This window comes from Ylistrum balloti, unplaced genomic scaffold, assembly GCF_031769215.1.
Source record: "Ylistrum balloti isolate Yb309-2 unplaced genomic scaffold, AGI_CSIRO_Ybal_v1 Utg369760, whole genome shotgun sequence".
Lineage (NCBI taxonomy): Eukaryota > Metazoa > Mollusca > Bivalvia > Pectinida > Pectinidae > Ylistrum > Ylistrum balloti.
This window is the reverse complement of record NW_026781959.1, coordinates 422,770-526,113: the sequence shown is the minus strand read 5'-3', so window position 1 is coordinate 526,113 and position 103,344 is coordinate 422,770. Positions and strand designations below refer to the sequence as shown.

Genomic DNA, 103,344 nt, shown 5'->3' with positions numbered 1-103,344 from the left:
CAAAATGTTATAAGAACACATTTCAGGGAAACGGGAATGGATGTGTGTATCACACTCAAATCAAGTCAATACTCTCACACTAACCAGGGTTATCTCCCTTCCTCTATTAAACAGGTTTGTCTCCCTACCTCTACCACACGCTGTCACACAATTCTTTCTGCACAAATACTCTCGATTCTCTTTATATTGATGATTAGATATATACATTGATATATTTCAATATTTACACCATGAAATAATTATATCATGTGTTTACCAGTCATAAATATAAGGTTCATGATAGAATAATAATAATAACCATCTGTCAGGTTTTCGTGGGGAAAACAATGAGACAAAATGACTGTGATATTGAAAAAGACTACTTATGAAAATAGTAATCAGTGAAAATGAAATTATTATGAAAAATGATAAAAAAAATTCTGATGAGATAATAAATACATTATATGCATAGGCAGCTATTACCAGACATCCTCATGTTTGATATGTAGGTGTGAACCGGTGATGAACTTTCGGAACCATTTGTTTACAATGTTCAGATATGATGTCTATAGTGAAATACATTTCATTGGTACAAGTTCAGTGTTAGCGAATTCATTATTATCCGTACATGTTCTGTGTTTATGACTTATAGTTATTTGTACATGTCCTGTGTTTGTGACTTTATTATAATTTGTACCTGTCCTGTGATAGTGACTTTTAGTTATTTGTACATGCCCTGTGATTGTGAGTTTTAATTATCTGTACTTGTCCTGTGATAGTGACTTTTAGTTATTTGTACCTGTCCTGTGATAGTGAGTTTTAATTATCTGTAGAAGTTCTGTTACGATTTGTGAGAGTTCCACATGTCAATAAAATATTCATCATTTATACAGGTCAGTGAAATTTTGATCCTCAGTATATGTTTAGAGTTTCGATACATTGATGGTGATGTGGCTTTATAAAGAAGCAAGGTGATCCCTCATTCCGTTTATTGGGTGTGAACCACATGATCTATGAGTAAATGGTGATGACTTCATGGCCGCTCCCTCGCACCATCAACACTCTTTCTAGACCCTCTGTCAATACTTCCAGGAACTCCATATCTAGAACATCGGTGAAGGAAAAATCACAGAGAAAATTGAAACATTGTTCCATTTAAACACTGCTGGTCAATAAAAGAATGATGTATATGTTAGCTCTATGCTGTCTGTCTAAGGTGAAAATGTCTTTTACATTGTATCCCAAACAAGTGGCCCAAGAGTCACCTGACTTTTATACTCATAGAAATCAACTTGATAACAAAGAAAGATAACCTTGCACTACATTGTACAAGTGATGCAGATGTAAATTACATGTGCGTTATATTAACTACTATCCATTAATAATAATTCAAACTTGGTAAGAATTATTTTCAATGGAAATTATGCGAAAAATGAAACTTTCCTATTGAAACTATATTCAACTTTCCCATCTCCCCTGGGAAATGTGAAACCCTAGGTTTATGAAACTGACAATTTTCCTAAAAAACTGATGAACTTTCCACCTATGATGAGTTTTAACTCACCCTTTATGAATATTGTGAAGGGTTTTGAAATTTGAGTCAATTTGACACCTCACGCCCCTTGGGATTGGGGGTCATATGATTCATAATATTGGTTCACATTTTGGGTGTAGAAGGTTTCTGCTTTTCATGAAAATTGGTTCTGGGGATTTTGAGAGTAAGTATATTTTCTACTGATACATGACAGATGACAGACAAAAGGTGATTGGAGGTCACCTAAAACATATCATTATTGACCTTAAATTCTGTTGAGTAAAGAGATTTCAGTTAATATATTAAACTCAACCTAGATGAGATAAAGAAGGTAAGAGTTTTAGGCCTAGCATCTTTTATACTGAAATCAGAGAATCGGAGATCTATCCCGAAGTATAATCACTGATATTGTGTACATCAAACTTCTATACTAATTAGTACCTGTAAAAAGGACAGGTAATATGGTAAGGAAGCTATTGCATTATGTGTTCCTTCCCTTACTCTGATTTATAAACGTTTACACAGTATGACATCTGTTATTCCAAAGGTATCACCCTGTAAACTGGTAGAAAAAATGAGCAAACTGGTTCTTTCTCAGGACAGGTGTGACTTTGAGATCAGGTAAGAACTGAATAATATATTGGTATAAAGAATGAATCCAAACATTCTATACAGTAAAATTAGATATGACTTTGTGTCTCAGAAACTTGTGGTAGTTATATTAGAAAGGATACAGTTGAGTTCGCCTGCTTCTGACTTTGGTGGGGCTGGCAGATTCAGGATGACAAGTTGCGACTCGTGAGACTTTTCAATGATGACTTCATTGAGACGTACGGCTGTGTGCATTCTCCTCACATTTCTTTTATCTCTGTAGTAAGAATGAAGATATAATCAGCACATACATTAACATATACAGTACTTACCTCACAGCCATCTTACACCAGTGTATTCTCCTCATCACGTACATTAAAGCTACAAAAATTATCCAAATTTAAAAATATTAATCATGCTTATTTTTAAAAGCATGCCTGCCTGAATAAAAGAACATGAAAAAAAATAAACTAAAACTGCAAAATCTACAAGGTTGGTTTTATCAAATACTGATGCAGAATTATACAAAAAGGAAAAACAGCAGCATACTTTAAGTATCCAGAACAATCTATCCTGTAAAGTTTACCATACTTTGTTGATAATATCCTCTAAGGGTCTAGGTTTTAAGGCCTAAGGTTCCTCCCATGTATCAAAATTAATCTTTACAGTATTGAGATTGACGAAGCTACATCTAAATTACAAATGTTTTTAATTAACATTTCAAATTGTATTTTCAAATAATGTGATTTGAAAGTATTAAAAACAGTTCTTTCAAAGTTGTGATTGCAGCCATCTAATCATTTTCATTTTTGACATAAAAATCCTCAGAATTGAGTGTGACACATGTGTGAATTGTGAGTGACTTGATTTCATTGGTGCAATGCAACTAGCTTAGAAAGCTCAATAACATTAATGATTTTTATCAATGAATCTTCCTTCTGTCCTATCTGATGAACCATTTCACACAGTTGGAATGAGTTTATTAAAGCATATTGAAGAAATAGATAATTTGTATTTATATTTTTGCTAAGTTACATTTCTATAAGCTGACACAATCCAATTTCTATGTGATTTTGGTTTGCCATGATGTACATAATTGTTTTACTCTTTTGCTATTTAGATGAAATTTTTGATTAAGTAAAAGAATACAACATTTAATCCCACTATTTCCATAAATTTACATATATGCTTTTTGTTAAGTATTTTTCCCCACAAGTCTCAAAGCAGAGCTGTACAATTTATTACAGGACAATGAAATAGCATTTATTGGAATTTCACTTGAACTACAAAGATTTGGCTAGGATTATCACTAAGCATGCATTACATCAAATCTACATAAAGAATTAATTTTGAAGTATCAAATGGTCAATGATTTACAGACATAATTAAGAATTAATTTTGAAGTATCAAATGGTCAATGATTTACAGACATAATTATACAAATGAATGATAATTTCTAAAGATGAGCACAACCTAAGTGATTTCCAGCAGTCATAGTATGTGATATTTGTGAAACAATAGTGAATGTCTGCTGCGGAAGGACAACTTTTGTGCCAAGTAGGAATTCCTAGCATCTCACAATCAGATGTATAACTCTCTTTCCTCAGCTGAATTCAGTTATGTCACTTTTAAATTATCTTTAAAAACTTCCTATAAACAAACATTAAAAACTGGTTCTTAAATTCACCTTAATTTGGCTTACTTCAATTACTTAGAACAAAATTTCTTAGGGTATATGCCACCTAAAACATCAAACCTGTAATTTGTTTCAAGAGTTATTTCCCTTAATGAGATACACAAATTACTGCTGTAACTTTACTTTATACAATTGTTTGCCTTCAAAATGTGTTTGTCATTAATTTACCAAGTTATTAACATCTTTTAACATTTTGTGTAGAACTCTTCAATAAAGGAAGTCAAATTTACTGTAAAGTAGCATATATCCTTAGTATAACTCTGTTCAGAATTAAGTTCTGTCATGAGTATCCCCAAGACAGTGTGCAATTCTCTGCCCAAAGTAATCCAGAATCAAAAGTATTTCTGTTGCAGAGACTAAACATGTTGACAATTTTGAATGACGATGCATGTAAAGAAATTACTTCAAGAACTTTACCAAATCATTACAAAAGTTATGAAACAATACAATACTTCAAAAATCAAAATCTGTAAAAAATGTTAGCAAAAAGACAAAAAGCACTTGCATAACATTATGTCTGAAGGAAAGGAATGGTCAAAACACTAGTTGATGGTGAAAGTGAAGGTAAATGTGTATAGGAAAAGAGAGAACCAGACAGCTTACGGTTTGATAGCCTTAAGTTCCATTATTGGGTTTTGTTCCACTAATGGGCTGGTCTTGGATGACCGCCCAAACAGAGATGCTGGCCTACTGAGAGAGGAACAAAGCAAGAAGCTTATCAAACACAGGATCTGCACATACTGACAAATTTTAGGAATTCCCAAAGGGGAAATTCTGCATGTACATAATTTTAATTTTCTGAGAAAGTTGAAAAAAAAATCATAATAAAATTTTTTTTTAAAAAATTAATGCACCTCTTTAAATGACAAGAAAATTGTTTAAATAAGATTCCTGTATTTCACAAATTTTGAAATCTTCAGTAATATAATAAATCTAAAATCATTGTTGAAAGTTGAGGGGTTTCCTCCAACATAGGGAGGACAGGCTTGTTGTCACTGATACTGTGGCAGTATCGAACACTATAACCCTCAGTGAGGATCAAAACTAGTACATATTAAAGCCGCATCAAATGTGTTGTCTGTTGTAGGACCTAATCTGGATCCTTTCACTACTTTGGTCACTTAAATAAAAAATATTGCACATTGAACAAAATACTGACAAAATTCCCTCTCTCTTTTCAATAGAAATACAAAAAATAGAAGTAAAAACAGCATTGAATGGTATTTACGACAATGCCACCAAATGACTTGCTACTCACATACTCAATAAATGGTACTCATACTCAATAATTGGTACTCACATACTCAATAAATGGTACTCACATACTCAATAATTGGTACTCACATACTCAATAATTGGTACTCACATACTCAATAATTGGTACTCACATACTCATTAATTGGTACTAATGTACTCAATAATTGGTACTCACGTACTCAATAATTGGTACTCACATACTCAAAGACTATTACTTGCACACTTAAAAATAGGTACTCATACACTCAAAAGTTGGAACATTGTATTAAAATACTCAAAGACTTCTACTCACACACTCAAAATTTGGTACTCACATACTCCAAGGTTGCTACTCACACTCTCAAATGCTCCTACACTATAACTCAAAAAGCTTCTACACACACCTAAAATCTGCTGCTCACAAACAAAAAGGATGCGTCTCAAACACTGAATGCATCCAACTCACACATTCATATTACTCACACACTCACAGTTGCTCTTCACACACTTAAAAATTTACACCAATGACACCTTGTTCTACCTCGAAGAATGAGTTCAAAATTAATTTTCCATAAATTAAAATTATGTAGACAGATCCAAACCAGGATGGCAATACCTGTATATTTTTCTCTCTTACTTGTCAACAATTATCATCCATAGACTGCTGAAAAATATATACATCTTTAACTTTTTTCAAAACACATGAAAATAAAAATATTTCATGAGTAACAATATGAAAGACAGGAGTAACTTACGGTCTCATGCTGAGAAGATCGTTTACAGGACTGGAGGGTGAGGAAGCTTTCTTATCACTTGACAGGTTGGAAGGTGTGAATGTATACTGATGTTTTTCTAACTTTTCCTCGTCTGTAGAGGATTCGGTTGGAAGTCCCTCCTCAGTTACAGTCTCTAGCTGAATCTTTACCTGGGCAGGGGTTCGATGAACATTGTCCAGTATGTCTTGGGGCTGTACACATAAGGAAGCTCGTTTTTAAAGCAATTCGGATGATATTTTAAAAAGTTATCAAAACACAGGAGTGCATCAGTAATATCACAAATGAGAATAATTATAGACTGACCTAAATAATGCATTTCTTTAATATAATTATCCTCTAATACTTACACTGAGCTTGGATCCTCTAATACTTACACTGAGCTTGGATCCTCTAATACTTACACTGAGCTTGGATCCTCTAATACTTACACTGAGCTTGGATCCTCTAATACTTACACTGAGCTTGAATCCTCTAATACTTACACTGAGCTTGGATCCTCTAATACTTACACCTAGCTTGGATCCTCTAATACTTACACATTGCTTGGATCCTCTAATACTTACACTGAGCTTGGATCCTCTAATACTTACACTGAGCTTAGATCCTCTAATACTTACACTGAGCTTAGATCCTCTAATATTTACATTGAGTTTGGATCCTCTAATACTTACACTGAGCTTGGATCCTCTAATATGTACACTGAGCTTGTACCCTCTAATACTTACACTGAGCTTGTACCCTCTAATACTTACACTGAGCTTGGATCCTGTAATACTTACACTGAGCTTGGATCCTCTAATACTTACACTGAGCTTGGATCCTCCTCCTCCTCTCATTGCCTTTAACATCTCCGTCCTCTGCTCCATCATTAATGTCCTTTCATATGTGTATGCCGATATGTCATTATTTGTCTGAAATTATAAACTTTTTTTACAGTTTTCATACTACAACAATATTCATGTTCAAAAAGAATATCAAATTTTAAAAACATCTTTTATGATATTTTAACATTTTCTGCCATTTTTGGAGGCTGTAAATAATGAGATTCTGGATTCATATTTCAGTCTCACATGATGTAATTTGAAGAGATGAAAAAATTACATTTTGATCGGGCCAAACATTTCAGTGTTACCTAATGTACTGAACATAAAATTAGCAGAAAGTCAGGAAGATGAACAGAATATTTGATTTGTAGATGCTTTGCTAACTGTGTATGAAATTTGATTGGTATAAATATCCCTGTTAATGAAAGAAATCATTTGATTGGAGGATAACTTACCATTTCCACAACCTCAACCTCAGCCTCTATTCTCAGGTGATACATAAACATTTCTAGGTCTTTCTTCATTTGTATTGTGTTATCCTCCAGTTCTTCACACAGCTAAGGAATTCTCTTTTTATTTGTCAGATTTTTGAAAATAGGGTCAAATTTTTCACTTGTCAATGAAGTGATAATGATAGCGCTGGTACTGATTTACAAATCATTAATTACCAAAATAATACAACAGATTTTATAAGATTCCTTTACTCAGCACTCAGACATCCATTTATTTTGTGTTCACAATTACAGAAATATTAACCTTGGTGTTAGAGTAAAGCTGTGAACATCAAATTTATATTTCGGAAAAAATGTTGTTCAATACAAAACTATCTGATTATTGTAGTTAAGAGAAACAAAAACTTTACCAAGGTCATGATTTCTACATAATGGTAACAGCATACTGTATCTGTATACATTAAGGATACGAGCCACGGTGAAGATCCGAAGACGGCAATTCTTCCACACTTTATGCTGCTTTAGTAAGAATGGCAACAACATCAGCATTCCTCCATCATGTGGATAGGTTAAGGAAACTTCCAGACACATTTATTTATAAGCAAATTGATACCATAACAAAGTTAAACAGCTCTGAAGTGCCATATTAACAAAATCACTATGTCATATAATCATGTCTTTGAATTAATTGGTAAATCATTCTTGGTCTGTAAACTGTTGAAAAATCACGGTTGGTCTGTATACTGATTGGTTGATTACCCTTGGTCTGTTATTTGATTAGTAATAAGCTTTGTTCTTTAAATCGATTGGTTCATCACACTTATTATGTAAATGATTGGCTGGTCACAATTGTTATGTTTTGGTACAGTACAAATATGACATAATAAACTTGACATGAATATCACACCTATTTTAGTTCCTGTGTGACATCCACAGATATGGACCAATTCCTGTCCCTTTCTACCAATACATCCCCCTTTCAGATATTTTACTTACCTGAACAGTTTTTTTAAAACCTAGATTTGTTGGCAATTTGAATCTTACTTTGAAAAATCTAATCCTCCAAATAAGCTGGACTAATAATAAAAGTTACAGGCCCGAAGTCTTTTTTCTCCTGAAGTGATTCCAATTACTTAACTGTAAACCGTTACCTGCACTAGATTTATCAATCCTTGGACAGAATCACTTCAGCAGATTTCTTCTGCTAAAGAAAGAATTGGTAAGTGGTTTTTTATAGTCCTATTTCAAATACAGAACTGACTACCTTATTTGTTCACTGGGAAAAAGGACTGGCTATCACATTGTTTCCTTAAGGAAACTTAAAGATGGGGAAGTTAGTATCTAACATCTTCTCCTAGTCCATAACATAATGTAACTTAAGAACATGCTACAATCTTGACATCAAATTATAAACCATTAATTATCTTACTTGACCAGGTAAGAATTTTTCATTTATTCTTTGCTGACACAATATAACTGTTTTATAGGATATGTACTATCCACCATACATCTATGGTGCCCTTAAGTTTCTCATTGCTCTGTGGGAAGTTGTTGATGCCTTTTACTGCTAACAGCGCCATCTGCCCAGCATTGATATTCTTAACAGATTCTGCAAGTATCAATAATGAATAAGAAAGAATAAAAAATAGTTTCATCTTTTGTCTCTCAATTCTTTCATACTGTATACAACTTACACAATCTCACTTCATGGTTTCTACAAGAAGAGAAAAACAGATTTTTTTTTCTTTTTACAGTTTCTGAATCGCAAGTACCTTATAGATATGTTTTATATCTAAAATGATGCCAAACTTTTCAGTTATAATGCATTTTCACAGACGTGTTATATACATATCAGGGCTTTTTGAACTGGTTCGGAAATGGGCATTTTCACCCACAATTTTTAAAAAGAATATTTTAGTGCATTGGAAAGGATATCTTTTTATAAGAATTGCAAATTTTAAGAATTTGGTTTAAATATGAAATAATTTTAATTGGGAATGGGGTCCCATCATAAGCCCCAAATAGCCCTAGAAAAGCCCTGCATAGAGTTACCAAACAGGGTATATTTACACTAAATGCTTTATAAATAAGAACCATGTTTTTATGTCAGGGAGATGCTTGCAACAATTAAACAAAATGTCTGATTATATCATCCTTGCTACATATGATGTCATACTTTATAAAGTCCTTTTCATCCTCACACTGAGTCTAACTTGGATTCAATCAGTTATATTCTAATAGGATTATTTTCACACATTAATTAGGACTCTGAATGAAACCACTCTACGATTTCATTTACACAGGGAAGATAGTTCTTACTTCTGGACTCTTCTCCACACAAAAAAATATTCTTCATTAACCACTATATCTCACCGAGAAACACGCGGTAACTTTTGGCATTGTGGTCATGTCTCCATCCATATGGCCAGCCAATCATGACAGTGTTGTGTCTCAGTCCACCCAAACCAGCGTTCTGGATCCTGAAGAAAAGATACAGAGTTGATTTAATCATTCAGATATGTAACCATTGGCCATTCATCAGTAAATAAGCCCAAAGACTTTACCAAAATTACACATAAACTATCAAAATAGCACATACTGATGCCAAACATACATCATGTATCCAGGTCAGAAATGTCAATTTATTTTATTTATTAAATTTTTATTTTAGAACTGAAAAACAAGAAAGTAATCAAAATCAGATAAGAGTATACAACGACTCACATGTGACACAGTCCCTCTGTGACATTGTTTGATATCACGAGATCAGCAAAGCCTTTTGCTCCTGATGTTTCAACTAGCTTACTCAGAGTCTGAAACACACCATCAAACCAACCTTTACTCTCTCAGTACTAAACAATAAAACTATTTTGACAAGACCGTATTATTCATAGTAAAACCATCAAATCTTCCATTGAAGTTTTGGTTGAAAACATGAAAGTGCAAATAATTATAGCAGTATTCTTATATCCAAGTTCTGTATTGTATGAAATAAGAAGAGAGAACTTCAAGACTGCTTACCTGTTTAGCTGCCTGGGCATCAGCATACCTTTCCTTATAGTCACCTTCCACAACACTGTTGACCAGGGTCAAACCTTTACCTGTAGTAAAAAGTAAAATTTCATAACAAACCTTACACTGCATTACACTACAATACTGTAAACCTTTATCTGTACTAATACTACACCTCATTACACTATAATTGTGCATTTATTCTAAACTAGGCCAAGAGAGTCAATATGTAGCGTCCCACTCAAAATCAAGGGGTGGGCTTATTACAGGACAGTAGTATCAGTGGAGAGCCTCACATATAAATGCTTCATCTGACTTAAAAAAAAAATTTCTACACATGGTCCAAGAAGGATCTTGGCACCCATCCCTTGTTAAATGCTGGATCTTTTCCCTTTTTTAATCTTCTTTTCTCTGTTGTTTTCAGCTGACCTACAAAGTCAACTTACCTGCTTTGAGCTGACTGGCAAAGTTGATCATGTTTGGGTACTTCGGCTGTAGATTATCATCAAGTTTCATCAGGACCAAGATTTGAGGTCTGGAAAAAAACATCACAAGAACCAGTGCGATCAGCATTGTTGATCATACAGGAACGGTAACACACAATTAAAGAATATGACAAGTCAAAGTTAAACTACTTGAGCTTTCAATTTTTCCCTCCTTAAATCCTTCACGAAAAATCTCTAACCTCTTATTCAACAAGTTCAAATTTTAAAAAGATTTACTCATTTTGGATACAAAAAATAGTCTGTTTATACTTTCTTATTCAATCAGTTTTTAATTTTTTATATTGCAAACTATTCTCTTTTCTGTAATTTGATGAAGACTTATGAAAACCTACCTCCAGTTTTTAGTGTGGGGTGGACCCTGTTGTAGTCTAAGTAGGGAATATCTGGCGGCAGACATAGCCAAACCCCGAATACCATCTCCCCATTCCTTCTCAGCCCTGTCCATATAAAAACACAATAAATACATAGAGAGCACAGGTTAATATAAATATACAACCATTTTTGAATAAATGGTTGGGGAGAAAGCATGTCATTATCCCCTGTATCCAGCTGTTGGTGTAAAACTCAAGTATGATATATATATAAACCGATAAAACTTGTAATGTCACTCAATTATGTACCGCTACTATAACCTGAAGATTTAATACAGTGAAAGAAATAGTGCAAAATGTAACGTCATTTTTTTGTCAATTATATAGATATATCTACATTGATATCCAATATGTCAACATTGTAATTTATATCTTGATGTAGATCCTGTGTGTTTGATTGTTGATATTTGAATAGAGCTTGGCATTGTCCATGAACAAATTCATGCAGCACTTTGGGGTAATACAAGAAGTCACAAGAAATAAAAAAAAAACATGATGGTAACAGAAAAAAGACAAATAATAAAATGTCCTCAATAAAAAAGGCACAATTAAGGCAACCTAATATATACAGAGAGCTATGTTAAGTGGAATGGTTTTGAAGTTGTAGTTGAGAAAGAAAAGTTAACACTAATTTTGTGTTTTTATACTATGTTTCCATTGAAACAGAAATTTTTTTTTTTAATAAAATGTTGACAATAGCAAAAGGCACAACTAGGGTACTATCCTAATATATAGAGAAAGTTTTGTTGAGATGAGTGGAACGGTTTTGATGTTATAACCTGGAAAATCCCTCGGATGGATTCATGGACAGGCAGATGGATGGATGGAGCCCAAATTAATATCCCCAATTTTTTAATTCTCCATTATTTCCTTACCTATCAATTTACTTCTGATTCACACCAACAAAATTTATCCATAATACATCATATTTAAGCCAACGCTGAGTGTAGCACTTACCCTTTGTATTCTATATATTTGTAGATAAAGGCAGCAAGAGCAATGGCTGCCAGGGCGTAGTACCAGCTTGATATAAACATCAGAGTGATACACAAGGCCATACCCACTAGTGACAGAACCCTGAAACATAAAGATGGTGAAATTTATTCTGAGCAATGTCTAACATATTTAGGTTCAGTGTTTGAAATACATTTCCCTCCTGTATTCCATGTATAATACAGAGTTATCAGCAAATAGTGAAATTGAATGGAAGCCATTAATGGTAAATCTGAAGAGTGGTCACCAGAGGTAATACTGACCAGTGATAAAACCGGAAGCGTGGCCGCCAGCTAGGTGTCCTCAGTAAAGTCTGAAGGGCACATGCCATATTCACAAAGCCATAACACATCAGGAAAAACCTATAATAAAACAGAGGTATATTACTATCATGAGTTTAACAATCACCTGTGTAAAATAATCACTGATATTTAGTCCTTTATGAGGTTCAGTTCTAACCACAAGGAGTTATATATCACTCTGTATGTAGCTTACTTATACATGACTTGAACAAAATGATGACTTAAAACAAGTTGTCTTGAACTTAATCCAATTAATTCAAAATATGCAAGATATTGCTAATTTCAAAAGCTTACTTCGTAATAAATTCCATAAAACTATACAAATTTGCAGAAGTTTTATATATATAAATGTTCAGTTTGATATTTATAACCTTCTCTTTGTACATTCTTTTGTTGGTTAGAACACACAAGCTAGGACAGATTTTCATCATTCATATTAAGAAGACGTTATTTCAATCATGATTTTAAATTTCAAACTTAAAAACATAATGAAAGCTGAATGTTATACCATTAACTTATATTTGATCAGAAAAGAACCACATCCTTATTGTGCTACATAAGATACTGTATTTACATTGTGATGATGGGAGCGACGTCATCCAGACTTGCGATAAGGATTCCTATTTCTGATATGAGCACAGTCATGATGAGGGCTCGGAAAGGCTCGCCTCGTTTTGTTGTCACACTGAACACCTTTAGGAATGGGATCACTCCGTCACTGCTGATGGCTTGTAGAAGTCGTGGTGCACCTGTTCCATAAGAAGTGGGTTAAATTACATGACAACAAATTACATTGGATCCTAAGTGATGAATGTTTGTAGGATGTGATGTATGTTTTGTACAATAATGTTCAACAGAATGATACTGCCAAAATATATAGCTATCTGGATGTACATTGTGGACAGTCACAGGTATATTGATAAGACCACAACAAGATCTGCTTTAGATTCAGCCTAAGTGTGGAGAGTGTATATATCCAATGAGCCTCTCAAGGCCCTGACCCCCTGTGTGCACCACCTTCTTACTTCCCAAAGTCAGAAAGTTTGCCCTTAGTGTGAGTTGTCTCTATACCTGTAAGACACAGAAAACCTACCTTCAACATGGACATCTACATACCTGTGAGACTCTGGAGGCCTGCCCCCAGTGTAGACAGGAAAGAGCCAATCAGGATGACCCATTCATTAGGCCAGGCTAACTTGGCCACTACCAATCCTCCGTTGATACTTTCACCAAATCTGAAAGATGGACATTATCATTAGTGTCTAAACATTCAAAATAAATGTATTTCCATAAGTTAAATTTTCGTTTCTTTTTAAACCATTAAACCAATACCATGTATCACTATTCCATGTTTCCATGTTTTTGTGTAGCAATGATAACATATTTTCAAAGTTGTTCAATGATCCTAAGACATGTCTTGCTTTTCTACGGAATAGCTGTAAATATCTACCAATCTCTAGCAGCAAAACTAACCATTTTCCTTAAAAGATGAAACTATTTGTTATCTCATTAGTTGTTGGAATATCTAGTTTAGTCTGTTTGATAGCTGTGTTTACCACCTAATAAACAGCCAGGGTCATTTTTTGGTTAGTGTTCCTTGAAGTAGCTACCTCATTAAACAATATACACGATGCCTATTGCATTCTATCCTGGTTGGACATGTTTGACAGGGGTCACTGGTTCTACCCCAGTCTAGACAGGTTATACAGGGAGAATTCCCTTCAGCCTATTGTTGTTAGTGACTTAGAGGTCACTGGTTCTACCCCCAGCCTAGACAGGTTATACAGGGAGAATTCCCTTCAGCCTATTGTTGTTAGTGACTTAGCGGTCACTGGTTCTACCCCCAGCCTAGACAGATTTCACATGGAGAATTCCCTTCAGCCTATTGTTGTTAGTGACTTAGCGGTCACTGGTTCTATCCCCAGCCTAGACAGATTTCACATGGAGAATTCCCTTCAGCCTAATGATGTTAGTGACTTAGCGGTCACTGGTTCTACCCCAGTCTAGACATAATACTTACTTGTCTCTGAGAAGGTCCCCTTCTACTGTACCAGCAAAGAAGATCACACTAGTGATGTCTGCAGATGCTAAGGACTCCAAGCAGTAGAGTTTTATATTTTGAAAGTTTTTGTGCCATGATAACAGATGATGTTTTAACATACAACCACTATATTCTTGTTATCCAGGTTCTCATGTTTTATCTATCTTGATTCTAATATTTCTTTCAACCAGTCTAACACCCAGGTATCCATCCAATCCTGGTTCTCATGGTTTCCTATAAAAACCAAGGGCTATCAGAGATGGGTTATGTTCCCTGAATGGGCCAAAATTTAAATATGACAAAAAACAAAGTGCAATTACTCCTAAATATGCAAAAAAGTTATGGTTCTTGTACACTGCACTTCTATAGCTAGCGTTTTATTTTCATACCTCTTATAATATTTGTGGTATGCTTAGGACAAAATTTAAGTAAGAACAATAACAAAGGGCAATAACTCCTGAATCATGCAAAAAAAAGAGATGGTTCTTGTGCACTGTACTTCTCCTTGTTGAGATCTATCTCCCTATGTCAAGGTCAAGGATACAGACAAACGAGGTTGTTGCTATGGCAGCAATGGTACCAGTTGGTATGGATCTGGAAGCATCAGCCAGGTCTCCAGACCTGTTGGACCCCGCCATGATACCTGTAAGGTGAATCATGAAAATATACCAATACCATGTTTCAAGTTATCTGATAAACCTTCCATCAATATAATGAAAATAAATCTGTATTTTGTGGATGTTTTCTTTCGTGTTTATTTATTGTTTATTTATGTTTTTACCATTAATATTCTTTTTTTGAAATGAGATTTTTTTCCAGTAAGCCCTGGGCAGGTGTTGCCAGTCTGATATGAACATTTGTTTTGATTTTGTATTTTAATCTTATATATGTATATATTTATAACATGCAGAGAGATATTATGTGATGTAATATCATACAATTATCTAGTGTTTACCTGTTCAGGTAAATTCCATGTTTATCACAAATTTACCTGTACAGATAAACTTATGTTTAACAAGTATTTGATTGTACAGGTAAACCATGTTTATCCAATATCTACACACACAGGTAACTTATGTTTATTCAATACTTTCATTACAGATATCAAAGTTTACCCAGCACCTACCTGTACAGGAAGGGAAGTAGATAGCCAGGAGGACCATGAATGATGATGTTATGTCAGCGATGATTTCCGCCTCAGAAGTACCGCTCTCATCTGTACCGATGATTTTATCTTTGCGTGTGTACCTATTGTTCAGGTTTTCTGCAAAATATTGTATGTTATGATGAAATAATTGGTTTTCTATATGTCAGGTTTCTGCAAAAGATCATATGTTATGATGAAATAATTGGTTTTCTATATGTCAGGTTTTCTGCAAAAGATCGTATGTTATGATGAAATAATTGGTTTTCTATATGTCAGGTTTGTTATGATGAAATATTTTGTTTTCTATATGTCAGGTTTTCTGCAAAAGATCGTATGTTATGATGAAATAATTGGTTTTCTATATGTCAGGTTTTCTGCAAAAGATCGTATGTTATGATGAAATAATTGGTTTTCTATATGTCAGGTTTGTTATGATGAAATATTTTGTTTTCTATATGTCAGGTTTTCTGCAAAAGATCGTATGTTATGATGAAATAATTGGTTTTCTATATGTCAGGTTTTCTGCAAAAGATCGTATGTTATGATGAAATAATTGGTTTTCTATATGTCAGGTTTGTTATGATGAAATATTTTGTTTTCTATATGTCAGGTTTTCTGCAAAAGATCGTATGTTATGATGAAATAATTGGTTTTCTATATGTCAGGTTTTCTGCAAAAGATCGTATGTTATGATGAAATAATTGGTTTTCTATATGTCAGGTTTGTTATGATGAAATATTTTGTTTTCTATATGTCAGGTTTTCTGCAAAAGATCGTATGTTATGATGAAATAATTGGTTTTCTATATGTCAGGTTTTCTGCAAAAGATCGTATGTTATGATGAAATAATTGGTTTTCTATATGTCAGGTTTGTTATGATGAAATATTTTGTTTTCTATATGTCAGGTTTTCTGCAAAAGATCGTATGTTATGATGAAATAATTGGTTTTCTATATGTCAGGTTTTCTGCAAAAGATCGTATGTTATGATGAAATAATTGGTTTTCTATATGTCAGGTTTGTTATGATGAAATATTTTGTTTTCTTATATGTCAGGTTTTCTGCAAAAGATCGTATGTTATGATGAAATAATTGGTTTTCTATATGTCAGGTTTTCTGCAAAAGATCGTATGTTATGATGAAATAATTGGTTTTCTATATGTCAGGTTTGTTATGATGAAATATTTTGTTTTCTATATGTCAGGTTTTCTGCAAAAGATCGTATGTTATGATGAAATAATTGGTTTTCTATATGTCAGGTTTGTTATGATGAAATATTTTGTTTTCTATATGTCAGGTTTTCTGCAAAAGATCGTATGTTATGATGAAATATTTTGTTTTCTATATGTCAGGTTTGTTATGATGAAATAATTGGTTTTCTATCAAAAATCTTTAACATCTGGCAAGAAAATCACATTAACAGCAAAAATCCCAACTCAAATTGATTAAGTGAACAGTGTTTCTTGAGTTTTCATGATAGAGCTGAAAATATCAAAAACTACTTCATTTCGGTAGGTAAAACTGGGATAGTAACTACAAGTGTTTTTTTTAAAAAGAAAACTTACCAACAAAGACACCACTGCCCAGACCAGGGATACCAGGGATGGTCTTCGCTGAATGCTCTTCGAAGAAGTCTCCTCGGCAGTCAGTCGTACCATTGAATACACTGCAGTAGCTGGAGAAGATACCTCCGCTAATGTTTGGGCTCTTAGAACACATGAATGTCCCATTAACTTCCACAACTTTAGACGACATCAGCCGGTTACCTAACACACATATACTGCAATACAAGAATACCACATAATTATATTTCTCCCCATACACACACACTGACTTACTACTATGGAACTCAAATATCAGTTATAAAAAACACACAACAAAAACAAAATTTCACTGAATATCCAAAAACATGTTTAATAGATTAAATCATATTATCAAAGGTCTGTACAAAATATAAAGTCAGTTAAAAATAACATTTTGACATTCTTACCAATTGATTTTCAAAATCACTAGAAATTTTATGATTAAATCACTGTTTTTTGATTAATTCCTCTTCCTCTGGATTATATTGTCAAAGTCAGAATCACTCACTGTTGAATTGTTTCTACTTATTGAAGGGAGATAACTCTGAAGGAATTAATCAATAATTTATTAAAAATGAAAATCCCGGATTCTGGTTTAAGATTGAATTGCCTCCAAAATCACTTCAAATTTATTTTATTTGAGTTGTTGGTGTTTCATAAGCTTTCAGGGAAACTGAAATTGCTATAAGTTAATAATTTGTATGTGATAATAGCAAAAAAACCCACCACTGCTCTTGATTTCTATAGTTTCTATATAAAGATAATCTTGTATAAAGCATCACATTTGAAAATAATGTTGATTGAACAAGCCAAAGATTGGTAGATTGACAATCACTGTAATTCTCAACTCTGTAATCAGCTTTGCTTGATTTTGTATCACTTGCCTAACAAAGAATAAATGGAATCACAGAAAGCAATGCATATAATGGCATAGAATTTTCATCAACTTCCAGATCAATAGTTCCATTTTTACTTTTTACTGTAGAAATTCTTCAAGAAGATCATTCTAACAGGACAACTTGTGAATTGTACTACTAATGTCATGATAACATGACAAACTATGGGTAGTATTTGGTAAGGTCATGATAACATGACAAACTCTGGGTAGTATTTGGTAAGGTCATGATAACATGACAAACTATGGGTAGTATTTGGTAAGGTCATGATAACATGACAAACTATGGGTAGTATTTGGTAAGGTCATGATAACATGACAAACTATGGGTAGTATTTGGTAAGGTCATGACAACATGACAAACTGTGGGTAGTATTTGGTAAGGTCATGATAACATGACAAACCATGGGGAGTATTTGGTAAGGTCATGATAACATGACAAACTCTGGGTAGTATTTGGTAAGGTCATGACAACATGACAAACTGTGGGTAGTATTTGGTAAGGTCATGATAAAATGACAAACCATGGGTAGTATTTGGACAGGTCATGATAACATGACAAACTGTGGGTAGTATTTGGTAAGGTCATGATAACATGACAAACTGTGGGTAGTATTTGGACAGGTCATGATAACATGACAAACTCTGGGTAGTATTTGGTAAGGTCATGATAACATGACAAACTCTGGGTAGTATTTGGTAAGGTCATTTTAACATGACAAACTGTGGGTAGTATTTGGTAAGGTCATGATAACCTGACAAACCATGGGTAGTATTTGGACAGGTCATGATAACATGACAAACCATGGGCAGTATTTGGACAGGTCATGATAACATGACAAACTGTGGGTAGTATTTGGACAGGTCATGATAACATGACAAACCATGGGTAGTATTTGCACAGGTCATGATAACATGACAAACTATGGGTAGTATTTGGTAAGATCATGATAACATGACAAACCATGGTGAGTATTTGGACATGACAAACCATGGGCAGTATTTGGACAGGTCATGATAACATGACAAACTGTGGGTAGTATTTGGACAGGTCATGATAACATGACAAACCATGGGCAGTATTTGGACAGGTCATGATAACATGACAAACTGTGGGTAGTATTTGGACAGGTCATGATAACATGACAAACTGTGGGTAGTATTTGGTAAGGTCATTTTAACATGACAAACTGTGGGTAGTATTTGGTAAGGTCATGATAAAATGACAAACCATGGGTAGTATTTGGACAGGTCATGATAACATGACAAACTATGGGTAGTATTTGGTAAGGTCATGATAACATGACAAACCATGGGCAGTATTTGGTAAGGTCATGATAACATGACAAACTCTGGGTAGTATTTGGTAAGGTCATGATAACATGACAAACTGTGGGTAGTATTTGGTAAGGTCATGATAACATGACAAACCATGGGGAGTATTTGGTAAGGTCATTTTAACATGACAAACTGCTGGCAGTACTTGTTAAGGTCAAATAATATCAGACCATGAGTCCCACACCATGAGTCCCACACCACGAGTCCCACACCATGAGTCCCAGACAAGGACTCCATTACTATGAGTTCCAGTCACCATCTGTATAAATCCATCACCTACCTGTTACTCTCTATATTTAGTCCAAGGAGGTATATATGATGTTGTTTGTAGCAAAACTAAAATTATTTTATACTTAACACTGATGGGAATCAGAAAGAAAAGGTAATTAGTAGATAAATTAGCATGTCATTCCTCCAAAATCCGTGATATTAAATCATAGAATTAAAACACGAGTCTTGATAGGAAAATCTCAAAGCACGCCTTGTCGCAAACCTGATTAGGGATACATTTTAAAAACATAATTCGTGGGATTGTCACAAACCTGATATGGGATAAATTTGAAAAACATAATTCGGGGATTGTCACAAACCTGATTTGGGATAAATTTGAAATACACAACTTTGGGATTGTCACAAACCTGAATCAGGGTAACACTGAAAAACAAACCTTTTGTCACCATCTAAAACAGGATTTGGGATAACATTAACTTAAGGATTGTTTCAAGAATTATTAGAAATATTGTCTTAAAAAACTCTTTTAAAAATTATTTTAAGCAAAGTTTCAAACACCATTTCACTAATTACTGACAAATTTTATGTTATATGTGGGTTAAGCTGAACCAAAAACTTTTTGAAATATCTTCAATTATCTGCCCTTGGTTTAGAGGATTGTCCTATACTTACAGGAATGACTTGATGGTAATGTTTAAAGCACATGAGACAATAAACCAGCAGTGATCATTACAAAGAAGGAATGAAAACAATACAAAGGTCAAGAGGTCTTTCAAATTAAAAGTTTTAAATAAAATCATTTATCATCCTTGAGCATTCCCTTGTGACTGTTACTACCATGATAATATCATTCAATAGTTGAGATCAACACCGTTCTCAAACAATCCTCAAAATTGCATGCTCATGAAAGGCCATTCATTTCCAGTAATGAATTTTCACCATTCTGAAGTAGAGACCATCACATAAATGGATTCCCAAAGGAACAAGTGTTTTATGGAACCAACACTGTTTGACAGAGAGGCAGAATAGAGAAACTGACAACAAATTATTCATTTGCATGCTTAAAACTCACACAGAATCCGTGATAAAAAACTATCAACAATCAACGGTGAATATTTATGTTCCAGGCATAACATGTTGCTATGAACGGTTGTCCCCGACTGTTAGATTGAAGAGAAAAGACTAAAAAAAATTAAGAACTTTTAAGAATTGGAAAATATTACATCATAATTAAGCCACAGAAATACCATTTAAAGAGTTTCAGTGAAACTGATGAATACTCCCCAAAAACGACTTTACTGGACAAAATTTTTTAACAAAGAACACTAATTCCGTAATCAAGTTGTTGCAGACCCTGATTTGGTATACTGCACACTTTCATTCATTGCATACATTGTGACCAATGCATGCACAAAGTTGCATGATCCTAGTTTTAATGCAAACAAAGCTATGCCCAGGACACAAAATTTTAACAAAGGGCAATAACTCTGTATCTGAGGGATGATGGGCCCTGACTTTGCTACACTGAACCTTGCTTTTGTATGGCTGATATATATATCTGGTTTCAATATCCTAGTTTAAATGCAGGCAAAGTAATGCCCTGGACACAAAATTTTAACAAAGGGCAATAACTCTGTCATTAAGGCGTTGCAGGCCCTAACATTGGTACAATGCACATTGTCTTTGTATAATCAATGTATTCAGAATGTTTCTTCATCCTTACTTAAATGCAAACAAAGTTTGTCTAGACAAGATATTGTTAACAAAGGACACTAACTCATTAACTGAAGGGTCAAGGGCCCTGAATTTGGTATACAGCACATTATCTTAGTATGATTAATGTATCCACCAAGTTTTAGTATCCTTGTGTAAATGCAAACAATTTGGTGCTGTGGTCTAGACACAAAATTTTTAAAAAAGGGCAATAACTCTCTTATTAAGGGTTGTTGGCCCTTCATTTGATACACTGCACATCGCCGTAGCATGATCAAAAGTGTATACCAAGTTTCATTATTCTAGTTTAACTGTGGGCGAAGTTATGCTCCAGACATGAAAGGAGGGATGGAAAGACAAACAAACAAGGCAGCCACTTAATAAGTAATTCAAGCTGCAGTGAAGTACTGAAACTTGCTCTATAATTAATGTGAAATATGAAAAAATACCCTTTAAGGAAAAAAATCTGTGGTTAATGGAGGATAATAATGAGAATTCTGAGCACTGCATGGTGTTAGTTAGGTCAGAGGTCAGAGGTATACACAGAGAAAGGTCAGAGGGCATCACACTGTACCAATGTTTACCTCGTCAATGTTAAATCTACAGTGTTGCATCAGTAACATGCTGAAATAAAACAAACCTCGTCATACATGCTTCAACAATACCTACTAAAGTATATAACATTTAGTACTAAAACATATAACATTTAGTACTTAAATATATAACATTTAGTACTTAAACATATAACATTTAGTACTTAAACATATAACATTTAGTACTTAAATATATAACATTTAGTACTTAAACATATAACATTTAGTACTTAAACATATAACATTTAGTACTTAAACATATAACATTTAGTACTAAATATATAACATTTAGTACTTAAACATATAACATTTAGTACTTAAACATATAACATTTAGTACTAAATATATAACATTTAGTACATTTCATACAGACAACATTTAATACATTATCTTCTAACATAACTAACACCTTATATGTTGTCCTTACAGACAAAACATTTCCTACATTACAGACAACATTTAATACACCATTCCATACAACACCTAATATGTTGTCCTTACAGACAAAACATCTAATACGATATGTGTATTCCGATATGTATACTCTCACCAGATACCTATATATAACAGAGATGTGTAACTTTCGCAGTTCCTGCTAAATCATGCATGTTACTAATAAATATTGTGAAGTTTACATGCTTTATTGAGTAATATGTTAAAACACAGCGTTAGAAGTGTCGATACATCCTACAATTGTGTGTCACATAGGCCACAGAATACATCACACTTTCATTGTCAAATACTGTAATAAATCAACAAAAAAGTCTCGCATTCTTTGAAATAATGGTCATAATTCTGTTTTAACTGTTACAGGAAGATCAGATTGCAGCGGAACCTGCATCCAATGATTGCAGGTCTCGTTTATTCAGAACAGGCTAAATATTCTCTGTTACATCTGTGAACACACAATTCTTTACAAATGAGATCTGGTTACTCTATACAAAGGAACTGGTTACTTATCTCTCTGTTATATAGGTCTCTGTTCTCACAACATCTACACAGACAATACAGTTTCACAAGAAACACCAAAATTCCAACATTATTTGTGAGTGTGAATCAGCTGATTAAAAAAAAAGAAGTATTCTCAGATATTCAAGTGAAATATATTTAGTACTCCACCAGAAACCATTCAATTTTCTAATTCTAACATTTTCAAAGTGCGACGATAGCATATTCTGACAGGTATGATAATTCGGCTCTGCTTCTCGACGTATTTAATTCAGCTTGGGTCTGCTGTATTGTCTTGGGAGGATTATTTCGACACAAATGTTTTGTGTAATGTAATACCTTGGTGTTACCAATATGTGACATAGGAGAATGTATCCCCTCATCTGAACTGAAAACAGTTTTAAAAAAAAAAGCGAGTAGAAAGTTCTGTGATAAAATGACAATAACAGAAGTATTGATACCTTGGTATTCTGACTTTTATGTTTATCATTTGTGATTGTTGTCGAAGTAATTTTCATTTCAATGTTTATTTCAATGATAACAAATCTCCAAACACAATACTGACATTCTCACGTACACAACATTTGATACAGGATCACTGATCCTCATCTCATTGACGTTAACGTGTGAGAAGAATTTTACTGACTGGATTTGAAAAGTACTACTTACGATAAACTACTGTCCGGATTGGCTACGAAGATGCCGATATATATACAGAAGATCGAGAGAATGACACAGGCGAGAGACAGGGCAGCAAATTTACTGACGAAGGTGACGCCTATAAAAACAATGATGGCCAGGAGAATGAGAACACACGTCCCGTATACACGATAGTTGTTAAAGGCATTGGCTTGTACATCCATATCACCAAATATGGACATCTGGGGCGCCATGTATTTCTGCAAAAAAAAAGTATTGCCTTTGTTACACAAAATCTGCTGATGCATGTTAGCAGTGAAAAGCATTCTACCTCTATGAATGTAATATGCACAAGAAAAACTGTCTAAATATTCTTTTGTCACCATTTGTTTTCATCGAAATGAAACTAACACAAGTATAAATATCGGTGAAATAAAACTTATCATTTGATATTTTGTTATACTCATTAACCAGGATTTGAGGTGTTGGGGTTGGGATTTGAGGGGAACTCTGATATCAGAATTTGCGATATATCAACAAAAATATGGTGATATTTACAATTTGTGAGATTTGGGAATGTAGGGTTAGGACTTGTAAGATTTGTGAGGATATGTGGCTAGCATTTGTGAATTGTGGGAAAACCAAGTTAGCTTTTGTGACTAGTGGAGTTATATTGTTTGAATCTAGATTTTAGACTTGGGGAGATATTGAGCAAATATTGTAATCTGTGGAAAAAGGTGTTTGAATTTATAGTATTTGGAAAAAGGTGTTTGAATTTATGGTATGTGGAAAAAGGTGTTTGAATTGGTGATATGTATTGAAATTAGGTAAGGATTTATTTGTAAGATATGAGGAGTTGGAGCTACAATTTGTGATATGTTGGATATAGGGTCAGCATTTGTGATTTATGAGATATGGGGTTGGGATTTGAGACATATGAGGAGATGGGGTTAGAATTGGGTATGGGAACAGGGTCTGTTGAGGTATGTAGTCAGTTAGGGGTTCAATGTCACGATAGGAAATTAACATTTTCAGAAAGTAGTACATGCACTGAAGTGATAATTTAAAATATGGATGACAGGTTTTGATTGAGAATGTGAAAGTATGACTAAACGATGGGATGAATTTTTTTGTGTTTTGTTTTTGGGTGTAAAGGGAAGAAGTATAGGGTTATCTACTAAGTATATGTACTTGATAATTAAGAACAGCAGTAGGACTTATCACTTCTCTGTGTAAAAGCATACATTTATAAACATGATATATCTATCCCAACATTCTCCTTAATTGTACTTGACATTTATGTAACATGACAATGCCTACAAACACGTCTGGACTAAATAGTTACCACCAATATCTCGATAGATCCTATGATATACATTGACGAAGCCACTGTTGTCCCCAGATAGAAGAGAATCCCGACAGCTCCACCAAACTCTGGTCCAAGAGCTCGAGATATCATAAAGTATGACCCACCTCCAGGAACCACACCATTGGTAGCAATGGCACTCATCGATATCGCTGTCAACATTGTCTGCAAATGACATGTTTGTTATTAGGAAGCAGCCAGCAAAAATTACATAGTTACAGTTTGGTAGTTTCTGATAATGTACACCATAAATTGTGTGTCAAATTGCTGTCTGCAGAAGTTTGAATCACAATCCTAAAGGCCTGTTTTAGACATCAGGAGTGGTGTTAGACTAATCCCCTACTGAGAATCGATGAGAAAAATATTGCAATTTCATGTTTTTAAAAGATGAAACATTTTACAAAGAGTCTCCTGATCAATAGATATTTTCAAAGAAATAAAAAGATCCATTAAAATCACAAGATATACAACATCCAAGGTAATGTTACACTTTCATCTGTACCTAACTGTAGAACTGATTCATCTAGACACTTAATTGTGTGTTCATTAAATCTGGTTCACTCAGACACTTGTTTGTGTGTTCAGTAGAACTGGTTCACTCAGACACTTGTTTGAGTGTACAGAAGAACTGGTTCATCCAAACATGTGCTTGTGTGTTCAGTAGAACTAATTCACCTTGACACATGTTTGTGTGCTCTGTAAAACTGTTTCATCCAGACACACGTTTGCATGTTCATTAGAACTGGTTCATCCAGACACTTGTTTGTGTAATCAGGAGAATCGATTCATCCACCAGCATCCTGTTTAATACTACATATTTTTTATATCCTGAATATGTTACTTACTGTGCAACAACAGATGATGACAATTCCCAGCCCCTCCAGCGCTCCAGCCATACCAACAATCCATGTCATACGGATAAAGAGCAGCACACCAAAGATGTTTTGTATGGTAGGTAGGTACACACCAAGGAGGGTTCCTAGTTTGACCTGAAATCAATGTTAAAATGTCAAACAAAGTTCAAACGATGAACAGAATACTTAACCGTGAGCATATGATTCAAAGAAATTACAGGCATGCAATCTGAGTTTTGGTAAAAAAAAAAAGTTCCATCAAATAAACCATGACAATGTCAGTCCTGGAATAGTTTTCATAACTGATCACTGGTGATCACATGTCATCTCTAGAGCTTCCTAACAGATCACTGGTGATCACATGTCATCTCTAGAACTTCCTAACAGATCACTGGTGATCACATGTCATCTCTAGAACTTCCTAACAGATCACTGGTGATCACATGTCATCTCTAGCACTTCCTAACAGATCACTGGTGATCACATGTCATCTCTAGCACTTCCTAACAGATCACTGGTGATCACATGTCATCTCTAGAGCTTCCTAACAGATCACTGGTGATCACATGTCATCTCTAGCACTTCCTAACAGATCACTGGTGATCACATGTCATCTCTAGCACTTCCTAACAGATCACTGGTGATCACATGTCATCTCTAGAGCTTCCTAACAGATCACTGGTGATCACATGTCATCTCTCGAACTTCCTAACAGATCACTGGTGATCACATGTCATCTCTCGAACTTCCTAACAGATCACTTAGGTCAAGTCAGAGAACATGTCCAACAACTGTTGTCAATCACTCATCACCAACATCAAAATTTCCAGAAGAGGACAAAAAGAAACAAAAATAGCAGAGAAATCATTTTAAGTCAAAATAATATCAGAAAATATCTCCATTGATTTATAGTGATCAACTTAACATGCAATTGTGCAAAAAAAGAAAGAAAGAAAGGAGAAATGGAAATCATTCACATGATAATGATCATGTAATTTAAATATATTTTCAAGAAAAACTCATTCAGTTAGTATGCACCATGCTACCTAAAATCATTGATCAAAAGCTAAATGAGAGAAAAAAATAGAAGCATGAAAATACAAAGCACCACAGGAGCTTGTGTTAAAATACTTAACAGTACTATTTTTAAAAATGCCATTGACTTTGGCTTTAATTGGATCTTGTAACAAGAGTGCATCAGCTCAGAAAATGTCTGAGATCTTCAGTCTACTAGACTCTAAGATTGAAGTGAAAGTTTTGATGGACAGACACAGGACAAATTATAATCCAGTATCCACTTGGTTTGGTAATGGTGGTAAGCTTAAAGATGAAATGTATTGTTAAGTCCTAAAGACACGTGACCTTGAAGATATCCTGACAAGGTGAACGAGAATCACACCTATTGAGAACATTTGATGGACAACTACATCAGTTAATGGGAATTGTGATAGGTTGGTTTATGTTGCCGAGGACCAATCAAGTAGCTGTCACTGTAAGCCCTTGATTCTGCCACTATACCATCTAATGGTGTAGAGAAGTTATGTCACATTGACAGTAGAACTGATATCAACTGAGAATCCATTTAATGATGCAATCAAAACAAGAACCACATAGGATAACTTTACTCATTGTTATACAATATTTTCATTTAATATATATAATGCCTTAACATATATACTATACTCCTGGCACCTCACAATATAACAAATCCAATCCAATGATTGGTTGGTGAAGCACTTCCTCCTCATTCACATCAATTTGGAAGTTGATAGCGAAGCCTGATCCAACAAATGTCCACTCCATATATCTCCATTATCATACACTCCTAGTAGGATCTATATTTCACATTCAATTCTAATTCCACCGTTATTTTTTCAGGGGAAAGTCTATTGTATATGTCCCCACCACATAGATGGCTTCTACAACACACAGTCTATCTCTATATTTCAGAACAAAATATCATCAAGGTTTGAAACCAGCTTTCTATTGAAGCATTCTAGCACCAGCTATATGAAACATGGAGAAAGAGCCGAGTCCCTCTGAGAATGAGTTAAAAGACATATCATGTACTCAAAGATTAATCCAGAACTTGGGAAAATACTACCTTTTGTTGGAAAAGAAGAATGTTTGGCCTATTTCGAGAAATAGAGGAATCTTTAACAATCTTTTTTGTCAGAATTCAAAAAATGGATAGATATGATGTACAAGAAGATTACATGAATAAAATACGACAATACTGAGGTTAGATTCATAGTTCTTTTTAATGATGGTATGCTCAGAAAACAACTTCAGTAAAAATATACTAATTAGCTCTGTTTTGGGGTAAATTTTCCCTAAATTTCCTCACATTTTCAATATATTTTCTTGATTGGGAATTTGTTTATATTTAGAGGGAAAACATACCACAAGGAGAATAACACACCTTTTCCAGTACTTAAGTATTCTATTATTGAAATTGACATTATAATAAAACTCGTTTGTGTCAAACACACCTGAATAGAATACATCGGATGAGTTGAGAGTTTTGTTTGATTCTAATTTTTTCTGTCTTCTTTATCTTAGTAAATTAAACACAGATGATAGGAACACTGTTGAATCAAAAGCTGCACCTATATGAAATATATTCTTTGGTCCATCAATTCTAAATTCTACCAAAATTTCCCGTCATTGTACTGATTATTCAGGCATCACTTTGTCTCAGGTTTCAATTTTCTGGCTTCGGTCCCAATGACTAAGTGCGATTGCTCAGCTGTAGCTGTGTTATCAGGTATTATATAAGTTTCTAGTATTGATCGTACATTAATCCCTGCATTTGTTCAGGTGCACAGGTGAAGGTTTGAAAATATATGTACAGGTGCACAGGTAAAGGTTTGAATACATATGTACAGGTGCACAGGTAAAGGTTTGAATATGTATGTACAGGTGCACAGGTGACTCTTTGAATATGTATGTACAGGTGCACAGGTGACTGTTTGAATATGTATGTACAGGTGCACAGGTGAATGTTTGAATACAAATGTACAGGTGCACAGGTAAAGGTTTGAAAATGTATGAACAGATGCACAGGTGACTGTTTGAATATGAATGTACAGGTGCACAGGTAAAGGTTTGAATATGTATGTACAGGTGCACAGGTGAAGGTTTGAATATGTATGTACAGGTGCACAGGTAAAGGTTTGAATACATATGTACAGGTGCACAGGTAAAGGTTTGAAAATGTATGAACAGATGCACAGGTGACAGGTGCACAGGTGACTGTTTGAATATGTATGTACAGGTGCACAGATTAAGGTTTGAATACATATGTACAGGTGCACAGGTAAAGGTTTGAATACATATGTACAGGTGGACAGGTAAAGGTTTGAATACATATGTACAGGTGGACAGGTAAAGGTTTGAATACAAATGTACAGGTGCACAGGTAAAGGTTTGAATACATATGTACAGGTGCACAGGTGAATGTTTGAATATGTATGTACAGGTGCACAGGTAAAGGTTTGAATACATATGTACAGGTGCACAGGTGAATGTTTGAATATGTATGTACAGGTGCACAGGTGAATGTTTGAATATGTATGTACAGGTGCACAGGTAAAGGTTTGAATATGTATGTACAGGTGCACAGGTAAAGGTTTGAATATGTATGTACAGGTGCACAGGTAAAGGTTTGAATATGTATGTACAGGTGCACAGGTGACTGTTTGAATATGTATGTACAGGTGCACAGGTAAAGGTTTGAATATGTATGTACAGGTGCACAGGTAAAGGTTTGAATATGTATGTACAGGTGCACAGGTAAAGGTTTGAATATGTATGTACAGGTGCACAGATTAAGGTTTGAATACATATGTACAGGTGCACAGGTGAATGTTTGAATACAAATGTACAGGTGGACAGGTAAAGGTTTGAATACAAATGTACAGGTGGACAGGTAAAGGTTTGATTATGTACAGATGTACAGTTGATGGTTTGAAAATACACGACAGGTGTACAGGTGAAGGTTTGTATTTATATGTATAGATGCATAGCTGAAAATTTTAATATATATGTAAAGGTGCACAGCTGATTTTCCACACTTTAGTCAGTCAGTTTATGCACATGGCAAATGTGACGTCTGTAGAAGGAAAGTCTGGTGAGGCAGAAAATCAAATTCATCACAAACATGGCTTAATGTTAGCCAATGTAGGGGCTAACTAACTTAAGGAGACAGATTTATGTTATAATTACTATGTACTTGTTTCTGAATCCTATCATTATTGTATAATGTATGTACATTTGTAATATAGGATGATAAAATAAACTAAAGGGGATTGCTCTGAAATGCTGGCAGGCTACATACTAGCCTACTGAAGACCTGGGGCAGCTAGAATGATTCAGTCTCAATGTAACACAAATGATATAAAGTCATGTCTAAACATCCCATTCACACAAATCACACGCCAATCTGGTTAAAGCAAACACACAAATCCACAATTAAAGTGCTCCAATCTGATGAAGGTTGCAAGCACTTAATTTTCATCTGTCACATCAATTTCACTTTTTTTTTCTGCATTGATATTGGCTTGATCAACAAAATCTGTAATTAAGAATTAGGTATAAAAACATTTGTTATTTGGTCATGAAATTGCATGCAAACCACTAAATCATGGAGCTAAAAAATGTTAGCAAAATGTCACACAAATGTTGCGGATGTACTCTAGTGCAGCATTTCTGGAGGTTTAAACTTTAAATAAAACAATAAAACAGGGGAAACATTCATAAAATATTTGTAATGTGCTAAATCATATAAATGAATCCTTCTATAATAGAAAAATGTAAAAATTTCAATTTTAATTTCAGTTTTTACCTGCAAGAACCGAGATGGACAAATATTTATGGTAACAAAATATATCCAAACTTTAAGTAGATACATGGACTTAGAATTCGAAGCTATTGTAGGCATAACAAGCACAAGTTGTAATTTTCAAAAAGAGTTCCTTTCATTTTTGTAACATTATCATGTTCATATATATATTTATATATTTTTTCCCTTAAAGAGTTATTTCCCTTGTGCAGGTACTAATATCATTAGGTTTAAGCTATATATATCTAATTCTTGTTTCACCACAATAGAAAGATTGGTACTTAATCCCAAGTCTGACCGCAGATTTTTCTACTTTATATCATTCAAATATAAACTTTTCTTTAAGATGTTTATAAATAAATAAATAATCATATTTAAACAATAAAACTTTTAAAGGAATGAGGTACATGTTCAATATATACGTCCATGTTCAAGATACTGATGCTAAAAGTGGACTAAAGGAATTCAAATAATAGACAAAAATACTGCATGACATATTTGACAATAAAAATTTCATAGCGATTGAAAAATCTACAAAGCATCAAGCAACTGTTCATACCTTGTCAGGAGTATTCTACAAACAAATTAAGTATACACAATGTCATGTTGTAATGTATTACCTATGTGTAAGGGACATAAAACCAGATTTCTGATAACAATATCTCAGCACCCAACACTGTACAATCTTCACTGGTTTTATGTGAGCGAGTTATTTTCCCTTATTTTCTTATTTATTGCTCTTAATTTTTTGTTGTATTGACAGGTGAGTTAATTATCGGCCATTTTGAATTTCTGATCTGTCAAAAAAAAAATTAGGCAAGGCACATCCTGGGGCCAAGTGGTACATACATACAAAAGTTTGAGAATAATTGATCACCTCGCACTTCTCAGGAAAGCGTGATAACAAACTATCAAAAACAAAGATGGCTACAGCGGATATTTTGACTTTCTGATCTGTTCTAAAAGAATGCACAACTAGGGATCAAGGGGACACCTATGCATGAAATCTAACAATGATCCATTTAGTACCTCTCAAGAAATAGTGCTTGTAAGAACTGTATATGAATGGATGGATGGACAATAGATGCACAGAACATCTAAACAGCCTGCCATCTAATGATGGTGGGCTGAAAGTTCCCCTCCTCTTCAGCAAGAAATAAAATTGGTACACTAATGTACCATATTTTCCAGGTTATAAACTGCACCAGTATATATACTATGTATTTTGAAATCATTATTTCTAATTTTTCTCTTTCTGTATCATCATCCCATTTGATTCCAGTAAATATTTGGTATCCTTGAATATACTTCAGGGGTTGAGTGGCCAAATACTCACCTATTAGGATATCAATATGAAAATGTGTGGTACACACAATCACCTGTCACTTGATTCATTCTATCACACTTTGCACAGAATGACAGGTACATTCTATAGAATTACTGTTTACATAATATTACTGTCAGAAATGATATGTCTGACCCCAAACATTCCAAATAAACGCTACATACATGTATAACATGACCCCACACAGTCCCAGTTATTTTTTACACCATGTACCTTTTTTTATTTGAGATTTAATCAATGTGAAAACATGTTCAATAATTTTTTTTTTGAAAATCCACTTCTGTAGATAATCAATATGCTGTTTTACTTCCTTCATACTATAAACATATACCAGATATATCATCAATAATAAATCCAGCAAGCCAATATCCATTAGGTCAGACTCAGGGGTCCCAGTTATTGTAAAACAATGAAATTAAATTCTTATTGCTTCTGCTAGGATTCAAACCCAGGATATCTGACTTAGTAGTCTACTGCTCAACCAGTGTAGCCAAAGAGAAGCTCTCTTTAGCCTTTGTAATTCTACAACAATGGATATGGGTTAGTTTATCACTAAGCATGGGCCTAACGCCACGCGAATGTAGTATGTGTAATACATGGTAATGTTCATATTGAAATTTATCACCAACAATTATATCAATATCGTTAATCATTGATGTATATCATCAAAATCCTCTTAATAAAGCCTCTTGGGGATAATATAAATAAAATATTTTACGGATTCTTAAAAAAATGTAAATCCAGCAAGGTTCTGTACAGGAGTTTGTAATTTCCTGTAGGACATTAACGCTAGAACCAAGTTCTAGACAACTGTATTCAATGCTTCTTTTGAATGTACATTGTACTTCTGTAGAATATAAATAGTGGTTTTCCGACAGTTAAGATTTCTCTAAGGTTCTATAACCATTTTCATGGATACAGTCAGAGAAGACTGTATTATCTTATTGCTGCAGGGTCTAAATTGGAAAACAAACTGGAGAGATCATTGCAAGATTACATTAACTTGAAATAACATGCAAATGTTGGCAAGATTCAAAGTTTTCTTGCCATTTTTTAGGATTAGTGTTCAGCCCTAGCTAACAGGTGGGCACTTCAAGTATTCCTATAAACATTGTATCTTCCAATTCTGATAATTTTAATTCAGTAAAATACATCCACAAGAATTTATTTCCATGGAAAAAGTTGCCAAACAAAGAAAATTGTTTTTACCAGACCTCTCAGTCTGAAGTTACCATATTAAACTCCGGGAATATGTGGAAACGATACACCAAAGAAAATAGACAAAATACACTGATTAATGGTGGGTAAAGTCTCAGTTGATGCCAGAATCTCGCAGTGGAAGTGATTTTATATGGCTACCTAGGAATCATTAATAAGAATTACTACACATTAATCCTGTCAGGGAATTTCAGTCTGAATACTGTACGGAAAAATGATGGTACATATTGTATACAGAAAATTTCTCTAACCAGCTCGTCTGCACACCATACGTCACACATCAATGCTTCATTTACAAAAGAAATTGATCAAACATGAGTTCCCATTTCATTAGGTATCTTAATAGATGTGTTACAGGGTATAATCTGTATATGCTGTTATTTACTAATAGTTTATTACATATATATACATAAGGGGGCTTATTAATGGTTAAATGTAGCTGGTTATTAATGAAATAAACTACTAGTTTGTATTGTTCTAGTCTGGTAAAGTTTAGTCGTTCAGAGCTGTAACGTATAATAACATTTATTCAACATTTCTAAATATGTAATTTGCGCTATTTTGTAGGTTAACGTAAGTCTGTCATAAGAGTTATTTCCCTGGTTTAAACACGGTCAGGTCTATAGTATATACATGTATGTGTCGGAGAGCGAGAATTTATTGTCTTTTTGTGTTTTACATTACAGGGTTTTGTTTCTATTATACATCATGGGAAATAAAAATGCTGTGAGAATCCACCCAATGCTCCTTGTGTTCTTTTGCTAGAAACCAAGAATTTTAACAGATATATCAATTTTTTGCATACCATTTAATCTATACATTCCAGATCAGGATTGTTCCTTTGGATGGTCCAGACAATCTTCTGTAAATATTATCTACTAGAACTTTCTATAAATATGAAGTTAAATGATACTGCTACACAATCACTCACACTACACTAACATAATAATGCTGTGATTAACAGGTCTAGGGAAAATCTAAGGTGATAAATCATCACCAGAAAATTCCTAACCAAATGGTGCATGACAAATCGATTCCAGATTGAAATAAACTTTAATCGAGATTTCTTGTCTAGAGATTTCAAACTTTCAAAGCATTAACAGCAGAACTTCTATTTCACTAAACCCAGAAATTGACATACTCCTTTAGAAACAAAAAATCTAAAAATCAGAAATAGCAATTTGAAACCATTTTTTTTGCACTTTGGGTGAATTAAGAAATGTGTGTAATTTCAATTTTAACTTCACTAACAGTCAGAAAATTTAGTTTAGAGAATGTGTTACAGTTCTGGTATTTCTCTTGCACGCTCTGAAAATGTGAAGCCCACATGAAAATTTTTAATTTTAATAAAGTCAAGATTGACATTTACTGAACCATGGTGTCTGACTAATCCAAACTTAATCTACAGTTATACCAAAGTGTTACAATACTACGTACAAACAGAGAAAGCCAGAAAAAAATTGTATTTTTTGTATATGTAACATTCCAATGTATTGCTGTTTTAAAGTTAATGCACTGACATAGTTCCTTGTTTCTAGACAAAAATCTTCAATATGCCTGCAAGTGTTAAATGACAATATAAAAATAATCATAACTTTCATATACATTTTCAAACTAATTCCCCTACATTGAACAATAACAAGAGGCATAGAGGGCCTGCGACCCCACCTGGTATCCATTACTTTCACAATACAATTCGGGCTAATCATAAATCATCTACTGTGATTGTTTTCTGGACAACCTACATATCTGATCCCACCTCAACTGGTTTTTAATTAGAACTTGTTTAAATTTGAAAAGTTTAAGGTGAAAGACAACGGATATACACCTCACCACAGCATAAGCTCTTTTGATCCTTTAGACTAGCTCAAGGTGAGCCCAAATTATCTACCGGTACCTAAAAGAATTATAATCCTTCTCGTCGGGAGATATTCTCTTTTACAATATTTCATACACACTGATCTGTTTAACAGGAGTTTCCATTAATCACAACAAGAACATTCAAAAACACACACATTTCTGTCATGGCAATTGCAGCTAAATGTGTGACCACTGAGTGAAAATGTTTCACACCTATAACGTAATTAATGCTCACCTGTTTAGGTTTGTCACTGTACTGCTCACTAATGTTTGGTTCAATGCCAGCTTGGTAATTAGAAATTCTATTGATGATCTGTGAAATCTTTCCTCTTTCTGACAAATCATCCTGTAAATAAAATCACCATACAGCTACTTCACTAGACAATTACAAATCAGTGTCGAGAAAAACCATCACACATCCTGATAACCAGAAACTGTGCCAGTGACTGACAGCTTCAGAGATGGAAAATATTAAAAATATAAATTCCAATTTTCAGCAATTTTGATTTACTGTCAAGATTAGGAAGGGAGATTTTTTTTTTTTTTTCTATTTTTAATTTTTCTTTTGAGTGATATTGATTAATCTAACAGACATATACACACTTAGTCCATTTGATAACAGGATTCCAGTCTGAATGTCCTATATATTTCATTTCACAGGTAATTGAAATTCAATAAAACATTGACTAATGTCTGCTTAAAAACTGTTCACAACCTCAAAAATATTTTCTTTAGTGATGTCAGTTGAACCGGTGCATAAAAATACAAAGTTTTAAAAATTCTAACACTGTAAACCTTAAACCAACATTGGGTTGATATTCTTATTTTCTGCTCTTGTTTGCTTTCATAGTTAGCCAAGCCATGCTTAGAAAAATTCAGGCCGTTAGAGCCCTGACCTTGCTTTGGAGCGTCTAAACCTGACTATGGTTCCAGACAGATTCATCAGGAAGACAGTTTCATGGTGGTCAGCATGTGTTTTAATGTATTAAGCGTTGATCTAGAGACGCAGATACATGTGATCTCTTTATACCGAACAACCCGTAATTTTGCCTGTGACAGTGAGTCTACATCCTGCAGCCTTTGTTAAATTCAGACATTCTGTCTCATCACTATTTTCCTTATGCCTTGTTCCAGGCTTATGCTGTTTACAACAATACTTTACAGGTTGTGGAATCTAATAAGGTTCGGAAATTGCCATATTAATAAAAGAGCTGATGAATAAAGCGATGAGGCCTTCGCTAGGATGAAAATTTATGCTTTTCTTTTCCTAACCTAGATTAAAATCCATAAATCTTGCTAAATTTGGTGATGTACACAAGAGAACCTTCAGAGGAGTCCACATTCTATTGATGGAACAGAACGTTGACCATTTCACTCCAGGGTTATTAATCGTGGCAGTAGATTCTCTGAACGTAACATGGTTATACAGAGGTTACTTAAATAGCTTATCAACCTAACAACCATAATACAATATTAAGATATACGTTCTATACACTTATATGTCCAATTATGGTTTTCTTGAAAAGTATCATAATAGTAAATTATGAAATTCTTATATCTGTGGAACTGTTAAAGAATTTGGTGTAGTATAAAAATAGGGAAGATAAACAAGCTGCCCAGACAATCTGGATTGCTCACAGCGGCTGTGAACACGAGTTATGTGCTTAAGGCCAGGTGTATACAAAAACTTGATTAAATTTTCATAAACTACATATAAATTCTCACTAACAACTACGATGCTTGTGAACATTAAAGTGTTGAAAGGTAATTGATTTATCAAAAGAAGATCATAACATGTTCAAGTATCCTGTATTTAATGAGTGTAATTTATATAAATAAATACTGATAGTCCATTTCCTCATTTCTCTGCATTATAGTTTCTTAATCCTTGGCTTTATGTTTCCTTAAAAGAAGTTGTTTAATTCTTTTTATGCTCATTTCCTTGGTCACTACCAGAAGTAATTGCCATGTTGATCTTTTGTACACGATTTATGATGGTGTAGTTCTTGTAACATCAATATATCACCATTTATTTGTGGCAATCTATTATATGAAATGAGTGGAAACATGTTCACTGATCATCGACATAAAAATACCATGAATACTTGTTGATCTGCTTGAAGTATAAATCATTTGTAAGTTATCACTCATTTTAACTTCATTTTTTTGTTGTGTACACAAGTTACATATATTCTTGTGTTGTGGCGACTCATTTGTGTGTATCTAATTGATTTGGATAGTTTTATTCAATTTTTCCAGTTATCAATGACCTATAAATTGAAAGTAAAAAATCTCAGTCCTCCATTTTGTTGTCGGTGTAAACAACCTGACAAGAACCAGCTATTCTCCATGCCTTTGGCTATTTCAACAATGAATATGCTTGTAACACAGGAAGTTTAAAATCATGATTCTGTTTTTGATACTTTCTATTTTATATATCAATACATATTTCCTCACAATGGAAAGAATGCAAACTTACTGTTACCTGTCAAAATGTCATGAAGGATAGAAAAGCATTTCTCTATGATGACCCAAGACATCATCAGTACAGAAAGAGTTCATGAAAGCAGTTGACCATTGGAAGACAAAAAACTGATGGCGAGTTTTGGAATTATTGCTACCATATAGCATTTGTAGCCAAAATACCATTCCATTGAAAAATAATTTTGTAACAAAACTCCTTTGAAGCAAGGGTTCAACAATGCCTTTTATTGTTGTTTGGACATACCTCATAAAGCGCCATCTGGTGTGAGAAGGGAGATAACTCATCATTGCTGGCAAGGGGTTCATTGTCCTTGTTCCGCTCGCTATCTTCCCCTGAAAGAAGTAAATCTATAAGTTAGTGGCGATTCATTCATAATTCTTCTTTTAATAAAGATTCAATTTATAGTTCTCATTTTGTGTTTCCTCCAGAGTAAGAAAATCCAACCTTCCAATAACACTGACTTACTAAATAATGAAATCTTGTAGCATCACCTATATAGCTACTTCAAAAGTATCAAGCCTTATTCAAATTCTTTGAAACGCAGAACATACAAGATATCGGTTTAATTCATTTTTTTCCCTCCTGACACTGAAATCAATGAACATATATCTGTATGAGGTGTTGTTTCACTTTGTTGGTATACATATTTTATATGTGAAGTGATGAATTAGACTTTTGTCAGGCTATAAGGTTCTGACAGAACTCCAATTTGTTGTACAAGTTGGTGTTACAGACCATTATAGTCTGCAGATCATCAGTCACATGAAGTGTACCATGATAGTGACACATCTCTCAATGGTGTTAAGTCAGAAAAACACCAAGACAATGCCACAAGCTTAACAAAACTGTTATGTAAAACCAAAATCAATAAATGGAGAGCAACACATGAACAAAGGACAGAGAAATTCTCAAGATCAGGTGTTCCAGCTAGAGTAAACATCCCCTCCATTATCATGACACAATCTCTTACAGCAGGTAAGCTAAGATCACAAGTGGCACTATCTTTCTACAGGTAAGCTAAGATCATAAGTGGCGCAATCTTACTACAGGTAAGCTAGGACCACAAGTGGCACAATGTTACTACAGGTAAGCTAGGACCACAAGAGTGGCACAATCTTACTACAGGTAAGCTAGGACCACAAGTGGCACAATCTTACTACAGGTAAGCTAGGACCACTAGAGTGGCACAATCTTACTACAGGTAAGCTAGGACCACAAGAGTGGCACAATCTTACTACAAGTAAGCTAAGACCACAAGTGGCACAATCTTACTACAGGTAAGCTAGGACCACAAGAGTGGCACAATCTTACTACAAGTAAGCTAAGACCACAAGTGGCACAATCTTACTACAGGTAAGCTAGGACCACAAGAGTGGCACAATCTTACAGCAGGTAAGCTAGGACCACAAGTGGCACAATGTTACTACAGGTAAGCTAGGACCACAAGTGGCACAATCTTACTACAGGTAAGCTAGGACCACAAGAGTGGCACAATCTTACAGCAGGTAAGCTAAGACCACAAGTGGCACAATCTTACTACAGGTAAGCTAGGACCACAAGAGTGGCACAATCTTACAGCAGGTAAGCCAAGACCACAAGTGGCACAATCTTACTACAGGTAAGCTAGGACCACAAGAGTGGCACAATCTTACTACAGGTAAGCTAGGACCACAAGTGGCACAATCTTACTACAGGTAAGCTAGGACCACAAGAGTGGCACAATCTTACTACAGGTAAGCTAGGACCACAAGTGGCACAATCTTACTACAGGTAAGCTAGGACCACAAGTGGCACAATGTTACTACAGGTAAGCTAGGACCACAAGTGGCACAATCTTACTACAGGTAAGCTAGGACCACAAGAGTGGCACAATCTTACAGCAGGTAAGCTAAGACCACAAGTGGCACAATCTTACTACAGGTAAGCTAGGACCACAAGAGTGGCACAATCTTACAGCAGGTAAGCTAAGACCACAAGTGGCACAATCTTACTACAGGTAAGCTAGGACCACAAGAGTGGCACAATCTTACTACAGGTAAGCTAGGACCACAAGTGGCACAATCTTACTACAAGTAAGCTAAGACCACAAGTGGCACAATCTTACAGCAGGTAAGCTAGGACCACAAGAGTGGCACAATCTTACAGCAGGTAAGCTAGGACCACAAGTGGCGCAATCTTACTACAGGTAAGCTAGGACCACAACAGTGGCACAATCTTACTACAGGTAAGCTAGGACCACAACAGTGGCACAATCTTACTACAGGTAAGCTAGGACCACAACAGTGGCACAATCTTACTACAGGTAAGCTAGGACCACAAGAGTGGCACAATCTTATGTTGCAGATGTTATGTTTGCTTGTTTCACCTCCAAAACTGGAGACTGACTCCCATAAAAAGTGAAAGATTAAGGGGTCACCTGCTCGACCAGTTGCCTGTGTACTCCATTTCCTCTAATAAGAAGACACATTGTTTAGCAATTATAAACCAAATGATCAGTTTTAAGCGTTTTACAAATACATATCCTCCCCACACAACTTCTGTATAACTAAACTGCAGGTCGCTATATTCATAGCCATACCCTAATTGTTGATAGGGTACATTTTTAAAACCCATTAACACCCCAGCCTAATGAGACTAATTGTAAGTTTCGGTCTACTTTAAGTGAATTCTCCACTTTGATGGCTACCTAGGAACAGGCAACATTATTTCCCCCGACAATAAACATGAGGATTATGAAAGTATGTAAAACTCATTGTATCAGTACAGAAAAACGATCCAGCTTTGAAGTATTTTCAACATCCTTCCCTGTCGATTCCTCCAACCCGAGACAGATGAAGAATACAAGATACATTACATGCGTTCTTCATGTTCTTCCTTTGTAAAGAGGTAATGGTTGAGTAAAACTCTGAGGTATGAATTTCAGAACTTTTCGTTTGTATGTATTTTTTTACGATATCTAAGACACCATGTCCATAGTAATTTGATAAAACGTTGCTATATTTCAGCCTTAAGTATACTTACTATACGGGTAAGGTAAAAGTGTGTGAAGATATTGATTTTATGTCTGTCAGCAGATCTTTACAAACACAATTGTCCTTTGTGAAGCAAGCACAATGAATTGTGTCCGTAAGCAGAGAGTCAGTTTTGTCAGACATTCAGTTATCTCATTCTTCATTCTGTACTTCCTAACTGTTTGGCAATTTGAGGCATGTTATTTCTACGTTTTCCTAACTGTTTGGCAATTTGAGGCATGTTATTTCTACGTTTTCCTAACTGTTTCCCAATTTTAGGCACATTTTTCTCCTATTATGCTACTTTGAAGAATAAAAATGGATTAGAGATTTTTATATGCCAGGCTTAAAATAGACCTTAGTATAATGTCATTACACTAAAACATGCGTTTCATAGTGTCTGCATATTAAAATAGATCTTTGTGAAGTGATGTCTTCACATTAAAATAGATCTTTGTATAGTGACATCAAGATAAAACTATCTTTGTAAAGTGACATCAAGATAAAACTGATCTTTGTAAAGTGACATCAAGATAAAACTGATCTTTGTATGATGTCTTCACATTAAAACAGATCTTTGTATGATGTCTTCACATTAAAACTGATCTTTGTAAAATGTCTTCACATTAAAACTGATCTTTGTATAATGTCTTCACATTAAAACTGATCTTTGTATGATGTCTTCACATTAAAACTGATCTTTGTATGATGTCTTCACATTAAAACAGATCTTTGTATAATGTCTTCATATTAAAACTGATCTTTGTATGATGTCTTCACATTAAAACTGATCTTTGTATGATGTCTTCACATTAAAACAGATCTTTGTGTCATCATGCTAACTTGATCTGGTTGATCATTTTAAATGTTTTAAACACATTCATAGCGTGGAGCCCAACAGCAAAACAAAAGACAGCTGGTCAACATCAAATTAGGGGGAAAACTGATCTCTATATTCTTCTCACATTCCTAATCTTTGAACAAACATGTTACTTTTGTTGCACTGACTTGAACTCTAACATAAAATCACTAAATAAAATACTGTTCAGACATTAAAGCATGAAAAATCACAATTCTACCAAAATATTTCAGAAATTTTAGGGAAAAATGTGTTAGTAGTTTCTTTTTGAAGTATTTGGACATTAACACAAGTCAGTTATTGTATAGGAATTAGAACTGATGTCACAATTGATTGATATTATTGACTTATATAATGTATTATTACTATTGTATATTTGAGACCGATGTAGAGAGTCTATGATCCTGTATTGGTAATAAACTTAAAATTTCCTTACGACAAAATATTCTCATAAAAAGGTGTGTTAAAAGCAGAAAACAGACCTTTATATATAAAATAAAATATTAAAATCCTCAAATAAGATTCATCCTTGGCTTTAGATGAAGATACATGTAACTCTATTACAAATGCAGAATCAAGGCAAGCCCTGAGACAAAACTAGACAATGTTTCAGACAGGAATGTTCTACTTCCAAAAGAAGTGTTGATCTTGACCTTTAAATCTCTGAAAAACAAACTTATATATACTTCTGATGGCAGATCTGAAAGGACACAGATTCAGCAGGGTGCCAGACAAATGTCACACATTATGCTGCCACGAAATGTGTGAAAAAAAAGATATTTTTCCTGGAAATTTTACAACTTATAACCCTATCAACAGATAACATATCAGTTTACATATACCTTATCTTGGAAGTTATCACTAGTGATTACATACCAGCCTAGTGTAACCTCCAGATAATCACTAATGATAACATACATTTGTACCAACCTAGTGTATCCTACAGATAATCTATAGCGACAACACATTACCCTAGTATTCCCCTGGTAATCATAGGTGATCAATTATTAATGATTTATGCAGGTCACACACATCACATTTATCATTTTTCTATCCCTCATGTCTTTTGATTACTAAGTGATATTACACTAGCTGTAAACTTGGGACACTGATTTTTAATTAACTCTCAAGGTTTGGTTTCATCGTTTCAATAATTTGGCTTACTCCTTCAGCATTGTAGAAATCTCTTTTAACTGAAATTTATCAAATTCCTCTACTTACATCGGAATAAACAGAGAACCTAATGGAAACCACCCTGTGGGAGGATCAAGTGTAGATTTATATATCTTTCAAACTGTCTTTGATTAAATCTCTGCCCAGATGAATTCCAATCAAATGTAACATTAAGGTGAATTTATGTCTGGAATAATGACTGCTGTGTTTTTACTAATACAGCTACACACAATGTATATCACCCAATAAAACTTATTCTAATACATTGCTGTAGCAAATGCACCTTTGCTTTGCCAGATAATGGACCACAACATTTCTGTTCTGTTTTTACTACATGCGACTGATACATAGAAACCTGGGGAAGTAATTTTGCGATTTCAAAATGAAGAGAATAAATGGGAAAACAGTAAAATTGAGGTTACTTTTACCATATTCTGAGATTATCCTTTTACAAAATTTTACACATAAAAAAAAACCCTTGCAATATACCTTTCGGTTTAAAGCTTGTATAGCGCAAACCTGCCAACAAAGAAAAAGGTCCATGTTTTTCCACCTATATATTACTTAACAAAAGCCATAGATTTAGGATAATATCCTTTTGTCTGCTATAGAGATTTATACCTCAAACATTTTCATTACAAATAAATGTGGCTACCTACTACACTACTGAACAAGAAATATATATACACACATACATATATATATATATATATATATATATATATTCAAGTCTGATAGTTTTAAGTTGTAGGAAAACGTGAGCATATTTGGGCATTATGGATAAAAATCCTTACATCTCTTCTGATCGTCTTTCACTTGATAAGGAATAACAAGATGAGTCTCCATAAAAAGCAGTAAAATTGAAAAAAAATTATCACATTATATACCAAACAGAAATTCTATATTGATCATTGTATCTTAGATAAGGACATAAGTACCACTAACATAAACAAATGGTCCTCTAGATCTCTGTCATTGTCATCTAGCCCCATATCTTCTTGTGATAATTCAAGATCATCTGACATGTACAACACCTCTGTGATAATTCAAGGCTGTCTGATTAAAAAGTACAATATCTGTGATAACTGAAGGTCGTCCAGCTGACTAGGTCGTCAGATAAGTAAAATAACCCTGAGATATTTCAAAGTCACCTCATTGATCCATCTCTGTGATATTTCAAGGTCATCTCATTGCTACAATCTCTATGGTATTTCAAGGTCATCTCATTGGTACAATCTCTATGGTATTTCAAGGTCATCTCATTGGTACAATCTCTATGACAGTTCAAGGTCATCTCACTGGACCAGTCTCTTTGATAGGTCAAGGTCATCTCATTGGAACAATTTCTGTGATAGTTCAAGGTCATCTCACTAGTATGGTCTCTGTGATAGTTCAAGGTCATCTCACTGGTACAATCTCTGTGATAGTTCAAGGTCATCTCACTAGTATGGTCTCTGTGATAGTTTTCATCTTTTGGTATTAATATAAAGACAATGTACTTCTAAAAGTATACTATGTATGGTTATATAAAAGATGATTTCTAGTGAAAACCCTTAAAAAACGTACACCAACATTACTTCAAAACATCAGTGAAGGAATGATATTTTTATGTGCTCTGTTAAATGATGTTTTAAGTTAGAGTTCCTCTGTGAGATCAGATACTATAATAAACATATAGATATTTCACAGGAACCAGGAGCACATTATTCATCTATTCTCCTCCCAGGATCTGCTGTTTGTACACTGATACAGCTTGATACTACAACATAGATAGTAATGTATTTCTAACAGTTGTGGTCATAAAAAGGCCCATCATTTGAATTTCCCATTACCTAAATGTAATGAAAGCAGAAAGATGTTGATGGAAGAAGATATATTTACAATGGAAGGACAACAAGCCTGGACCGACACTATAAGAAGGTTATGGAATAGGGACACAGAGCAGATGGGTACAACTACACAGAATTATGAACCTCTTCATTCCTGAGCTGCCCTCTATTCCTCAACAGATAAATCAAATGTTTACTAACAGGTCTCAGTGTGGGACCAACACATGCCTGCAAAAGATAAATATAGGCTCATCTGCTGAATATATAAAACTGTACATGTAGAAATCCCACAGGGCCTGTGATGATCTATCTTCTACAAAAGATCCAGAGGGCCTGTGATGATCGATCTTCTACAAAGAGACCCAAGAGACCTGTGGCAATATCTTTTACAAAAGATCCAGAAGGCCTGTGATGATCTATCTTCCACAAAAAGATCCAGAAGGCCTGTGATGATCTATTTTGTTTTTTGATCTGAACACAACTTGTTGACCACTGACCTGAATACATATCCGGTTACATAGCCTAAACTGCAGAGAAATTGGTATCAAACTATTGGTAACTTAATTCTACATTTCTGAATAATGTTTCTAGAAATTGTAAATATTTCATATGATTATTTTAAGATTAAAAACATTTTATTGAGAGATTACATTGCCTGTACTACTAAGTATTACATGCTTATATAATGAAAATATGTAAGTTTTACGATGTGATTGAAATACTTCAATGTAAAGTTTTACTTCTTAACTAAAAGGATAGGATCAACATCATAAACAAGTAGTTTGAAAAAAGTCCTCTCATTTTTAGCTGTCAATTTGTTAGATTCCAACTCATTTCATTTAAGTAATTACATATAATAGGTAATACAGAACAGAATAAACATGCAGCTTAAAAGAAAAAAACACCTTTTTTAAGTCTATACAATCAAGTTTTGTCTCTATTTACAGTGAATAATTCACTTCCACTCCATCACATAAAGACGATTAAGGAATGCCAGACAAAAAGACTTTCCAGATAATCAGTGATCACTGTTGATATCTCTCTTCTTTAACAGACATTCCCGACAATTCTCATTGACTCCCTATACAATCAAATGACCCACTCGCATTCGTTTTATTTCCATCCCCAAATCATCATCTCAATTTTGTAGATTAACTGGAATGTCGAGACGTCCTGAGACTTTGTTTGTGCTTGCCAATTTCATAGTTAGATCGACAATAGCTGTGTTTGGATGCACAATTTGCCTGCCTGAACTACAGGGTTTATAAGGACACTTTAGAATGGCAAATTGGTAAGAATCAATATCAATACTTCACACGGCCCTGATAACATTGTTGCCAGCTCCCATCAAAACACAGGCAAGCTCTAGATTTAAGAGTCAATTTACAAAACGGTTTACTTGTGTCGTTCAGAAAATGCATATTAGGAAGAAATTTGAAATCATCCTAACATTGATTTATACAACTTTCACCGTGACTGAATATAAAACCTACTAACAGGAAATCTTTAAAGGCACTTGGTTCTAATTAGGAATTTTATCGTTCAGATAGAAAGAAGGTAACTAGGGAAAATCATCTCAGTTTAGCTACGGCAAAAATCTTACGAGTTGTAGTAATTACAATGAATGCAAGGGAATTCTATCAACCCAGATTTGTGCTAACACAAGACTGAAGGAGTTCAAAATGGGAGCAGAACATAAACCTTCTTCCAATGTCTTGGAAAGTGAAATAAACCATGTTTTTACAAAAGTGCTTTAAGTGACAAAATCCTAACTTCAAATTTATTCCCATGTGCAAAACTTCAAGTTATCAATTAAATCATGTAGCATATCCTAAAGTCTTATTCACAGCTCGAGTCTGACTAGTTACAATATCAGTAAGTTTTACTGTTTTCTAGTCCAAGAAATTTACATTTCTTTGAAAATTTGGCAAACTAAACCTGTGCATGCATGTTTTATGTTCCAATTCAAGCATTGCATTTCAGTACCACTGTCATAGCACTAAAGTAGTGTTTCCATCACTACTGTAGCATTTCCGTATTACTTTAAATAGCAATGCTGTAGTATTGTAGTCTATGGTTTCCGAATGAAAAACCTTTTGTAGAATGTAAAAGTTTGTAAAAATTTCTTCTACTTGTAAAGATATGCAAGTAGTACCCCACAGATCTCTTACAATAGTCAGCTGGGATAGTCTTTCCCATTCTCCTACACAGGTCTTTTCCACAAAGAATTTCCTAATGTTTGGCACTGCCTATAAGTATGGCAGTAAACGATAAACAATGCTAAGCCTTCCTGTACTCATGGTCACATAAAGAAACCTCTGGAGACGAAATTCACAGTATAAAATCTGATGTATGACAGCTATAATTAGACAAGAGTGGACCCTGGATAATACAGATTTGAATTTTGCGTTGGCTTTACGGTCAAACATCACGACTCAGTCTCACTATGGTTTTACAAAAACTAACTCATACACTAAAGAGTTCAGCAGGGCCTCGCAATAGAACTATGAATACCTCAATATCACATATCCTGCATAATTCTTGTAAAGTCTTAATTCTTTAGACAAAGTGACCTTGATCTTAGGAACTACATTGTACTACACACTAATAGTATATTTTAACTTTCAATTTCTGATATAATCTCTGGGAAAAAAGGCGATGAATGGCAGACAAAAAAGAAGAAAAAGTAGCTGGGCATATGACTTGTTACCAATCCGGTGTTATGACTAATGAAAAGAGACCAAAGGTCATCAATTTGAGTTAACATCACCAAAACACAAGAGTACATGGGAAACAGTTCGAGATATAACACCACAATGGATGGGGGACATATTGAAGTGTAAAAGCTTTCACTCCTCTGATTTAATTAGAAAACTTGACCTTGATTATGCTAATGTTTTAATTTGAAAACGCTAGGAAAGGGTGTAATCGGATTCCAAGGTGAACCATCATTGGCATTAAGGAGTCATGTGGCACTACAACAAAAATAGTCTGGTGCAGTAATTACTGAGAACAATCAGAGAACTTGGATTTAAAGACCTCAAAATCCTTCATCTCCAAACCTGTTGTTGTGCAGTCAGTACAGAAAACATCCATAACAACATTATTCCAAGCACAGCATTTAATTGCAGACTCCACCAATATAATCCCACCATAGCTGTTCGATACAGAGATACAAATCTAACAGCATTTGAGAAGCAATGGTGAAGCGACAGTGATCAGACTCCGGTAAAGGCATTCACTAAAAAATTGATACTCTCGCCCACCAGACTGCTTCCTTCTTCAGATGTTTTATGCATCACCCTTTTGATATTTGCCCTGCCATAGAATTTTGACGTCCCCATCCACAAGAGAATTTCCCATCTAGGAGTCTGATGTCCCATCCCCTAGAAGTTTAAAAGGCCACACCCTACCACAACAATTTCATGCAACCATCATCAGCAGTTTAATAGTACCCTTCCAATAGGATTTTGGTAGCCCCTCCCTGAGCAGTTTATTTGTACATCTACCATAGGAGATTGATAGCCCCACCCACAAGTTTAGCAGCCCCTATTCCACAGTATTTTTTCTTCCATCCCAAGCAGTTTAACATTTCCACAGGATCCATCTTCACTAATTATAAAAGTCCTGCTCACATGAGATTCTGAGGACTTATGGACCCAATGCCCCCAAATTCCTTATCATCATCAGCACACAGATCACACAAGTTCATTGCTGGAACAGATGGTCTGCCTATCAACACCATGGTGGTGTTTACAGTCTCCCATTAGTTGTCTATTATTTAACAAGTGTACATCTACTGAGAGAGTAAAACACCCTGCAAATGCCTTATACAATCTTGCATCCACATGTACGATATTGACAGGCAAAACAAAAGAAACTTCCTGATAAGGATTTCATAAAAATTCTTTCTCGTGTCAATAAAGCACATTTTCAGCAATAGGAATCTATAAGTAAGTTAGATTTTAAACTAGATTCAAGATAACAATACTTAAACATTTTGCTCCGAGAACATGAGGAAAAATTCATATGGATTTAATTATCACTGTAGTGAAAATAAGGAAGGTTTAGTAATAGCATAAATTTAACATTTAGTCAGATGAACCGAGAAAAAATAGACAAAATCTGGTAAGGAATGCTCACATTCAAGGTCATCCTTACATGTATATTAAGGAAAGTCCCTATATGATGCATAAAATCATTATCTCTCCTTCACAGCTTGGCATGTGTGTTTGACCTTCACAGTTGAGTTGTCTGCCCTTTGTTATGAAATTTGATATATACACATACATGTACTTTCCCAGGATGTCTGTATCTTTATCAAGCATTTGTTACTGAGATTATGAGAGGAGAGATAACATACCTATCAAATACCATAGATATACTGTTATATGTATCTAACCTAATACAATTTTCATTTAATGATATTAAACAGGTTGGAGAGAAAAACTGGGTTTCTTTACCACAGTTATACTACTACAGATACTTAAACAAAGTCTTAGACTGTTGCGGTTTTTTTTAATTGATTGTTGACAAATGAAAACTCAAAACCTTGAACTGAAAACTAAGATATTATAAAATCTACAAGATGTTTATTGCCAACAATAGATCACACACCACAAGACTTCACATGTAAAGCTACAGCTGGTAGTTATCTTATCAACATGGGTCTTCGAGAGTTCAAATCTCAATAGTGGTATCATTTACCTGTAATCTCAAGTCGTCCAGAGGACTCTGAGGATAACCCAATGAATCATTGAGACAAAGACGTGTTTGTAAAATTGTCTCCTCATCAGGACAAAGAGGTGTTTATAAAATTGTTCCCTAAGTACCATCTAGTGTGTTTACAATTATTGATAATGCTTTCCTGAAAACTAACGATTGTCAGGGGAATGTTCACTTAGGGCACTATACAATAAATACAAGGCCATCCATCTTCAAACTTGTTGGTTGTCATTTGCTCCCTGTGAAACAGTTTATTTACAAAAGAAAAAAAATCACTTTATCTGTCAATTTTTTTTACAGGGCTTTAAAACACATTTTTTTTGCTACTGACATAGGATTGATGTATGAATTACTTCAGCATCAATTCTGAGTAATGTTGCAGAAAAATATCAAAAATGTGAATATCGTAACAATGAGAACATTACAGGTATGTTTTTATTATATATATTTAATTCCAGCAGGACAGGTGATTTCCTTTAAAAAATAATTGCAATGTACGTAATTTCTTCAATTTACATACACTCTTTGTGAAGGTAAAATGTCAAACATTCTGAAGAATGTCTTTAAAACTAAGAATTATCCTTCAGTGGAAACAGAACAACGAGCATTTAGATGATCCTTAAACAATAAGGCAAGGTCAAAGGGGTTAATCGATAGTGTCATTAAGATATTGATGGGTAATTGATTGTACTAATCACTGTTTAAACTAGTTTAATCAACATGAAATATCACCCCCTCTAATTAACAACATAGACCATACCAGGCAATTATATAACTGATACATCAGGAAACTTGTTTCTATTTCAAAATATTCCATACAAGAAGACAATTGGAAGGAGAGCAAATTAACAAGTGAATAAAACATCACAGCTCCACCATGCCAGGATTTCTTTATCTGATCGGGAAAAATACTCTATTGCTCAAGCCTTGAAACACTTATCAGGATATACTTCAAAGTTTAAGTTAGTCTAGATAATATAATATTGATACTCTTAACATTAAACTTCAGTTAAGTTCTTTATTGTATTTTCAAAACTATTCAATATGTTAAAATAATACATCATATTACTTTTGCGATTATTTATGGTATGATAATAGCATTAAATTTTAATGCATCCTTCCTATCCTCAACATCAATAGATTGCTATACATGGACTATCTAATGATTCACTTGAAGCCCTGTAGCTGCCTGTAAATCATAAAAGATCTGTTTAGTGCATTATAACAGTGTTCTGTTTTAGCTGTGGTACACAAAGACTGTTAGGATGTTTTAGTCCACCTCTCCAAAGGTCTATAATGACTTTGGTCCACTACGGTAATGCTGTTTCACTCATCCACATACCCATTGGCTTTTTTGCACGTAATGACCTGGATTCCGTCTTAAGTCATACATTTATTTCATTTTCTGTTTGATGCAGAATATTTTCTTCCACATAAACTGAAGAATGTTTGTGTCTCAACAATTACATAAAAGGAGATAATGATACGCCTTGTTTGATTAATTTTTTGCTGAAAAGTTATCAGTTATGCATAAAAGATTCAAAATGTCTATAAAACATTGATGCTTAATGCTCTATGCAGATCATTTTGACAAATCTTAATTAACAAAAGGGGTGATGTGACCTCCAAATCCTTGACCTTGAGATCGCCCAAGGTTTACATCAATTAAGTTAAACAAAAAAATCAACGATTCAAGACAGGAAATAATGGTGGTTAAAAATCAATGACTCCAAATTAATAGACAAAGGTTGTTAAAAAATAATTACCCGCCATACTGTAGCCAAAAGTGGTTACCAATTAATAACCCTATTATAGACAATGATGGTTTAAAATTCTTGAGCTTAATATAATAAACAAAGATAATTAATGACCCTAATATAACAGACAATGGGAAGGAAGAGCATAGAGTTGCTGCTTTGTCCATCCGTCAATCTGTCCGAACATTTGTCCATCCCTCATTATTTTGTCCGGAGCATCACACTAAAACTATAAGAGGTACCAATATGAAATATAATAGGTAGATAGAACTCAACACAGAGAAGTGCAGTGAACCAGAACCACACTTTCTTTAGCATAGTTTAGGAGTGATAGCCCTTTGCTATTTTTCATACTTAAATTTTATCCAGAACATTACACTAAAACTAAAAGAGGTACAACATAAAACATAAAACCAATAATGTTGGATTTGAGAAGAAACAGGAAGTTAAAAAAATATCAGCCTCCATGAAAATTACAGATTAAGAACCAGACATAAAAAAGTGTATATCTACATTGTAAAGGATGAAGAGGAAGTGATAGTGTTACCTCACCATTTTACTGGCAGAGGCACAAAAACAGGCTAATTTCAAAGAGGTTATCACGTAAGATTTAACAAAATCCTACAGAAAAAATATCAGCCAGGATAAGAACAAGTTAAAATTGGATGACAACTGGATGTGCAACATAAAACAACAAAAACTTTAAAATGCTAATTTATAACATTGATGCCATGTCAGACATTTTTCAGTGACACAGGACATAGTCTTGTAAGCCCTATGACATTAGGTTACCCAAGGTCAGTTATACTTGAACCCCTCACACAGTCCATATCTCTGTCTTCACCCAATCCTTAAAGCTACAAGGTGGTGACACAACTATTGACCTCAGTCAACATTTAGAGAAATGCTGATGACCTTGGTTGTCTTAGCTGACCTCATATGAACTGACCAGGACAACAAATATGGAGACACTGACCCTGGCTATCCTCTGTTGACCTTGGTAGAAAACCGACAACCTTGGCTACTTCTGGTTAACGTCACACATACTGGAAAAAATGTGAGGACAGACTCAATGAACTTTGATGGTGTCTGATAACCTAAGTGAAAGGCTCAATTCTCTTTTCATTATTTACACATTACCTGAGCACGCCAAAACAAAACATTGACCTCTCTTATCATCATATTGTATAATGTGTGTGTTAAGGTAAAGACCTCCAGGTACTGGAGATTTAAGGGATGTAAACTATAGCGGATTAGTGGGATACTGGTAGGACAACACCTGTATAAGATCACTACACTTACCTATATTAGATCATAGAAGTGCATTAAATAAATCTACTATAGGGCAATGAGAGAACCAATTTTTATCACTTACAGTATATAACAAAGTCTAAAAAACGTATCAGCATTGATAAAGAGAATAATTTGAAATCTCATCTTTGAATACACTATTTCCCTGAAAAACATGGTTACAAGTTGTGAATCTTAAGAAAATCAGCAGAATATGTATTCTGTTTATTATCTCAAAAGACAGTTAATACAAATAATGCCTTGCTTTCACATTGATAAAAATAAAGCTAAATCTAAGTTTGTGAAGCTGAAAAAATAGGTCACTGCGACCTACTTACACAGAAGTACACCATAACACAGGAGTATATGTAGCATGGGTAACTTTCATGGTCTATTTTCTGATATACTCATGAATCACCAACTTGTTGCCATGACAATCATTCTGACACTAGCCCACATATAGTGGCCATCTTCGTTGCTGTGGCAGATGATTCACCTCGACATTGGAGAAATTTATTATAAAAACCTGCTCAACTACATCACTGAAATGTGAGATGGAGAGCCCAATGGCATTAATGTTAGTGACATATTTCAATTCACTTCCATGTGGGTTTGTCACAATGTTGAGATATACATTACATCATTTACAGTAAGTCATATTCCCAATCTAGGTATCAACTTCAGTAGCAGCACAGCTAAACAAAAACCTTTGACATTCAGAGACATCTGACAAATTTCGGATATGTATACTATGAATCATCATAAACAATAATTTTGACAAATAATCCGTGAACGCAAACATTTGAAGCCCTTTTATATATATATCAACCTACATCTTGACCAAAATCTATCCACTACTTGACAGGAATTGGGGCAGAGCTTCCATAGCATCAGTGATTGAAACAGGCATTTTGATTGGCTAAAAACAAGAGGGACCATTTAAAGCTAAATCGTGCACATCTTACTTTTTGCTGATTTCATTGATATTGGAATCGTCTTGTGTTAAAACCAAAATTCAGGATCTAATCTGTAGTGTATGCATCAAAACAAGCAACCCTCCTAAACTGTTGTGACTAAATCATGACTGTCTACACGTTATTACTAGTGAAATTCTAACACTATAAATATATATATATATATATATAAATAAAGGTTTGTGAAGTGGTGGAGAACACACAGTGTATGACCAATAGAATCTTTCACACTCTTTAGGGCGAGATTGGTGGACTTTTCCACCCTCGGAGAAAGATTATTAAGTTGTCAAACACCATGCTTGACACAGTTCTGAGGATAACACAAGATTTCAGTAACAGAACTAGTGTATGGGTTTGACCTCATAAAAGTAGATCCACTTTCAGGTCATGTCAGTGACATCACTTCAATCGTTTTCAGAACATCCAAAGAACACATGTATCTTGTCTCAACACAAGTAAATCTCAAATGAGGAAACAGCGTGCATTTACTTGTCCAGGGTAAGGGAAACAAATAACCACAAAGTGCCTTACAGGGAGACAGGCTGAACACTGGTCACTGTCATCCTATAAATTATAGACCAACTTTCAAATTTCCCACATATGCTCCAGTGGTCAGCTTGACCAGGAGAATACTTTCCTAAAAACAGTGTGATCCAAAGCTTTATTTAGAACAACGACGTCTAATGAAAATGAGGCTACAATAAAGGGAAAGGTGCACCAAAATATGGGACAGTAGTGACATGGTGAGTTTAATTCTATTTCACCATAAATATCACAAAGCATTATTGAATTTGGGGGTAAAATATAGTTGCCAAATTTAGATATTATCTTGTCAGTCTGACAAATTCATCATATATGGATTTTCTTCATAAGTTATGTAAAGAGATCTTTTAGGAGTTAATTGGAATAGAATATTCAATTAGGGATATAAACAAAGTTAAGTTTGTACTTTTTTCAATTAAATCAGAAAATGGACATTTTCATTAACAGTGACCACCCTTAAATTCCATGCCTTATAGTGTTGCGGACTGATTCAGGTACACAAAACCTTTTGTCAGCTATTCTCAAGACAACTTAAATCTTATCAAACGACACCACTTTTTTGTAAAAGCGAGTTCAGAAAATGTTAAATTGTAATTTATGAAACCTTTTTTTTTATTTGCGATAAGGAAAGCAGAACTTTAAAAGGTTTTCTTATAGACTAATCTATATCACCACACAAAGAGAAAATCACACCAATAAATCTAGTTTAAGTAAAAGACTGTAACCTGCCTTCACTTTTAATAGGTCGATTGTGTTTGACAAAGGCTAGTGCGTTCACACATTTTCTGTGACGTTGTACTGCCTGTATACTTCCATCTACTCAGAATGACACAGTGGAACAGTTAGCTGTGATGATCACAGAATGTAGTCAAAATGTGTGGCTGGAAGCTCTCAGGAAATTGTTTGCCATTTACAGGCAACAATAAAAGTCTAATTTTGGCATTTACTTCAGAAATGGACCAAAAACTATCAGATCACCTCAGTATAGATTGAATTACTTCTCGTCATACCATGGGAAAGTCTGTCCTAGCATCAACACACCACGACATGTTCTGTCTTAAAACAGAAGCTAATGAGTCCATCGTCAACATCCACTGGATCCAAGATTACATAACCTTTAATTTGCAGTCACTGCAAATCTAGTTGTCCTGCCCACAAGTGCTACAAATCCAGTTGTCCTGCCCACAAGTGCTACAAATCCAGTTGTCCCACCCTGATGCTACTACAAATCCAGTTGTCCCACCCTCTACAGCCACTACAAATCCAGTTGTCCCACCCTCTACAGCCACTACAAATCCAGTTGTCCCACCCTGCCGCTACTACAAATCCAGTTGTCCCACCCTGCCGCTACTACAAATCCAGTTGTCCAACCCTTACCCAATTGTAAATCCAGTTGTTGCAATATAGATCCACTGTAAATCCAGTTGTCCTGCACTCTAGCCACAAGAAATCCAGTTGTCCCACCCTATATGGCTACTACAAATTCAGTTGTGCCACCCTCCAGCCACTCTAAGTCCAGTTGTTCCAACATACCATCACTGCAAATCTAGTTGTTCCAATACAGAGCCATTGTAAATTAAGTTGTCCTGCATCCTAGCCACAACAAATCCAGTTGTCCCACCCTCTAGCCACTCAAAGTCCAGTTGTTCCAACAAAGATCCACTGTAAATCAAGTTGTCCTGCACTCTAGATACAAATCCAGGTGTCCTACCCTTCATAGTTTTAAGCAACAAGTCAAATCAAATGCAAGTTATTTCTGAAATATTCCCCTTAATTCTGCCTCTCAGTCAATAATGCTGAATTTTGGAGATTCAGAGCTACTCAGATTGATTGATAGAATCTATTACTTGTATGTAGTCAGACGTATCTCTCTCAGTCAAGGACTGACATTCTGTAACAGAAGCTTCTTGCCTCAGATGAGCCTGTCAGCACCAGACCAAAATAAATCAATCTTGAACGAATGATGATAAAAATTCTTTGTCAAAAATGAACAAATATTCTAAAATTCTTTGATTCAACTACATTACCTCCCTTTTCACTTATCAGTTCAACTAAATTACCTCCCTTTTCATTTATCAGTTCAACTAAATTACCTCCCTTTGCAGTTATAAGTTAGAAAGATGATTAGATATCACATGAAATTATCAGAAGTGATCATGTTACGGTTCACACTGTCACATTAATTGCTATACAAAGCTAAACTTTTTCTTGTAGTATATCTGTTTCCATGCAAAATTATTTTTCCTGGAGCATATTCTTGGTTATATACGGTCAACAAATTCTAATCACTCCTACTGGACCAGGTTGAAGATTGCAGAGTCCAACAGATGTTAGAAAAAGAGATGATGAGGAAACTGAAATGATTGAGCAATATGTGACTTTTGTTTAATCACCAATAAGGAAATAAAACCTCACTGGGTTTTGTGGAAGGTGAGTGTTCTTTCCACTGTACCAACCTCCCTAACATTGATGTATCATTCAATGCTGGGTCTGAAATAAACAACAGGTTTGTGGGTCATCTAGCCATTTAGCAGATGATTTGAATACACCAAGATCGACTCCCTTTACAAATTAATTTCCAAAATTAGGAGAAGACAAAGTGACTGATATTCTCTTTACAAAGGTACACTAATCATCAACAAGACACGCATATGGTCAACATATTTTTCTCCGAGCTAGAACACAGACCACCAGAGGTGAGAAGTAATTCCTGGCAGGTGTGAAAATACAGGATGTCCAGTATAACCAGAAACCAAGAGCAGGAAAAATCTACCAAAGTCTATAGTTATATAAGGAAACCTATGTTGATTGATTGATCTCTAAATCTTGTCTGACTGTAATTTGTGCGAACTGCTGGAGAACCTCTAAAAGCAACAATAAACACAATACTATGATTTCAGCAACCTTTTTTCTTCCTCTTAAACACATATTGCCTGATAATATGGGTAATAATATGCTGTTATCTATAAACAGAGCTGGGTATAAATCAATTACATGAGATTCTGAAGAGCTCTGTTTTGGTTCATAATGACAGAATGTAGTCTATGGACCACTATGTTTCCCTAAATTTATTTTATATGTAATTTAGATATTCCATTTAACTAAATTGACATCACGAACAAAAAACAGAATCTGTATAATTTTATTTTATTAGACACTTACTTTACTGGTTAGAGACTCAACTTGATTAAATTGACTTACTTGACATGACTTTGACTTAGGTGTTAGTGACTTTACTCGACGACTTTGACTCACATTGTAGCGATATATGAATCAACTGATAAGTTTGACTGGCAGGTAGGTGACTCAACTGGGCAAGTTTGACTTGTTGTAATTAACATGTTAGTTACTCGGCTGGACAAGTTTTACTCACTGTTTAAGTGACTCCACAGGATGAGTCTGACTTGTTGTAATTAACATGTTAGTTACTTGACTGGACAAGTTTTACTCACTGTTTAAGTGACTCCATAGGATGAGTCTGACTTGTTGTAATTAACATGTTAGTTACTCGACTGGACAAGTTTTACTCACTGTTAAGTGACTCCACAGGATGAGTCTGACTTGTTGTAATTAACATGTTAGTTACTCGACTGGACAAGTTTTACTCACTGTTTAAGTGACTCCATAGGATGAGTCTGACTTGTTGTAATGAACATGTTAGTTACTCGACTGGACAAGTTTTACTCACTGTTAAGTGACTCCACAGGATGAGTCTGACTTGTTGAAATTAACATCTTAGTTACTCAACTCGACAAGTTTTACTCACTGTTTAAGTGACTCCACAGGATGAGTCTGACTTGTTGTAATAAACATGTTAGTTACTCGACTGGACAAGTTTTCCTCACTGTTTAAGTGACTCCATAGGATGAGTCTGACTTGTTGTAATGAACATGTTAGTTACTCGACTGGACAAGTTTTACTCACTGTTAAGTGACTCCACAGGATGAGTCTGACTTGTTGTAATTAACATCTTAGTTACTCAACTCGACAAGTTTTACTCACTGTTTAAGTGACTCCACAGGATGAGTCTGACTTGTTGTAATAAACATGTTAGTTACTCGACTGGACAAGTTTTACTCACTGTTTAAGTGACTCCATAGGATGAGTCTGACTTGTTGTAATGAACATGTTAGTTACTCGACTGGACAAGTTTTACTCACTGTTAAGTGACTCCACAGGATGAGTCTGACTTGTTGTAATTAACATCTTAGTTACTCAACTCGACAAGTTTTACTCACTGTTTAAGTGACTCCACAGGATGAGTCTGACTTGTTGTAATAAACATGTTAGTTACTCGACTGGACAAGTTTTACTCACTGTTTAAGTGACTCCATAGGATGAGTCTGACTTGTTGTAATGAACATGTTAGTTACTCGACTGGACAAGTTTTACTCACTGTTAAGTGACTCCACAGGATGAGTCTGACTTGTTGTAATTAACATCTTAGTTACTCAACTCGACAAGTTTTACTCACTGTTTAAGTGACTCCACAGGATGAGTCTGACTTGTTGTAATAAACATGTTAGTTACTCGACTGGACAAGTTTTACTCACAGTTGAGTGACTAGACGGGTTAGGCTTCATGGATAAGTGCATGGTGGTTGGTAAACTTAATGTGAGCTGCTCTGTCTGACTTTGTGTTTATAACTCAACTAGAGTCTTTAAATTCGCAAAACTATATCAATAAAAAAACCACAACAAAAGTTGCCTTGTGAATTCTTCCCAGGCAGCTTCAGCCCGAGGAAGACAGATGTGATTTTTAAACCGTTTTATTTTATACGTTATGGATGTTTTAGGAACAGCACTATTAATGGTATCCATCGGAAGCTAGTCTCCTTACTACACTTTGTTCTTCAGGCATAGCATGGAAAATTTGGAGCTGGCTTGAAAATATTCCAGAGCTACCACAAGGATATCGATGGTGAGACAGCTATTGTATGTGGTCATACATCAGCTTTGTGGATTCTTATAGTAAAATATATGACAGTTATTGTATTCTAATTTTCATTCACAAAGCTGAAGGCTCTCAATTGGTATCTGTTTTTTTTTGTGATTGTCAAAAATAGTAATAAAGAGCCTTAATTCTTCATATAGAACAGAAAATACTGCACTTAAGCTAATACTATCTCAGCAAAAATATGTCTGTTATATGTTGAATATAAAGGTGTCCATTCTAACAGGGTCTGTAAATAGGACTGTTCAGCTCCTTCAATAGATCCTCCCTAATTTATAGAGGACAAGACATCGACTGTTAATCATAGCACCATATTAATCCTTCAAGTAGACCATCAACTTCGTGATGGTCCCTAAAAATCGGGAATTGTAGGCTTATTATTACAGCATAATACAGATACATATGGATATGGGTGGGCTTATTACCTGCCATAAGCTTACTGCAGGGCAAATCAGATAAATACAGTTAAATAAAGTAAATATTGGGTGCATGTGTTGATCAGTAGTCTGTAAAGTAGCAGACTGTTATATATTAGGTATTACTGGTCTCAGCCTGGTTTATCTCGTCCAACTCTATAACCCTATACTGATAATACCAGACATTGCGAAATAGCTTCCTCACAAAGATTGTTTATGTACTAAAACAATTCAACATCACTAAAGTGCTACAGATGCTTATATATCAGTGTGTCTTGTAATGCTGAATGATGTCACCAAATAAACAGCACAGTCCAAAATTACTATTAAAAAATATAATTAAAGGTATAGTATATTGGTATACATATATGTTGAAGTAAAGAACTCTTTCACCAAGGAGATAAAATTGTCAAAGTGATTGTTGCAAGGAGAACAGATTATCCCTTAGTAACTAGGAATGACATTATGAAAAGAATGCTGCCACACCCTCCTCACATATTGACATGTGTTGTAGGAGGGATGACAAGGATTTTAAACAGATGTAAATTACCAACAGAGCAACAATTCACCACAGAATGGTATCTGATAGCAAAATTATCAATTGTCAAGCTAAACAGTCACATTTTTCTGAACTGATTACGGAGAAAAATTGCTTGTTTCGATAAATAACACAAGTAGACAAAAAATTGATTTTGTATTGGTATAGGGTTTAATGTTTGAGGAACATATTACAGCTAACCAACTGACAGTCTCATCAATGTAGGCAAATAACTGACTTGCTGCAGTTGAGCATCACTGTGGTAAATGATTGACTTGCGAGTGAAAACTTTCAGGAAAACTGCCTCTTTACATGATATTCCAAGTGTAAAATAGCTATAACCCAATCTAAACTAGGTTTTTTCCACTGGAATTCTGACAATCAGAAAAGACATTGACGTCACACACACACATAATCTGAAGTCATCATCTCCTAAAATAATGGAAAGAGTCTGTGAACCTGCCATCTTACAGAATATTCTTAGTGCAAAGGGCAATAACTCCACCCAAGTTTGGATATTTTGACCGGATTCCCAACACCATAGTTTGAAGTCACATGCCAGATTGACAGTCATTGTCTCCAAACACAACAATTACAAGTATTTTCCTGGTTTTGTTATTATAGCTGGTATTTAAAGAGAGAGAAATTATTTAAGCTCAATGTGAAGCTAAACCTAAAACATGCCATAATTAACTGACAAAGTCCACTAATCCACTAATTGTTAAAATCTTAATTGATGAAATTTTTACCAATTAAGATGTTCTTGCTTATATATAAAAACATTAGGTAGGTCTGGTGAGGAATTTAACACAAATATTGATGCCACAGCCATTACTAAGCTGCCAACAGAAAGGTAATGCCTATGTTTCTACGACTGTCACATGTGACAATGAAAACAAACTATGGAAACCTGTTTCAGGACATATGAACTGACAAGGGTTACACTATAAATATGGCCTCACCAATTTCATGACAAGGACATACTTTCAGTAATCTAATCTTGGTGACATTTGACCTTGAGAATGTTGTCAATGTTGTTGAGTGGAGAAATGCGAGTCTACATTATATTCACAGACAGACACAGAAGTAACCAATTTTGTGTATAAATAGTTCTGGTAATGATGTGGGACCTTCTCAGAAATTGTATTATTGCAATAAATGTTTTGTATAAATTCAATTTTTTATTAAACGTTGGAAACAATCAGAATAAATCGAAACATTCTTATTTTGTGATTCAGTATATCTAGATTTTTTCATGGTCTGACCTTACTGTAGTAATTACTATAGTCTTAGCTCCTCACCTAGAAGTTCATCTTCTACAACATGACTCGAAGTAAAAGCTGCTTGATTTCTCTACAGACAGAAAGGGAATTCCCACAAGTTGAAACATGTAAGGTAAGCTGTACTATCCCGTTTTACTGTTATCATTAAACATGTGTTCTTACATTAATTACACTACTGAGCTAACTGCTCTCTGTGTGTCTGTGTCCCTACCTCCCTCCCTGTTCTTATACCTATGTGACTAATACTACACTCTTACTGGTCATTTCTGATAACCTGTCTTAATCACTGATCTTATTCAGTATTCAGAATCTGTCTTAATCATAGACCTTATTCAGTATTCAAATCTGTCTTAATCACGGACCTTATTCAGTATTAAGAATCTGTCTTAATCACTGACCTTATTCAGTATTAAGAATCTGTCTTAATCGGGGACCTTATTCAGTATTAAGAATCTGTCTTAATCACTGATCTTATTCAGTATTAAGAATCTGTCTTAATCACGGACCTTATTCAGTATTCAAATCTGTCTTAATCACAGACCTTATTCAGTATTAAGAATCTGTCTTAATCACTGACCTTATTCAGTATTTAGAATCTGTCTTAATCACTGATCTTATTCAGTATTAAGAATCTGTCTTAATCGGGGACCTTATTCAGTATTAAGAATCTGTCTTAATCACTGACCTTATTCAGTATTAAGAATCTGTCTTAATCACGGACCTTATTCAGTATTCAAATCTGTCTTAATCACAGACCTTATTCAGTATTTAGAATCTGTCTTAATCACTGATCTTATTCAGTATTAAGAATCTTTCTTAATCACGGACCTTATTCAGTATTCAAATCTGTCTTAATCACAGACCTTATTCAGTATTCAGAATCTGTCTTAATCACGGACCTTATTCAGTATTCAGAATCTGTCTTAATCACTGACCTTATTCAGTATTCAGAATCTGTCTTAATCACGGACCTTATTCATTGTTCATAATCTGTCTTATTCACTGACCTTATTCAGTATTCAAATCTGTCTTAATCACGGACCTTATTCAGTATTAAGAATCTGTCTTAATCACTGACCTTATTCAGTATTAAGAATCTGTCTTAATCGGGGACCTTATTCAGTATTTAGAATCTGTCTTAATCACTGATCTTATTCAGTATTAAGAATCTGTCTTAATCACGGACCTTATTCAGTATTCAAATCTGTCTTAATCACAGACCTTATTCAGTATTAAGAATCTGTCTTAATCACTGACCTTATTCAGTATTTAGAATCTGTCTTAATCACTGATCTTATTCAGTATTAAGAATCTGTCTTAATCGGGGACCTTATTCAGTATTAAGAATCTGTCTTAATCACTGACCTTATTCAGTATTAAGAATCTGTCTTAATCACGGACCTTATTCAGTATTAAGAATCTGTCTTAATCACTGACCTTATTCAGTATTAAGAATCTGTCTTAATCACTGATCTTATTCAGTATTCAGAATCATTTCCTACAATGACTACTTTCTTATTAACAACCTTGATTATAAAAAATCTACATATTTCAACTTACAATCCAAACAAAAATCTCTATAAAATGACACACAAGTATCCATATATTCTAAAAACCTTTACTCTGGAAGGTATTTGTCACCCTGTAAGAGGTATCTGTCACCCTGTAAGGTATCTGTCACCCTGTAAGGTATCTGTCACCCTGTAAGGTATCTAATTGTCACCCTGTAAGGTATCTAATTGTTGCCCTGTAAGGTATCTAATTGTTGCCCTGTAAGGTATCTAATTGTCACCCTGTAAGGTATCTAATTGTTGCCCTGTAAGGTATCTAATTGTCACCCTGTAAGGTATCTAATTGTCACCCTGTAAGGTATCTAATTGTTGCCCTGTAAGGTATCTAATTGTTGCCCTGTAAGGTATCTAATTGTCACCCTGTAAGGTATCTAATTGTTGCCCTGTAAGGTATCTAATTGTTGCCCTGTAAGGTATCTAATTGTCACCCTGTAAGGTATCTAATTGTTGCCCTGTATAGTATCTAATTGTTGCCCTGTGTGGTATCTAATTGTCACCCTGTAAGGTATCTAATTGTTGCCCTGTATGGTATCTAATTGTTGCCCTGTGTGGTATCTAATTGTCACCCTGTAAGGTATCTAATTGTTGCCCTGTATGGTATCTAATTGTCACCCTTTCAGGTAGTAACATAAGTTAATTTGCTGATCTTTAATGAACATCTAAATTTTCTAGCGTATATTCCCGGTAAACTTGTAACCTCTATATCTATCATCCCTTCTCATCATACATTCATAATGTCTACATACAACCACCCTGTATACAACACTTGTGATATTAGTATATGTAACTTATTGTGTCTCATAACCTTTCTGGTATAGGAATATCACATTTATATACATATATATATATAGAATCTAGTGAGTAATTTCGATGGTACGGTCCAACACATTGGCACTGGATCCTAACAAACAAGTGTTGGATGTGTATTACTGGAACAGATACATGATCAATGAAGTAATGACAACAGTACAGATGAGTGAACTGTCAAATCTTCTAAGCAATCTGCCCCTTTATCAAGACAATAATAATAAATAAATTACATCACATCTATTGATGGTTGTGGTATGAAAGATGGCGATTCAAATATAAAAAATATTTTATATAAATGTTGGTATGTTGTGTACTGTGGCCACTGAGCCTATATGTGATCACAGAGAAAATAATTTCTTTCACATTCCAAGGAAAGTAGTTTACCAGTACACAAAGGAATTGTTTGATTAAAGATAAAAAAATTCATTGTGAAAAAATGAATGAATGAATGAATGAATGAATGAATGAATAGTTACAATTAAATGTATTAAAAATCACCAGTTAAATGCACCAAATTTAAAAATAAATATATTGAATGTGGTTAATTAGGCCCCAGATTCATCAACTCGCCTACAAAAACTGGTCCCAGAAAACTAGATTTTCTACTTCCAGACTAGAGTTAATAATTGGCACCAATCTTAAATAGGAACAAATGCAGAGCCTTAGGAAAAGAATGAGGAATGCAATAAATCTGGAAAGGAAGTAATGAGGGAAAAACATAGGGTAGGGGTGGGGGCAATCCTATTCCTATATGAGTTGGTGGCGTAAGATGTACTGATTGCCAGGTTGAAGAATCAAGATCATCTCTTGTTCTTGCCGACAGGGTAGCAAGTTTTGAGTATGTTAATCCAGTGTCGTTCCTTACTGAGGAGTTGCTGGTCACCCCAATTCCTGCAGTGGTCAGTGGGTACCACCTGCATGTCATGCCACATATGGCTTTGCATGATGAAAAGTCTCCCTACAGGCGTTTCTGTTAGTACTGGTAGGAGCAATTAATACCAAACCTTATATATTTACTGCTTTGTCCTGCTCCTCGTACTGCTCCTCGTACAACCAAGATTAAATTAAAACCTTCACATATACCACTTTGTTACCCTTTTACTATGACCAATTTAAGTCAAAATTTTCTCTTTGACCTATATATACTCTCAATGCAATCATTTTTGTTTTACAATATTGAATCCTGAATGGAAGTATATAGGATGTATTGTGTAGATTTCATCTTAAGTCAGTCAAACTGCACAGATCCCTTTAAACCTGTATTTCTAGACACTATCTATAATTATCACTAGACATGATACTGGATATCATAGCCAGTCTGTTTACTGTATCATTTGACACTATACTGGGTATCACTAGCCAGTCTGTATACTGTATCACCAGACACTATACTGTATCACTAGACACTATACTGTATCACTAGACACTACACTTTATCACTAGGTATCACAGCCAGTCAGTATACTGTATCACTAGACACTATACTGTATCACTAGACACTATACTGGGTATCACAGCCAGTCTTTATACAGTATCACCAGACACTATACTGTATCACTAGACACTATGCTGTATCACTAGACACTATACTGGGTATCACAGTCAGTCAGTATACTGTATTACTAGACACTATACTGTATCACTAGACACTATACTTTATCACTAGACACTATACTGGGTATCACAGCCAGTATGTACACTGTATCACTAGATACTATACTGTATCACTAGACTTTATACTGTTTCACTAGACACTATACCGGGTATCATCAGCCAGTATATATCCTGTATCACAAGACACTATGCTGGGTATCACAGCCAGTCTGTATACTGTATCACTTAACATTATACTGGGTATCATCAGACACTCTTTATACAACTTATTCTATAATAAAGGAAAGCCTCACCATCACTGTTATTTTCTTCCACGACGGGTTCAGAGCTGCTGATGTTGTTACCCGTCTCATCACAAATCACAATCGCAGGTGAGACAAGAAATCGACTGCTGCCTGCCGCTTTACTATCAGGTACATTTCCAGCTTTTGGACTAGCAGTCTGTGCGCTTTCCTCTGTAGGAGATGAAGGTGCCTCTACATCTCCATTTTGTGTGAGCGGGTCAGTCACCGCATCGGTCAATTCGTTTGAGGCAGGAATCTCGTCCCCACTGCTTCCACCCTCATCAGCAGCGTGTGTTGGGACTTCCTTGTACTGGACAGGTGCCCCACTCTTTAGATTCACCATGACCACATATACAGGTTATTATAATCACAATCTTTTTCCTTTTCTAAATTCAGAGTGGATTATGATATTCTTGAACTTTAGATGATTCACCAGGTGTTCCAAGTTCACAATCGCACACTTATTTTGAATTTTACACTTGAACTTTCACAATGACAGCTGATTTCACAACAGCTGATTCAATTTCACAACAAATTCCACGATAAATTTCACAAATAAATTCCAAGATACAGAGGTATCGAGACAAAAGCACACTGAAGTGTTGTACAAGTTAAAAGAACAAGTCACAGACACAATATCATTCAAAAATATTCACAAATAAATCTTCATAAATATCCAGGAATGATTCAAGCACTGGAATATTCACCACTTTAATTTTCCTGAATTAATAACATTAACACAAAAACTGTTATAACTGGACAACTGTTGTATTTTAACAGATAATTTCCAACATTGGTACCTATCTATATTATGATAAGGTTACACACACAATTCCTGTTATACTATACACAGCACATAACATTAGACAATCAAGCCATGTTACACCACAGGTCTTAAATATATAAAACGGATCCACAAATGTAAACTGCTAAGTAAAATTGAAGAGATCAGAGAGAAAGTGGCACAGACACGTGTTTTCTTGGTTTGGTGATCTGCTGGTTTGAAGTGTTGGCGTCCCACTATACTACGCTGCTGCCTGTTTCTCACTGGAGTGTGTTGTAGCTTCACCACTACTACACCTCCCCTATCGTACCAGTCGCCCAATCTTTGGACTATTTATATCACAGATACACAGATAAGTGATGTTATCTCCCTACTATACACTAAATATTCCATCAAGTCATCAGCCACCTTTGAAAAAATAATCTATAAAATTCACAAGTTTTCTAGTAATTTCTTCAAAATTGACAACAGGAGTTACAAGCTGATGTAATGGAATGAGAGAGTTTCCTGTTAAACAGTACACTGACAGGGAAGTACACACAACGCCCATGGAGTCTCTATACAGGTATCTGTTGACACAGAATATTAATCCAACCCGCTTTTCTTCTTTCACCTTTAAATTTAATGTTTGAATTTTCCATCAATACAATTACATGAACCATGAGTAATACCAGCTACCCTTGAGAACTCTGGGGTCCCTCCTAATCACAGTATAGTATCTACAGCTTTTCCTGAATAACTCCTAGTAAAGCCAACTACTCCTGGGTAACTTATTGAAACTACAGTTCCTGAGTAATTTAAAGAAACACCAACTCCTGAGTAACTCCCAGTAACTCTAACTGCATTTGAGTAACTCTCATTAACTCCACCTGATTAACTCCCAGTAACTCCCACTCTAATAGCATAACCCTAAAAACTCAAAATACTTCACCTAAGAAGTTCCTAATAACTCTCTTAGTGGCCCTTACTCCTCCTGAGAAACCTTGTAACCCCCCTCCCCTTAACTCTAATCCTTTCTTAGTACCTCTTAGTAACTCTAACTCCTCCTGAAAATCCTTCTTAGTAACCTTTACTCCTCCTGAACCCCCCCCTCCCCTTAACTCTAATCCTTTCTTAGTACCTCTTAGTAACTCTAACTCCTCCTGAGAAACCTTGTAACCCCCCTCCCCTTAACTCTAATCCTTTCTTAGTACCTCTTAGTAACTCTAACTCCTCCTGAGAAACCTTGTAACCCCCCTCCCCTTAACTCTAATCCTTTCTTAGTACCTCTTAGTAACCTTTACTCCTCCTGAGAAACCTTGTAACCCCCCTCCCCTTAACTCTAATCCTTTCTTAGTACCTCTTAGTAACCTTTACTCCTCCTGAGAAACCTTGTAACCCCCCTCCCCTTAACTTTAATCCTTTCTTAGTACCTCTTAGTAACCTTTACTCCTCCTGAGAAACCTTGTAACCCCTTCTCCTGCTTAACTCTAATCCTTTCTTAGTAACTCCTAGTAACTCCCAACTCCTTTTTGAGTAATTCATAATAACTAAATTTCTCTGGATTCCTGATAAAATTCTATTTACTCCAACACATCCTGAAATTACTTTTTAGTAACTCTATCTCCTCATGAGTAAATCCCAGTTACACAAGCACCTGAATAACTCTAGGTAAAATCAAATCATCCTGAACAATCCTTGAGACTATAACTCCTACTGAATAATTACTAGTAACTCAACTCTTCCTGAGTAAATTCTAGTTACTCCAATAACTCCCCTCCTGAGTTACTTCTAGTAACTCCAACACCGCCTGAGCAACTCCCATTTAATCCACCTCTTCCTGAGAAAGATTTACTCTTGGTAACTTAATAAACCTCCTGAGTAACTCCTTGAGACTAAATCTCTTCTTGTGTAACTCCATGTGACTCCAACTCTTCCAGAGCAACACGTGAATGACTCAAACACCTCCTGAATATCATCATGAAGCTATTTTTGAGTAATTCCTCATAACTCTGGCTACTCAGGAGTTAGGCTGTGAGACTCGAGCTCCTCAAAATCAACTTTAGTTCTTCCTGCAGTACTCCTAGTGACTCAGTCTCCTCTAGAGTAAATACTAGTAACTAACTTGAGTAACTCAAGGCAATTTCAGTTTGACACAAGTTCTTCCAACAACAATTCCAGTATTTCTGACCAACACCACTATCCTTATGAGTTACTATTAGCAACTCAAACTGTGCCTGGGTAGCAAAAATTAACTCAATCTCTTACAAAATCACTTCAGCTCTCCTAGATTCCTGCTTTGAATGATTCTATTTGTCTTACCAAATGACTCCTGATGAGTAACTGTAGTTTTCCCTGGGTGAATCTGAGTAACACATATTGTAGGGTTGTCGGGTGGCGCAGTGGTAACACACTTGCCTTTCACCTAGCCGTCCAGGGTTTGATTCCCGGAACGGGCGTGATTAGGCTTAGAGTCACCTGCCCAACCACATTGGTTTTCCCTGGGTACTCCAGTTTCCTCTCACATTAACACCTCCTGTGCACTTCTATCCCGGCCAACAAGAGTGATCACCTGTTTTACAATTTTATATTTTTAACTCATTTTCCTTAGAAGTAACTCATTCCTAATACAAATATTTAAAGCACATCCTGTAACGCTTACTATATAAAGCAAGTTAGGATTTTTTTTTTTTTTTTTTTCTTTCGTCATTTAATTCAAGTTCATCAGAATATTATTGATATTGGTAAAAATGTATCAGTGAACCATATGGAACAGACCATGTTATAGTTTCCTCCAGAATATAACTCCCAAATATTTACAGACTACTTGGCACTTGTACCAGTATGTTAGAGGTATTTACTACCTACATTCTTGGTTCACATACTTAACTATGGCTGTTAATATGACGAGTATTTATTCCTAGATGCAGTGAATTCTGGCCACATAAACAGGATCTTGCAGGATCTTGCATAATTAAGACCCCTACAAACAGATAAGTATGTAAATCTAATTCTGAAAATTCAGGTCTTTTCTCCAAATAGAGACTGTTTTTATATACATTTTACTACACATCAATACTTAAGATCACACAAACCTTTAGCAGACCATCTTTATGTTAGAATTCAAATGTATTCAAGAAGCTATAAAAATACTCTGTGCACTCACAATTGTTACAGTGCGAGTGTAGAATTTAAGAAAACCAGTAACCTTACTTAGTGCTGGCCAGTAGGAATTTCCCTTCAGTCACTAGTCAGAATCCCAATGGGAAAGAATGAAGTCACCAAGAGTTTAAACTGAACTAGTTAATATCTTCTATAAAGCACCAATGACCTTGACCTTTTACCTCTGAAACACAACAATGTCCAAAGTACACTCATACTTGATTGTTGCGTAAAGTTAGACCAAAATTCCTGAAAGAATGAATTGACTAAGTGTTTGAATTGAATCAGTTGATGATTTTCTATATATAGCAAGGGTGACCTTGACCTTGGGCCCCTGAAACACAGTATTATCCGAAGTATATTTATAATTGACACTTGCATAAAGTTGGACCGAAATCTGCCAGATGCTTACATTGAATTAGGATGGGATGGGATGCGATGAAGCCGACATGGACCATAGTATTTGCCTCCCCATTTTATGAAGGGGACATAAAAAATTACATCACAACTTCAAAGAAAGCCAAAACATCTTTTCTTGTTTTTCCTTTTCATGATCAGATTTCAGAAACATTTTTGTAGAATTATGACAAGCTCTCTACATAAAGACCTGAAGTTCCATCACATAGACACTATCTACACATGTTTAACTTGCTCACAACATGGGACCAAAAGACAGAAATACTGGTATCAGATTATCATTTCATATGTACAATCTTTAATCTGACAAAAACATAAAATTTGGCTGTTGGGTGTTTGTATTTCTTAAACACAACGCCCACAGACCTTAACTGTCACCTGATTAAAAGTCCTATATTTGATTATAACAGCAGTAGCAGTTCACATTCAAAATATTTCAACAGTAAAGGCACACTAGAGGCCTAATGGGACTGAATTTCTCACCTCATCCATGACATACACAGAAAAAATTATTGGTTCAATATCTGCAAACTTGAAATCCTATTCCCAAGGTATGCTACTACACAAACACTATGATTCAGGAGCTATTGTTTGTTGAAATAAAAAATTTAAGTTCTCAATATTTGATCCATGTAACCTAGAAAGTGGGTCAAGGTCAATCATTTAAATAAAATTGGTAATCCTTCATCCAATTAAGTTTGTAATGTCAATTTCTGCAAAACCTAAAATTCAATTCCTCAGGACTGCTCTTACACAAATACTGCCACTACATAAATACTATGACCTGGGATTTATAGCTCATTGAAAGAAGAAATTATAAGTTCTCCACACATCTGATTCATGACCTTGAAAGTGGGTCAAAATCAATCAGTTGAAAACTCTGTAGCCCTTCATTCATATATGTTACAGAACCAAAATCAACAGCCTGGACCTTCAGGTTATCCAGAAGAAGTTGTTTAGAGACATGAACACATTTGACCCTTGTCACCTTGAAAGTGGGTCAAGGTCATTCATTTCAATAATCTTTGCTGCCTTTTGTCCTTTGCAAAATGTTTGATGGAAATCTATAGAAATAAAGCTGCTAAGTAAGAATAATGAACAAAATTACAACAGACCTTTGTATAAATAAACAAAACAGGGTACTACAATCAATCTGTTCCTTAAACCTCTAGTCAAACATTGAGAGGAAAAAGTAAACAAGGGGCTATAACTATACATACAGCAGGCGTGCGGACACATCTCTAATGCAGAAATGCAATTATCTTATCATACCAAAAGTATGTAACAATGTAAAAATAGAAATTATTCATCTAAATGTTAAAGAGCTAATGATAGATGATAACCTTGAGTTCCCTCTACCAACAGCTGATATACAGATAGACAAATGGACAGACAAAGATGTAGACAGAAACCTTGAGTTCCCTTTACCAATGGCAGATATACAGATAGACAAATGGACAGACAAAGATGTAGACAGAAACCTTGAGTTCCCTTTACCAATGGCAGATATACAGATAGACAAATGGACAGACAAAGATGTAGACAGGAACCTTGAGTTCCCTTTACCAATGGCAGATATACAGATAGACAAATGGACAGACAAAGATGTAGACAGAAACCTTGTGTTCCCTTTACCAACAGCTGATATACAGATAGACAAATGGACAGATAACAAATGGACAGATATAGACAGAAACCTTGAGTTCCCTTTACCAATGGCAGATATACAGATAGACAAATGGACAGACAAAGATGTAGACAGAAACCTTGTGTTCCCTTTACCAATGGCAGATATACAGATAGACAAATGGACAGACAAAGATGTAGACAGAAACCTTGTGTTCCCTTTACCAACAGCTGATATACAGATAGACAAATGGACAGATAAAGATATAGACAGAAACCTTGAGTTCCCTTTACCAATGGCAGATATACAGATAGACAAATGGACAGACAAAGATGTAGACAGAAACCTTGTGTTCCCTTTACCAACAGCTGATATACAGATAGACAAATGGACAGACAAAGATGTAGACAAATAAATATTTTCTTTATAGAATGTAAAATCACCAGAAACCAATTTTTATCACAACAATATGTGTTGTTGAAGTATGCAAAGGGTATTCAGAAAGTCAAAGAACACTGTTTTGTGACAAATGGAAACTTGAGTTAATACCCTATCATTATCTATGTAAATGGTTATTGAGGGATCAATGTTATCCTACAATGGTTTTGAGTACTCGGCAATTTCCTGACTGGAATTAGTAAATGGGCTTGATAACTACAGTATACAGTATGTTATCATCGGGTTGAGCTATATCAATATTTGGGGACAGATATTGTTGACTTTTTCACACCTCAGTGTCCTACCCATATCCTGCTTTGAAGCCAATCCTCACTGACTTACATTATATGGACATTCTGGGGACAAGGAAACAGTTATTCTACCAATGTGGGACTATTGCCTTGTCTAACTCCACCTTTATGGGACTGAGCTCTAGTGTTTATCATTTCTAAGTACATAAACATTGCACAAAAGAGAAAAGCACCTTTTAATACCTTGGTACCTCAATGTCAGGTTTTCACTTCTCAGTGATAATTATGGGGCCAAAAGTATGAAACCCCAAAGGAGCTATTAAAAAATTCAATATTGGTTTAATCAGAAGATAGAATGGAAAGATGGCAGGTGCACTTACAAACGTCACACCTGTTTAGCAATAGAAAAAATATATAGATAATTCCTGGTCACAAAGACAAAAACTTACTTAAAAGGCTTTCTACTATACATTATACTGTAAGATGTCTATTTCATGTCAACATTTTTTCTGTCTTATTTTTTCATACTCACAGTAATATGCAACATGTCATTTCCTACATTTCTTAAACTTACAGAATTTCACTCCTTCCTTGGAAAAAACAAATTTAATTTCTCAGAGGAATGGCGTTATTATCTCTGATAATGAAATATGAATAAAATTGGAAAATGCATTTTACAATGAAATGAAAATTACAAGCCAAAATGTAAGATATAATACAAGAATTGTCAGACTTTATCAAGAATCCTCTTCCATGCGTATTGAGATGAATGATTACATTAATTATGATGAACATTCTGTGAATTTTGTCAGGCTTCGACTGAGAGTATATCGAGACTCATCATATGCCATTATGATTTTATTTCATCAAGGTCCCCTAGCAGACCCAATATATACATAAACTTGTAGCTTCATACTTGGATGGAATTCTGTGGTATGGATATTCTTAGTTGTAAATCAATATAACATTACAACAGGCTACACACTGCTTGTTATGTAATAATCTTCACGTCCCTTAAACACATTTCTGTCTGTGAGGATGGCACCAAAGTTACAGAGGAACAGCTTTAATTGATATAATATGTTAAGGAAGACTGGACTCCCTTTCTGAGTGAGATAATTGTGACACAGGTTAAAGAAGATAGAACCACTGTTCATGGAGAGAGAGATTATGGTGACGATACATTATATAAAGGCAGAAAGCTTGAAAGATAGGACACCATTTAGAGGGAGATAATAGTGATGTATATTTTGGACGAATGGATCATCATATTGAAACAGAAAATGGTGACTAATGTTAAAGAAAGGGATATTTAGTAGAAGATAATTGTAATAATGTGAGGGAGAGAGGACCACTCATTAGAGGGAGATACTAATGACACATGCTAAGGAATCTATTTTCACCATTTAGAGGGAGATATTGATAACATGTTAAAGAAGATAGGGCCAACATTTAGAGTGAGATATTAATGACATGTTAAGGAAGATAGGGCCACCATTTAGAGGGAGATATTGATGACATGTTAAAGTAGATAGGTCCGCCATTTAGAGGGAGATATTGATGACATGTTAAGGAAGATAGGGCCACCATTTAGAGGGAGATACTGATGACATGTTAAGGAAGATAGGGCCACCATTTAGAGGGAGATACTGACATGTTAAAGAAGACAGGGCCACCATTTAGAGGGAGATATTGATGACATGTTAAGGAAGATAGGGCCACCATTTAGACGGAGATATTGATGACATGTTAAGGAAGATAGGGCCACCATTTAGACGGAGATATTGATGACATGTTCAGGAAGACAGGGCCACCATTTAGAGGGAGATACTGACATGTTAAAGAAGATAGGGCCACCATTTAGAGGGAGATATTGATGACATGTTAAGGAAGATAGGGCCACCATTTAGACGGAGATATTGATGACATGTTCAGGAAGACAGGGCCACCATTTAGAGTGAGATATTAATGACATGTTAAGGAAGATAGGGCCACCATTTAGAGGGAGATATTAATGACATGTTAAGGAAGATAGGGCCACCATTTAGAGGGAGATATTGATGACATGTTAAAGAAGATAGGGCCATTATTTAAAGGGAGATATTAATGACATGTTAAAGAAGATAGGGCCACCATTTAGAGGGAGATATTGAAGATATATCAAGGAATATAGGACCACCATTAAGAAGGAGATATTGATGACATGTAAAGGAAGATAGGGCCACCATTTAGAGGGAGATACTGACATGTTAAAGAAGATAGGGCCACCATTTAGAGGAAGATACTGATGACATGTTAAAGAAGATAGGGCCACCAATAAAAACTCTATGTACACTGGAATACCTTGAACTACTGGCCTTTTCGGTTACTTTTTTTTTGTCGTCTTGTTTTTTGACAATACAACACCCACACTGTTAAACCCCAAATCTGTGTGGTTTTGTCTTCCTACAAGTGAAGACTTACTTACCCTTCCCCCTATAATACTATTAACATAAGCTCCATTCTTCTAACTCTTCTATCTTTGGCATTGTAGAGTTGAATTCAAATAACAACAATGTTCTATCTGATTAGATTTTTCTTATTAAAACTGCATTTGTATTTTCTTAATCTTGCCCAGTGTCAAGTTTACCATCTATCACTGGCCATGCAGAATCTCACCTCACTGATATACCAGAAGTACTTTCATTTTCTAAATATAGGCCTATCTCATAACTACCAATAATTCACCTGTTTTACCACATGTAAAATATAAATTGAAACCTTACAAATTAATTTAAATTGAAAGATTTAACAATAATCCCATCGATTATATCATTATATGAAACCCTGGAATATAAACTTAATGTAAATTTAAAAGGAAAATTACATAATTAAGCCTTATTACAATGCAAGTTGGTGTAGGAAGAGATAATTATTCTGCTGTATGAAGATTTTAAGTAAGAACAACCTTTACGTTTACTCATTAATGATAACATTACATTAATCCTGTACTTTATCGGTCTATAATCAGTAAAACATTTATGTAATCTCCAACCAATGTTTACTTAACCTGGCTTTCATAAATCATTCTGAAGAGATGAGAAGAAGATATTTGACCCTGTCAGAGTTGGCCCCGCCCCCTTGTTACCGTTGTATCTCCTCTCATTAACACAGCCTGTGAGCAAACAAAGTGATGTTTATATCTATAATCAATGGTAAGTAAAACCTATCATCGGTCTACGGTACATTAATACCCTTCCATCACGGCTGATGATAGCAGACAAGGTCACAAAAACCCTGTTACACACAATCAATCAAATCACCACATCACTCCTGTCAACTTCAATGTATACAGGCTTCCTGTGTACAAAGCTCCGGCAAGGCAAAATTATCTGATAACTAATAAAAACCCTTTTATTAGCTCAGCTTCCATACAAATTTCCAACAGATAGAAAGCTATTAAGACTATAATTTTTGATATCAAAACTGGTCAGCTGCAGAAAATCGAAAGACGGATCAATTTTTGGAACAGCTATTTGGACAAGATACAGAATGTGAAAAACCATGTCTTAGCCCTTTGATAAAGGTATATTACAAGAACTGTCTGCTAGAGTGTATCTTTTTAATTAAAAAGTGTGTGACATAGAGATAACAGTACAGCTGGACACAATATACAAGAGGCCCATGGGCCTTAATGGTCTCCTAAGGTCTTCAGGCCAGTGAACAGTATTAGAACCTATTCATCATTTCCAGCATTTGGGCAGACCGAATAGAACTGGTATATGCATACTTACAAGGTTTCATTGTTTCTAAGTTCGAAGGCTTAATTTCAAAACAGAACTGGTAACACTCTCTGTTGTAGAAGTTTAGCCTATTAGACCCTGTTGACCTTGAGTGAAGGTCAAGTCATTCATTGGAACAAACATGATAGCCCTTCATCCAAGCATTCTACTGGTCCTATATCATGACTCTGGGTCTTTCGGTTATTGATAAGTTGTTTAAAGATTTTGACATATTTGATACATGTGCCCTTGATAGCCTTTCATGCCAGCATAAACAAGCCCTATATCAACAACTAGGCCCTTTAGATTATTGAGAAGAAGTTGTTTAAAGAATTAAGCACACTTGGCCCCTGTGAACTTGAAAGTGGGTCAAGGGCATTAATTCATACAAATTTTGTAGCCCTTCATCCTAGCATGCTACATACTGAATATCAGTACTCTGGCACTTTTGATTATTGAGAAAATTTGAACCCTGTGACCTTAAAAGAGGTCAAGGTCCTTCATTTTATGAAACTTGGTAGTTCTTACCCCAGCATGCTACAGGCCAAATATCAGCACTATGTGCCTTTTGATTATTGAAAAGAAGTAGAAAATACCAATTGTTTGCGATGTTTACACACAATGCCAGACAAAAGGCAAACGCATAAGGTCACCCAAGACTTTGTCTCAGGTGACCTAAAAATAGGCCAAGCTAAACATTTACCTTGGTCAAGCCTTGCGAAGGACATATAGAAATGTAGTCCACTCCAAAATTACACATCACTCTACATTTGTATGGACACACAACCTTCACAGAAACAGTATATAAACAATATTGTATATATACCAAAACTAGTAGATTTAGGTAACATCTTCCAGCATTAGTCTTCTCTGTGAACCCTTAGCTTCGCTAGCTTGGAGGCCAAAGTTGGAACTATATAGCAATACCCTGAGTAATGTTCTCAAGCTGTCTAGTCTAGCCAACTCCACACCCCAAATTTCTAGTATTTGGTGCAGCCTAGGATTACCTTGATTTACATTAATAGAAATGAGTAACACAATTTGTTTAACCTTGCATGTTGTTTGGGTGATTTTAATGCAGGTAATACCTATTTCTTTCATACCAAGTTACAGGAATAGAATTTCTTTTAACGTATTCTGCCAATTCTAAAACTTAGGAGATGAAAAGTTCAGAAACCATATGGGTTTTATTTTGTAAGAAGGTATTATATACCAGGAGGAATGATTAAATGAAGACTTTGTTTTTATTCACCATTAGCTGATTGAGGTGTATCTTTTGAACGTGGAACCACTTTACCTCTGATAATGATGTATCCATATTACTACCTGACTACTACATCTTATCTAGGAAAGACCACCCAGACATCCTCACACCTACTGAATTTACTTAGACATTAAAACAACACACAATCATATTGGGATATTTATTTTTTTGTTTCTAACACATGAAAAGCACAAAATTGACAAAACTGCCTTATCCAATATCCAACATACAGATTAAAGCCATCAGAGTATTGTTTGAAGTGAGTGTTGATTTAAAGGACAGAAATTTGAACAAATCCAACCCTAAGGGCCCTGCATTGATGTTTCCAAAGCACTGAACCTTCTTGACAGCAATTCCAACTCAAAATGAAAACAAATACTCAAATATTTAACCTGTGATCTTGAAAGTAGGTCAAGGTCATTCACTGCAGAATGCTGCAAGTCTAATATTGAACACCTCTTGGCCTTGTGGTTATTGAGAAGATTTTGTTTGAAGATTTTAACACATTAACTCCTGTGACCTTGATATTGAGAAGAAGTACAATGATGGACAAAGGTGATAGCAATACCAAGAAATCTTGATTATCAATAAAATGATGATTAATATACTGCATTTCAGTAATCTATTTTGCCTTCAGTTCAACTCAGGTCTTAGAAACTGAACTGAAAGTGAAAGTAGAAATTATTTTGCATCCAATATGACTGAGCTAACAATGATTAGATATGTATCAATCCGAATTAGTAATAATTCATGTTGATTTTAATTGTTACAAAATGGAATCATCCATCAATATTACATTGTATTTTATCTCTGTTTTCATTTCGTGGTAGGTTGACATATATGACAACCACAACTCAGCAATTATAATATACAGGTTATAATACTACTTTTAACAGGAAAACAAAATCTCATTATAAGTGGGTTTCACTGTAACTAGATTTTTCAAAAGAAATGAAAAAAACAAACAAAGAAACGTTTTGTCTTTAATTTCTGTATTCATAGAAACCTGAAATAAAATTACTAAATGGAACTTAGATATATCAAAAATACAATTTTGTGCTGGATGTTTCTATAACAGGTGCCTGTAGGCAAAGATCTATACTTCACCTTTAATTTTACATCATAGTTAAATGTTACCAAATTTAACCTTTTTATCTGGAATGCCAATCCCCACAATGTGTTATCTGAATCTTATCAGTAACAGTGTCCTTTCTGAAACTGAAATATCACATAATTCTACAGCTTATCTGTAGAGCAAACAATATTTTTTTTTATCTAAATGGACTCTCTATGTAATATAACCCCAAACTTCAACCATTCAGCAGATAAAACGGGGCTTCTTTTCAAAGAATGTAAAAAGATATAAATTATACAATATTCTGTCTTAAATATAAATACATACTTCAAATGCTCAAATAATATATATTAAATTATTTAATGCGTAAATATATTAAATAACAGAATATGGCATGCACATGCATAACATGTTACTGAAATGTTCCCCATGCAGCTCCTCAGGACCTCCAAAATTCAAATACAATTTTATAGAAACTTATAGTTATTTGTTTTTCAGAGCTTGAGAATGAAACATCATAAATTATATCTACACTTGCAAAAACAGTGATATATTGTGTCAATTTATTTTTATTGCTAACACTTTCAATTAATTATACACTGCCTATTACTTATCCATCAGCTAGTACCATCAATTTACTATCCAATGCCTAATTTTATCAATTCATTACCCACTGCCTAGTACTATCAAATCATTTCCCACTGCCTAGTACTATCAATTCATTTCCCACTGCATGTCTCTACCTTCGGGCCAGTTGAGCTAAAAACAATTTCTTTTTATAGAAACAGTGGCCTTGACCTTTGACCTTTGGACATTGACCTTTAGACTTGAAAATCAATCCCAAGCAAATATTTTCGATAAGGAAGCACTGTAGGAAGATTGAGCTTGATCGACCAAAGTGAACTCAAGTTATCACATAAAACACTTTGTGCAGACGATGGTGCCGCAACATAGTAATACCTATATGTTACCGCATCTCATTTTTTTGTGTAACCTTTATGAACATTCCAACAACAAAGATGAGAGAAATACTGAACATGCACATGCTGTCATGTGAAAATATAATCTAGCTATTTCCATACAAATGGTTTTAACAACACGATTTTTCCCTAAATGTGCCAGAGCACTAGAGGTATACATTATTGATGTATAGGAAGGATGTGTTGGTGTGAAGATGCCATTTGATCATGTATAAGACTAGCAGAAAATGTACTGCATGCCATTAACTGACAGCTTACGAATAATAACTTACAATGCAAGGACAAAAAGTTATCCATGTTGCATATCTTCATTCTTCGCTTATTTGTCTCTGATTTTCTATTTAGATGATTACTGTAAATATGTACTTCCTATTTACTTCATGTAATATTAATGAAGAAATTTCACACATGGGATGCCAGCAAATTTTGTTATGTGGGAGTGATATTATGAGCAATTACAGTGACTGGCTTATAGTGTGACATTATAAATAATATAGAACACAACAAATCCACCCTGCCATTAGTAGCACGAGATTGCCTACAAAGGGAGATAAACAGTTGAGATAAACAGTTTTGAGGAAGTTATCAAATATATCAAATGACATTTTTAATGTTGGATCTGTTTAATATGATAAAGAAACTGACTTGAAGGTCTTTAATACCTGGTCATGATAAGTACGATATTAGTAAACAAAACGTTTTGTTAGTAATGTTCTATATATCTTGTACTTATGTACTATCTGTAATTGCGGGTATCTTCCTACACTTATATTCTCTTCTGTACATATATGCTCAGAAAGTTTACCAAGCAGTTAAATGTGATGAGATTAAACATATGGTTGATATACAGACATGTACGGAAAAAGTTTGTCAACTTTTTTACTGTTACACTTTGACTTAAGTATACATCATTCATTTTTTCAAGGTCTTAAAAAAACTGCATGAAATTAAAAATTTTTCAATTCAATTGTACAAGATATATTATAAGAACAACAGGCGATATGCAAATTAGCTGGCATCTACATTCAAATTGTACATGAATATGAATATTCATTACTGTTCATTACCATAAATGACAGCATACTGTCCAACTATTTGTCGGTGTCACCGAAACCACACCCAAAAAGAGTTGAAAGAGTTGGTTGGTCAATATGAAATGGAAAGAAAGAAAATGCACACAAAGCATTAGTTATAACAAAAATCAACACATAAAAGTGAATAAAACAAGAAAATTAACGGATTGAGCAACTGCGGCTGGATTTGATGTTGTAATGTAATGGATACAACAATGGTGAATTGCCAAAATACATTTCTGTACTAGATAAAGACATATTGAAGTCAAAAATGATCTGACAAAAAAAATAAAAAAGATGTAAAAGAATTGTGCTGTTGCAAAAAGAAAACATTTGCCTACAAAAACATTGTTCAGATAAAGCTACATAACTGACAGAGATGAAGCTTAATTTGATATATTTTACTTGGGAAGCTTGTAAATTTGTTCAAATGGCTTGTTACTGTTGCCATGGTTATTGTTTCCACAGTTTGGTATGGATGGTTTGTTGTTGTTTCCATAATTTGTTAAAGTTTTTGTGAATTTTTATGATTACTGTTTTACTGTTTCCATGGTTATTGTTTTTATTTGTTGTCATTTTCAGGGGTGATAATATAGACATTGTACAGATATAAAATGGTGAGAGCACTTTATCATGTCCTCACTAATGGTTTCATTGGCTGCATGTTTTATATAAAGACTGTCAAATACATAGTACTTAGTTCATCTTCTTGTTGTCCATTCCGACTTGTTTTGGATGACTACATAATTACAACCTTATACAGAATTTTAGTATACACTGTTACATGTTGGCCTTTGTCTTCAATCTGACAGAATCTGCTTCCCTCAGCATCATAATCAGATACCAGTATGGGGTCGTTTTCATGCAAATTTTCAAATAATCAATCTTCTTTCATCTAGACCCACCACATCGATCAATGCAAGTTTGGTATAAAACTTGTTTCATAACTGATATAAATTAAATCCAGTCCAATTAGAACATTACTGTCCTGCAGGAGATTTATTATCAAAGCTCCTTCAGATCAATATTGAAAAAGATCTTTTATTTACCGAGGAAATTTTGGTCTGGTCTCTATTTCTGCTATTACATGAAAAAAGAGTACTCTTTGAAAAGATGTAACTTACAGGGAAGCCTACACATTTGGGCCGGAGGCGCAGCTGAGAATCATCTGATAGATTTTATGGGTTTTGTTAGGACAGTGTCTAGTGTTCAGTATTGATTCTACATGGAAATGTCCAACAACAAACCGGGACAACTAATGTCTTCCTGTGTTGTTATCAGTTCTGTTGGTATAGAGAAAATCAAATTGTAATTTCATTATATATACACTATCTTCTCAAGGCATTTTACATCTCTTCATAGGTGTAGTTATATAGTAAATCCAATATGACAGCATGCAATCAAAAACAGTAACAGTTAAACGATGCAGCCCAATAGCACGACACTCAGGACCCTGTAGCACTTTCTCCATTTGATTGAAGATTTACATATAGGTAACCAAGGCCATTGCTAGTATAGTGATTTATAGATTAAATTCTCATCTATTGTTTCTTATCTCAAGGAAACCTTGCCTCATCAAAGACCTGTTCTATTAATTGCTCGCTTCATTACTAGAATTAATGAACAAGTCATTATCTTTTTACATTCAAATATTGTCAATTGATCTTAAACAGTAAAATTTTTTGTCAAACAAATTTTGTGTATTTGAAAGTAAAGGTTTCTTAAAATGCCACTTAAACATTTGAGAATTCAAAAATAGCTTCAAAAATAGCTATAACGAAATAACACAATCAAATTCCAACATGGTGGCATGTCAGTCTTTTTGTTTTCAGATTAGTTCCAGTTTGGAAAATGCACAACTAGGGACCAATGGGAACCTATAAATATATTATAATTGAGACATTTAAACCTGCTCAAGAAATAGCACTAAAATACTGTTAGAATTCACGATAGCTGTCTGTCAGTCAGACTTCGTTTTTCTGACTCAATGCACTGTCAAGGTACATCAAGAGACCCAGGGAACCTAAATGTGAAATTTGAGAATGATCTAATCCTGAACTTCTCAAGAAATAGCAAAAACAAGCAACAATTCTCAAAATCAAAGATGGCTATATGTCAGCTAAATTTGTTGTTCTGATCAGTCCCAAAATCAATGTGCACAACTACAGACCAAAGAGAATCTATAGTTCAAATATGAGAACAATCCACCCGATACTTCTCAGGAAATATAGAAATAATGCTCACCTGGGGACTAAGGGGCAACCTACAATAGCTTTTTTCAACTCCTTTTGGCGAGGGCCTCATTTTAGGAAGAAAAGTTATCATTTGGGAAAGAAATTCAAAGAGTAAAATATATATTTTTTGAGAATTTGGTGATATTACTAAAAGCTAATTGAAAATGGTGCCCATATTCAGCCTCCTGAAAAAGGCTCTGACCTACATATGAAATTTGGGAAAAATCCATCCAGCGTTTGGAACAGATAGCTGCCTGATGATGGTGGGCTAGTAAATGAAGATCTTCTGAACAGTTTGTCAGCCATTATACAAGTGAACTCAAATGACCTTTAAAGAGAGCTACAATGTAGACCGCACTCCAAGTCTCTTAGGTACCTTGCTGTTGTCAACTGACACTGTGCTAAATAAAGATTCTGACACAGAATCTATCACCATAAAATGGCAAGCAAGTAACCTATCTATATATACCCATCACTCCTCTTCCCGAGCTTCATTCAGACAGAACCATCAATATTTGAGAGACTTTAAATGTAACTAAGAACAAACCAATGATTACTTCAGTTTTACAACCTTAGTTATCTAAAACGTCTACAAATTGTAACCAACTCACTACCACATGTAATTCCTTCCAATCTCTCCCAAACGTCTACAAATATTTGTATCTAACTTACTGGACAATGTGTAATTCCTTCCAATCTCTCCCAAACGTCTACAAATATTTGTATCTAACTTACTGGACAACGTGTAATTCCTTCCAATCTCTCCCAAACGTCTACAAATATTTGTATCTAACTTACTGGACAACGTGTAATTCCTTCTGATCTACACAATTCTGTAATTTTATTTAAACAAGAAAGCATCTTTCTGTTCTTTACTGTCATTGTGTGATGTTATTTTTCTTCAACAAATCTCTCTTTTGTTTTATCAGTTTGAAAATTATTGTCTTGTTCTCTACAAGGAAAGTAGATTTCAATCTTACAAGTTCAGAATCGATAGTGTTCATGGCAAAATCCTTTAACTTTTAATTTAGCAATGGCAGAGACTTGAAATATTAATAGAGTCGGAGCAGAACCAAGCCATCAACGGATGTCTGGACAAGACATGAACAAAACAGATAGGGAAGAATTGATATCAAGCAGACTGGGAGGATTGACTGTCTACAAGTAGACAGGGGAAGTTTACACCACAGTCTACAGTAGACTGTCTACATATAGACAGGGGAAGGTTTACACCACAGTCTACAGCAGACTGTCTACATGTAGATGGGAAGAAGGTTTACACCAGTCTAAAGCAGACTGTCTACATGTAGATGGGGGAAGGTTTACACCACAGTCTACAGCACACTGTTAGACTGTCTACATGTAGATGGGGGAAGGTTTACACCACAGTCTACAGCAGACTGTCTACCAGCAGACTGTCTACAAGTAGGTTTACACCACAGTCTACAGTAGACTGTCTACATGTAGATGGGGGAAGGTTTACACCACAGTCTACAGCAGACTGTCTACAAGTAGACGGGGGAAGGTTTACACCACAGTCTACAGCAGACTGTCTACATGTAGATGGGAAGAAGGTTTACACCACAGTCTACAGCAGACTGTCTACATGTAGATGGGGGAAGGTTTACACCAGTCTACAGCAGACTGTCTACATGTAGATGGGGGAAGGTGTACACCACAGTCTACAGCAGACTGTCTACATGTAGATGGGGAAAGGTTTACACCACAGTCTACAGCAGACTGTCTACATGTAGATGGGGGAAGGTTTACACCACAGTCTACAGCAGACTGTCTACATGTAGATGGGGGGAAGGTTTACACCACAGTCTACAGCAGACTGTTTACATGTAGATGGGGAAGGTTTACACCACAGTCTACAGCAGACTGTCTACATGTAGATGGGGGAAGGTTTACACCACAGTCTACAGCAGTGTCTTCATGTAGATGAGGGAAGGTTAACACCAGTCTACAGCAGACTGTCTATATGTAGATGGGGGAAGGTTTACACCAGTCTACAGCAGTGTCTACATGTAGATGGGGGAAGGTTTACACCACAGTCTACAGCAGATTGTCTGCAGATAGATGAATAAGTAACACAACAGGACATTAGGATTCTAAATCTATTCCTATGTATGAAGACCCATTATTTTCCTGTAAAATAGTCTTTTACAAAGGTTGTTTAAACAGCCATCCATCAAAAAGACCTTATAATCAAGATAACACTATCGAATGCTGTGGTTGAATACCATTTAGATCATTTCTATTCACAGTTCTAATAAAAAGTAATGAAGGTACCAAGTGATTTAAGTTCATGATCTGAGTAAGTGAAGATGTGGTCTGCATCAAACTGCTGAGCTGTGTAACTTTTAGAATATGATACAGGGTGTTGTATAAAAGTCTGATGCCAAATTTCTACCCTACCTATTAGTATTACATGCACTTGTAATTTAACATGTCATGTTTGTATAAAAACATCAGATGGAAAGTTTTTTTTTACATGTGAAACATACTTATAATACATGGTATACATATCATATATTACAACATCAAAGCCAACCGCTACATGTTGTAAATACACAAGTACAACAGTGACATTTTAGAGTACATTTACATTACAACACACTTGCCGAGTTTTGAAATATCCACCGGGAAAAGTGCATCTTAACTTAAGACCTTTTTCAAAAACCTTAAAAGAATATAGTTTTAGCTGCACTTTTGTTTTGACAGAGGTTGAAAAAGTAATATGCCATGTCTGAATTTAAGTCCAAAGTCAGATGTCTTCTTTTTAAATAATACAGTTGTGTTGAAAAATGTCTGATATTAGAGCCGTAAATTGGATGTCTCTTCTTAAATAAGGCAAGTGTGTTATGAACATTAAAAACACAAACAGAAAACAAAATGTGAAATAAAACCTACCTCAAACAAAATCTACAATGTAAGCAGGTACATGCATGATCACCACAACACATGATAAACAATATCTAAAAAGGGGATTCCAACTTATACAAAAATTATCGGAATTTTTATTTTATGTATAAACTAGAAATAAATGTTAAAATACATATATCACAAAAATTATCAGTATTCTACTGAGTACCTAGGGATTAAAACAGAGGTAGAGGACACACATTGGTGAGTTAATTAAGCTTGTTATTAATTCTTATATGAATTGGTATTAAAGCAGGGAATTTTTCAGTGAGGTGGACTTTGGAAATGGATTGATTAGATGTATATTATAACTGTTACACATAAGGCATTATGAAAAAACTGACGTTCCCAGTGTTTGTTTGAAGATATTCACCACAAATCAACAATGATAATATATATAGTGTCTATAGGTAATAGCGTTACTTAGAGATGTTTACCTGAAACATGACATTCTACCTTGTTACATTACACTGATCATATATGGCCTAACCAGTCTTTACTGCCATCTTATTATTGATCTTAATAAAAAAAAGAAAGAAGTTCGATGTTGTAAGACATTTGGTCCAAGTCAAACTGCTAAAAAAAAAAAAAAATTCAAGGAAATCTTACTAATACAAATTTGTAATTCAGTTGACATATCATAAAGTTTTAAGTACAGACAAATATTTCCCCCTTTCTTAATGAGATATATATACACTTCTTATAACATCCTGCTTTTAGATGTTTTCCAGGGCAGATCAATTAAAGTAAACAGAATTTTTGTCCAATAGTTAACAAAATAATTACACAATTAGATTCTAAACTATTCAGCAGAATTTCAAAATAAAAGACATGTAGAAAAATAAATTGATTTAGATATGTTTCCAGTTCTTAGATAAAGGAGCAGACATAGATTACATTACAAAGCATTAGTTTTACTTGCATGCTCACACATCAATCATGAGTCAAAAGAACAATGTACTAGAAGAACGTGTATGAAAAAAGGAAATTTACAGTTTAGGGTACAGAAGAATTCTGTAAAGATAAACATGCCATAGTTGACAGCGTTTCTAGCCATCCATTGAACAGACACAAAATCTGAGTTATGTTATCCTGGTCAATATCTAGGAAAAAAAAAGTCTCCACTGTGTTATAAATCAGAGTGTGATTGAATTGTGTAATTTATAGGGTTGTGTATGTCAGAGTTACTGCCCCTTGAAGCACTTTTACTGCCCAAAAGTGCATTTGGCAGCATCTGAAGAAAACATTGTGATGTGTACTCTTGTGGCTAAAAGAAGAAATAAAATGAAATTGATGCAAAAACTACTGATGTACCATATGTCCGGGGATTAAGCCCATATCTGGTTATAATCCCACCCATATTTTCTTTGGATTAAGCCCATATCTGGTTATAATCCCATCCATATTTTCTTTGGATTAAGCCCATATCTGGTTATAATCCCAACCATATTTTCTTGGGATTAAGCCCATATCTGGTTATAATCCCAACCATATTTTCTTGGGATTAAGCCCATATCTGGTAATAATCCCAACCATATTTTCTTTGGATTAAGCCCATATCTGGTTATAATCCCAACCATATTTTCTTGGGATTAAGCCCATATCTGGTTATAATCCCACCCATATTTTCTTGGGATTAAGCCCATATCTGGTTATAATCCCACCCATATTTTCTTGGGATTAAACCCATATCTGGTTATAATCCCAACCATATTTTCTTGGGATTAAGCCCATATCTGGTAATAATCCCACACATATTATCCTGTGATTATGCCAATATTTGATTGCAATCCCACCCTTAATTATCTGGGATTAAATCTGCATGTGGTTGTAATCCATCCCATATTTTTTTTGGATCATTGCAAAAGAAATCATTACAAATCTTTTGATAATATACATAATGACCATCTTCCTGAATTGTTTTGTATATAGGCTGAGTAAAACAAAAGCTCATTAATTTAAAACCATAGATTCTGTTTATGGATGCCTTTCATTATCCCTAAACTCAAACTTCCCCACAAATATCAGGAATACATGAACCAGATCATCTCTTTATCACTGCAAATAGCTGCAGGGGGTCAAAGAATCTTATATCTATATCTACAGTGGTCAATCACTGTCCTTTGCAATCTAAAGTTACAGTCCAGTACACTGGTCAGTCTGTATAAGCAAACATTGCATGGTAGGTTAACCTGCCCAGTGATCTGTCATACACATATCTGTACAAGTGTTGTAACCCATCAATAACTACTGTCTGATGTAACAGCTAAACAGTTAGACATGGCTCGAAGCATTGTAGATCTACTGGATAAGATATGTTACCCAATACAAACCACAGGAATTACTAACACAATAGATGGTACAGCCTAGCATAGGGACGGCAATACAAGATGCATGCTTAGGTCAAGCTGATATGGTAAAATTCAACATGTTTTAAGCACATTGGGTAGGCATGCATACCAACTTTTAAGAAGGTCTTACAGAGAGAATGTGCATATTTCAAATTTTAAGCCTCAAACAGATATCAATTTGAAAAAATTTTTGTGGATTCATTTGACTTTTTGAAACTGAAAATATTAAAGCTTATAAAGTTCATTTATATCTTTGTCTAATTCTAGGTTGACCGTAATGTCGAAGGTCACTCGCTGACAAAGATCAAATGTAGTCTGTCAAACACCTAGTCATATTTTGGCAGTGTAGAAATATGGTTATAGTATTATCTGTAGGAACAACATTACTTTATATAGCAGTAAAGGAAAAGACAGTTTAGTAGTTTGTACCAATTAGCATCTCTTAAAAGCTAGCTGAGATAAATGGTATCAGCTTACAGAAGTACTAATGTCCTTAGTGGAAGCCATTCATGTGTATAGTTCTATGGCTTAATAACAAACCTGAACATTGAAATTTCATAACACATTAGTCATTTTTGTGTTCGTTAAGAAGTGTTGACCATATCTTCCTTCTGTATATATCATATAATAGCTCAAAATAATTTACAAGAAGAACTTTGAATATATAAAAAGCACATTCGCTTTAAATAGGACAAAAAATAAAGCTGAACTAGGCAAAGGGAGACAATACATGCTTACAGTGAGGAGTCCTACACACTGACTGAAGATCAATGATCTCACAGTCTATTATTGCCTAGCCACAGGCAGAACCATGTTTCATAGCATGTAATCATTAGGTTATCAGGAATTGGTTAACCTAATTACAGAACCATCATATTGTGTTAAGGAGCTATACTAGCCAATGATAATTAGAACAACATACAATATCTAATTTTAGACTGGTATCATAAATCCTTGACATGGTTATCCTACAATGTGAGTATCAGTGAGTGTATGTAAATGTATTTTACAAATACGTTATGTATACAACTAGCTTTAAATCAACGGAGGTAAATTTCTACTTTGCAGTACGTTATCAGAGAAAAGTTTGGAGACTGTCCAGAAACAAGGTCTCCACTTCACTATACAGGTTTTGATATAGTTATCAGTGATTTGTTTTGAAACGGTCTTATTCTCAAAGGGTACACATGATGAAATGTCTGGTGAAGACTGATGATCAACTTTTTTGCTAGGGCTTGACAAAATTCATAAATATATAAAATGCATACAAAAATGTATTTGGGGAAGCTGATGAAGCCAAATACTTTTTAAATGATAGCTAGAACACAGACAGGTCAGCAAGATCCAGGCTATGTGGCTGGAAAATCCCCCCTCCCTCCTACACAGACCACGTATACCCTAAACTGACAGGATAATGGCAAGAACGTCAGTAGACTCTGACATATAAGTCAAGAAAGACTGCTCAATCAGCAATCTGATTTTTTTATATTTCATTGTAACAGTGACATTGACCTTTGACCTTCAAAACTGTAAAACAATCCTAAGCAAACACTTTCAGTTTGGAAGTAGTGTATAAAGTTTGGGTTAGATTGCCAAAGCAAAGTCTAGTTTTTACGTGGAAACTGATTTTCTATTTATAGTACCTGTGACCTTGACCTTTGACTTTCAAGTTGAAAAGCAATCCCATGCAAGCACTTTCCATAAGAAAGTATTGTATGAAGTTTGAGCTTGATCGGTCCAAGGAAATTACAGTAACAAAAATGCTGATGGACTGATGGACAGATGATAGACAGATACCATGATTACTATTGGCAACCGCATTTTTCGTGTGGGGCCTTAATAATAGAATTTTCAATCAAATTAATATCAAACAGTGACACTACATGTCATGTTCATGTGTAAGAACTCAAAGATGAAGTCTCTACCATCATTTCTATATAAGTGGTCTCTGAGGTTTAAAATGGCATGACATTTAAATGACATGAATGATATTAATACTGGTTGTTTTATATATATTTTGGTACAGTACTTATTGAACTATACTGTATGTGAAGCCGGAATAAAATATCCAAGTATAATCTCCACAGATAATTTTCCTGAACATAAAATGTATCACAATAAGTTCAATAAGCAACGTCACATCAAATAACCAGAGAAGTTTAATGAATTCAATATTCATCACAAAACAGGGCAACAATCCAAATAAATTTTCAAACTATGAAAGACTTTTTTTAACTAGTTTCTGTAAAACAACTTTCTTTTTTCTCCAATGTAAGAAACAAAAGTTCTCCTATGCAAGTAAAAATTTATCATAATGTTGATCAGATTATCGTTTCTACGAATGGAACATGTTAAAAATGGTACATTCTTCTTGATATCCCCATTTATTTAGACCTATGATCTGGCCCCAGTAAAACAGACATTAAATACTGTCTCGGGACTACCAATACTGACCAGTAGGTCTATAAATTTGCCAGTATGGTGTTCATTTACAATGAGAGTAATGAATACATGATGATCTAGCAGGAGAATAGAAAATTATCATCACTTTCTCTGGGATCTTCTGTCTACCCTATCCTTATATAGGTATATTGGCTTTACGACTCCATGGTGATCTTAAACAAGAAAGGTGCTTACCAACAAGGAAACCTGATCAACAAGTAAATAAATAATGTTTCCTTTAATGACCTATAGATCACTATTAGAAGCTCTAGCAGCACCATCTTACATTATATATTGGGTTTACCCTATATAACTGTCAATAATCTACAACAATAAAAGCTGTGTAATACAAGTAATACTTTGTTTTTCTTATATCATAGTTCCAAAGAATCTGAAGGTCAATGTGGTGTTTATCAATGTTTCATTTCAATGGCCAAACTTAGTATATCAGCTGATTGATCCTGGAGTCCTGGAACGTTTGATCTTATGTTAGTATCCTCTTTATATAAATAATCCATTTAATTGATTTGGTTTCACAGAGCCAAAATGTATATGCTACAATAATAAAAGAATAGAGAACTTTAACATTTGCAAGTTTAAAAACTCTATAATCATACTGATAGCAATTCTTTGTTTTTAATATAAATGGACACCTTTTATATCTCTGCAAACACAACAATGAGCATTAAGGCAAGTTTAAATCATAAATCATTATTTTTATAGCCAGAATTAAGAGTTTAAGTCTTACTGTTTACTGTACAAATAAATTGCGTAGGTGTGACTGTACCAACTTTTTTCCCTATTAAAAGGATATTTTTGCTATTCTAACTGTGTATTAAGAAAATGTCAAATTAGCTCAGTTTCCAAAAAAAAAAAAAAAAAAATACAAGAATCTGTTGATAATAAAAAAAAATCCTCTCCTTAATTTACTCAAACTGTTTTTTCATTGTCTAATCAAAAGTAATCTTTTTTAATTACACTGGAAAAAATTACAAATCTCATTGTTGAGGGGTATAATCATCATTAATCTTATGTAGAAACAACTCAAGATAGTAAGTAATCAAGAACATCATTGTTAATGTATCCCAAGTTCCTTGATGTGTATAACAAATTATCAGCCCTGCAGAAGGCTTATTATCAGAGAGAGTTGTCAATCACCAGTTAACCATCAAGTTTAGATGCAAATACCATACTATAGACTAAAACACAAAGTAAAGTAATTGCAACCTAACTTTGACATTAATAAGATACATGGAAGTGACTTGTGAATTATGATGTAATAGTGTATTCCACTTGAATAATTAGCTAATAATTACAAGGAAATTTATACTGTCTATCACAGGAAATCTTTTGACAAAATAGTAACTTGTCATTTCATTAATCGTTATTCAGATTTAACAATTCTGTTCATCAAGCAGAAAGTATGGGAGTGGTAGATTAAGATCTGTATTTTGATCAGCCTGACAGACTAAGAAGATAGAATTACCATTCTTTACGCATAAAATCAAAAGAAAATTAAAAAAAAAAAACTTAGTAAATGACATTGTTGATTTTCCTTTCTGGGATTTTTGCCCCCTCAAGATTGTAACACTAATATACATCTTAATGATTGTTAGATATATGTACATTACAATAAATATGTGTGTATATATGTACGCATATAGTTTACATGTTTACTTATATAACCTTGTATCAATATGGATGTGATCTATAAATAAAAACAGCTAACTGAACCAAAAGAATACATAGACAATTTGTCTAAGCTGAGCAATATGCGCAGATGAGTGTTAAACTGTGTGTGTATGTGTATGTGTAGAGAGAGAGAGAAATTACCCTACATGTCTTTCATTAAGCCCAGGGGCCAACACATTATCTTTAGCTCAAAGTTAAGGCCTTTGTTTTCATTACAGATTACAGGAGACTGTAACACAAAAGATAAGGGTTGGCTTATAACTTATATTAAAACTTAAACCTAAAATTATCATCTAATCCAGTATGTATACTTTGACAGCATATCTATATCGCTGAACCATTGCAGTAAATGACCAACGTGTGCATTCAAATATTTTACTTATAAACAATAGTTTTCATATCCATTTACTATCAATTTCATTTAAATCTGTTAATGCTGGTCTATATCACATTTCAGTATAACTTAGGAGGCATTAGATTAAAACTGGCATTTTCCTCAAAATAGTAACCAAATGGAAACTTATTTATAATGCCTATGTCACTTAGATTTGTAATAAAGTAATGAGCTCTTATTTATAGACTCATTGAAAAGAATCAGACTGTGCACATTTAAAACTTCACTGGGAAATATCAAATAGGTAATAACAATTATACTTCAGCTTCCTAACAGTCTGTGTGACAGGTGAATGGTGTTGTGTTTTAGGTAATGGAAGGGGGAGCTGAAGGAGAATTCACCAGTGCAAATAGGCCTAGTCTGAAGAGTTCTGTTAAAGTAGTCAGAGCTCTTCAGACTACTGATAAAGCAGCGCATCTGTACAACACCCTTGATAGGAAAGTCGTGAACTGATTAAACTAAAGACGTAAATATCAAACATGAAAGTGAAAAAATACTCACCATGTTTACTACCGTCGTTTCCACCTATGTGGTTTAGTTCTTGAACAGGCACGGCGCCATATGATCCCCCAGCCTCCCCAATTGGTGCCTCTTCATCAGCTTTCGTCACAGTAAATCTCTGGCTCATTCTCTGTATTCAACTGGCCAATTAAAAACGATACAGTCTATGCCCGAGTTTTCATAAGTATAAACTTTCCTGTCCTTATATAAACAATAACATCGATTTTAGTGACTCAGAAATGATTAAAACTCCACCCAACCCGGCTTCCGTCGACTTACCGAACAGTTGTGAGTTGTCTGCTAGTGGAACTTTCCCCGAATGAAATCAATCCAATCTACTTCAGATATTCCACTTTTCGTCCCTGCGTTCCTAATCACATTCTTTTTTATCCAGGTTTTGTAACACTGTCTTTAACAGAACGTCTACAGAATACAATGTTTTGACAGATGATAAAAAACGTGCGTGGCACTTCGCGTTGTTGATTGTGTACAATTCTTGCTTTATATGGGAGAGAGCTGTGTAAAGGGGGATAACTCTAAAACAAAAAAATACCGCGAAACGTTGTCAACGCGGGTGCCATGGATGCTAGGCCTGCTGTTATACAGTTATGAATTCCACTATAGTGACATCTGAATCAATAATGCTGTAAAAAGTATCATAAATCAAACGTTTTGTTTATTCACTGTCATCAACAACTGTTCGCTTAGATTTTATTTGAGCATAGCCAAAAATATTTACTTTACTATTATGTATCGTGTACACGCAATCACGCGTTATGATTTTATATAATGGCCTTTTTAGCTGGTGTACATGATACGAAAGACGAAAATGGTCATATTTCGTTTTATCATCGCCGCGGTCAAAAATCAAGAAAGGGACATTGAACATATTATATCGTGACCTCAGTTCGCCACTGATAAGTAGTGCGTGTTGTAAGGAATCTAGCAACACTCCTGGAAAACTATTCCATTTTATGGGCCATAGTGAATGCCAAACTGGGCAAGGACAAATTCTTTGAAAGGCTTCATCATGAAGCCGGAAGTTTGATTTTGCTGGAAACTACAGGTGTCGATCAAATCACGACATTTTAAGTCCGGAAAAAAATAACATAGCTGAATATGAATAACATTTTCCAATACCAATTTAGAATGAGACATATCATCCAAATGCTCATTATGCTTTTCAGTTCGTTAGCATTACGATATCCTAAGTTGTAGTCTGAAACCTTGGAGGCGACAGAAGAACATCAAAGCATCACTGACCAACTATAAGTTCGTTCCCTCCCTACTTGTTTCTGTGTTCGTGCACGTGGTGTTTGCCACACTGTCTCTGACAATGGCTTCTCTACAAGTATTAACATCGGTAGCGGTGGCGCCACTAGTGGCAACCGGTACAATGTGGGAGATCCAACATGTCAGTGGCTGTACCTTTATCTGGCTTTCTAATTATACGTCAACATTTATACGTCTCTATACTTATTTGATATGTTAATCGCGTCAGACTTAATACGTGTTTCATCAACAATGATGTAGTCGCCAACAAACCTATTATATAAGTTTTGAATGAGCACTGTTTGAGTTCAATGAGTTTTAATTGTGTACATCAGGGACGTATACGTCATATACGTCCCTGTGTACATTTAGAAAACTTGCTCATCAATCGATTGTAAATACACACGTTATACGGGAACCTAATCAAGCTAACGGGTGGTGTTCTATACATACAATGCATCGAACAGTCAACTGTTATCTCAACATTCACATGACAACTTTAAAAACACATACACAAAATAAATAAATAACGACCCTATGAAAAAAAGTATTTTACCGACATTAACTGAACCCGAGTAGACTAAGATTTTCGTTGAAATAAAACAAATAAAATGTGATTGGGGTTAAAGTATTTGTGAAATGTCGAAACAAGGTAGAAATAATGTAGACTTGAAGACCGTTATGTACCAAAGTGTGATACAATAGTATTATAGGAGTCAAAGTTTACTAATCAATACATCATTGATTGTAAATAAACGTGTATATACACTTACAAAGAGGTTAGACCGAATTATTCTCACATTCTATCGACTCTTACGCATCAGCTCGGTGTCAATGTATGTTGTTATCGACTCCGAGCCTGTATAAAAAAGTCGATAGAGCGCCATGATAATACGGAGAAAAAAAAGATACAAAAAGGCATGATGTTAAACAGTCCGATTCGACGTAAATGTAACCAACAATAAAATGAAAACTAATTATTCTCAATCTCGGCAAAATCAGACAGACAATGCTAATAAGTTGTGCCCAAATACAAATTATCAGGAAAAAATATCTTTGATTTGTGTCAGATGTGTGCGTGTTTTTTTTGTTTTGTTTTTTCGTTGATCGTCAAAGTTGCTACCTTGAACCGATTCACCAAAGCATGAATATAGTCAGCTGATAATAATCCGGTATAATTATATGGAACTTAAAACTTTTCCTCAAAGTTGGTTCAAGCATGCTCGCCGATACCGAAAAATTAAAAAATCAAACTGGATCGGAAAATGTTACGAGGTCAAAATATGGATGGTTTTAAAGAAGGTATCACAGGGTCACACGTTCTGTCCCAATTACTGACATCATAATTTTAATATTTATTTATTTTGATTTTTTTTAAACACATTAATAATAAACTAATTCTGGTGGCAAGTGTCTTCTATTTAGTTATCCGAGTTGATAATGAATGCAGGCTAGGTGTTACACGATAGTGTCGGACTTTATAGGGTTCAAGGCATGGTAAAATGTCTTCTCGATGTTCAATGCATCTTTAGGATTAAGACAACATCATTTATTCAAATGTAATTGATGTATTTTTTCTCAAGGAAAATTCACTTTTGCCTGCGGTCATAAGTCACGAACATTTCGTTAAAAGATGTAGATTAGGTTTCGTGTAAAACTAATCATGCATGATCAATGACAATAAAAAAAGTGGTCTTCTCAACGCGAAATGATTTGTGGAAAATCAATTCGTTTAACATTACCGAAACTGAAGTTGATGTTAAGCATTTTAGTGGAAATTCGTTTTTTTATATACGTCACAACCAGAACTAGTCCACCATTCAAAGGTTCGTAACTGTGATCGAAAACTTAGTGATGTGAAAGCAACATCAATGTTGATCAATAGTTCATTTGATACACCTACCATAAGTTAAAACTGTACAGAATCTACCTATGATGTACGTTATGGAGTTCAATAGGTTGCCGTTGTGGGTTTTTTATCCATTGCATTGAACTTTCTAGTGAATTAATAATGCTAAAATGTCGTACTCTGTCGCAGCCTTTCCACTCGACAATCGGAGATCATGCACTACCTTCCACTTGAAATCACGCCCTTTTTCATCCCCCCTCCTCATCTCAGAACCACCCTTTTTATTAAGATTTCAGTTTACCTTCCCCAACACGAAATGCTTGTTACATGTGTTGTAGCAGCGTGAGAGTGTGGCGTGTATCAGCTCATGAGTGTCTCTATAGACCTGTATCTCCGACTTCCTCATTAATATTGAAGATTCTTCCTTCACTGTTTTTCTCTCCAGTTATACTGTGGTAATACATTGTCTGTTTTTAGCTCACCTGGCCCCAAAACCAAGTCAATTTATGCCGTGGTGTGGCGTACGCCGTCTCGCCGTCTGTCTGTGCGGCGTCAACTTTTCCACTTAAACGATTTTTCTCAATAACCATGGTATATGGATGATGGGTTGCTGAATTGAAGACCGACAAAGTTTGCAAAAATAAATGACCTTGACCCTCATTCTTGTTAAAACCTTGAAACAACTTCTCCTGACTTACCAAAAGGCACAGAGGCATTGTATTTTACTGATGAATTCATAAGCTGAAGCCCAACAAAGTTTGCGAAAAGAAAGGACCAACGGTGTAGAAATTACTTTATTGGTGATAAGCACTGATTCTATTTTTTCTGAACATTGAATACCAGATGGGCAATGCAGGACCATTGGTCCCATGTTGTCTTTAGTTATATTAATGTAATACATTGTGTGTTTTTATGTTTAGTTAATGCTGCAATAGATTGTTGTCTGTAGTTGTATTACTATGATATATATTGTCTTGAGTTGTCTGTTTTGTTCAAGTTCAATTGCTATTATCATTGATGTCTCTAACTCTATCACTGTTATACATCGGTATCCCTAGTTATATCACTGTTATACATTGATGTCTCTAGTTCTGTCACTGTTATACATTGATGTCTCTAGTTCTATCACTGTTATACATTAATGTCTCTAGTTCTATCACTGTTATACATTGATGTCTCTAGTTCTATCCCTGTAATACACTGATGTCTCTAGTTCTATCACTGTTATACATTGATGTCTCTAGTTCTGTCACTGTTATACATTGATGTCTCTAGTTCTATCACTGTTATACATTGATGTCTCTAGTTCTGTCACTGTTATACATTGATGTCTCTAGTTCTATCACTGTTATACATTGATGTCTCTAGTTCTATCACTGTTATACATTGGTGTCTCTAGTTCTATCAATGTTATACATCGGTGTCCCTAGTTCTATCACTGTTATACATTGATGTCTCTAGTTCTATCACTGTTATACATTGATGTCTCTAGTTCTATCACTGTTATACATCGGTGTCCCTAGTTATATCACTGTTATACATTGGTGTCCCTAGTTCTATCACTGTTATACATTGATGTCCCTAGTTCTGTCACTGTTATACATTGATGTCCCTAGTTCTGTCACTGTTATACATTGATGTCTCTAGTTCTATCACTGTTATACATTAATGTCTCTAGTTCTATCACTGTTATACATCGATGTCTCTAGTTCTATCACTGTTATACATTGATGTCTCTAGTTCTATCACTGTTATACATTGATGTCTCTAGTTCTGTCACTGTTATACACTGCTGTCTCTAGTTCTATCGCTGTTATACACTGGTGTCCCGAGTTCTATCACTGCTATATGTTGATGTCTCTAATTCTATTGCTATGATACATTGTCTGTCTTTACCTTAATTTCTATTGCTGCTATTCAGATTTTGTCAGTATTCACATAATAGATGGCCTGAGTATGTTACTATTTATTGGTGGATTGCTGGATATTTCCAACAGATTATTGGCATACCTATGGGAACAAACTTTGTCCCTTTGTTGGCTGATTTGTTTTTGTTTTCATACAAGGCTGAATTAATTGAAGAGCTATCAAAACTGGATGCTAACTGCTTATCTTGATTTTTTCCTATAACAAAATCAACATGGACAGCTTTCCACCAAGTTATATAATAAACGAGATTATTTCAATTTTCCTACTGTGAATTTTCCATTTCTGGATAGCATTATACATGCATCACTAACTTTTGGTGTTTACATGTCACAGTTGATACAAAATTCTATGTGGCATTACCAAGGTTTTACATGACAAATGTCATCAATGAAGCAGAAGATGCTTACTCTTCTGAAACACCTGGTCTTATTCTCCTTCTATCTTTTCAGGAGTCTCCTTATAAATCTTTCTTTAGTTCATATTTCACCCTAGTTTCATGAAATGTGAGTTGGATTATGATTATGTTGATATTTTTGTGATGTTATTTGTCACTATACCTTACAAATGGTAAGATTTCGTCACTATTCCCTTGTTCATTTGGTATTGTCTCTATTCACTTGTTGAATTGATCGATTGTCACCTGATAAATGGTTTGACTTTGTCCCTATTTCCCTGATAAGATGTCAGAGTTTGTCCCTATTTCCCTGATAAGATGTCAGAGTTTGTCCCTATTTCCCTGATTAGTTGTCAGAGTTTGTCGTTATTTCCCTGATAAGATGTCAGAGTTTGTCACTATTTCCCTGATAAGATGTCGGAGTTTGTCACTATTTCCCTGATAAGATGTCAGAGTTTGTCACTATTTACCTGATAAGATGTCAGAGTTTGTCACTATTTCCCTGATAAGATGTCAGAGTTTGTCCCTATTTCCCTGATAAAATGTCAGAGTTTGTCACTATTTACCTGATAAGATGTCGGAGTTTGTCACTATTTCCCTGATAAGATGTCAGAGTTTGTCACTATTTCCCTGATAAGATGTCAGAGTTTGTCACTATTTCCCTGATAAGATGTCAGTGTTTGTCACTATTTCCCTGATAAGATGTCAGAGTTTGTCACTATTTACCTGATAAGATGTCAGAGTTTGTCACTATTTACCTGATAAGATGTCAGAGTTTGTCACTATTTCCCTGATAAGATGTCAGAGTTTGTCATTATTTACCTGATAAGATGTCAGTGTTTGTCATTATTTACCTGATAAGATGTCAGAGTTTGTCATTATTTACCTGATAAGATGTCAGTGTTTGTCATTATTTACCTGATAAGATGTCAGAGTTTGTCACTATTTACCTGATAAGATGTCAGTGTTTGTCACTATTTACCTGATAAGATGTCGGAGTTTGTCACTATTTCCCTGATAAAATGTCAGTGTTTGTCACTATTTCCCTGATTAGTTGTCAGAGTTTGTCATTATTTACCTGATTAGTTGTCAGAGTTTGTCACTATTTACCTGATAAGATGTCGGAGTTTGTCACCATTTTACCTGATAAACTAGCTGATTTTGGCGTTGTTTTTTACCTTATTGTGATGTTCCTCATAAAGGCTTAGACTACACTGTTTAGGTTTTTTTTAACAGACACATACTTATTACTAGAAAATGTTTTACTTTTGACCCAATATCTTACATTGACAACAGAAAACAAATATGCATCAGGATTTCAAAATTTATTTGTATCACATTGTTAACAATCTTCACAGCTTTGGTTAATTCTCAATCAATGTAATATATATGTACTTTATATAAGTATGATACTCATAAAGGTAAATTATACATGTCAACCTACAAAGGACACTTCGAGAAAACAAAAACTGCAGAATGATAGACATTGTGATCGTTAAACATTGTCTTATACGACATTAGATTACCAGACATTGTGATCGTTAAATGTCGTCGAATAGGACAATAGATTACACGACATTGTGATCTTTAAACATTGTCTGATATGACACTAGACTACCAGACAATGCAGTCTGTAAACATTGTCCAATATGACAATAGATTACCAGACATTGTGATCTGTAAACATCTTCCGATATGACAAGGATTACCAGACATTGTGACCACAAAACATCCAATAGATTATGGAACACCAAACTCTCAGATGTGAGATAATCAGTAGGGGAAGCACAGAAAACAAAATCAAACCATGACAGTTTATAAACATCAAACACCAGCTTTGACAAGACATAAAACACACAAGGCCAAATGGTAGAAAATTAAACTGATGAAATGAGAATAAGGCCAGCCATAGAGAAGGAAAGATGACAGGTTCTTGAATCTACTACTGTTCATTTAAAGTGTTTCATAATATTTGATAGTACAATAATCTACACCTGCCATTGAATTAAACATGGGTTAAAATTATCTTAAATTGTGACAGTGTGAATTGATGGGAGAATTTTATGATGACAATACAATTTTTGGTACTTAACAACCAAACTTGAATAAAAAAAATAAATCGAACACAATTATCTACACTTTAAAAAAAAAATGTTGAAGTATCATGATTTGACATACCAAAATTATAACAACAATAATAATAGTGACATGTGTGTTTTTTAAAAGGAAGAGATTGAGAAGACACTTCTACTTGGTGTTTATCTATTCGGTAACATAACCTATAATTGATTGTACACAAACTGGTGTAATTACAGACATCGTTTACTCACACAGGATATTTGTTCAACACATTCTGCAGCAGAAAACAGTAACTATACATCTTTCTAACAATCATCCTTGTCAGAAAGCGAAACAAATAACGCATACGTAAATCCTACAGGTATATATATTTTTGCATAAGGTGATATAAGTAGAAATAACATTGTATTGACCAACTGTTGGTGCTGATCCTGAATCTTATTTTAATGTTGAAAGTAAATTAACCTATACACAGAATAAACACTTTTGCTGTGAAAATAGTCATGTATATTGGAGACAAATGTGTATTTGTCGCAACAATGGTAAATAAAAAGATATTTGTACTTATATAGGTACATGTACTAGATAAAATATGGTATATTAAAGCTTGTTCTCTTTATCCCTTTTTTATGCTTCCACATCCAGAAACTACCCCTCAGCTGCTACATATTGCACTAATAGTACTACCTCAGGAAAAACCACTGACTTCCCCGTAGTCTAAATACTTGTAATAATCATTTCCATGTTTTATGCTAATGTGATTTGACGAAAAACCCACAAAAAATATATCAAAGCATTAAGGTTACACTGCATAATGAATCTAGTCACAAAAAATGTCTCCAAAATCGTGGTATTTGCCTTTCACTTGGGCAATCTGGATTTTATTTTTCAATCCAATCACAGGTACTTGCATTATCTGTCAATACACCCAAGATGTATACACAGATGAGATTAGTACCTGTAGTCAGATGTAAAAAGGTATGAGGTCACCCTGCCCACCCACGTAGCTTTATCTGGGTACTTCAATTTCCTCCTGTGGTAAGACCCCTCGCCTGCTTCCATCCAGGTCAAGCAAGGTCAACCAGAATAATTAACATTTGTTTTACAGTCATCGTAAACAACAAAATATAATCATCTATGTTTTGGAAATAAGATATCAAGGTAGTTTCCATTCATGTGATAACAGATTTCTACCAGAATGACAAATTAGCGAAAAAAAAAGGGATTGAAACAAAATTCTTGCACTGATTTTGCAAATGAAATAAACAAAAACAAGAATGAGTATATAAGTGTGGTAAATGTTGTAAAGCTACACACCAGGTAATATACAAATATACTTAACATCAATCTATCTACAGTCTACAATCCTAATGGTTTTATTGAACCAAATCAAATGTATCCCAGTCTTTTTATTTATATATGGTATCCTTAAACCAGGTCACGAAAATTAGTTGAAGTCTGATACAGTAGACACATTAGTGAATATGATATCTAATTTAAATCAGTTTGGGACCTTATTGTAACATCTATAGGAAGTCCATAAATATCCTATTTTGACAACACACCAGTTTACATCTCTAGAATAATTACTGAGAAGAATGTTTCAACAAAAACATGTTGTTTCAATGATTTAAACTCTGTAAAGGTCATAGTGTACACATATGAAGGTCATGAACTTTATCTTTTTGTAAGGTTATCATGTACACATCTATAGGTCATGACCTTTACTTTTATAAGGTCACAGTCTACACATCTAATGGTAAGGAACTTAACTTTTTGTGAGGTTGAAGACAACATATCTAAAGGCCAACAAATTTAACTTTTCGTAAGATCATAGTGAACACACACGGGAACTTCAACTTTTTGTAAGGTCATAGTGTACACATATAAAGGTCATGAACTTTGGCTTTTTATAAGGTCATAGTGTACACATATAAAGGTCATGAACTTAAGATCAACTAATGAAAAGTGAACATGTCTGGTAATACTTTATACCATAACTTAATCTCTAGTACCTATTGTTATAGCATAACCAGCAGTGGTTAACAGAGAAAACCTTTATAAAGACAGCTTTCTTTCACAGACATCAGTAATCTAATGTAAAATTGTTTATTTATTGCTACTCTACACTTTGTACAGCTATGATACACATTAATATATGGCAGGATACATGATAAAAATCATTCTCATTATATAATACACATAGACTCCGTAATAGGGAGCAAGTTATCATACATAAAATTAAATGGAAGATCATCAACTGGAGCATGAAAATGTATTCGCTTAATTTGCACCAAACAAGGAGATGATTTCCAAATCACTTAAATAGCTTTTGAAAAAGAAAAATATTCTCATCTTATATTGGCAGCCATTCATATTTTCCATAACATTTATTAGCTCACATTTGTTCTTAGTGTCCTGTTCTAAATGGGCAAAAATAAAACATGAAGTAAAGTTTGATGTTGAAACATAAGTTTTATGGAATTGTAAGGGTGACTAATAGGGTAAAACAAATCCGAGACTAATGTCTCTCTGTGTACAGATGAAATTTCAACAATGCTGGTCCAGATTGAATTAATGACATGCATAATAAGGACTACAAATCAGCTTTAACAAATGATTATACCTACAACAATACACGCACATCCTCATGTATTTAGCTGATGACTGATCTGTTTTTAATGACATTTTACACACCTTTGTCAGTGAGTATAATGTGTCACAATGGATGATTTTTCTAGTTAAAACTATTGATATCTCTGAGCATGCCATGTCAGTTTCACATTCTGTAGAGTTTTAATAATCTGCACTTAACGTATGCTTTCTGTGATTGGAGATCTCAGACAAGAATTTAATTCTCATGATGATAAATCTGTAAATACATCTTGTGTACAACACTTTTGTCTCTGCAAATTCTAACCTCATTTAATGACCACAATTAATATTTTATACAAAGTCTTATTGAAATAATTTATTTTCACTTTCTGTTATCATCCTGATAAAGAAATGCCTTCATCTTTGCCCAGAAAATCTGTAACGGACTGGAACCTTTCCTCAGGCTAAGTATCCCGTTATGACCTTTCGTATAGTAATAATCTCAATTTTAAGAAACCATGAGTATAGCATTAGAAATCAGAGCATTATTATAACTTGTGCAATTCAACAATGTCTTAAGATTTATTTTTGTAATAAGAAAACTATGGCCAACAAATATTACAATTAGAACAGAGGGAATGATACTCAAAATAAACACTTATCATTCAAGATTCTGTTTAATCAATAAACAAAAACTACATGTGGTGACTGTACAAACATGTGATAGTTATAAATCTTACCCTGAAAATCTATCACTTTTGGTGTGTGAAAACTTAAAATTCTCAGTATCTCAACTTTCTGTTCAAGAAATGTTACAATTTTGTTGTTCTCTTCAGTATTGTTACTAAAACATGATGTTTTTTTTTACTTTCA

At 34.6% G+C, this 103,344-nt stretch overlaps 1 protein-coding gene across 1 annotated transcript; it reads right to left on the bottom strand.

Moving 5' to 3' along the window:
- Positions 1 to 990: 990 nt before the first annotated feature.
- Positions 991 to 65,343, bottom strand: LOC132543626 (solute carrier family 12 member 4-like). The gene is made up of 26 exons (XM_060207142.1): positions 65,010 to 65,343; positions 37,614 to 37,702; positions 35,121 to 35,231; positions 25,611 to 25,754; positions 24,745 to 24,930; positions 23,430 to 23,659; positions 17,025 to 17,239; positions 15,440 to 15,577; positions 14,858 to 14,956; positions 14,293 to 14,350; positions 13,389 to 13,507; positions 12,847 to 13,021; positions 12,234 to 12,332; positions 11,935 to 12,054; positions 10,939 to 11,043; positions 10,547 to 10,635; positions 10,110 to 10,189; positions 9,813 to 9,901; positions 9,462 to 9,568; positions 8,581 to 8,697; positions 7,559 to 7,648; positions 7,092 to 7,183; positions 6,619 to 6,723; positions 5,792 to 6,003; positions 2,248 to 2,381; positions 991 to 1,082 (listed from the first exon to the last, which is right to left on the bottom strand). Exons 1-26 carry the CDS (start codon positions 65,341 to 65,343, stop codon positions 991 to 993), a joined length of 3,429 nt encoding a protein of 1,142 aa, XP_060063125.1.
- Positions 65,344 to 103,344: the final 38,001 nt, after the last annotated feature.

What these genes read in the sequence shown, in the direction of transcription:
- LOC132543626 (XM_060207142.1), bottom strand. Translation starts at nt 65,343, where the DNA reads ATGGTGAATCTAAAGAGTGGGGCACCTGTCCAGTACAAGGAAGTCCCA. An exon ending in CTACTTCCCTTCCTGTACAG is followed by an intron (nt 14,957 to 15,439) that starts GTAGGTGCTGGG and finishes TTCACCTTACAG; the next exon opens with GTATCATGGCGGGGTCCAAC. An exon ending in AGGTTGAGGTTGTGGAAATG is followed by an intron (nt 6,724 to 7,091) that starts GTAAGTTATCCT and finishes TTATAATTTCAG; the next exon opens with ACAAATAATGACATATCGGC.